The sequence below is a fragment of the Vulpes lagopus genome, chromosome 12 (genome assembly GCF_018345385.1).
Source record: "Vulpes lagopus strain Blue_001 chromosome 12, ASM1834538v1, whole genome shotgun sequence".
NCBI classification, from domain to species: domain Eukaryota; kingdom Metazoa; phylum Chordata; class Mammalia; order Carnivora; family Canidae; genus Vulpes; species Vulpes lagopus.
In genome coordinates this window covers 36,373,362-36,515,734 of record NC_054835.1, presented here as the reverse complement: position 1 = coordinate 36,515,734, position 142,373 = coordinate 36,373,362, and the positions used below count along the sequence as shown (strand labels likewise).

Sequence of the window (142,373 nt, the reverse complement as noted above, 5' to 3'; positions counted from 1 at the left end):
TCAGACTTCTGTTTTTCTTCTCCTACACTCTCTTGTCGAGAAGTGTTGTTAGAAAGTCTTATCCAGGAAGAAAGAAAAGAAAGGAGAGAAAGAAAGAAAGAAAGAAAGAAAGAAAGAAAGAAAGAAAGAAAGAAAGAAAGAAAGAAAGAAAAAGAAAGAAAGAAAAGAGGAGCTGGTCTTCCCCCCAACCCTGTAAAAAAAAAAAAGAGAAGAGCTCATTTACAGGAGATGCCTGTCTGGCTCAGACAGTAGAGTAATCTTGGGGTTGTGAGCTTGAGCTCCGCGTTGGGTGTAGCAATTACTTAAAAAAAAAAAAAAGAAAGAAAGAAAGTCTCATCCATTCATGTATCCAATTCCTACCTAATCGGGTTGATTCTCAGATTTATTACCAGTTCTGTCTCAAGTGTTCCCTCCTTCCAAAAAAAACCCTCAAAAACAAAAAGAACTTTGGGGTCAGGTGTCCACCCTTGACCAGTCAACTGTAGCTAGGGGCATGATGTCTTTATGAACATAGCAGCTTCCATTGGAATCACAGAAATGGGGTCAGGGAAGGAGTATTTAGCAGAGCAAGTCTGGGCTGGGGGTGGAAACCTGGGTGGACCACCACTGAGAGCTATCAGTTGAGGACCTTTCTACTTGAATATGCACTCACAGGCCTTTTGTAGTCTTCCCCCCAAACCTGAATCTCCTCCTATTCTCCTCACTTCAGTGAATGGGGCCACCATGCACCAACTCATCCCAGCTAGAGAGGTGTTCTACAACCTGAGAATCATCCTACAGTCCTCCTTCTCTCTTACCAAGCCCAGTACATCTAATCACTCACCAAATCCCTCCAATTCTACTATTTAAATACTTCCCCTCTCCCCTCCTACTACCACTTTCAGAGTTCAGACCATCCTCATAAATCATCTGGAATATTGCAATAGCTTCTTAGCTGGTCTCTCTTCTACTAGTCTTGCTTCCTCTAATCCATTCTCCTCACTGGTGGCTTTTGTTTTCCTGAATGAAACACATTTATTCCAGGTGGGTTAAGAGAGATACAGAGAGAGAGAAAAAAAGAGAGGCAAAGACCCAGGCAGAGGGAGAAGCAGGCTCCATGCAGGGAGCCTGACATGGGTCTCAGTCCCAGGTCTCCAGGATCACGCCCTGGGCTTTAGGCTGCGCTAAACCGCTGAGCCACAGGGCTGCCCCCTTTTTTCTTTCTTGTCTCCTCTTTTTCTTTCTTGTCTCTTTTCTTTCTCTCTCCCCACTTTTGCTTTATTCTCTCTGTCCTCCATCTCTTTCCCTCCCTTTTTATATGATCTCCAAAACATAGTCTCTTCGCAGAGTTGCTTCTCTGAAAGACAAGACATTGGTCCAGGGGAGCAATTCTTTGTGTGACTTCTAATTTGTATTGCTAGTGATCAGTTAAATTCTTTCTGCAGAAGACTTCTGTATTCTTTCTAGTTTTTCCTTGAAAAAAAATGTGTGTATATATATATATGTATATGTGTATATATATATAATATATATATGCCTTAAATAAAAAGAGCTTCCACTTATCTGATTAAAAAGAAAAGTTCCCCTTTCTATCCTTTCTCTCTCCCCCCTCCCTCCCACCCCTAGCCTTCCATATATCAAGTGGAGTTTTATCACCTTCTGCAGGGGCAGCCCTACCACCTGTCACAGAGTTGATGGGCTGGTGACAGTATATGGATGTTGTCACCTCACAAGGTTCAGGGGCAGCATCAGGAATAGTCCCCGGTGGCTAAAACACTTCAGCAACCTCTTTTACTTTTAAGAGAAATACATTTACACAGTTTAAAAAAACATATAAAAATGTAGGTGAAAAAAAATGTAGGTGAAAAAATCTCTCCCCAACTATGCTCCCTCTCTCCCGTTCTCACTGTAACTCTGTCCCCTCAAAGAAAACCACTCTGATTTTCTTTTATATGCCCCTCCAAATTGTCCTTATGTGGATGAAAACTTCAGTGATGATATATTCTTATTTTCGTCCCTTTTTATTTTATTTTTTTAAAGATTTTATTTATTTATTCATGAGAGACACAGAGAGAGAGAGAGAGGCAGACACACAGGCAGAGGGAGAAGCAGGCTCCATGCAGGGAGCCCGATGCGAGACTCCATCCCGGGTCTCCAGGATCATTCCCCCTGCTGAAGGCAGCGCTAAACCACTGAGCCACCTGGGCTGCCCCCTCGTCCCTTTTTAGACAAAAGATAGTCTCATAATCCTATTCAATTCTCTTTTTTTTTTCACTTAACAATCAACAAGTGGGTTTTTTTTTTTACAAATGGGTTTTTTTTTTTAATTGTTTGTCCCTGTTTTACTTATCTATTTTTAAAGATTTCATTTATTTATTTATTTATTTGAGAGAGAGAGAGAGAGAACACAAGTAGGGGGAGCAGGAGAGGGAGAAGCAATTTCCCTGCTGAGCAAATAGTCCCATGTGGGGCTTGATCCCAGGACCCTGAGATCATGACCTGAGCCAAAGGCAGCCGCTTAACTGATTGAGCCACCCAAGCTCTCCAACAAGTGTCTATTGAGTAGTTACCATGTGCCAGACCCTGTGCATTGCATAGTGTGTGACATACAGGTGAATTAGACCCAATCCTCCTGTTCAAGGAACATACAATCTAGTAACAGAGCCTAGCCTCATCCACAGATAACCACACTGTGTTTCAAAAACTGTATTTTTAATAAACCCACCATATTTTTTTTTAAGTAGGCCCAACATGAGACTTGAATTCACGAACCCAAGTTCAAGACCTGGGCTGAAATCGAGAGTTGGATGCTTAACCAACTGAGCCACCCAAGTGCCCCTAAAGAACCACACCATATTTTAAAGCATTCATTAAAGTCAGGGCAAGGAGAGCACAGGCAAGGGAGGAAGACTAAATACAATGTGGTGGCTCAGAGAGGAGGGGACTCCGAGCTGAACTTTGGAAAATGGATAGGATCCTGAGCACACAGAGCTGGGCAGGTGGGCCTTCCATGTGGTCAAAGCTCCAGAGGTGGGAAAGTTCTGATGAAGAGAAAAGAGTGAAAAGTAGAGGCTTAAGGGTTGGGAAAGCAGTGGAGTCAACAACCTGGATTCAAGTCCTGGCTCTCCCTCCTGTTAGCTGGTAGGTTCTTCAACTGTAAAATGGGGGTGGGGGGTGAGGGATTGTTATCTCCCAGCATGGTGAGAAAGACAAAATGAGACAATATTTGTGAACACCCTGTAAATAATTAAGGACTAGACAGTGTGAATTGCTAAAGCTGCAAATGCAAATAGGAATTTGATCTTAGTGCTCAGTTCGGCAGCACATATACTAACCTTATGTTGTCCTAAACAATGCAGAGTTTAGGCTTTATTCTGAAGGCCTTCAAGAAGGAAATACTAAAGACTTTGGGATAAAGAAATGACTTATAGGGGACACCTGGGTGGCTCAGCGGTTTGGCGCCTGCCTGCCTTCGGCCTGGGGCGTGATCCTGGAGACCCGGGATCGAGTTCTGTGTCAGGCTCAATGCATCGAGGCTGCTTCTCTCTCTCTGCCTCTCTCTCTGTATCTCTCATGAATAAATAAATAAAACTTTAAAAAAATGACTTATAGGACTCAGACAAGAAGAAGAAAGGTGTGGTAGGGCAGGCATTTCATTAAGTGCCAAAAGATTGTATTAGCATCTTATCTCTCAGTTAACAATGAAAGGCAACCCTGTATCAAATAAACTTTTTATTTTATTTTATTTTATTTTATTTTATTTATTTTTCAAAGATTTTATTTATTTACTCATGAGAGACACATAGAGAGAGGGAGAGACATAGGCAAAGGGAGAAGCAGGCTCCTCGCAGGGAGCCCATGCGGGACTCAATCCCAGGACCCCAGGATCACAACCTGAGCCAAAGGCAGATAGATGCTCAACCCCTGAGCCACCCAGGTGTCCCCATCAAGTCCCAGTTACCTGCAAGAGAATTTTCTGCCCTGTGATTCTCTTGGCTAACATGATAATCAACACTCTTGACATCATGACTTTACCCTTTCAACCTAACTCCCCTGTGGTCTTTAGCACTTGCAGTGGTTGACTCCTTCCCACTGCAGGAAGCTAGAAGCCTGAGAAAAATGTGACCATTGTTGATCTTGACATTCAAGGGAGAGGAAAGCTTCTCTTAAGTTAGGCTCTGGTTTTGTTTTCTGTGTCATGTTGTTCCAGAGAGACAGCAGGTACAACCGAGAGGTTGTGGAAATCACCTTCTTCATTCAGCCCTCATAGCATAGCTTGGGAACTTGACTTCAGGGCCACAAGTCCTGACTCTGGACATTGAATAAATACTGGTTGGATGAATGAATAAACAAGGAGTGAATAAATCAGTGTATTCCAGAGAAGCCATTGCACAGTTACATATCTCACAAGACTGAAACTACATTTGAAAGGAAAACTGTCAATCATGTTTATAATAAAAATGTCTTTATTTTTATTTATTTTATTTATTCATGAGAGAAACAGAGAGAGAGAGAGAGAGAGAGAGAGAGAGGAAGAGGAAGAGAGGAAGAGGGAGAAGCAGGCTCCATGCAGGAAGCCTGATGTGGGACTCAGTCCCAGGTCTCCAGGATCACACCCTGGGCTGAAGGTGGCGCTAAACTGCTGAGCCACCCAGGCTGCCCTATAGATGTTTTTAAAATGAAAAGGCTCCTGCATGGAGCCTGCTTCTCCCTCTCTGGCTAGGTCTCTGCCTCTCTCTGTGTGTCTCTCATGAATAAATAAATAAATAAATCTTAAAAACAACAACAACAACAACAAAAGCCTCGGACTTGATGGTGTATCATTCCCTGGTTCAGTTCTCCCTTTGGAGGTTCAAGACGGAGGAGTGGGGGGGGCGGAGAGAAATGCCTCATCCCCACTTGCCTCTTCCCCAGATTCTCCTCAGCTTTGCAGCTTCCTCCTCTTAAGAGAGTAGAGGATATGAATTGAGGTGTGGTTGAAGCTTCAGGGTTGGTGTGGTTGAAGCTTCACTTTTGCCCAAGAGCTGTGCCCAAAATGAATCTGGGGCATGGAAACAGTCAGAGTACAAAAAGGATATGGGGCATGTAAGATGCTTCCAAGGAAACCTTCTTGGGGAAAAATAAAATGCTTTTATTGGGAAAGGGTTTGCATTAGTCATCGAAATCATTTCTGAAATGAAATAAGAATCAGTGTCCAGTTACTCTGGGTTGAAGGAGGTGCTCCCAGGAGGAAACCCCTGATTGCTTTGCATGTGAATGGAACAATCCTTTGTTTCAGAGCCAGGGCTCACTGTCCCAGAGAGCAGTCTTAGGAAGGGAGGCTGTTGATTCTCTGGTCCAAGCCCAGTTCTGCCTGTAAGGCTAAGTCCTCCCCATTTGGGGCCATGCTGGGAGGGAAGCAACCCTGTTTTTAACAGCCACATCCACACACTCTATAATGATCCCAGACATGACATTTTCAGATCTCCCATACCTCAGACCCCAGGGCACTAAATATCCAGATGAAAAATTCAATTAGGCACAAACTGGGCATCATTTTCCTGAAGGCCGCTGATGTCAAAACAACTGGAAATTTAGATGAGTTCATTTTGCTTATCCAACTATTTATCTTTTTAAGATCTTATTTATTGGGACGCCTGGGTGGCTCAGGGGTTGAGCATCTATCTGCCTCTGCCTTGGGCTCAGGATGTGATCTCGGAGTTCTGGGATCAGGTCTCGCATTGGGCTCTTGCATGGAGCCTACTTCTCCTCCCTCTGCCTATGTCTCTGCCTCTTTCAGTGTCTCTCATGAATAAACAAATAAAATCTTTTTTCTTTTTAAAAAAGATCTTATTTATTGATTTTAGACAGGAAGTAGGGAGGGGAGGGACAGAGGAGGAAAGAACGAAATCTCAAGCTGACGCCATACCGAGCAGAGAGCCTGAGGTGGGGCTTGATCCCACAACTGTGAGATCATGATTTTTTTTTTTTAAGATTTTATGTATTTATTCATGAAAGACACAGAGAGAGAGAGAGAGGCAGAGACATAGGCAGAGAGGGAAGCAGGCTCCATGCAGGGAGCCTGATGTGGGACTCAATCCAGGACTCCAGGATCATACCCTGGGCCAAAGGGAGGCACTCAACCGCTGAGCCACCCAGGCATCCCCCAAGATCATGATCTGAGCAGAAACCAAGAGTCGGATGCTTAACCGACTGAGCCACCCAGGCCCGCATCCAACTATTTTAATAAAGGGGAGAGGAGATTGAGGAAAATACTCTTGAGTCTTCAGCTAGAGTATCGGGCATGTAGCATGTAACCCCAAACTTGCTAGAGCAGTTTTTAATAAGTAATATAAACCATAAAAGTACATGAAATCAGTCACATGTATTGTGAAATATCTGATATTCCATGGCAACTATATTATTTGTTAAAATAGAAACCAAGACTCAGAAAATTATGAATATTTTGTGATGATGCAGCTGAAAATGACCCTTCAACCTCACTTCTTAGGGAGATCCTCACCACTATAATGTCTAAGAAATTGCGTTCCCCAATCCCCATATTCCCACTCTAAGCACTTCAGATGAAATATCTACTGACAGGCTAGACTGTTAGGTAGTAGTGCTTGGTTCAGTCATGTGGCTAATTCTTGTCCTGACCATTTTGATCATTTCCTTAGATCTCCCTACATAATGCAGAAAGTTCATTGATAATTTGGATAATTCAGCTAGAGTGGGAGTAGAGAAACTTTGTGGAGGCATAAAAACTGGCTTAACCCTGAGAGATCTTCATGAAATTTCTCCTGGTCCCTTCATTCAAACTTTTGTGACCCACCCTCAAAGTGGCCCAGGCGAGAAAGACAAAAGCTAATGAGTCAGAGGCTCCTTTTGCTTCCAAAAACAACGAACAAGGTGCTACCCCAGGTATTATTACACTCTCTGTAACCCTCTCTGTAAAATGGGCTGATTCTTTCCTTCTCCCTGTGCCTTACACAAGATAGAAGATGAGAGGGTACACAGATACTTGAAAGATTAAAAAGCACCACACAAATATAAGAGGGCTTTCTCCCATGCACGGCTGGGACTTGAATCCAACCCATCTGCTCGAAGTTCACTGCTTAGGCCACTCCACTGCAACTGTTGTGCATGGACATAAGCTCTGTCTCAGGCCAGGCCAAGGCCAGGTCAGATATAGCTCAATGTGGCCAGTGAGGGCCTGTGAGCTGGGTCAACCTGCTATGATGGTCAACCTGAGAAATAAAAACAGCTCCTAATGCTCCCCAGGCTCAGAGGGTAGCTGCAGAAATAGCGCTGGGTTTCCTTCCTCTTGAATATTAAAATGCTCATAATGCTCTCTCCATGTCCCAGATTATGATGCAGAGCTGGAAATTAGCATTCTGTTCCAACACACTGTGGCACCTTTGCTTTGGGAGTTGAAATGACGGTTTTTAATAAGCTGGCTCCAGGCATCTGTCACCAGTAATGGAAGTTCTGCCCAGGAAGATAGATCACTGCTTGTTAAAAGACCACAGGGCAATAAATTTCCCAAGTCATAACTCAGCTTCCAAATCAGGACTCCAGGGAATCGCTTCCATCTTTTAGCACTAACCCCAGAGCCGCGGACCCTGCTGATCCTGACCATTGACCTCCATCACGGTTCTTCTTTGCCTTCACTCTTTGCACTTGCATTTGGGGTTCAGTGAGATCCACACACATATAACTTGCAGATGCAGCTGTGCTTCAAGACTGGATCAGTGGAGGGAGGATACAAGAACCAGAGCCTGAGTTTTAATGCTCTACTAGCAGCAAACTTAAATTTTTGCTATCTCAAGGACCCAGGTCATTAAGACTTCAAAATAAGTTCATTATAGAAATTCAAGCAAATGTAATCATGTCCATCAATGTTGGACTTTTCTTCCTCTTAAATCTGAGCACATTGCACCAGCTGTAGGAAATTAGGACTGGTTTATAAATAATTTGATTTTTATTTTATTTTATTATTTATTTATTTATTCATGATAGACATAGAGAGAGAGAGAGGCAGAGGGAGAAGCAGGCTCCATGCTGGGAGCCCGACGCGGGACTCGATCCCGGACTCCAGGATCACGCCCTGGACCAAAGGCAGGTGCCAAACCGCTGAGCCACCCAGGGATTCCCAATAATTTGATTTTTAAAGATACCACATAGCTGGGGTGCCTGAGTGGCTCAGTCCATTGGGCGTCTGCCTTCAGCTCAGGTCATGACCCAAGGGTCCTGTGATCAAGCCCTGCATTGGGTTCTCCAATCTGCGGGGAGCCTGCTTCTCCCTCTCCCTCTGCCTGCTGCTTTGCCTACTTGTGCTCTCTCTCTTTGTCAAATAAATAAAATCGTTTTTTAAAAAGACACCACATAGCTAGTGAAGTTAAACATATACCTACTCTAAATCCAGAAATTCTGGGATCCCTGGGTGGCGCAGCGGTTTGGCGCCTGCCTTTGGCCCAGGGCGCGATCCTGGAGACCCAGGATCGAATCCCACGTCGGGCTCCCGGTGCATGGAGCCTGCTTCTCCCTCTGCCTGTGTCTCTGCCTCTATCTCTCTCTCTCTGTATGTGACTATCATAAATAAATAAAATTTAAAAAAAAAATAAATAAATCCAGAAATTCTATAGGATGTGAGTCGATTTTTCCACCAGAAGAACTGTTCAAGAACATTCATAATAGGGACACCTGGGTGGCTCAGTGGTTGAGCACCTGCCTTTGGCCCGGGGATCCTGGAGACCTGGGATCAAGTCCCACATCAGGCTCCCTGCATGGAGCCTGCTTCCCTCTCTGCCTATGTCTCTGCCCCTCTCTGTGTGTGTCTCTCATGAATAAATAAATAAATAAAATATTAAAAAAAAGAATATTCTTAATAGCTTTATTTGTAATAGCCCAAAACAGAAACAATTCCAATGTCCATCAAGAGGTGAATGGAAAAAAAAAAAAAAGGTGAATGGATAAACTAGTTGTGGTATGTCCATACAATGGAATAACATTAAGCAATTTAAAAGAATAAACTACTGGGCAGCCCAGGTGGCTCAGTGGTTTAGTGCCGCCTTTGGCCCAGGGCGTGATCCTGGAGACCTGGGGTCAAGTCCCACGTCGGGCTCCCTGTGTGGAGCCTGCTTCTCCCTCTCCCTGTGTCTCTGCCTCTCTCTGTGTGTCTCTCATGAATAAATAAATAAAATCTTTAAAAAAAAGAATAAACTACTGATACACACAACATAGACAAATCATACAGACATTTTGATGAATGGCATAAACCAGACCCAAGAGTATACACAGTATGACTCTATTTATATGAAAGTCAAGAATAGGCAAAACTAATTCATAGCAATGGAAATCAGAATAGCAGTTATCTCTGGAATATTATACCTGCTATTGGAATTACATGGATGCAATAATTGTTCTATATCTTGTTCTGAACAATGGTTATATGAATAAATATTCCTTGAGCCATATACTTAAAATTAATGCACTTTACTGAATTATATTATACTTTAAAAGGGGGGAATGAAGCTTTTTTATAAAACGCCCCCAGTATCTTTTCCTGAAATAGAAAGATGTCTTTTATATCTTCATCAGATATTAAAAATCCAATTGCATCCCAATCCTAATGAAAGAGAGTGAAATGACAATAAAAAAATTAAAAATCACTGGAGTGTCTGGCTGGCTGTTGGTGGTAGTGCATATGACTCTTGATCTTGGAGTCTTGCGTTCAAATCCCATGTTGGGCAGGGAGCCTAATTTTAAAAATTAATTAAAATAAATGAATAGATAAAAAGTAAGTGAATAAATAAAAAATAAATTTAAAAATCACAGCTGAATATTGAGCAGTGGTTATAACTGTCTTCTGTTCAAAGCACTACAGGAAAATACTGGCACCAAATAGTTTGAAGGTTTTTCTCCTCTCCTCCAGCATTCTAGGGATTAAGCATATGTTCCAGCCTGCACACAGTGCCACACAAGATAGTGCCAATAAAACAAACTCTGACCTCAGACAGCATTCTAGTCCCTCACAGGTCCGTATTGTCATCTGGGAGGGCAGTTGTCCCCACAGCCTCCAGATCCTGCCTGCCATCTTTCTAAGTGAAAAGGTAGGTTACAAAATAGAGGGGCGCCTGGGTGGCTCAGCGGTTGGGCGCCTGCCTTCAGCCCAGGGCCTGATCCTGGAGACCCGGGATCGAGTCCCACATTGAGTCCCACAGCCTGCTTCTCCCTCTGCCTGTGTCTCTGCCTCTCTCTGTGTCTCTCATGAATAAATAAAATCTTTAAAAAAAACAAAACAAAAATCTTTAAAAAAAAAATCTTTAAAAAAAACAAAAACAAAATAGATCCAAAATGATTCTTTTTCCTGAATTAAAAAAAATTTATGTTATATAGAAACTTCTATTTCGGGGATCCCTGGGTGGCGCAGCAGTTTGGCGCCTGCCTTTGGCCCAGGGCGCGATCCTGGAGACCCAGGATCGAATCCCACATCAGGCTCCCGGTGCATGGAGCCTGCTTCTCCCTCTGCCTATGTCTCTGCCTCTCTCTCTCTCTCTGTGTGACTATCATAAATAAATAAAAATTAAAAGAAAAAAAGTTAAAAAAAAAAAAAAGAAACTTCTATTTCACATGACAATGTTGGCAGGGTAAGCTGTTTATGCGTTCATTTTAACCTTTTTTATAAACCTCTTCTATCCTATTTTTACTCCTCTTCTACTCACCAGGGAAATTCAAAGCCATAGAGCACAACTATAAAAGAAAACCCATCTTTACTTAGCAAGGGTTAGCACTGGGGTTGTGGAGAAGGGCCTGGCTCTTTTCCTCCCCCTCACCACTAGCTGTCAAATATTTACTTTTGGGCTCTGTGAACTAGCCAATGGATGTACTGGTCCAGTTTGGGCTGGTCCCCATCCCTTCCCCACTTCCTCCACCTATTTCCTGCATTGTTCTTTCTCTATGTAAACAGATATAAACTTTCCAGACTGGGAGAGCTGTCTAAAAATTTAAAAGTCCACAGATCTTAAATGTTTAGCTTAATTAATCTTTCCAGTGCATCCACACCTGTGCAACCACCACCCTGACCAAAACATGGAATATTTCAAGCACTCTGAAAGGCCTCCCTTTTGTTCCCTTCCAATCAATACTAGGAGGAAGAATTTTTTAGCTACAAAATGTGAAGCATTCTATCCTTGAATTTTGAAGATTCAACTCTTATCTCCCTATCAGCATTCTTAGGGGCATAAAACAGTGTTCTCTTTCTTATGAATTATTCTTATTTTTTAAAAAAGATTCTATTTATTTATTCATGAGAGACACACACACAGAGAGAGGGGCAGAGATACAGGCAGAGGGAGAAGCAGGCTCCATGCGGGAGCCCGATGTGGGACTCATCTGGGGACTCTGGGATCATGCCCTGGGCTGAAGGCAGTGCTAAACCGCTGAACCACCCAGGCTGCCCCTGAATTATTTTTAAAAGTAAACATGGAAGCTAAGCTGTCTCCATGATCCATAATTGCAGAAAATTTTTTCCACCTGCTGACACACCTCGAGGTCTGGATGCTATGCAATCCTTCAAGTTGTGCTTTTGGAGAATATTTAATGATACTGAGAATAATATTAAATTAAAAGGCAAGATACACAAAATGTTCATGCAGAAGCTCGGTTTTGAAATTATACCCAGGGGCAAGGAAAAACAACTGACAATTAGCTTTGATAAGCTTTGGGTGATAGAATATGGGATGGTTTTTATTTTTGTCTTTATATTTTTTATCTTTGAAATTCCTGGCAATGAGAATGTGTTACTTTTTTTATGGTTTTATTTATTTATTCATGAGAGACAGAGAGAGAGAGGCAGAGACAGAAGCAGGCTCCATGCAGGGAGCTCAACTCGATCCTGGGACTCCAGGATCATGCCCTGAGCCAAAGGCAGACTCTCAACCGCTGAGCCACTAGACGTCCCTACTTTTGTAATTAGGAAAAAAAAAAGTTTTCTTTTTAAATATGAGTCAACCGAAATGATCATTAGGGCAATGGTTTTCTAAATTATGACAACTCATTTTGTTGCATATTATCCATTTTTTAAAATGACATTTTGAAGACTAATAACTTGAAAATTGCCTAGGATGTAGTCAATGTACAGTGTTTTTTAGAGTCACGGGGTGCCTAACTGGTTCAGTAGATAAAGCCTGCGGACTCTTGACATCAGAGTCGGAGTTCAAGCCGACCTGATGTCGGGTGTGGGGCTTGCTTTAAAAAAATTAATTAAAAGAAGAAAGAAAAGAAAATCAGGACAGAATGCATATAACTAAGGTGGGAGAGGGAGACACAAAAATAATAACAGCGGTTGCAAATTGTAAAACAAGAGCACTGAAATCTCAAACGGGGGACAAAAGGTGATTGTTTATTAAAAAGGTTTTTTTTAAGTATGCATGTGTTAAAAAACCCATATTTTATTTTCTGCAATCTGGATATGTATTTTGTACTTTGAGGGTTTTTTTTTTTTTTTAAGTCAGGAATGTTGGGAGTAATCATTTCAATGTGTTTTAGTCTGAAGCCTTTGGGAAACTGTAGATGTGGCCTCTTTTACTCTGAATTGGATTACATAAAAACCATTGTATCCAACACTGGAAATCCTTAATTTTCACAAATGCCAGAGCAAAATGCAAAACGACCAAGTGCCAAAGATTTAATGCCACTTCTGGGAAGCTCATTCCTTGAGATCTTTGCATTTATGTTTCCAAACAAACGGCTCCAATTCGAAAGATGGGTCAGGTGATTTCTCCCATACAGAGCTGAGGAAAGGGGAGGGCAGGGATGTGAGAACCCAACAACAAACTAAAATTGAAAAGCCCTTCTCCGCAGCTTCTACCTCCCTGCCACCCCCCACCCCCCACATATACTCCAATTGCTTAGGATTCTCCTGACCCGGGTGCCAACCGTGGCCCCACTTTCCCTAGAAGCAGCAGCCGGGTGGGTGAACTTGACCCAGGGGCCACGCCTCTTTCACCCGCAAAGTTAGACAAAGGAAGAAGAGCTGGCTGGGTTCTTTCCAGGGCCCAGAATATAAAACAACAAACCCCTCTGATGCGAGTCCTGCAGCAGGTAAAAGCCAGATGGGGTGCTGGGTAGAACTTGGAGAGCCTCATCCTGACAACTCCCTCAGGCCTCTTTCTGGGTTTGCCAATGAGGATCTGCCTACGCGCCCTTTATCTGGCCCCACAAAAGGAAACCAGGAGCTTTTTGTGGATTCCCGGGTTTCCGGTGCGTTCTTGGCGGTGGCTGAGCCGCCAGGGCTCCTTGCCCGGGAGGAAGCCAGCCGGGCGCGGGACCTGGAGTTGCGTCCCCAGCCCTGCGCGCCAGTTCCTACCACACTGCATCTTATTAAGCCTGCAAGAGACCACAGAGTGGAATCTTTGATCCTCCTTTGCTCCAGGATTTTAGAATCTTGAAAGAAAGAACAAAGAAAAGAAAAGAAAAGAAAAGAAAAGAAAAGAAAAGAAAAGAAAAGAAAGAGAGAGAGAGAGAGAGAAAGAAAGAAAGAAAGAAAGAAAGAAAGAAAGAAAGAAAGAAAGAAGAAAGAAAGAAAGGGATCGATGGCGCAGCGGTTTGGCGCCTGCCTTTGGCCCAGGGCATGATCCTGGAGACCTGGGATCGAGTCCCACGTCGGGCTCCCGGTGCATGGAGCCTGCTTCTCCCTCTGCCTCTGCCTCTGTCTCTCTGTGTGACTATCATAAATAAATAAAATTAAAAAAAAAAAAAAAAGGAAGGAAGGAGAGAGAGAGAAAAAGAGAAAGAAGGAAGGAAGGAAGGAAGGAAGGAAGGAAGGAAGGAAGGAAGGAAGGAAAGAGAAAAAAGAAAAAACCAAAAGCACTAACTGCGTCGGGATAGGCCGACCTGCGCAGCTTCCCCTGCCGGCCTGTCCCTGGGAGGGCCGCGCGGATTCCCGGGTCTGGCATCTCCGCAGGCCAGTATTTCCTCGGCCACAGACGTGGGGGTGGGGACCCCTTTCACCAAGTTCAAGTTTCCAGAGCCAGAAGAGACCGAGGGCTCCTTGGGCCTCCACGGCCACCCGCTGGAATGACCCTGCCGAGAGAGAGGCGCTTTGAAAACGGAGGCGTGGGTCGGGGAAGGACCTACTCCAATGCTCTTTAATATTTCATCTGCTTTAGCTATTATTCGTTTGCTATTTTTTTAAAGTAATCTCTACACCCCACGTGGGGCTCGAACTCACAACCCTGAGATCAAGAGTCTCCGGCTCCACAGACTCAGCCAGTCAAGCGTCCCTCTTTTGTTATTTATAGTTTGTTTTTCCTAGTTATTTAAAAAGGGGGGGAGGAGGGGAATTTTGCTGCTTAAAGACAAGATAAGAAAACATGACTCAGAAAAGGGTGAAAATGAAAAAGGTACATTATGTCGATCCTGACTAAAATCCTGCTCTAAAAAAATAAATAAATAAAAATTAAAAATAAAATAAAAATAAAAACCACAATCCTGCTCTAACTTGAGGAGGGCCTCACTAACCGGGATTTTAAATGCAGACCGGGCGGGTTTTCCGCGGAAGACAAAGGACAGACGCTTGCGGTTAAAGCGTTGCAGGCTTGGCTGGGAGAGGCCTCTGCGTTCCGGTTCCTTCCACAACCCTCCCCTGCCCCCTTTCTCTCCACCCGCCCCGCGTCCCGATCCCGCTCCCGGAGGGGTGAAGGAATGTTTACGGCCTGACTCAAGTTCAATGACAAAACCCTGCCTGGAGGGGGAGGGCAGCGAACATCCACCGTCCGTCAGACAAAGGCCGAGCGCAGGTCTTGGGCGCGGCTGGAACCGGGGAGCTGAAGGTGCTCGGGAAGGGTACCGATCCCGCTCTCCGAGAGCTCTTGGTCCCCTGCCTGCCTGGGGCCTGCGGGGCGACACCATCCCTCGGTGCAGGCTGGCCTGCGCGGGAGTGGGGCGGTCGCAGTGGGAATGGCGAGGAGCGTGCGATCGCTGCGCGGGCTTGGCCCAGCGTTCAGAGTCCGGAGCTCACGCCCCTGCGTTCTCGCCTGCCTGCTCCGCCCGCGGAGCCCCGGCCCCACCGATCTCTCTGCACAACCTGCGTTTCCCAGCCGCCGCCGCCTCCTCCTCGATCTTCCCTGTAGGATTTGATATTATAAGCATCTTTCTTGATGCTGTTCCAACACGACCTTTTCTGGGAAGCTCCCCCAGATACCATGGGGAGAGGGGCGAATCTTTCTCACTCCTCGTGAGAAAGATTTGTCCTCGTTGTAGTCATTGATCGGGCCACACGGTGTGGGAGGTCACATCTGAAGAAGCCGCAGACCTTCAGGCAGCAAGAGCGAGGCAGGGCTCAGTGGGATGGGAGAGGGTCTTTCCATGGTCTCTTCTATAGCCTCCTACTCCCAGTGGAAGATTTTGCGGGCAGTAGATACTTGGTAAATGAATGGTGGATTGAACTAAATTTCCATTTGTCTTTAATCCCTCTTTTTTTCGTCACTTATGCAAATCGCCTGATGCACCCTGGAGGGGCTAGGGAGCTTAAGTGCCCCTGAGGGACACCAGGGGATGGCTCCGGATGGAAACAAGGATTTGCCAGAGTCTAGGGGAACCTTGTGAAAAGAGGCATGCGGGGGTCTTGAAGAGACTGGGCTTCCTATTCTCCCTCAGGGTATCGGCAAAGGAGCTTAGTTGTTTTTTTTTTTAATAAATTTATTTTTTATTGGTGTTCAATTTACCAACATACAGAATAACACCCAGTGCTCATCCCGTCAAGTGCCCCCCTCAGTGCACATCACCCATTCACCCCCACCCCCCACCCTCCTGCCCTTCCACCACCCTAGCTTTAAGAACTCTTGCTTTGGGGATCACCTCTGCTTCGGCAGGCCAATTGACAGTGATCAAGGAACTTATCTTCTCTTGGTCTCAATTTCCTTATTTTATGAAATGTGCACCCAGTTGTAGGTTTTGTCAGTGTGATAGGAGCTCTGAAGGGGGCATGAACAGGAGGAGTCAGCTTGGGGGGCAGGGAAGAGGGGACCTGTTAGTCCTGAGTGTGCCTGTAGATTACCCTGCCCACCCTAAGACCAACAGATTAGCAGTGTCAGTGCCTAAGGACTTGGTGGGGACTCTGAGCCCCAGTGCACATATACCAGTGGCATGTGTCCTCTCCAGTTGCTCCTCAGCTCCTGGGCACTTACTAAGCTTCTGAAAAGGATGCAGGAATGGGGAGGGGATAGGGGGGTGGGGGGAGAAGGCAGCGGTTCAGAGAGTAAGGTATACTGATTTTTTTAAGTTTTATTTCTTTAGGTAATCTCTACACCCAATGTGGGGGCTTGAACTCACCACTCCACTCAGAGATCAAGTCCAAAGCTCTTCAGACTGTGCCAGCCAGGCGCTCCCTGATTTATTTTTTTAAGGGCCAGAGCCTTTCTCTTAAAGGTGAGCTAATCAATCATCAGAGTTATCGTTACAGTTAATTTTCACGGAGTTTTCCAAAATAGGTGTGTTGGAAAGAATTATTATTTTAAATAAGAACAATAGCAATAGCATTAACAATAATATTAATTGTGTCTGTGCCAGGATTCCATCCAGTTGGAGACAAACAGAGGTCATCTGGGGGGGCCCCAGCGCCTGGCACTGGCTCCCACCCGCCAGCCTGTCCCCTGCCGAGGTCCGGGCAGGTCCCGCATGCTGCGAAGCGCTTTCTGCTCAGGCAGCTGCGTGTCTCTCCAGGAACCGACGTGGAGGCCAGGAACCTCGCCAGGTGGTGGGTCTCTGTCTGGCCTCAAGTCCCTTCTATCCGCCCTTCCCTGCCCGCTTAGACCGCGGAGGCCTCCAAATTCCTGGAGGACCACCCCGGGGCTTCCTGAGGCGGGTCCCAGACTGAGAAAGCGGTTAGTGCCTTTGGCCCACGGATCAGTTTACCTTGTTACGGAGAAACGCAGTCTTGGAGGTATTGAAACGGGCCGGTCCCTGGTCTGAGAAGTGGGCACATAACACTCTTGTTCTCTCTGCAAAGGAGAGACCTTCATCTTGCGTCCAGGCCCTGAGCGCTGCAGGCCCTGGCCGGAAGGTTTCAGCCTCGGAGCGGCCCGGGACTGGGGCTCCGCTCGAGCACCTCGGGCCAGAGGCGGAAGGACAGGTGGCGCAGCACTAGGTGCCCCCCCCATCAGAGTCTGGGGCGGAGCTAAGGGAGAGGGCGCTCTGTGGAATGCTCCCCACCTTGGGAGAAGGCTGGAGCGTCTCCTCCCCAGCGCAGACACAGGCCTCCTCGCCTCCACGCCACCTTCGGCATCCCCAGCCGTCCTCCAGTCCTCTCCAGCCTTTCCCCACTGCATGACCTTCTCGCTCCTTCCCAAGACCGGAGGTGGCCCCCCACCCTTCCCTCATCCTTCCCCCACCTTTTCCCCCAACTTCTAGCACAGCGTTTAGGAGAGTGGGGGCGGAGGCGGTGGAGACCACCTACCTGAAACTTCAAGTTCAATGGCAAAGCCCCTGACCCTCCCCTCCCACTCAATCCCCTCCCCTCCAGGCATCCGCAGACTCTCTCCTTTTCTCATTCTGGGGGCGATTGAACTCTTGCTGTAGCCAAATCCTCTCTCACTTCGGGGGCAATTTAGGGGAGGGAAGCCCATGGTGGAACACTATCCTTCGTCTGCTCGGCCACCCTCACTCCCTTTCGAGACAGAGGTAACTTGTAGCCGACAGAGTCCGAAAGGCTGGCATCAGGTCGCCCCAGGATGATTTTAAGTCTCTCTCCAGGCCCAGATCTGCGCCGACGGGGGCGCGGGGGGGAGCGGAGGGGTGTCCCACTCGGGTGAGAGGCGGAGAGCCACTCTACTGCTTCCTCCCCCCTCTCCTGGAGAGGAACCGTTCAAGTGGGGGAGAATAGGATATCAATTTCCTCCAGAACAGCAGAACCGTCTCCTTTTGCCCCGGTGCAGCAGGCACCTCCGCGCTCTATTGCAGGTTTACGCATCTAATCCACGATCTTGGCTCCGGGGTTTCTCGGAGACCGGACGGGGCGGGGGCACAGAGAGTTTCCCCCGAAGGAAACCAAATTAAAGTGCTGCACTTGGGCCTTCGGATAAAACATCAATGACGGGAAGGAGGGGAGGGCAGTTTGCTTGAGTCGGAGGAGGGGAGCCGGGCCGCTGGGAGAACTGGGGGGCGGAGGGGACTCGATCAGAGTCTTTTTCCAGCCTCAGGGGCAGCTTCCCGCTCTGGAGCGACTCCCGGGAGGGGTGGCTGGGGCGGGGGACACCGCAGCCCGCGGAGTGCCGAGCTGCCGCAAGCGTTCGCCAGCGTGAGTAGAGCCCCCCCAGGGCCGGAGCCCCCGCCTGGCTCTTGGCTAGGCTGCTGCGGGGATTTAGATTCGAAAAGAGCTTCCGGAGGTCGCGTCTACGCACTTCTCCACCACTACCCCGCAAATCGGCCTCTGGAAGCCTAATAAAAATAACAACTGCTTTGGAGTTAGAAGTGATTTCGGCCGTGGAGCCGGCGTAGACGCGACCCTCCGATCCGATTTGGACGCTTGCTGAGACTCACAGGCCGAAATGTTTGGCTCGGAGTGAGAGCGCGTGGAGCGCAGCTCTGAGAACAATTACGCCTCGGTAGTGGATAAAGACGCCTGGTGTATTTTCAGGAGTATATTTGGGCACTTCTACATGCATTTGTTCATGAGATTGTCTGAATTTAGCCATTTATGAACGTTGTGCTCACATGTTTCAGTCTGGATAATTTTTAGCAAAACACGCTCCCCGGGATCTAAAAATGGCCCTACTCAGAAGCAAATCGCTGCAGTCAAGTAAATGTAAACGTAAATGTACGGGTTTTGTTAAAATTTAACCCAAATTAGTGAGAGATTTTTAAGTGCTCGGTCTGGGTGGGAGGGGGTATAATCTGCCTCGGGAGTAAAATTGGTGTTTGGAAAGGGGTTTCATGAAAGGATGTAAAGCCAAACGAAATTTAAATTTGTTTTGTTTTGCATAGATTCCAAGCCTCACTCCCAGGAGAAAAAAGGAGGGTGTCACCGCGAACTGCTCTGCGGAGGAAGATAAAGAAAATATTCCGTCCGCTGGAGGACCTGGACCCGGGGCGGAGGGCGCCGCGGCCTGGCTTCTGGAGCCCTGGCGAGCCTGTTCTCTATTCCAGATCGCTCGCGCTGCCCTGCTTGCCCGCCTCTTAGTCTCTCGCTTGCCGGACCGATACGTCTGCAGATACCTTGGCCCAATCCCTCCGGGTCCCGTCGCTCTCACAAGCTGCCCCAAACTCCCCAACCCCGGGAGGCCGGAGACCCCAGGCATCCGGAACCCTGGGGCTCCTAGAGGGACAGTCCAGGCCCAGCCGCCCGGCGGGTTTCCCTGAAATAGCAAACTTCTGCCGGAAGGGGGCGACCTTGCCTTTTTAATAATCCACAAACTCACATTGGTAGCGAAATAAATCTCTAAAATCCCAAATTTTTGGTTCGTTCTGAAATTACTGCGAACGAATAATACAACGAAACTTTAAGTCCCTGGTATCGGAGAAGTTAGAGCCCCGGGAGGACGGGTCTCGAGGTCTCTGACTCCTTTCAGGGCTCCACCTAGGCTGGCTGGGTTAGTCCAAGTGTCAGCCCCTTTTGCGGTCTTTTCTCTCCTTTGGAAGGGGACCCCGCACCATAAAGCCCCCTTCATTTCTCCCGCACCCTGCCCACATCCCTATGTGCACTGAAGTCTGGCCACTTCTGAAGCAGCGAGGGAGGGGTCCGCACACACTATCCTTGAGGACCCCTGAAGTTAAAAGCTACTCGCTTGAGACTTTGCTTAGAAGAGAATGAAAAGCAGGAAGTAACTTCCTCTGAGCCGGGTGCTTTATCAAGGAGCTTAAACAGGACCCGGGAGTTTGGAAGGGTTTGTTTTGTTTTGTTTTGTTTTTTAATCACAAAATTGACACCTCCCCTCTTCTCCCTTAAGCAGACACAGTCAAGGAGTCCCAACAGGGGAGGGTGATGGCCACCTCTGGAGCCTTTCCCCCTTGGCCCTGGGTTCCTCTTTGGTAAATAGATTAAGGAGAATCTGAGTTGCTTCTCAACTCATTCCCAGGAAAGGAGCCAGGACTAGAATCCCACCTGACAGCAGGGGTTGTAAACGTGCCTTGGCTACACAGGGCTTCCTGGAGAACTAGGAGGCTGAGCCCGCTCTGAGACACCATTGAGACAGTCACCTCCGGCCTCACCAGCTGCTCCTGGTGGTGTCTGGGATGGTGGGTTGTACAGGTCCACTCCACTTCGAACCTGGGCTCTGGATCACAGGGAGTGTGTCGGCCCAGGCAAAGGAAGATCCAGGGCAAACCCGCTGACTTGGCCGTGCAGCCAAGGTGGTGAATCCCACAGGGCAGTGGGCCCAGGTACGTGACATGAGGGAGCCCTCACAGAGGCCAAGGCTCCGTGTCAGGGTCCTGGGTTCTGCAGCTCTGTGAACAGCATGTCTGCCCCAGGTGTCTGCAATTCCACACATGTTCAGTCTCTGTCTATGTGGATGGAGAAAAGAGAGTTGGTGCCAACATGATCCTCCACCTACCCAGGATTCAGGGTAGTTGGACCAAACCAGCACAAAGTGAAAAGGAAAGAGATCTGCAGCCACTCTTGCCTAAGACGCCTGACCTGAGTCTTTGGGCTTCTGCCACCCACTGTTTTTTCACCCACAAAAGGGCCTGACCCATCTCCCAGGCTTGGGACCCACAACGTCTCCTGATGTCAAGTAGAAGCAAAGCAGAGGGAGAATGGGTGGTGAAGGGCCATTTTCTGGTTTTCTTTCCAGCCTGGCTATTCCAGCGTGTTTGTGATGTGCCTGCCAATAGGGTAGCGTTCTACTCCCTAGTTCTGTAACTATTTGTGCCTGGGAGGGGCATGTCTACAAGGCCACAAATACCTATTTCATGCAACTCCCAAATGCCCCAATGAACTATAACCTGGACAGAACCACCAGGATTGTTAAGGGAAGACTTGGAAAGTTTAGGGGAAGAAATGAGAGATGGTGAATTATCCAGAGCTTTCTCAAACTCAGTTTTTCTGGAGGCAGGAGGACTCAGGAGGGCAGTTCACTGGCTTCATTTTCACACAAGGACGAAATCTAAGAGTTAAGGATGGGACTTCTGAGACCTCAGCATACAACCCAGGGTGTGGACAGGGAGGGAGGGAGAGGTACCCCCCAGTGTTGTCCATCCTGCCCAGGAGTCATCTTAGAAAAATGCCAAATGAGCAATGGTAGTCACAGGAGTGAATCTGCCTTTTCTCCTATCTGCTGCAGTCACTGGGGTGGGGGATAGGATTTGGAAATGGATGTGGATGCAAAGGAAGCTTCCCTGCCTTGGGTCTCCCTCCAAGTTTATTCATTATCAGCTCAATCCATGCAAGCAGTTTCTCAAGTGCTCTTCAGAGCTCTAGATAAAAATTTGAAACTAATTATCATGGCAGCTCATACTGGTTATGGTGACAATTACCACTACCAGGATGAATGATTGTGACTGGCGACAGGTCCTGTGGGTGGTATGTCACTCTGGTGGACTGGACTATAACTCTGGGCCTCACTGGCTCCCTAAAACATATGGGGGCACCCGGGCTATCCCTGAGGAACAGCCCAGGAGCTGTGGCCTGGGAAGAGTGCAACCTCTGGGAGCCCCTCGGCAGAGTCCTGCGTTCCAGCCTGGCGCTGGCAGGCTCCTGGTCTCCCTAGGATACTTCTATTTCTCCCCCACTCCCCCAGCCAGGGATCTCCCTCACAGAGTAGTGCTGGTCTTGACCTTGGCAAGGACTTTCTTCTCCTTAACCCTGCGGTTCTGAAACCAGATGGTGATCTGGCGCTCTGAGAGGCTGGTGGCCGCAGAGATCTTGCGCCTCTTGTCCTTGGTGATGAACTTATTAGCTGAATACTCGCGCTCCAGCTCCCGCAACTGCCCCTTGCTGTAAGGAATGCGCTTCTTACGCCCACGTCGGAAGGCACAACCATCGGGAGGGTGCTGTGTGCCTGACTCTGCCGTGGAAGAAGAGAGAGAGAGCCACACTCAGACCTCCACCCACAAGCCCACGCACAAACGCAGGCCCTACAAGCTAAGCAATCCTATGGGAGCACCCAGACACAACCACTCCCCCAAAGCACTGGGGGACACCTTGACTTCTGGCTGTTTTCTCATCACCACTTAGGTTTTGAAAGACCAGGTTCCTGCAAGCCATCCTCACCCATCCCAGTCCTCAGCATTGCAGGTCTGCAAACACACCCATCACACCCTGCCAGACCTTTGCCCACAGTCATATATATCCACCCTCATGCATTTTCAGACTCTTGGCCACTCTCATAGATTCTACAGGCAAATTAAGTGCAGAAAGGAACACTTTTCTGCTCCCACTCCCAATACACACACACACACACATACACACACACACACCCCCAACATGCACACAACACACACACACACATACACATGCCCCTAAGTTATAACTGCAGGGAATCTAGATTTTCCTTTAGAAACTGAAAAATTGGGATCCCTGGATGGCTCAGCAGTTTAGCGCCTGCCTTCGGCCCAGGGCGTGATCCTGGGGTCCCAGGATCCAGTCCCACATCAGGCTCCCTGCATGGAGCCTGCTTCTTCCTCTGCCTGTGTCTCTGCCTCTCGTTCTCTCTCTGCCTGTCTCTCATGAATAAATAAAATATTTTTTAAAAAGAAACTGAAAAATTCATCTGAAAGAAAATGAGGGTTTGTATTCTTCACAGAACATTCAATATCCATGTTCCTACCCACCCCATCCCCATTACTCACTGAATAGAGAGTCATTTAGCCTTTTGGTAGAATTAACCCTCGGATCTGCGAGGTAGAACAGCCTGATTCCCGTCAACAGCAAAAAGAATCAAACACTTGGACATATTGAAAAGCAGGTCCCAAGGCCTCCTAAGGAGATGAAGGTACCTGGTAGCCCACAGCCTTCCAATAGCACCCAGCTCAGGCCCCTCATGCTGACCCTCTGGGGCCTCCACCCTGTCTCTTCATCTGCCTGAACCCTCCTTCAGCGTCCTAACAGCCAACCGATGAGCACAAGCTCCTCCTCACAGGCCCCAAATCTCCCTTCACTTCCTCCCCCTGCGAGCACCAGCAGGGCCTACCACCCACAGTCAGCACCAAGGGGACCCAACAAACATAGTGGGGCAAGTTACCTGCAAATGCTGCCTTCCAGAAGGCACTGGGTGGGTTCTGCTCCGCCTGGCAACACATCTGGCCGTTCCAGCCACCGGTGAGGGCCCAGGGCTGGTAACTGTCCACAGGCAGCAGGGAGTCGTGGCGAGGCTCCCCGGGGGCTCCCAGAGTCTGCACCACCGACACATCCAGGTAACTGGCCATTGGCTGGTAGGGTCCCGGGTACCCAGGATAGAAGGCAAACTCGGTGGGTCGGCTGGGGTACTCCTCCCCGGCCGTGGCCGTCTCCGCGGGGTAGGCAGCTAGGGTGGCCGCCTGGGCACAGGGTTTCAGCGAGCTCCGGGCCACCCGGCAGGAGTAGTACCCGCCTCCAAAGTAGCCATAAGGCACCGGAGCCGGGGCCGCCCCCTGGGGCACCCCGGGGCAAGGGTGGCACTGCTTGGGCGGTTCCGTGGAGCCCGGCAGATCCAGCGGCGCGTAGTTGACAGCGGGCATCAGCGGAGGCGCCGCGGCGGGGTGGCTGGCCAGCGGCGAGGGCGCCACGAGATTTCGACCCCCTCCCACTACCGACAAGCCTTCCAGGTCCTTGGCCCCGTCCAAGGTGGCATAGTCGCCGGGCTCCATGGGGCCGAGGGTCCGCTCATGGGGCGCTGGGGAGGGGGGATCCGGGGGGCACCCAGCTGTCTCTCCCCACCCAGGCCCCGGGAATCCAAGGCGTTTTAAATCGCTCGCAGCCCTCAGGGCGCTGCATTCGCTCAGCCCGGCCGTCCTGACGCAGGAGACGCAGGTGCCAGGGCACGCGCGCTGATTGGCTGCGGCCTGCGGGAGAGGCTAATAAAATCTTCAGGGCAGAAATTGCGAAAATACTTTACCCCAGCTCCTCTCTGTCTCTTCTCCTCCCTCCCTCCCTCCTTCCCTCCCTCCCTCTCTCCCTCCCTTCGTCTCTCCCTCACTTTTATTGCCTGTGAAAACGACGCAGAGGAAAGCTGCTGTCCAGTTTGGAGCTTCCCAGCTGGTGGGGGGTGGGGGGCGGAGAGGAGGGAGGCGGAGGGAGAGAAGACAGGGGCCCATCCCACCTCCGCCGCCTCCTCTCCCTCCCTGGCTCTCTGTCTCCGGTGCTTTGGCTGGTTTAACGAGAGAATAAAAAGCTCCCCCTATAAAACGTGCGTCTCAAGGGGAAGGGGGGGCGGGAGGCCGCTCTGTGCCTGAAAGGGGAACCTGGGAATGTGCCTGAACCAGAAGAGGCTGGGAAATGGGGGCCAACGGGTATTTCTGGGAGCCCCCGGCTCTGGGTCCTGGCTACAAGCAACCCGGTTCATTCCAGGTGCCCCTCCTATTCCGGATGCGCGTAATACGCTGCCCAGGGAAGTGCCTGGCAAGCCCCTTCCCCGGGGATCCCAGCTCCCGCCCCGCCGCTCCCGGATCAGGGTGGGGCAGAAGGAGAGGGAGGGGGACAAGAGCTCCGAAGAAGACGGGACATCTGGAGCCTGGGACGTGCAAGGGTCAGATCTGAAGGGGAAATGAAGTTTCTGGATGTAGCCTGTGAAAGGGGGGTCTGGATTTGCATTTAATGGTGGGGAGAGAGATATATGTAGGAGAGAGGACACGCATGACCTGTATATTCAGAGAGAGAGAGGCAGGGACAGCAGCAGAAAGGGAGAAAGAGACAACTTGAAGGAGGGAATGGGAACGGATCTTATAAAATCCTGAAGTACCGGCCAGAAAAGAGGACCTCTTCCCTCCCTCCTTTTCTGAGATCTAAGGAATTTCTGCGAAGCCAGGCCTAATTGGCCATGCATTAGTTGCAAGGGTTCTGGACCCCAAGAAAGAAGAAGGCTGCCCTGTGTGGAGATGTCTAGTCTCTCTGCCCTGGGGTTCTCCTCTTGTGTTCCAAGAGGCCCAGGTGACTCACTCTGACCCTGACACATTCCTACCCAAGCTGAGTATCCAGAAAGCCCAGGACCCCTATCTGCTTCCTCCAGGCTTTCCACTTCCTTAGAAGGAAAAAGGGATTGGAGAGAGAGCCCCACCATTGCAAGAATTGCTGGAGGCCCCTCTGTTGAGCCCCCACCTTTTTAAAAAAGAGATATTTTATTTATTTATTCATGAGAGACAGAGGCAGAGACAGAAGCAGAGGGAGGAACAGGCTCCCTGTGGGGAGCCTGATGCAGAACTTGATCCCAGAACCCCAAGATCATGCCCTGGGCATGAAGGCAAATGCTCAACCACTGAGTCAACCAGGCATCCCTGTTGAGCCCTTTCATACAGAGCAATTCAGAAGACTCAAACCAAAAAAAAAAAAAATAAAATAAATTAAAAAAAAAAAAAAAAGAAGACTCAAACCAATTTGTTTCACAAATCTTCAGAGGTTTTGTTTCCTTCACTACCCCTCCCAAATAAAATCCTTCTGAGTCTACTTTTTCTAGAACCCCTCAGATTTTCTGGAGAAGGCAGGAAACTTTCCTTTCCACACCAGGGTGGTGGCAACTGTGTGGAACAAACCACTCTGACTCGAGGTGGGCTTTGCCATGCCCAACCTTACCAACCTGAACCTGAACCTGAACCTGAACCATCTTTCAGAAAATGGCTCATGCAAACTGAAATTTTCCCAAGCTGTGGGATTGTAGTGGAGATTATATCTCACCCTCAATGAAAATTGCTAATAATAGAAGACACCAAGCACAAAATTCTCACTAGATTTTATTGTATTTGAAAACCCTATGAGAGGAAAAGGAGAAGATATCTCTTTGATGCTTTCTAGTTTCTTGTCATAGCCTCTTGGTTGTCTAATAATGAAGTGCAGAATTACCAGGATTTGTACCTAAAAACTAAAACGTTTTCACTTTGTTATTGTGTGTGTGTGTGTGTGTGTGTGTGTGTGTGTTTAAAGTAGACTCTACACCCAATGTGGGGCTTGAACTCACAACCCCAAGATCAAGAGTTACATGCTCCACCAACGGAGTCAGCCAGGTGCCCCTTTTCACTGGTTTTTACTTGGTAGATGACAGTACAGACATATAGATCCCTAAATTCAGAAATAAATAATTCTATTTGTAGCTTATAGCCCAGCAATTTCATTCCTGTACATATACCCAACAGAAATGAATGCTCGTGTCCATCAAAGGGAAGGAATAGAATGTCCAAAGCAGCTTAATTCACTGGAGCTAAAAAATAGAAACAGCCCAAATGTCCACAGGTAGTAGAATGGGTAAGTAAATCATGCTATAATTAAAGAATGGAGTAATATGTAGCAATAAAAAAATACTACCACTACACACACACAACATGGATGAGTCACACAGATATGTGAGTGAAAGTAGCCAGACGCAAGAGTGTAACTATTGTGTGATTCTATTTCTGTGCAGTTCAAGAACAGGCAAAATTAATCTGTGGTGATAGAGGTCAGAGGACATTACCCTGGGAAGGAAGGTTCCTGACTCAGAGGTGACCTAAGGAAGCCTTCTGGGGTGCTGGAAATGTTCTTGATCTCAATCTGCTCCATAGTTACATGGGTGTGTTCACTTCGTGAAAATCCAATCTGTACACTTGATGTTTCTGCACTTTACTGTACATCAGTTTTATCTCTATTTTTAGAAGGAAAATAATTAAATATAAGAATTTAAAGACTCCTAGCTACACTACCTGTCTTTGTGATTTGGGGATGTAGTGTTCTAGTTCATGTGTGTGAAACTCTGCAACTGTGCTGTTCACTCCTATGGAAACAGATACATTCCAACACAAATAAATACTATAGGATTTTTGTTTCTGTGTTTGTCATACTCTGCAATTTATTTAGTATCTACTAGATCCCAGGGAATAGTTCTGGATACCATATTTATTAGCATACAAGCATGTGTTCCCATTTCCTGTACACATATATGTATGTGCATCTGTCTGTGACTTATCATAGATCTTAGCTGCCAATCCGATAAGGTAGGACTAATTCTCCTTATCTGTAAATATTATCTGCCTCCTTATGGGGATGATGATTTCTACCTCACAAGAATGCTGTGAAGACTAAGTGAAATTTTGCACTTGAGAGCATTTTATAAACTGAATAAAAATGAGTTCTATGTGTGCTTCTGTAAGTGTATCCGTGTCTAATGAACAATAGCCACCTGTTCTTATTTGAAGAGAAAAGGACCATTGCCCTAAATAGAGTACTGGTCACTTCTCACTTGCCTCTCATAGCCCTGGGTATGCCTGAGACTCCCACGAAGAGAAACTGAGGCTCAGAGCCTCCAAATCCTCCCAGGAGCTCCACGTGAGCTCCGCTAAGGTCTCAGAACAACCCAGACCTCCTGACCTCCCAGCCTGCGGGGGCCGGAGCCAACCCTTCCCCCAGCCCCGCAGACTCCTTTGTGTCCTGCTGGGAGCCTCCGCTCAGACCCTCCGGGGGACCCCCGCCCCCCGCCAGCCGCCCCCTCCCGCACCCCCGGCTAGCATTACGGACCCAGCCAAACGCGCTGAAAGCCTCAGCGGCTCCTTTACATACCGCCCAGACACCTCCAGGAAGGTCAAGGCCAAGTTGAAAGTTAAGAGTCTGTTTACCTCCGGGAGCCCATTCAGCGCGGCCCCACAGACAGCCTCTGACCTTTACCGCCCGGCCTTTGAGCGCGGCCGCCGCGCCCCCAGGGGTTCCGGCCACCGGGACTTGGAACCTCGGTGTCAGCTCCCCGCCCCCGCCCCCCAGCACCCACCCCCCCAGCCGGGGCTCGGGCTCGGGCGCCAGCGAGGGGAAGGAGGCGAGAGGCGCCCACTCGCCCCAGCGGGGGCATTTGTTAAATTATGCTTTTTTTTTTTTTTTTTTTTTTTGCAAAGCTTGATGAGCGCCCAGTGGCTTCCATCAGCGCCCCGTGGCTTCCATCTCGCACCTGGAACGACGTGTAAGATCGCACGACCGCAGGCCTCGGTGGGCCGCGGAGGATAATGAGAATTTATCTGTGGCGCCGACAATTCCTGTCCTGAAAAGGTCGGGGCTCCGCTGCGCTAAACTGCTTGGCGTCGCTTCCTTTATAAAAAAGGCCTAACGCGGTGTGCTCTATTCTTTCCTCTTTTCTAGTATCTTTCCTTCCCCTCGGTGTTTTCTTTGGTCCGTCTTTAGTCTCTTGGTATCTTTCTTTTCATCTTTGTTCTCCTTTCTGCCTTTCTTCCCTTCGATTTTAATGAGTTTTCTTTTCGGGAGTTCTTTCTTTCTGTCTGTGGTGCTTCCTTCCTCTACCCACCCCCATCCTGGGGTCCTTTTACTTATCTTTTTGTCCCCTTCTCGCAACCTGTCCCTTACACTATTTTTTCTTTGTTTGCTTTTCCCTCCTTTCATTTTTTCTTTCGTTTTCTTTTTCCTTCCTCCTTTTCTTTCTTTCCTTCTATTTCTTTCTCCCTTATCCCTGATTTACTGTTCTCTGTCCCCTTCCCCCCCAGTACACTCGCTTTTTTTTTTTTTTTTTTCCCTTTCCGGTCCTCTCAATTTTCCATTGTTCTTCTCCCAAGTCTGGAAGGGGCCTGTGGGGCGGCCGCTCTCTGGCGGCGGGGAGCCTGCCCCTGGCAAGTCTGCAGGGAGGCCTGGAGCCAGTGGCCTGCCGCAGAGCCCTGCCAGCCGCTGGGGCTGAGAGGGAGTCCAGGCCCTTCTCTCGAAAATGAACTCAACCGGGGACTCTCCCGACCTTCAAGAAAAGTCTTTGGGAAAATTTGAGGGCCAGGCACAGGAGCTACAAGGACCAGAGATTGGACACCGGACTCTTCAGAAGGAGGCTACTGTCAACTCTATCGTTCCTCCCCACCCAGGGACGCCTGGGGACATCCCAGGGATGGGGCCCTCTCGGGACAAATCCAAGTGCTTCAGAAGCAAGGACTGAGGAGAGCTACAAAATGAGCCAATTGATCGTGGCCTCCAGCATGGAACACTGCAGTGAAAAGATGGTCTGTTAGGGGAAGCAGCTAGCTGCCACTGCACGGCCACTGCCGCCTGCCCTGGTGATGCCTGGAAACCAGAGGTGCACTCAGCCAAGCCCAAGAACCGTGAGTGGGGTCCAGAGTGGAGGGACGGAGGGAAGGAAGGGGGAGGAAACTGAGGGTCGCTGAACAGAGACCAAGAGCCTCTAGTCCTTTGGTCCTGCAGCTGTGGGCCTGCAAGCAGGCTGCTCCCTGCCTGCCACGTGTGCTGTGTGCCAGCTGGAAGGGCTGCTAAAGTCCCCAGCCCCCTCTTCCCACCCAGGGCTTTGCTGGGGAGAATAGACCTCAGTTATCCGCCCCCACCCCTACCCCGCACCCAAACCAGAGAAGTCCAGCATAGATCTGGCCTGAACCACCAGGAATTTGGGGCCTAGAGCACTGCAGAGCACAAGTTTTACGCAAAGTTCTGTTGGGCAGTCATTTCCACTCTCTGAGCCTTGTCTTCCCATCTGCCTGTGTAAGGAGAGAAGGTCTAGCCCAGCTCTCTAAATCTGCCTCAGTGCTGCTCACTTTGGGCAGAAGAGCAGCAGCAAGCAGGAGCACAGAAAGGAGCATTCTCAGAGGTTGAGGGTATTAGTGGGGAGGAAAACCAGAGAGAGAGCCACAACTAGGCCCTGGGGCTGGCCACTGATTACTCTACAAGGATCTAGGGCAGGGCATGGTTATTATGTCCTTGAGGGAGCCCTGCCCTGAAACCTGGCTCCCTAAGTCAACCATCAGGGGCTGACTCAGTTGGGACAGTCAGCCCCAGGGTGTAAACTTCACAGTAGCCCATTAAATAGGACCAAATTGGTGCGAGGGGATCACCTCCTCCACCCTCATTCTGTAATGCCCTGAGGAGCCCTCTAGCTTCCTGATCTTACGAAGGCTGGAAGTGGAGTAGCAGAGGTGGGATCCTCAAATGGAGACTCACAACCAATATCTTTGGGGCTTGCAGCAGCTTCTCAGAACCATAGAGACTGAGCTTCCTTTGTTCTAGCCCCTGCGATCCTGGATGGGACTCAGGAATGTGGAATATATATCAGAAAACCTACCTACAACTTCCAGAAAGTAATTTGAGTTACAACCTCCCCACCCCACCCCCTCCACCTTGTTTTTTCCGTGTTTAGTGAGGGACACATGACTATAGGTGATAATTACCAGGATAAATGCTGCCTACTGTCAGGGGTCCTAGAGTATAGACCTTCCTAGCTACGATGAAGACTGAGTTTCCATTTCTGCAATCAAGTGGAATGTCAGCACCAAGGCCCTGGCCCCTCAAGTCCAAACCCACTTACCTGGCCTAAAGTGGAGCTATAGGTTTGAGGCTTAGGGGAGAGTACAGTTTGAGAGATTTAATTTTTTGTTCTGATTTCCCCCATTTCCCTTGTGAAGAGGCCTGAGACCTTCCCAATGATCCAGAATTTGACCATCTTGTGATCCACCTCCTTTTTCTCTATCTCTCCCCCACCTCTATACCAAAAAAATCTTCCCTTCACTTTTCATTAAGCTATCTGTTCCAAGAAACAAAGTTGGAAAGGAGAAAGGTAGGCATTTCATACACACACACACACACACACACACACAACACACACACAACACACACACACACACAACACACATGATGGGGCAAAGAAAAATGGCCCATAGTCCAAGCTTACTAAGGCCTGTCCTGTCCATGGTGCTCATGGGTTCCTCTCATTGAAGAAGCATAACCATGATAGGAGGGGGAAAGTGCCACAAAGGACTACCTCCTTGAAAACAACCTCTGTAAATAAAAAAAAAGAAAGAAAGAAAGAAAACAACCTCTGTGCTGTCCATACACACACACACACACACACACACACACACACACACACACTTTTCTGAATCTCAGCCCCAGCCTAAGATAACACCTGGTAGTTTCTGGTTACTACCTAAGTGCTCTGATCTGGAGGAAAATCCATCTCAGGCCAGCCACCAAGTTTCTGGGCCAGCCATTTTCCCCAGACCCCAACATGTTATGAGCTTGGAGAAATCTGGCTGATTGTCTGCTGCCTGTCTACACTGACCCTAAATATCCAGAGCCGATATTGGGCCATACACAGGGAACTCTTCCATTAACGGAGATTTGGGGTTGGAGCAGAGCTGTGGGCTCTGGATCACTTGGGTTTAAACTAGTACTTCTTCCCCTCTAGCCTCCTCCAGGGGTTTTCTAAGAACTTTGAGAGTAGATGAAATATCCTTCACTTTCAATCGGAAAATCACCTGCCAAAAAAAAAAAATTTTTTTTTTATTTAGTCTCCACAGAGTCTATAAGCTTTGTCCACAATTAGAGGAGACTGTAGCTGCTATTGGCCCTGGATGCCAGAAGCTTTCCCCCAGAGACATGAAGAATGTTGCTCTCCCTCAAGTTGTTTATATGGCTGGGGTAGGGCTTAGGAGAAGATTCTGATCTTGGAGGCTACTGTGTAGAAACTCACACCAGGGACTAAGGATCTCAGAGCTGAAGAGGATAGAAAAGCTTTCTCCTATGAAGTCATGAATTAGAGCTATCTCAGGGCACCTGGGTGGCTCAGTGATTGAGCGTCTGCCTTTGGCTCAGTTTGTGATCCCGGGGTCCTGGGATCGAGTCCTGTATCAGGCTTCCCACAGGGAGCCTGCTTCTTCCTCTGCCTGTGACTCTGACTCTCCCTGTGTCTCTCATGAATAAGCAAATAAAATCTTAAGAAAAATAATTAGAGCCAGCTCTGATTGGGGGATATGTACAGCTCCCCTTTCTCTCTTCTTTCCTTGAAGAATAGGAAGTCCCAAATTCTGTAGTTACTGGAACTAGTCAGTTGATGTTTGGCATAGGGATGGGATCCTTAGAGATCATTTTAGCCAGTGATGTGTTCAAGTGTTTGGGTGGTAGATGCCTAGGGAAAGAAGCTATCTTGCCCAAATCAGAATGAATTGACCTCAGGATGAATGGCCAGTTCCGTGGTTCCAGACAACTTTGAGCTGCCATAGTGAGAGCAGGACAAATGAATAACACAGAAGGTAGGCAACTATGGCAGCTAGATGCAATGTTGGAACTTGCAGTAATGCCCTGATGGTCCCTCTCCATGTCTGCCCCAGGAGACTCCCAAATGCCAGACTGAGTGGGACGTGGGACGTGAGCGTGCAGAAGCTCGACAAGTTTCACTCCATGTCTACCAGGTTCTACAGGGCCGAAGCTTGGCCGCAAAGGCACCTCTTCCCAGGCTAAGGGACTGCTGGTCTGGCTATTCTGGACCCATTGAGCAAGATGAGAGTTCTCAGTTTCTTATTCCTAAGGTTAGCCAGGAAATTTTCCCTAAGAACCAGGCTCAGTTCCAGAGGCCCAGTTGGAGGCCTGGACAAGAGCCGTGGTAAGCAGACCCCCATATCTCCATCTCCCCACAATTCCTTTTTTTTTTAATGTTCTTTTTTTTTTTTTTAAGAGAGAATCTTTTTTTTCCTATATTTTATTTATTTATTCATGAGAGACACAGAGAGAGAGAGAGAGGCAGAAACACAGGCAAAGGTTGAAGCAGGCTCCATGCAGGAAGCCTGACATGGGACTTGATCCTGGGACTCCAGGATCACACCCTGGGCCACAGGCAGGCGCTAAACTGTTGAGCCACCCAGGGATACACACACACACACACACACACACAATTCCTTAATAACCGCTGGGATCTGGCAAAGCCCAGCCCAGATCTCCAGCTACGGGTGTTTGGAGGATAATGCAGACAGGAATTCGGGATACTTGCCCTCCAGCTTTGGATTGGAATCTCCCACACCAGCCTACCTTCAGGTTCTGCCTCATTTGTCCCCTGCTTGCCCCTTCTGTGTGGCCTTTCTAGCCTCAGGAATCACCTGTCCCAGGGGTACTCGCCAAGGCTTGGACCAGGGCAGGCACAGATGGATGGTGGACCAGCTCCTCATCCGTGGTGCTTCGTGGCCTGAGATCTGTGCTAAGTGGTTCCCTCCAGAAAGGACATTTCATAGGAACCAAAGGGCCCTAGGAACAACTCTCCATCAAGAGGAGGGGCAGCCTAAAGACATTCCCCCTTTTGTCCTAGAGCCTTACCTCCCTTACTTTCGGGCGTGTAAACACCTGGTGGAGCCAATTTTTCAGTAATGTGGTGGAACGCACTCCCACGGCGCCCAGTCTGGTTTACTCACCCGCACCCACTCTTGGAAAAGCAGCCCCACAGATGGGTGGCTCTACCCTCAGACAGCTCCGCTGGAGAAAGAGTGGGAGCCTCCTTTTACCCACCCGAAGACCTCTGTGCCAGGAGGTGCACCCTCCTCCCAGAGAGCCCCTACCCTAAGGCAGAGGTTTTACTTCCAGGTGAAAATTCCCACTGGACCCAAACCTGCTTTGTTTGGCGGCCGCGAAGAGCCTTGTGCCGCAGCCTGTTGCACCAGGTGTAGGGACCAGGGTCCCCGCGCCCCTTGGGCCAGCCCCTCGCACCTGCATCCCCCCCAACATCCCTGTCTGTCCCGCTGCCCCTCAGGCTTCTCCAGGCTGCCGCTTCGGGATTCTTGTGATTCTAATCTAACATGTCCTTTGCTGAGGACCATAAATGCCCCGTGTGTAACTTTCGTTTAATCCCAACAATAGAACTGAGCAGAGAAGGCCATGGTTACTGTGGTTTTTGTAGATAAGAAAATTAAGGTTGAGGAGATTAATTTCTCCAACTTCTAGAGGCTAATGGATGATGAAGCCTGGACTCCAACCCGTGTCTTCATGGCACCAGATCCTGGCTCCCACCACTTCACTTTCTCTTCCCTGTTCAAATGTGGAGCTGGTTCCAATTTCTGAAATGTAAACCAATCCCATTAGAAAGTACACCGACGCTGAAAATGGACCTAGGATATTTGAGAAGTTATCGAATGGGAAAAGGGAAAAATGAAGGGGTTGGGGAAAATAAAATACTGACTCCAAAACAAAGGAATTCGAGGGGTGGGGGAGGGATCCCTGGGTAGCTCAGTGGTTTAATGCTTGCCTTTGGCCCAGGGCATGATCCTGGAGTCCCAGGATCCAGTCCCATGTCGGGGTCCCTGCATGGAGCCTGCTTTTCCCTCTGCCTGTGTCTCTGCCTCTCTCTCTCTGCCTCTCTCTCTCTCTCTCTCTGTCTCTCAGGAAAAAATAAATAAAATCTTTAAAAAAAAAAAAAAAAAAAGGAATTCTTGGGCAGCCCGGTGGCGCAGCGGTTTAGTGCCGCCTTCAGCCCAGGGTGTGATCCTGGAGTCCAGGGATCGAGTCCCATGTCGGGCTCCCTGCATGGAGCCTGCTTCTCCCTCTGCCTGTGTCTCTGCCTCTCTCTCACTCTCTGAATAAGTAAATAAAACACTTAAAAATTTTTTTAAAAAGGAATTCTTTAATACATAGTTATTTTAGACCAGTGACCTCCCCCCACACCCGATCTTTAAAACTGTAAATGTGGGGACTAAATTCAACTCCCTTTGTCTGCCTCTATATCACCACTCTCACCACCCTGTTTCACTTCAGAGCTGAGTCTATCTGAGAAACAAGGGGTTTGCCGGGAGATTTTCACCTAGAACTAAATGACTGAAAGCCAAACTTCTTCGGGTCTCCCTGCTGGACTGTTCACACCCACAGCACCGCAAAGAACAGAAGAACACAGTGTGGTTGATCTGCCATTAAATCACTTTCTAATTCTGTCCTTTCGTGGGGGAAAATGGTGTTTGGAGAGCTTTAGGATTCTGCACCTGCTTCCATGGGCTCACCCTGTGAAATCGAAAGTTGGTATTTGTGTGCGGTTTTCTGGGAGATGTGGATCCACAGCTTTATTGATATATTTTCAGTAAATTTGAAATAGAAAATTTCCCATTTCCCATATACACTATGGCAAATTTCACATATACAGGAAACGATAAAAAAAAGTAAAATTTGCCTATGCAGAAGAGGATAAATAATCTTTTCCTTATACTTATCATTCAGCCTCATTGGTTGTCACTCATAGCCAGTTTATTTCAGGGTTTTTTTTTTTCCTGGAGGAATTTAAAACAAATCTTAGACATTATTTTACCCAAAATTACTTCAGTCGGAATGTTGAACAGATAAGGACTTCTTCGTATCTTTCTTTTTGTTTTCTTTTAACAAATCCTCCATGTGATTATCATATGTAACACAATTAACAACAATCCCTTAATACTATCCATGTTTCAATTTCCTCAGCAGTCTCAAAATTCTTTTTATGATTAGTTTTTCAAAACATGACCTAAACAGAATCCACACCTTACATTTGGCTGCCACATCTCTTAACTTGTGTTTCCTCCTCTTTTTTCCTCATACCAGTTTCCTTTGCTCCTTTTTCCCATGCCATTTATTCATTAATTGGGTCAACTCAATTCTCAAAGGTATTGGTCATCCTCAAAAAAGATTACTGCTCTGTGTTGGACAAGCAACTTATTCTTACAGGCTCCACTGTCCATGGCCGCTGGCTGTGGCCAGGAATGCTACTCGGTTGTCTCTGCTTCCTCCCAGAGCTGGTGGAGCTGGGCCAGGCAGGCCCCACTCCCCACCACCACCACCACTTCCTGACTTTCTTTGGTTCCCTTATTGCTCTTGGAAGGGGAGACCTCCCTCCCTCCCTTTCCTACTCTCAGATGGCCAAGAATAGGATCCTCTGATGAGTCCTTGGATTATTCAGGGCTCAGAGAGTGTCAAAGACTGAATATAGTCCCAGACCTAGAGGCAAAATTGCTGCTATCAGGCCAGAACTATCCAGTTCTTTCCTTGGGAATGCCCTGAGAGACCTCCATGCTTCCCAAGTGAACCAGAGCAGCCTCTGTTTCTGAGGTGGAATATCCAGACTACTTTTGCTATCTCTTACTCCTTTCTGCTCCTAGGGCATCACTGCAGGGGGAACTTGAACTTCTGTCCCCGCTGTTCTGTGTTGCCAGCTGAGTGCCCTTGGGCTAGCTGCCTCCTCGCTCAGACCTTCAGTCTCCTCATCTGTAGAGTGGAAGTGATTTTCTTTGGCTACCCTTCTACCCGGGGCTGCTAGGAGACAGAGGAGGGAAGGGAAGATTGTCAAATTTACTATACTTATGTAAATAACGGGTTGTTTCTGTCGTAGCTGCTGGTATCAGAGGAGAAGGTGAGGATTTCCACTGGGAGAAGAGGAACCAACCTACAACCTTGTTCTGGCCTCATGCCTATGGAGAAGCACTGCTCCCCACACCCACACAACACGACCTCCCAAACTGGGAGGTGAGCTGAGCTTGGTGGTGCCCAGCCAGAGGAGAAGCTGTGACTTCTCGGCTTGGAGAAGAGGATCAGGATGCCCACTCCTCTTTCCCAGGGACTGTGAAGGAGCCTGGAGCCAGGATTTTGTCTCATCCCTGAATTCCCTCCCTATAGCCCACACCCCTTCTGGCTTTCCAAGGCGCCCAGCTCTGCTGTATCAACCACCCCACAGCCCCAACTTGTTTCCAAGAGGAACTCCAGAAAACACTGGTGGGGGTGGCCCTGGATACTGAAGCTGAAGAGGGGTGCAACAGGCTGCTCTGCCCTACTCGTCTTAGCTGAAGTCCCTCCCACCTCCCGGAGAGTTTGCTCTTGGGGACCTGGTGAGAGGGAGTCTCCATGAGCGAGTGCTGAATGCAGCGCCGACCTCATTCATTGAAGAGTGCTCGCATTTTTCATTTCCAAACTACACCTAGCTCATAAAAAGCTGGCAAATGTAATAAATTCTCCCCTGCAGGACATGGTTTTAATTAATTATTGGGTTATTCAAGGTGACTCATGTGTGAAACACAATTTGCCCTCATAAACCGAATCTCACATAATCCATCCTGAGTAACGGGCTGCTTGTGATCCTCTCTGAGACATACACAAAACTTGTATTTATCCTTTGAAAGCCTTGGGGTGAAATATAAGTGTGACTTTTGCTTAGAGTGAGCTTGCTCATCCTAGCAGCAGTGCCTCTGAGAGAGAGAGAGAGAGAGAGAGAGAGAGAGAGAGAGAGAAAGAGAGAGAGAAGGGAGGGAGCTGGGGGAGAGCAAGCTAACTCACTCATCCAGCCAAGGGTATTAACTGAGTCTGGTTTTCTCAACTGCTGGTTTGATAGGATTTCTTTCTTTAAAAATCTGTTTTTTGGGGTGCCTGGGTGGCTCAGCGGCTGAGCGTCTGCCTTTGGCTCAGGGCGTGATCCCGGGTCCCAGGATCGAGTAGAGTCCCGCATCAGGCTCCCCGCAGGAAACCTGCTTCACCCTCGCTTATGTCTCTCTCTCTCTCTCTCTCTCTCTCTCTCTCTCTCTCTCCCTCTCTATCCATGTCTCTCATGAATAAATAAATAAAATCTTTTTTAAAAAAGAAAATCTGGTGTTTTATACACAAACACATCTTTATATACCTTATTCACTTGTTCTGCAATATCTGCAAGGGACACGTGAAGCTATCTCATTGCAGAAAAGAAATTTAGGCTCAATTTTGCTTCCGCTGACCTGGCAACTGCAGCTCCTCCTCCTACTGGGGCCTCTGGGTCTTTATCATCCAAGATTCCAGTTTGCCTTATATCACGAGGTCTTTGCAGCATGGAGTTTCCGTTTGGGATTTAAATTCCTTTCCATCTAACGTAAAAGCCCTTTACTCCAGACCCCCATCTACAAAGCAGGCTCCTTCCCTACGGAGTGCTGGATCCCCATAGAGCCATTAGCATTGCAGGGCTGGTTCCTGGCACCAGGGAATCTACATTTCGAAAACTTTTTTGATTTGCTGGGATTGGAAAGCTGAAGCCGTTTATTTAAAGAGAATCTGGAAATACCATGTGGAGCGGGGCAATCTGGAGACTCTGGGCAGTGACACCTGTATGCCAAGCTCCTTTGCCCTGACCAGGGCAGTGCAGAGTGGGGCAGGAAAGGTAGGAGAGTGGCAGGGATTCAAGGGGGACTTGGAGCCGGCCCACCTGAGTTCAGGCAAGAAGGGGTGGAAGACTCTGGCACTGCATCTGGGTTCCTGCCTCAGAGAAGAGTATGGGTATTTGAGGGGGGGGAGGGGAAGAAGGGAAGACTTAAGGAAGAACAGCAGGATGGCTTGTTTACTCAGTCTTTGGCACCTGAGGTGGGTGTGGAAGGTTCTGCTGGGGGCCCAAGACTGAGCCAGTTCTGAGCTAAGAAGGGCCTCACCACCGCCAGCTTTTTTTTCTTCCTGGTTTTCTTTTCCCTTTTGCCTCCTTTAATTTCCTTCCGTGGGTGCCTGGGTGGCTCAGTAGTTGAGCGTTTGCCTTCAGCTCAGGGCGTGATCCCGGGGTCCTGGGATTGAGTCCCATATCAGGCTTCCGGCAGGAAGCCTCCTTCTCTCTCTGCCTATGTCTCTGCCTCTCACTGTGCCTCATGGATAAATAAATAAAATCTTTTTAAAAACTTTTCCTTCATTTGGATGCCAGAACTTATTTATTTTTTAGCAAAAGGGAGGCTGGATTCTAAACACCTTAGCTCCCTCTTAGTCCCCTCTGGACCCCAGAACTCTGTCCTAGCAGGTCCATCCAGTTCCCCAGATCCTTCCGAATATAGGTGGTAAAGTCTGTATCTCAGCTGGAGTCTTGGCCTGGAAACTTTTTTTCCATTCATGGCCAGGCCAACCAGACTACAAACTGAAACAAAATAAAATCTTCTGTCTCTGACCTACTCGAATTTTCAGTTTCAGGAGGAACGAAATTTTGATGCTATTTCAAAGTGTGTGGGAATTTTTTTTAAATTTTTTTTTATTTCTTTTTTTTTATTTATTTATGATAGGCACACAGTGAGAGAGAGAGAGGCAGAGACATAGTCAGAGGGAGAAGCAGGCTCCATGCACCGGGAGCCCGACGTGGGATTCGATCCCGGGTCTCCAGGATCGCGCCCCGGGCCAAAGGCAGGCGCTAAACCGCTGCGCCACCCAGGGATCCCAGTGTGTGGGAATTTAATAAACACAGGCAGACAGCAGCTGCGTCCTCACATACGGGATCTCTGATGTAGCATTTGAACAAGCCAATTAATGGGTAACCAGGTAATTCCATCACCAGACCTATGGGACTGAATCCAGAGGAACCCCAGAACCCCCAGAGAAATGGATGCAGTGACAGACAGAGAAACAGATAGAGGAGGGAGGAGGAGGAAATGGATGTGTAGAGGAGGGAGAAAATGGATGAAAACTGAAGTTAAAGAACTTAGGGAATTTCAGTGCACACAGAGCAAAGGGAAGTCCGAACAAACTAGACAAGAGGATAGCAGGGGCTGGAATCATCCAGACCCCATGTTGACACAAATACAGATCACCTAGTTCAGTACCCTGCTAGGCTGGCTTTCTAAGATGCCAAAGTAACCAGCTAGGCTCAGCCAATTCTGGAAGAAATCAGCCAGAGCCATTGTTTTGCTTTTCTGTGACCAAATATTTGATTGTCTGGAATATTCACTCTACCTGAGTTGTTAACTCCTGTAGGGAGGCTGTCAGGCCTCCTTTGCCCTTATCCAGGTATAGATCCACCCTTATGGGGGAAAATCTCTCACCTCTACTAATTACTGATTATCGAAGAGAAAGTATTCTGGTTCCTTGCTTATAAACAAATCAATCTAGAGTGATACTGAAGTTTTATCAGTTCTAATCTTATGTCAGAAGCAAGACCAGAGATCCACCCATAAGTTAAAGTCCTCCAAAGCCAATGAGGTTTTGTTTCTATGTTTAGTATAAGTCTTATTCTTGGTCATCTCTTCTGGTTTGGTGTTACAGAGCCACATTACACAAAGAAAGCTAGAGCACTCAGATTCCAAGCCTCCCCCTCCTCCAGTTTAAGCCACACCAGACAAAGGGGGGAAAGGAGGAGGTGTTGGGGGTGACAGAGGAATATGATTCCAAGGACCTTGCTTAGCAGACACTAATCGGCCCTCATTTCCCAGTTTCTTGAAGGGAACTGGCAACGCTGACAACTGGTAGCAGAGTCCCCAGTAAGGGCGAGGAAGGAGAAAAGGGAGGAAATTGATGGTTTTGGATGGGGAGGGGTAAATCCAGTCAGTTTATAATTCCAATAATGTTTGGATCATTTTAGCATCTGAGAGGCTGCTTTTTGAGAAGACTCCAGAAGCTGGGAAGATTGGCTTGCTGGCTCTCAAGTCAGAGTCCTGCTCCCCAGGGCTCCTGGAGGGTCAGATCTCCCTTGTTCTCCAGGATCCCCTCTCCTGGTTAGGATGTCTCTCACCCCCAGCTAGGGCTTTACCTCTTTGTTCCTCCTCACAGGACGACGTGTCTTGGGCTTGCCAAGGATCCTGCTGACCACAAAACCATCCGGAGATCTCCTAATCCAATTGCAGCAAATCTCTCTATAATCTTCTGTGCCTCTGTTTCCCTGTATTTTTAGAGAAGGAGACCTGCAAGATAGCCGCGGCCTCGGTCTATGCAGGAAAGAGGATTTGGGCAAAGCTGCGGGGAGGGGGTCTGACCCCAGCCCCAGGATTCTGCTGAACGGGTCCAGGCGATCGCTGGTCGCTCCAGGGACCAGGAGAGCAAGCGAAGTCGCCCCAACCGAAAGGGCGCCCCGCTCTCGCTCCACGTTTTCCGAGGGGAGGAGGGTGCCCAGCTCAGTACGGGCGGGCGGCGGGAGAACCTCAGGCCAGAAGGCTTCCCCACCCAATCCCCGGAGAACCTGCACCCGGAGGCCGACCTCTTTTTGAGTGAGGCGCGGGAACCGGCCGACCCGTGAGATTGCCCGAAGCGGGGCCCCAGCGACCCGGCGGGTCGGGGCGAAGGACTCGGGGTCCAGGCCCTCCCTCTCGCCTGGGGTCTGGGGAGGCCGCAGACAAGCATTTCTTTCCATCAGGAGTACGGTGCACCGTGCACGCTCTCTCTGCCCCATCTCGGTTCCCAGGTGCCCTGGGCCCCCAACCTCCGCGGCCCAGGGGCCCAGGGGCCGCCGCCGAAGCTTCTCCGCGGGCCGGGGACGAAAGGGCCGGAGATCCACTTTGGGGAGCCCCCAACAGACGCACACAGTGCCTATGTTTCCACTTAAAAACGCACGGTTAGACTTTGGCTTCATTTTCAGTCTGAATGGTGCAAATCTTTCCCCCTTCATTCTGCGTTCGTTCGGACGTCTCAGCTGTACAGACCTGGTCTGGGCGCTAAAAGAGTGAGTTCTTACACACCCTCCGCCCCCACCGAATACATCTTTTCACCCGGACCTGCTTTGGCATCGTCCCGGTTGGATTAAACTGCAAACCTGCTTCAGAAAAAAAAAATAGTAATAATAACTCTTTTTATTTTTTTAATGGATTAAGTCAACGATCTGATATTTTATTAGTTGTAATTATCTGAGAAAAGTCCACACGTTAGTTATTATCAAGATTGTGTAGATGAGATCTTATAAAAACAGGCATGTAATTTGTTTTTAATTTTTGTTTTCAATTTTTTCACAATAAATTTCTATTACCTACATAACACAATGTAACACAATACCTACATAACAAAATGAACACAATTAAAATAATAATTCCTGGCTTTTAATCCATCTTTTAAAAAACAGATAATGTATGCTAAAGGAAAAATTCAAAAGTTACCAAAAGACATATGTTGAAAAGAAAAGTACGCCCGCTTCTTTCCTCAGACCTTCCCAGAAGCAACTGCTCTGCTGAGTTTTCAGTATCCTTATAAATATAGCCCTTAACACAAATAGCAGCATGCCATCACAAAGCTTTGTATTTTGTCTTTTATTTTAAAAATCATGTTGATAATGGTTCTCTATCTTTACTAATGCCTCCTTTTTAGTGACTCTATTTTATTGTATGAATGTGCCAGAACTTACTTAACTAGGCAACTATTGATAGCTATCTAAATTGTTTCCAATTTTTGTCTTCCTTTTCTTCTACTACTATATACAAAATGCACAACTCGGTGTGTATATGCATGTTATAGTCTTAGAAATGGGTCCTATCAAAAGCCTTGTGCATTTTTTGCAAAGTTAATGATTTATTTATTTGTTCAGACTAGTAGGATAACATTTTCACTACTATATACCAAAAGATTATTGAATATTGTAAATCTACATTCCCTTGTGTATTTTTAATGTTCGCAGAATCTAAACTTATTTTCATAGCGTTATTTTTAACAATTTGTGTGTCCTTTTTTAGAGAACTGTCTTTTTGGATCTGCCCATTTTCTACTGTTTTTTGTTGATCTAGATTCTTTTTTTTGTTTTTTTAAGATTTTATCTATCTATTCATGAGAGACACCGAGAAAGCGGCAGAGACATAGGCAGAGGGAGGAGAAGCAGGCTCCATGCAAGGAGCCAGGTGTGGGACTTGATCCCAGGACCCTGGGATCACACCCTGGGCCGAAGGCAGAGGCTCAACCGCTGAACCATCCAGTGTCCCTAGATTCGTACTAATTTGTTTTTTATTATATTTATTAAAATGTAAGATTGTGGTTTTGTTCTGTCATTAGAGTTATACATGTTACAGAGGATTTAAAATGTACCCATCAGGGGATCCCTGAGTGGCTCAGCGGTTTAGCACCTGCCTTCCACCTGGGTGTGATCCTGGAGTCTTGGGATCTAGTCTCACATCAGGTTCCCTGCATGGAGCCTGCTTCTCCCTCTACCTGTGTCTCTGCCTCTCTCTCTCTCTCTCTCTGGGTGTCTCATGAATAAATAAATAAAAATAAAATTTTAATTAAAAAAATAAATTAAATGTATCCATCTGTAGGTACTGGAGTTTTTTTCTGGGAGGTGACAATTTTTTTCTGGGAGCTGAAGAAAAAAACGGAGGAAATGAGCTGTAGATCTAGGACTATTGCCCACTTCGATTTTCTCTTGCAGAATTCCATCTGTATTGGAAAATGGGGGTGGGGAGATTTGGTTATTTTCTTAATTATCTTCTTGTCTTCTCCATTCTCCTTAAGATTAGAGGACACAGGGGCCCCTGGCTGGCTCAGTCGAACATGGGACTCTCCATCTGGGGTTGTAAATTCGAGTCCCAGATTGGGCTTATTACTTAAAAAAAAAAAGAAGACACAGGGAAGTCCCATGTTGGACAATGATGGAAACGTCAGCGTTGCAGAACAGAGACCTCAGGTCCGATGCTCGCTCATCCTGGCTCCCTCTAAGCTTCAGCCCAGTGCAACGGCCTCCCCAGGTCACCAGACTCTCATCCAACAGCTTACAAAATACTAGAAAATTGGGGTGGAGTCTAAGATACAGCTCCTCCAGGCTTCTGGCAGATAGGTTTCTGGAAATTCCACCTTTCTAAGGGGCGGGGGGTGATGGTCTGTTTTTTGAGCCTCCAATTTTCTGGGGGAACTGAGAGAAAACAGCCAGTGCCCTGACTGCTCCCTCCCATGACCTAGTGATCGCCATCCACTTATTACATCCGCAGAGGACACAAGGGACCGCAAAGACTGGGTGGGGGCAGGAGGTTCAGTGGGGCTGGAGTTGGGATCCTAAGGTGAGAGAGAGGCAAGCAAGGAGTCAGAGATCCGAGGAGCCACAGAGATCGCTTTTTCAGACACGGGATCCCCACAGGGAGCCGACTGCCGGGGATCCCAGGGACAAAGCTGCAGGCGGGGGCTCCGCTGTCCTAGGCTTGGTGGTAAATGTAGCCCCGTAAGGCTACACCAAATTTTCCACTGAATGGAGCGCTTCGGAGCCGGGCCATGGCCAGCGCTTTGCTGGGTGTTTACTGCTCAGCCCTGCACTCCCGGCATTTCCAGGAGTTTTTTGGAAGACAGAATGGTTTGCGTCTATTTATGTGCTTGAGATACTAGTCAAGAGACGTGGCAAAAAACCTAAGCAGATCTTTAGAGGGAAAGTCAAGAGAGAATTCAAACCCCCTGCAGAGTTCCACTGAAGGGAGCCAGGGCCACCGCTGCAGAGGGGACGGTGTCGCTAACATTTACTGAGCACTACAGCAAGCCAGGAACTTGCTAACAACTTTGGGGTTGCGGGATCTCTCTGGTCAAACGGCTCAGGGCAGTATTCAAAGTTTGAAAATGATATATACTTCCCCCCAAAGTTTTGTTATTAAGCTTCATCCCCTCAAGAATTGTTGGAAGTGACATATAGATTGGGTAAATCACATTTTAAAGATTTTTAAAGTATTCAGGTAATGATTTAATATCTATTTCTTTTTTGTCAAAAGACCTCTCTTTTGGAAAGAAATCTAAGGGCTTTACTACCTAATTTCTGGCCAAACGACATTTAACTTTGTGGTCCTATTACTGCATTACTTTTCAGTTACAAAATGTTCTCATTTGAGCACCTGGGTGGCTCAGTCGGTTAAGCGTCTGCCTTCAGTTCGGGTTGTGATCCCAGGGTCCTGGGGTTGAGCCCCACATCGTGCTCCCTGCTCAGCGGGGAGCTTTCTTCTCCCTCTCCCTCTGCTGCTCCCCCTGCTTGCGTGCTCTCTTTCTAACAAATAAATAATCTTTTTTTTAAGGGAAATGTTCTTTTTTAAATTTTTATTTATTTATGATAGTCACAGAGAGAGAGAGAGAGGCAGAGACACAGGCAGAGGGAGAAGCAGGCTCCATGCACCGGGAGCCGGATGTGGGATTTGATCCCGGGTCTCCAGGATCGTGCCCTGGGCCAAAGGCAGGCGCCAAACCGCTGCACCACCCAGAGATCCCTAAGGGAAATGTTCTGATTTATCCAAATAATTGTTCAAATTGGTAGAAACTGCACACTTAGACTTAAAACCTCAGTTCCCATCTAGAAAGGAAGGTGGCCCCTCCAGGAAGGAAGAGCTCTCATCCCCACTACATCTGCCCTCTCTCCTGGATGCCACTTCCCCACACCCCCACCCTGCCTCTTTGGCCAGAGCCTGTCTTCCAGGGGTCTTTTCCAGGAGCCTTCTCTTTCTTTGGAGAAGGAGTGGGGAGAAGAGGGCTAGGAAAGATTCGAGGGCAGATTCCATGCCCCTGGTAGCAGTGAGGGTGCCTGGAGCAAGCAGCTGCATCAAAAATGACCGGCTTCTTTTCTTTTCTTTCTTCTTTTTTTTCTTCCTTTCTGTTTTCTTTCTTTCTTTCTTTCTAAATATTTTATTTATTTGAGAGAGCGAGAGAGCACATGGAGGAACATAGAGTCACAAGTAGACTCTATGTTCAGTGCTCAGCCCGACATGGGGCTTGATCTCAGGACCCTGACATCATGACCTAAGCTGAAACCAAGAGTCAGAGGTTTCATCAACTGTGCCACCCCGGCGCCCCAAGAATGATAAGCTTTCTTTCTTTCTTTCTTTTATGATAAGCTTTCAAACAGTGGTTCCCTCTGTCCTGGACAGATGGCCTGCAAACTCGAGACCGCGATCCACACTTTGTCCACACTCCGTCCATACCAGGGGAAAACTACCATCCTGATACTTCCCAGCAACTGGTTGTTTTGGTATAGACATTATCTCCTGTCTGTCCGATTCCTCCTTTTCCTTTGTGAGCGAGGTTCTGAAAGGCAAAGGGAAATGAGCAACTGAGAACACTATTTGGTTGTGCAGTCCCAGTGGACAACCCAACTCCTTTCCCCTCACGTTCAGAGTTAGGCTGAGAGAGATTTTAAGTTTCAGTTTGTGAAATCGTTGCTGACATTTTCTGACATCCTTTCTCTCTCTGAGTTTTACTGTTTCCTGGAAGTCTTCTAAGAAGGTCCACATAGGCAAGATGAGTTGTGGCTCATGGAGGGTGAGAAAACATTATTTTAGACCAACAGAGTGTCGCAGAAAGTTCGTTCCTGGTCCAGAAGCATGAGGATGGGAAAGCAGACGTGTGGCAAAGGCCATATGTGTGGTGTGTAGAAGTCCAGTTCCCAGAGAAACTACAGACATCCACCCAGGCAACCCCTCCGCCCGAGGTCGGAGAAAGGACAGGCAGGAGTCTAGAAAGGCAAAGAAGTTAACGATGTTTAGCTGTCTGGGGGCTTATCAGTGTGTCGGGTCAGGTGGGGGCCGGGGCAACACAGCTTGGGCAGATGAGGCTGGGTTGAGGCTGCACAGGTGAGGGAGGGGGCTGCCTGGGGCCCTTGCCACACTGACCCAACCTGGGACCTGCCTTTCCCAGCCTCCAGACAGACAGGGATAGCTGGTAAAATATTAACCCCTTCTGGGTTCTGAAGTGGGGATATCGGTCCCTGGAGGGCATAGAGAAAGGGTGTGGGGAAGCTGCATTTCTTCGTCTTCCTTGAATCCTGGGATTCAAATCCAAGCCTTTGAACCCCTAACCCCTGGCCAATGGGAAGGTGCGAATTCTCGTGTCTCCCTGCGTCCAGGCTCTTCCTCCGTCAGTTTTTCAGCCCGGTTTGGAGGGGTGGAGGGTTGCTGAGCAGAGATCGCTAGGCTTTCAGCTGGGTATGCCTCAGGCAGGATCACGAAAGTCTTCTAGTGAGTTGGGGTGAGGTGGAGCATATTATGGGCAACTGTCCTTTAGCGCCCTCGATCTCAATCCGGACAGGGACTGGGGGGTGGGGGCCACCCAGGGCCACCTAGGAGTTCTCCTAAGGTCTAGCTCTCCCGCAGACCTGGCCAGCGGGGGGGGGGGGGGGGGGGGGGGGTAGGGCCGGTGGCGGGAGGGATGCCCTCGGGGCTGGGGAGGTGCAGAGGCGTTTATTGGCTGGGCGGGGTGGCGTTTCCCAGCCTTGATCACCTCCCTTAAGCCCGCTTGCTTGGGGCCCGCTGGGCAGGGGCCAGGCTTGGGTTCCTCCCTGCGGTGAATCAGGCTTCTGACCTCAGCCTAGAGTCCGCCTCACTCAGGAGGGTAAACATCCTCTGCGCTTTGGGAACTGGTGGGACCAGAAAGGTGAGGGGGTGGCGAGAGAGGGAGGAGGGTTAGCAGAGAGGCTGAGAAGAGGGGACGTTCTGAAATCCTGTCTGCCTCCAGCCAGGAATCCAGTGGGCCCTCCTTGGGGGCTTCTGTGCTGCCTACCGGAGGCCAAAGAAGGAGCATCCCATGGCGCTGTCTCTCTCCTCCTACATAAAGAATCAGGTTACTCGAACCTGGGAAATGTGACTTTGGAAAAGGTCCCAGGCTTGGGGAGTGGGGGTAGGAGGGAGCAGGAAAGGGCTGAGAGGTGCCAGCCCTGTTCCCATTCCCCCAGGATTACCTGAAGGATATCCCTCTGAAGGGAGACAGGGCATGGAAGGGGTTAAGGACCTAGGCAGGATAAGAATGTAATCTTCACTCCTTAGGGAGGGACTTGGTCACAAAAGTTTAAGAACATGGTTATTAAGGCTATCATTTTTGAAGGTTGAAGAATGGTGTGAAAAGAGCCTGTTTGGACTCCCAATTCAAGCCGTCCTTAGGCTGGTCGAGAGAAGCTCTCAAGCCAAACAGATCCAGCATAGACCTGGATCCCAGTGCCCACCAGCTTCAGGCCCCAGCAAGTGTCTTCGTCACCCTGAGTAGTCTCCTTGCTTGTAAAAGAGAGATGACACTAACAGCCACAGAGTTGATGCTGGAATCAAATCAACAAACGGAGTGGCCCGCCCAGCACTTAGTGACCACAGGGATGTCCCACCAGCCTCGGCTCCCTCTCTGACCTTGCCAAGCCCTGACTGCATATATCCCAGAGAAACCCTCTGCCACTTGTCTTCTGCTTAGTCCTAGCCAAGTGACTAAAGGCCCTGAGAAGTGGATCAAAGGAAAAGTCATACTCTGCTCTTCTCCACAGCCCTCCTCCCCACCCCAAGGGAAGGAAGCATGGAGCTCCATTCTCTGCTCTGGAGCCCAGGGGGTGGCCCTCCACACCAAGAGGTTCAATGGCTCTGAGAAGAGGTAGATGTGAGTAGATCTTATGTACTGTGGTCCAGAGACACTCCGTGTTTTCAGCATCCCATTTACTTCAAAGATGAAAATAATTCATGAGAGGGCTGAAAGCGCTTCCTGGGTTTAGGACATCAGAAGCCCTTTCGTGGAGCTGGCCTCTGGACTAGCTGGGCCCTGGATGTGGCTGAACTTGTTCCTAGTCTGGAAAACTGGGAGAACTGTCATTCCCACCAAGTCTTCCCTCCGGAGGGGTCCTTATGAGAACAGTGACAGAATGGAGGGGACTACACTGGAATGCTCTGTCTCCTGCGTGGTATTGCATAGATCTCCACACTAGGAACTATTTGGGAGCACGCAGTTTCAAGTTCAAGCAACCGTCTCCTTGGAGTCATGACCAAATTCAGTCTTGCCTCCCATACATATTGCCTCTAGCATTATTCTGCCTCTCAGGGCCCAGTTTTCTAATCTGTAAATGGGGACTGAACCCCTGCCCCCCATTAGGTGGTTTTAGCTCGGAAAGCGCTTGGCCCCCAGGGCCTGGCACATAAACGGGCAACACAAACCGCAGGGACCAGTATTCCTAACTAGATACTCATTGTGTTCCCTGCGGGGGGGGGGGGCTTACCTCTGCGGCTTTGGGGTACCTGAGTGGGAGCCGCTGGGGCGCAACCTGGAGAGGGAGGCTCTTGGTAACGGGCGGTCGACCCGGCCCTGAGAGTTTCCACTGGGAGCTCGGCAGCTCCTCCAGCCCCGTCGTACTTCCTCCAGCCTGGAGCGGATCCTCCTGGGACCCCGCTGGGGCGAAGTCGGGCTTCTCTGCGCGAGAGGAGCCCCGAGACGCTGGGCTGGGCGGCCCCACGGCCCAGACGGGATTTTTCCCGGGCCAGGAGAGCGCGGGGCTCAGCCTCAGCCGAAGACCTCGGTCGCTTGGAGCGGGCCTGGGTCGTGGGGAGTGAACTTTTCTTCTCCGTGTGTCCTAATCTCCAATTCTGTGCAAAGTTGCCGGCTGCGCCTTATCTGCGCACACCTTCTCCCACAGAACCCCCAAACCAGCCCCGCACAGGCCTCTCTCTCTCTCTCTCCCCGGGGATCCCTCTAAGTCCTCGCTCCAGATGTGGGGGATGGAGAACTCTCTCCAACCCAGCCCTCCGCCTCCACCATCCCAGGCCCCCTCTGGCGAATGGCATTTCCCTGCAAGGTCCCCGGAGGCAGAGGGAAGGAAAATGCCAGGGCAAGAGGACAGGTTGTAGGGGTTGAGTCTCATGAGGGACGCCTCTTTCCTCCTCCCGTCTTTCCCTCCCTCAAAGAGGCACGATTGGAAAGTAATCTGGAATTGTCAAAGACTCAGGAAATTTGCCCAGGAATGGAGACCCAGAAGAGAACAGGCAATCCAACAGCTGCCTTTCCTTCTCTCCGTAGGAACCCAGTCCTTCCATCACATAAGACTACAGCTACTGTACATCTTTCCATGAAACCTGAATTCCCCAACCAGGCTGCAAGAAATATGAATTTTTATGGGTACACTGAGCCTTTGAACCACGGAGAGTTCAGTATTCCTAACTAGATACTCATTGTGATACAGCCAGGCTGTAAGAGGGTCTATTCAGGCCATGTCTAACTACAACCAAATTATAACATGAAAACCAGAGATCTTGATTCAAATCTTTTGTGTGTAAATAAAGAGGAGGGGATGGCACCTGGGTGGCTCAGTGGTTGAGTGTCTGCCTTTGGCTCAGGCGGTGATCCTGGGATGGAGTCCAGCATCAGGCTTCCCGTGGGGAGCCTGCTTCTCCCTCTGCCTGTGTCTCTCTCTGCCTCACTCTGTGTCTCTCATGAAAAAATAAATAAAATCTTTTTTAAAAGAGAGAGAGAGAGAAAGAAAGGAAGAAAGGAAGAAAGAATGAAAGAAAGAAAGAAGAGGGGGACACACTTTTGAAATCTCCAAAGAATTCGAACTATTCATAAAGAGATTCATCTCACTGGGCTTCTGGTTGGCGGGTGTGGCAGATAGAATCTGGGACAGCAATTAGCTATTCTCTGGTCTAAAACAAACATAACCCCCAACACACACCTCCTTTGAGCCTCTGCTCCTCAGCTATGAAATAGAAAGAACCCAAGTCCCATTTAGATGGTGAAAATTGACTTTGGAGAGTTCAAGGTGGAGAGATGGGTGGGTGGAGGGAATAGGAAGTGCAACAGGCACTGAATCAGAGGCCCTGAGGCTAAGTCCTGGCTGAGTCTTGACTTGCCCCTAGCTTCAGTGTTCTCATATGTAAAATGGGGATAATACTGACCTCCCAGGACTCCTGTGAAGAATAAACAAATACAGATGAAAGTGTTTTATCATTATCAGACTTTCCTTGGACTATCCCAAATTGAAAGAGGACCGTGGCAAGGAAAGCAAGGGTCCAGCTTGGGGCTTTGCCCGGGGTTGGGTATGAGCATCCCCGTGGCTGCTTGATGCCTTGACACGTGGCTCTGCTGGCTCGGCTCACCCTCCACCAGATCCAAGGGGAAGCGAGAGTCCACTGCAGCGGGCCTGCCTCAGCCTCTGTTTGCTTTGGCCACATCGTGATGGCCCTGCTAGGCTTGCCAACCGGATTTTGGTGTTTGCTCTCCCACCTGGCATGACTGCTGAGGCAGCTGGCATTCTGTTCCCAATTACCCCACCGACAATGTTGCCCGTAGCAAGAGGGATCTGTGTCAGCACTGCCTGCTGGACTTCCTGTTATTTCCACCCCTTTCTCAGATGGATGGGGTCCCTTTTCATTCTTAAGACTCCTAGGCAGGATGTGGGGGTGGTGACAGCACAGTCTTGCCCTTTAAAATGGCTGTCCAAGGGGCACCTGGGTGGCTCAGTGGCTGAGCATCTGCCTTTGGTTCAGGTTGTGATCTTAGAGTCCTGGGATCGAGTCCCATATCTGGTTCCCCGTGGGGAGCCTGCTCCTCCTTCTGCCCATGTGTCTGTGTCTTGCTCTGTGTCTCTCATGAATAAATAAGTGAAATCTTAAAATAAAATAAAATGAAGTAAATAAAAATAAAATAAAATAAAATGGCTGCCCAAGAAGTACATTTTCAAGGATTGAAAAGAATCAAGAAATAAGTCAGGAAAAGAAATCAGACAGCCAGAGAAATCAGGCACCAATTCTAGACTTTTTTTGAATGACTTGTTGTGCTTTTCTACATTTCTTTCCTCGTGTTTTCTGGGGATAGTAGATAGTTCAGGAGTAAAGAGCAAGGGGGACCCTTGTTGGAGGTCACCCCAGACCAGAGTCTATGGTTCAGGAGAGTCATGGTGGATGAATGATTAGCAAGTACCTGATGGGAAGAACACATGCTCAGAGCAATCACAACCCTTCTCACCCCAAAGTAGCTCCTGGAGCCTCCAGCCACCTCCCCAACACACAGTATGCACTCGGGAGTCATGAAATATACTCCACATGACACATTGCCTACTTGGCTTTCCCAGGCTGCTGGTTAGTAACTTGAAGTCATGGCTGAAGAATGCAAAATAATTGAAAGCAATGCTTAGTAAATTGCAGTTCCACGGTCTTCATTGCCTTCCTAACAATTTGCAAAACCCATTTCATTGCTTTTTTAGATTCCTTGAATTGAAATGCCACTGTGTGCTGTAATTAAGCTAAGTGACATGCCAGCTGTAAAGACAAGGGTTGTGAATGATTATATTCAGCTCATGTAATCATCCAGTACCAGTGGGGGAAGCCGCTTGAACCAGCTGCCAATCTGCTTGACTTCCACTCCCTGCCAGAATGGAAGGAAAACTGGAATCTGCAATTGTCCTTTTAAGGCTAAGGAGAGTTTCCCAGCCTGTTCCACACATGGGTTAGGGGTTGACCAGTGTGCGATGAGGCAGATAAGTGGCTCCCAAACCTGGCTATGGGGGAGCTTTCTAATTCAGGTCAACACTCTCCCCCATACTGACTACTCTGGTTTTCAAGGGGTGGGAGCACACATGTATCTTAAGCTGCCCAGGTAGTTCTGAGACTCGAGAACCTGCCCAGTCCAAGATGGCTATTTTTAACCTTCTGGTCTTCAGGAAAATCATTTTTGCACTTGGTGGGTTTTCCTTTAGTGTTGTTTTTTTTTTTTAATTTAAATTCAATTAACATATAATGTATTATTAGTTTCAGAGATAGTGGTCAGTGATACCTCAGTCTTATGTAACACCCAGTGCTCATTATATCATGTGCCCTCCTTAATGTCCATCACCCAGTTACCCTATCCCTCCTCCCCCCTCCTCTCCAGCAACTCTGTTTCCTATGATTAAGAGTCTCTTATGGTTTATCTCCATCCCTGATTTTGTCTTATTTTTCCCTCTCTTCCTCTGCGATCCTCTGTTCTGTTTCTTAAATTCCATATATGAATGAGATCATATGATAATTATCTTTTTCTGATTGATTTATTTTGCTTAAGCATAATACCCTCTAGTTCCATCCACATCATTGCATGATTTTGTTTTTTGACGGCTGAGTAGTATGTCATTCTTTTAAATATATCTGCGGACAGGAGCTCATCCACGTGCTTTATGAAATAGATGGTGTGATTTCCATTGCCCCAAAGCTCCTTCTCCCAATGTTTCTATTTCCTTTGAGGGGACTCAGTTCTTTTTTTTTTTTTAAGTAGGCTCCATGCCCACTGTGAAGCTCAATACAAGGCTTGAAATCACAACCCTGAGATCAAGACCTAAGCTGAGATCAAGAGTAGGATACTTAACCAACTGCACCACCCAGGCATGAGACTCAGCTCTTTTGAAGCTATCATTGCTCTCCTTTTTTCCTACTCCCTTTCGTTCACTCAGCTGTGATGTCCCAGCTCTCCAGTGTTTTTCTCACCTGCCTCCTTTTCTTTCCCATGGCCCATCATCCTAAGAAGGGCTGCAAGGGCTTGACCTCTTATGGAGGTCACCAAAAGAGCCTCCTAACCGCTCTTCTACAATGGGTCTCTCCCTTATGCCAGTCATCCATTTTACCATCTCCCACCAGATTCGATTTTTTTTTTATTTTATTAAAGATTTTATTTATTTATTCATGAGAGACACAGAGAGAGAGAGGCAGAGGGAGAAGCAGGCTCCAGGCAGGGAGCCGGACGCAGGACTCAATCCTGGGACTCCAGGATCACGCCCTGGGCTGAAGGTGGCGCTAAACCGCTGAGCCACCCAGGCTGCCCCAGATTCGATTTTCTAATGCTCAAATCCCCCACTCAAAATCTCTGTTGGTTTTCCACTGAATTCTGTAAACACTTCCCAGGATAACATTTTAGATCCTCAATATTCAGTCATTCAGCAAATATTTACTGAATTTTTATCACGTCCTAGGCACTAGGCTAAAAGCAGGGGATATAAAGATGTAAAGACATGGTATAGCCCTGTGGAGAGACAGCCACGTAAACAAGTTCACCATCACGAGGAACGCAATACTGGTGATATAAACAAGGGCGCTGGGGTCTCCAATATGGTCTCACACACCACCTTCTCATTGTCACCTCCCAATTTTCCTTTCGGATCTAGCCAGATTGGACTCGACTTTGCTTTTTGACCATGTTTGGGATTGTTTTTGTCTTCTTCCAGACCAGTAAGCCTCAGTACCACACTTCATATCCGCTTTAAAAAGTCATATTTATTGTAAGGCACCTGGGTGTCTCAGTTGGTTAGGCACCCGACTCGGTTTCAGCTCAGGTCTGGTCTCAGGGTCTCAGGGTTGTGGGATCAAGCCCTGCATCCGGCTCCACACTCAGCAGGCAGTCTTCTTGAGGATTCTCTTCTCCCTCTCCCTTTGCCCCTCTTCCCACCCTCTAAAATAAAATAAATCTTTTAAAAAACAATTCAAAATTGTATTTATCTTTCCTTGCCATCTCAAATATCACCTCCTCTGAAGAAGGGGACTTGATCCTCCCAGCTGGTGCGAGGGCATTTCCTTCTCAACTAATGACATTTTTTATTAGTGGCACTTAATTCAGGCCAGCTGTCTGTGGACCTGTTTTAGTCTACTGCCAATCCACAGGGGCAAGGTCTGCCACAAGCATTTTTTGTTCAGCAGACAGTTGTTCTGCACAGCCCTATGGGTGAATAGGCAGGCAGTGCATGGGGCCTGCCATTTTGCCTTCTCATTGGATAACTCAGACCTGTTGAAGCCAGTAGCAGGACTGGCTACATAATGTGGTGGGTGCAAAATGAAAATGCGGGGCTCCTTGTTCAAAAAATGTCCAGAATTTCAAGAGGGTGACAACAGAGCATTAACCAAGTATAGGGCCCTTCTAAGTGTGGAGCCATGTGAGATTACACAGATTGCATGCTCATGAAGCTGAAACTATGTCTAGGATTAAGGATGTGGGCACCAAATTGTCCCCTAGAAAGACAAATAATTCCGACTTCACCTTATTAAAAGAATTCCTTTTTATCAGCTTAGGAACCTTGACTGGCTGGGGCTGGTGACTAGGGAGAAAAAGGGAGAGACATCGAGGTTTTAGAAAGCCCCATTTCAGAAAGCCTTAAAGTCTTACATCTTTTGTGTGGTCCAGGCTATATCTATAGCAAACTGATAATGACAATGGAAAAACTGGCCTTGAATCAGTCCCTTTTGAGACTTCTAAATGGTGTTGGGAAAGGGCTGGCAAAGGGAGAGTGGATTTTTTTTAAAAGTAATCTCTACACCCAATGTGGGGCTCAAACTCACAACCCCAAGATCAAGAGTCGCATGCTCCACTGACAGCCAGCCAGGTGCCCCAGGAGGGTTAATTTTTTATAATCTCCCTAGTTGTAATCACGGCTTTCTTCTTCTGCCATCCAGGTAGGCCTCAACTCACTAAGAACTCTATACCAGGAGTCTTTGAAAACCAGGCATAAGTGGAGATGAAGGTGTTATGTATGTGTGTTTCACAGCTGGATGCAAATGGATTTTCCATTCAGTGCTTTGGATAATTAAGTGAGGAATAGTGTAGGCTTCAAGTATCTCAGAATCCCCTGACATCCCTGGGGCCAGAAATTCATCCCATTAGGACTTCATAGAGCAAAGCTGAATCAACATTGTGAAGCAGGTTCTTGACTTCAGACCTCAACCTTCTTCCACCCCTGCCCCATACTCCTCTTCCAAAGCTCATTCCTGGGACCTAACTCAGAAAGAGCAAGTGAGGCAAAGTCTTGGATCACATTCTTAGAGAGGGTAGAGAACGAACTGGCAAAATGAAATGTTATGCCTGGAGTCTAGCCAGGATTGATGTTGGGCAGACACATGGCAACCATGGAGCCCCCCAAAAGGTCCACCTCAGACACAAGGCTCCCAGCAAGGAGGACAGGGCTTACCATTCATCCAAAGAAATTCTTCAAAGGCTCCTGATGCATTTTTGGTGAATTTGGACCTTTCTTAATGAGGAGTGCTCAGGAAAACTCTCTCTCCCACTTCCCTCTGCTCATTCTCACTCTGGATCAGGCTCACCATCCCAGCACTGAGTATGGCAATTTATTTTATTAACAGATACCTGAGGGGAAGATGCATCATTTCTGCAGGCTGATGGAAGAAACACCTGCAGGCTGGGTATTCTTGCCTCACTTCTTCTTCAGCAAGATTGATGTGGCTGTGGACTGGTAAGGGAGGTAGCAAGAAGGTGTTGGGTACAGAGGTGGCTCAGGTGGGAGGAGGAGGTCTGGTCTATACCTGGTAAAGTTATACCTGCCTCAATTCCCTTACTCAGGGTTCAGAATCTTCCATCAAGCCTTGCCCTTTCTCTGTCTTTTCTCTTTGGAGTTGAAAACCTACTGACACAGACCTGTTGGTAGACTGAGGGCTTTGGATTCCTGGAAACTTTGAGTTCCTCTCTGAAACAGTCCTCCGTTCATATTGCTCAATCTGGGGGGAGTGTTCTGGATGATAGTGTCATCTGAGGGACCCAAAGGAATGCCACTAGTGGGGCAACTGGAGTGTGTCCTGGAGTAGCACCGATACGTCTCAGAAGTCATGGGCCTACAGCACTAACTGGGAGGGTATAAAACACAAGGCTGTTGGCCCAGTGGTGTTAATGGGAAGTAGTTAAAAGACCAGGTTATCTAGATGAGGAAATAAAACTTTCAGTTGATTCTATGGACATTGTAGACACTTTAAAAAAAGATAAATCTTTTCCTGGGAATAAGAGGTAGAAAGAGGGAGAAATGGCAGAGATCCAGTATGATTCTGAAAAGAAAAAAAAAGATTTTTTTCTTAGATTTTCCTTTAAAATGGCATCTAGAAGATTCAAGTCAATTAACTCTCCTCACCATCCTGTCTAGCAGGTCAGGAGGCACTCAGATGATCCACATCCATAATCACCAGAAACTCATTTTACCTACATGCCATTTATCTTCCTGCATCCTTACAGCCCCAAACATTGAATATGGACCATTTAAGAGCAGCCAAGATGGCTGGTCAGAGACAATAAGAGGTAGTGGTTAAGTGCATAGGCCCAGGAGCTCTGAGTGTTCTCGTGCAAGTTACTTAATCTCTCTAACCTTTGGCTTTCTCGTTTGAAAAAAAAAGAATAGGGATACCTGGGTGGCTCAGCGGTTTAACGTCTGCCTTCGGCCCAGGGTGTGATCCTGGAGTCCCAGGATCGAGTCCCGCATCAGGCTTCCTGCATGGAGCCCGCTTCTCCCTCTGCCTATGTCTCTGCTTCTCTCTCTCTCTGTTCCTCTCATGAATAAATAAAATCTTTTTAAAAAAAAGAATTATAGTGATTCTTACCACACAGTTACTTTGAGGATGGAAAGAATGCACACAAAGCTTTTAAAAGTACACCAAAAGCAAGTGTGTCTTGCTTTAGTCCCTACTGGGGTCATCACCATCAACACAGTATCATCATCATGATCATCATCACCACTGCAGCCACCATATACTCACCAGAGTGCCAAGCATCCCCCTTAATAAGCTTTTTTTTTTTTAAGATTTTATTTATTTATTCATGAGAGACAGAGAGAAAGAGAGGCAGAGACACAGGCAGAGGGAGAAGCAGGCTCCATGCAGGGAGCCCTACATGGGACTCGATCCCGGGACTCCAGGATCACTCCCTGGGCCGAAGGCAGGTGCCAAACCACTGAGCCACCCAGGGATCCCCCCTTAATAAGCTTTTAATCATCTTAAAATCTACAAAGTGGGCTATTTATCCCCTAAAACTCAATTGTTGACAGATCTGAAACCCGAGGCTCAGTGGCTGACCCACTGAGAAAGTAGATCGAGAGGAAGGATGATGAGATGATAGTGATCTAAGTAGAAACATGCAGGAATTTGTCAGGGCTCCTTCTTCACATGGATCAAGATGGAAGAAACATCATGCTATGTGTCCAGAATGCATCACTTGTGTGAGGTTGGGCGAGTCATTTACTGCCCCAAATTGATGTCTTCTTGCTAACCTCACAGCACTGACTTGAGGATTACATGGGACATGGTACCTCAACTTGATGTGTGGAGGGTATTTACACTGACCAAGAGAGCCCTTGATCCATAATTCAGACCTCTGCTCTACTCTTTCCTCCCTTCATTCAACCATTATTTATTTTATTTTATTCATTTATTTGACAGAGAGAGAGCACAAGCGGGAGAGCAGCAGGCAGAGGGAAAGAGAGAAACAGGTTTCCTGTGGAACAGGGAGCCCAATGCAGGGCTCGATCCCAGGAAGATCATGAGATCTTGAGTCCCATGACTCAAGAGTCCCATGAGATCATGACTAGAGCCCAAGGCAGACAGCCTAACTGACAGAGCCACCCAGGTGCTCCCAACCATTACTTATTATACAAAAGCCCTATTCTTATGCCACATCATCCTCCATTTGTTTTTGTTTTAAAGATTTTTTATTTATTTATTCATGAGAGACAAGAGAGAGAGGCAGAGATACAGGCAGAGGGAGAAGCAGGCTCCATGCAGGGAGCCCAACATGGGACTCGATCCCGGGTCCCCAGGATCACGCCCTGGGCTGAAGGCAAGCACTAAACTGCTGAGCCACCCAGGCTGCCCTCATCCTTCATTTGTAAATCAAAGCATCGATAGCCAGGCATTGCCCTGTATATAACTAGACTTTATAAGTTTGCCTTGTATGTGTCAGTCCTTTGTGGACTGATTAATTGGGGATTTTTTGAAGCCATCATTTGACCTAAGAGCAGAGAGCCAGCTCTGAGATCTGGTGACCCCCATGGCATTCTAAGAGGCCTTGCCTGGTCTTGGCTACCTCTGCAACCTGCAGAAATGCCTTCACTACAGAGCTATTTATTATGCCCTTAGGCTCAAACTGAAGATTATTAACAATGCCATTTGAAAGAAAGATAGTATGGTTTGGGAATTAGAAACATCTGACTCAGGGGTCCCTGGGTGGCGCAGTGGTTTAGCACCTGCCTTTGGCCCAGGGCGTGATCCTGGAGACCCAGGATCAAATCCCACGTCGGGTTCCCGGTGCATGGAGCCTGCTTCTCCCTCTGCCTATGTCTCTGCCCCTCTCTCTCTCTCTCTCTCTCTCTCTCTCTCTCTGTGACTATCATAAATAAATAAAAATTAAAAAAAAAAGAAACATCTGACTCATATCCTTGCTCTATCACTTAAAAGCTGTGTGACCTCCCAAAGGTTAGGTGTTATGCTTTTTGAGACTCATTTTTTTTTTTCTAAAGTGCACAATTGAGATTGGAATGAAATTAGATTAAAAAAAATAAGTGCTGGCACACTTATATGGTAGACTACCAAAAAATAGGGGTAACTATTACCATCATTAATATTCATTAAAAGTCAATGCCTTCAGTCACTGTCCACTACGGTAGTAAAAATCTATAATATGAGACTCCGTATGACAAACTGCTCTCAGAAATTAGAGCCAGGGCAACAAGTCTCTCCTAAGGAATTATCTATCTTTATTTTTGAACTTATTTTTACTCATTTAGGAGAAAATACCAAAAACTTCTCTGCCAAAAAAAAATCCCAGAGCCTCTCAGGGAGTCTCAATCCACGCTGGACTTTGCTAAAGAAGGACACAAAGAGGGGTGTCTGATGTCAGAGATTCAACTGAGCAAAAAGCTCTCCCTGTTTCCAGCTCACTATAACCCAAATCTGGTGTTGAGGAACCAATCATATAAGTGCCAGCATGGGGGCACCTGGAGGGTACAGTCAGTTAAGCCTCTGGCTCTTGGTTTTGACTCAGGTCATGATCTCAGGGTCATGAGATCAAGCCCCAAGTCCAGCTCCACACTCAGTGTGGAGTCTGTTTGAGATTCTCTCTCCCTCTGTCCCTGTCCCCAAGAACGCGCGCTGTCTCTGTCTAAAAATAAATAAATAAATAAATATATTTTTTTAAATACCAGTATGTAAAAAGATGTACCAAGAGCCCAGGGGATAAAGTGACCAATAGCCCTAATCTTTGAGGAGCTCCCAGTCTGGGCTTAGCAGGGGAGATGCAGCCCCTGTCCTCAGGAAGACCCCAGTCTGACAGTAGAGACATAGTCCATATACTTTTTTGAAGACTTTTTTTTTTTTTTTTTAGGATTTTATTTATTTATTCAAAGAGACACACACAGAGAGAAGCAGAGACATGGGCAGAGGGAGAAGCAGGCTCCTGGACTCGATCCTGGATCGTGGATCCTGGGATCACGCCCTGAGCCAAAGGCAGGCGCTCAACCGCTGAGTCACCCAGGTGTCCCCATAGTCCATATCCTTAAGAAGTCTCTATTCTTATTGGAGAGACAAGAAAGACCCAAACAGAATGCTTTGTTTGGCCTTTTCTGTTTAAGAGATTCTGAGCCAGGGGATCCCTGTGTGGCTCAGCGGTTTGGTGCCTGCCTTCAGCCAGGCCACAATCCTGGAGTCCCGGGATTGAGTCCCAGGACGGGCTCCCAGTATGGAGCCTGCTTCTCCCTCTGCCTGTGTCTCTGCCTCTCTCTCTCTCTATGTCTATCATGAATAAATAAATAAAATCTCTTTTGAAAAAAACTTAAAAAAAAAAAAAAAAGAGATTCTGAGCCAAATTCAATAGTCAATTCAAGAAGCACTTTATCACTCTCTCTTAATATAATGATCTTCTCTCTTTCTCTGTGTGGCTTCTGATCATTATAACTTCATTGTAACAGTCACATTGAATAAATTTTTCACTGTAATCTGCTACATCACCCCCCCTTTTCTTAACAATAGGAGCATAAATAGCAATAAATAAGTAACCGTATCTTCACTTAAATTTTGAATTTGGGGTACCTGGGTGGCTCAGTTGGTTAGGCATCTGACTCTTGATTTTGGCTCAGGTCATGATCTCAGGGTTATGAGACTGAGCCCCAGGTGGGGCTCCATGCTCATCTGGAAATCTGCTTGAGATTCTTTCCTTCTGCCCCTTCCCTTGGTTGGCTTGGCCACCTGCACGTGCACATGCATTTTCTCTCTCTCTCTCTCTCCCCCTAAAATAAATAAATAAATCTAAAAAATTTTTTTTTAAATTTTAGTACTAGAAAATTACAAACCAAAGATAGTAGGGGTAGGTTTGAGCTCCATAAGGATCAGGGAGTTTTGTTCTAATATCAGGCCCACAGGTCAGGCCTGGCTATCACAGGTTCCTCTGCCCAGGCCTGGGTCTAGATGTAGGACAGTCCTCACTACCACACCTGAGGTACTTATTCAAGAGACAGATGCCCAGGGCCTCATCTCAAGCCTCTTGTGTCAATTTTCAGGGGTGTCACCCAGAAAGCAATAGGCTTAACAAGGGCCCCCCATGATTTGTATTGCCAAGGAAGTTTAGGAAACACCAGGCTCACTTTTTCTCTGAGGGTGGTGAGAAGGGCATCAGAATCATAAAGAAGACCTTCTCAAATGCAAATTCTTGGGCCCCTACTAGGATTTATTGACTCAGAATTTCTGGAAGCAGGCCCTGGGATATGCATTTTTACAAGCACCCAAAGTGTTTACTGGCCCACCCTTCTGCAGTGTGAGCTACTGGTCATGAAGGGGCCCAGTCAAACTGGTGGTCACAGTCTGCTTTAGAGGCAGGAGTGAGGGTGATGATTAGAATGCAGAGCCTTGGGGTGCCTGGGTGGCTCACTTCATTAAGCGTCTGCCTTCGGCTCAGGTCATGATCTCAGGGTCCTGGGATGGAGCCCCAGGTCCGGCTCCCTGCTCAGTGGGGAGTCTGCTTCTCTCTCTGCCTCTGCCTCTCCGCCCTGCTCACTGAGCACATGTGCTCTCTCTCTCTCTCTCTCAAATAAATAAATAAAATCTTTAAAAAAAAGCACAGCCTTACTCTCTAGGTAGCCAAGTGGCATAAGCCCCCCTTCTTCACACCATGCTATGCTGTCGAACTCTCCTAAGTTGGTACATACCAGCCTTGATCATTTGGATCCCACAAAATGATGTGGAAGCCTAGGGCTTCTTCCTATGCCTTCTTGATTTAAACAGACTAAATAAGCCAAGCTCATCACAGAGGGCTCCTTGCTATCTCCTCTGTCCTTGCACATAGTGGGATCAAAGCTTCTCCAGGGTCTTTGTTTTCAGATCTCCTCAGGTTCCATTGTCCTGTTGTATTGTCCCTTCTGTGCATGTCATTAGAGGGCCAGCTTTTGGGGCAAGGGACCTGGACTGAGGTGGAATGAAAGGTGTGGTAATCAATCCCTCATGGTTCTACTTCTGGGATCAATGTTAACGACTCTCAATTTTAGCCATAAGTGGAAGACAAGCAAAGCACCCCCAAAGCAGTGGGGACAGAGTGGTCATGGCAGATTTATACATTGCAAGGGGGCCACATTATGACTGAGGTCTGTCTTAATTATTTACTTACCTGTATGTCTTTATCCATCCAATCACCTACCTACCTACCTGATGTTCCAGAAATATACACGTGGTGCCTGCCAATGAAACAAGCACATGAAGGGAACATGGGTGGGCCTACCTAGTCCCTCTCACATCCTTTCTGGCCAGAGATCAGGCCGTGGCTGTATGCTTCCTGCTCCTGCACACACGGGCCTCTCATGGCGCCACTATGGCTCCTGCCAGGCCTGGGATCCAGTCGGGCCGGGGTGGCAACCACCAGCAGATCATTCAGAGACACGTCAGGGCTGGGAGGATCATTCAGGAGGAGCACGGAGGACACACGCAGCTGTTTCTTCTCACCAGAGCTCCGGCTGCTGAAGTAGCCCTCCCAGGGTGGGGAGCGGTTTTCTGGAAAGGTGAAGCGACAGGCACCAGGTATTTGTGTTGCTGGACTGGGCACACGTTGCGGGCGGGAGGCCACCTCCCACAAGGGTCCCCTGGCTTAAAAACCAGCTGAAGTTCCTGAATCACAAACAGCCACGACATGCCCCTTAACTGATGCAGACTCAGCTGCATGTGCCTCACCTGAGTGACAACCAGGAAACAGGGTACTTGTCAAAAGCATTCTGTGTTTACCCTTTTTTTGTGTGTGTGTTTTCTTTTTTTAAAAGATTTTATTTATTTATTCATGAAAGACAAAGGAAGAGGGGCAGAGACATAGGCAGAGGGAGAAGCAGGCTCCCTGTGGGGAGCTCGATGGGGGACTCAATCTCAGGACCCCGGGATCATGACCTACCCAAAGGCAGACGCTCAACCACTGAGCCACACAGGTACCCTCCACCATTTTTTTTTTTTTTTTTTTTTTTTGGTATTTCAATAAGACCTGAGATCCCCTAAGGATGTGGCCTATGTTTCCACTATCAGGTGGGGGTCTCCCTGCAGGCAGGGGCTGCATCTCCCCCAACTCCCCCAAACTGAGCTCTCTGCAAAGACGAGGAGGACTGGTTGTGTTAGTTACCCGGTCCCCTGGACAGGCCTGGACACACTGGCACTCACGTGACTTGCTATTCAGCATCAGCTTCGGGTTGTAGTAAGCTGGGAACAGGGAAAGTTTCTCCCTCGGTTGAACCTTGGTGAAGAGCTCTGACATCAAATGCTGCTTCCTCCTGTCGTTCTTCAGTGAAGTCCGCTTTCGGTTCAGACTTCCTAAGAAGGTCTGGGATTTGGTTGGAAGAGAAATTTTTGCTATTTTACCCTGGATGAGGTGCTGGGGGGTGTAGTGGTGCTTGTATTTAAGGGAGACCGCCTTATCCATCTCGGGGCTGCTGCGTTCAGAGCTGGTTGTCCCCGTCCTGCTCAGCAGAGACTCTGGGGAGTCTGAGACCTGGGTGGCAGAGTCTGAGGAGGTTTCTATTGAGGTTAAGGGCTGGAAGAGAAAACAGTCCAAAATGAGTTTGTGGAAGCCTAGGGCTCCTTCCTATGTCTTCTTGATTTATTTTTTATTTTTTTAAGATTTTATTTATTTATTCATGAGAGACACAGAGAGAGAGGCAGAGACATAGGAAGAAGGAAGAGAAGCAGGTTCCATGCAAAGAGCCCCATGAGGGACTCGATCTGGGGACTCTGGGATCACGCCTGAGCCAAAGGCAGATGCTCAACCGCTGAGCCACCCAGACGTCCCTTTTTTCCACCCTTTTTTAATATATTTATTTATTCATGAGAGACACACAGAGAGAGAGAGAGGCAGAGACACAGACAGAGGGAGAAGCAGGCTTCGTGCTGGGAGCCTGATGTGGGACTCGATTCCCAGATCCCGGGATCATGACCTGAACCAAAGGCAGACGCTCAGCCTCTGAGCCACGCAGGTGCTCCGCCTTCTTGATTTAAACAGACTAAGTAAGCCAAGCTCATCAGCAACAAGAAAGATTAGGTTAGAATCATTTCCTAATCAATTCCTAACCAGGAATCGACTAACCACTAGGGCAGAGGATGATGGAGAGGTCCACAGAGCTTCTTCAGGTTTTTTTTTTTTTTTTTTTTTTTAACAAACAAGAGATTTTTAAACTCTAGAAACCGATCATCAGAAAAATAGATATTATTTCACAGCTATGATACTGGAAAAAATTAGAAAGCTATTGGTGGGGGTGCAGAATAGGGACTCTCATGCACTGCTGATAATGTAGACTGGTATAATAATTCTGGTGAATCATCTGGAAATAGTTAAATAAGATTACAAATACTCTGTGACCCAGTATTTCTGCTTCTAGGTATGAGTTATTATATGACTCCTTTTTAAAAGGCATGTACACCAACGTTCCCAGCAACATTATTCATAACAGCCTAAAGGTGGACATAACCCAAATATCCACCAATGGATGAATGGATGGAATACTATTCAGTTTTAAAAAGGAAGGAAATTCTGATATATACTACAACATGAGTGAACTTTGACATGTTATGCTAAGTGAAATAAACCAGACACAACAGTATAAATATTGTATGATTCTACTTATCTGAGGTACCTACAGTCATAGACACAGTAAAATAGAGAGGAATGAAATAAGGCAGAAAAAATACTTGAAGAAATAATAGCCATAAACTTGTCAAATTTGGTAAAAGACATCAATTTATAAAACCAACAAGCTCAAGAATCTTAAATAGAATAAGTACAAATAAAATGACACCCAGATGCAGTGCCCGGCTGGCTCAGTCAAAAGCATGTGACTCTTTTTTTTTTTTAAGATTTTATTTATATATTCATGAGAGACAGAGAGAAAGAGAGAGAGAGAGAGAGAGGCAGAGACACCGGCAGAGGGAGAAGCAGGCTCCACGCAGGGAGCCCGACATGGAACTTCATCCCGGGTCTCCAGGATCACGCCCTGGGCCAAAGGAGGTGCCAAACCACTGAGCCACCCGGGCTGCCCTAGAGATTACTTAAAAAAAAAATAAAATCTTTGAAAATAATGACACCCAGACACATCATAGTCAAATTGCTGAAATCCAAAGAGAGAACAGCCAGAGAAAAATGACACAGTGCATATAGGGGACAATGTTACAAATACAGTTGACTTCTTAAAAAAGAAAAAGAAGACGGGAAGATAATGAAACATTTTTTAAAAAATATTTTATTTATTTATTCATGAGAGACAGAGAGAGAGAGAGACAGAGAGACAGACAGACGCAGAGACACAGGCACAGGGAGATGCAGGCTCCATAGAGGGAGCCTGATGTGGAACTTGATCCCAGGACTGCAGGATCATGCCCTGGGTCGAAGGCAGGTGCTAAACCGCTGAGCCACCCAGGGATCCCCTGAAACAACATTTTTAAAATGCTGCAAGAAAAAAATGTCAACCCAGAATTCTAGGTCCAATAAAAATAGCCTTCAAAATGAAAGCTAAATAAAGACATTTTTAGATAAACAAAAATAGAAAATTCATCACCAGCAAAGAGATATGCACTACAGTAAATGCTAGAGAGAGTTTTTCTGGCTAAAAGGAAATGACATATAGATATACATACATATGCATATAAACACACATACATACATAATTTACATATATACATACAAATATATTCTTAAAATATCCTTCTTCTTCTTCTTGAGGCACCTGGGTGGTGCAGTTGGTTAAGCATCCACTCTTGGTTTGGGCTCAGGTCCTGATTTTGGGGTCATGGAGTTAAGCCCCCCCAGTGGGTTCTGTTCTTGGCATGGAGTCTGCTTGGGATTCTTTCTCCCTCTCCCTCTGCTCCTCCTACTTGTTCTCTCTCTCTCTCTCTATCTCTCTCTCTCTATTTCTCAAATAAATAAATAGATATTTTTTTAAAATATCTTCCTGGGATGCCTGGGTGGTTCAGTGGTTGAGCATTCGCATTCAGCTCAGGTCATGATCCCGGGGTCCTAGGATCAAGTATCACATCAGGCTCCCACAGATGTCTCTCTCTGCCTATGTCTCTGTCTCTCTCTGTATGTCTCTCATGAGTAAATAAATAAGTAATCTTTAAAAATTTTCTAAATAAAAATATCTTCCTCTTAATTATTTTAAATATTATGACTGTTTAAAGCAAAATTTAGGTGCACCTGGCTGGCTCAGTCAGTGGAACATGCAATTCCTGATCTCAGGGTTGTGACATCAAGCCCCACATTGGGTGTAGAGTTTATTTAAAAATAAAATCTTTTTTAAAACAAGAAAAATGTATAACACTCTGTTGTGGGATTTATAATGTATGTTAGAACAAAAGAGGGAATTATTTTCCCGTATTCAAAATGAAGTATATTACCTCTAAGTAGATTCTAACAAGCTGGAGATACATATTGGAATCCCCAGAGCAACCATTAAGAAAAAAAGCAAAAAGTTATAACTAAAAAAAAAAATATGTACATATGAATAAAAACAAATATTCAATTTTGAATTAACCCAAAAGAAGGCAAAAAAAGAGGAACATGAGAAAAAAGCAATAGAAAACATAAAATTTCAGCCCTAAATTCAATTGTATTAATAATTATATTAAATGAAAATGGAGTAAATATTCCAATTTGAAGGCAGAGGTTGTCATACTGTATTTTAAAAAGCAAGATCCACTTATGTCTGTCTATAAGAAATGTTCTTTAAATATGAGAGGGTGAGAGGGTCACCGGGCGGGGTGTCTCAGTCACTTAAGTGTCTGACTCTTGATTTTGGCTCAAGTCATGATCTCAAGGTTGTGGGATCAAGCCCTCCATAAGGCTCCATACTTAGTGCAGTCAGCTTGGGATTCTCTCTGCCCCTTCCCCTACTCACAGGCTCTCTCTCTCTCTTTCTCTCTGTCTTTCTCTTCCTCTCAAATAAATAAAATCTTGGGAAGCCCGGGTGGCTCAGCGGTTTAGCGCCGCCTTCAGCCCAGGGCATGATCCTGGAGACCCGGATCAAGTCCCAAGTCAGGCTCCCTGCATAGAGCTTGCTGCTCCCTCTGCCTGTGTCTCCGCCTCTCTTTCTCTCTGTGTGTCTCATGAATAAATAAATAAAATCTTTATAATTAAAATGAGAAAAATAAGTTGAAAGTAAAAAGATATATCAAAAAAAAGATATATAAACATTAATCATAACCAGCTCAAGTGGTTATATTAATATTAAACAAAATAGATTCTTTTTTTTTTAAGATTTCATTTATTTATGTGAGAGAGAGAGTGTGTGTGTGTGTGTGTGTGTGTGTGTGTGTGTGTGCAGATGAGCTGGTGGAGGGGCAGAGGGAGAGGAAGAGAGAATCCTGAGCAGACTCGCTGCTGAGTGTGGAGTCAATGTGGGGCTCAATTCCATGGCCCTGAGATCATGACCTGAACTGAAATCAAGACACACTCACCCCACTGAGCCTCCCAGGCGCCCCCAACAAAAGAGATTCTAAGACAAGGAGAATTATCTAGGATAAATAGGATTTTATCATTTCATGATGATTTTAAAAAAGGGTCAATACATCAAAAAGGCAAGGTAATTGCAAATATATACCTAATAAAAGACCTTCAAAATACATGAAACAGAAACACAAGGTAAAAATGAATAAATCCACAATTACAGTTGAGATTTTAACATCCCTCTCAGTAACCAAAATAAAAAGTAGACACCGAATTAGTCTGGGTATGAACAATCTGAACAACACTGCCAACCACAGTGATCTAACTGACACATAAGACACTATACTCAACAATTGTAGAATACACATTTTTTTTTGAAGTGCACATAGGATATTAATCAAGATAAACCATTTGCTAGGTCATAAAACAATTCTTGGAAAATTTCAAGCGCTGAAATTTCACAAAGCATGTACACTAGCCACAAAGAAATTAAATTAGAAACTAATAACAGTACAAGATACTTAGAAAAACCCCCAAAATTTAAAAATTCAACAATACACTTCTAGATCACCCATGGGACAAAAATGAAATCAGAAGGAAATTAGACAAGGGGGCGCCTGGGTGGCTCAGTGGTTGAGTGTCTGCCTTTGGCTCAGGTCGTGATCTCCTAGTCCTGGGATGGGGTCCGGCATCAGACTCCTCACAGGGAGCCTGCTTCTCCCTCTGCCTATGTCTCTGCCTCTTTCTCTGTGTTTCTCATGAATAAATAAAACCTTTTAAAAAAATTTTTAAAAGAAGCTAATTAGACAGTATTTCAAACTGAATGATAATAAAAATGTAACATCTCAAAATTTGTAGTGTGCAGATAAAACTAGTGTGTACGGGTGCCTGGGTGGCTCAGTGGCTTGAATTCGAAAATAAATCACAGAGAAAAGTTAACAAAACCTAAAGTTTTTTTTTTTAAGATTCTGTTTATTCATGAGAGACAGAGAGGCAGAGACATAGGCAGAGGGAGAAGCAGGCTCCCTGCAGAGAGCCTGATATGGGACTTGATCCCAGGACCCTGGGATCACAATCTGAGCCAAAGGCAGATGCTCAACCACTGAGCCACCCAGGCCAATGAACTGGATGGATCTGTCGATGGAAAAAGACCCACCATCCAAACACTAATCAAAAGAAAGCAGGAGTGGCTTTATGAATATCAGACAAGGCAGACTTCAGAATCAAATAATTAGAGCAAGAGAGTTAAGAGGAAGTGCATAATGAGAAAAGGGTCAATTTGCCAAGACATAACAATCCTAAATATGTATATACCTAATGAGAAAGCTGCAAAATACATGAAGAAAGAGCTTCCAGAAATGAAACGAGAAACAGGCAAATTCATAATTATATTTGGAGATTTCAACATTTCTCTCTCACAGGAATTGATAGAACTCATACACAGAAAATTAACAAGGACATAGAAGAATTAATTTTTTTTTAATTTTTATTTACTTATGATAGTCACACAGAGAGAGAGAGAGGCAGAGACACAGGCAGAGGGAGAAGCAGGCTCCATGCACTGGGAGCCCGACACAGGATTTGATCCCGGGTCTCCAGGATCATGCCCTGGGCCAAAGGCAGGCGCCAAACCGCTGCACCACCCAGGGATCCCGACATAGAAGAATTAAACATCGTTAATGAAATAAATGCAATTAACCACTACCCAGCAATGGCAAGATGCACATTCCCCAAAAGAGACTAATATCCTGGGTCATAACATAAACTTTGACAAGTTTAGAAGAACTGAAATCTGACCATATGGAATTAAAATAGAAATCAGTAACAGGAAAAACACCAGGAAGATCTCCAAACAATTGAAAATTAAACAACACACTTCTAAATAATCCATAAGTCATAAAGGAAATCTGAAGTGAAATTAGAAAGCATTTTGAACTAAATGAAAACAAAAAAACAGTATAGTGGAATGCCTGGGTGGCTCAGTGGCTGAGTGTCTCCCTTCAGCTCAGGGAGTGATCCTGGGGTCAGGGATGAGTCCTGCATCAGGCTCCTTGCAAGGAGCCTGCTTCTCTCTCTGCCTATGTCTCTGCCTCTCTTTCTCTCTCTATGTCTCTAATGAATAAATAAATAAAATCTTTTTAAAAACCAGTATGGCAAAATATACCAAAATATAGCATTAAATGTTATATTAGAAAAGGTCTTGCGCGTCTGGCTGGCTCAGTTGATATAGCATAGGACTCTTTTTTAAAAATATTTATTTATTCATGAGAGACACAGACTGAGAGAGAGACAGAGACACAGGCAGCGGGAGAAGCAGGCTCCATGCAGGGAGCCCGATGTGGGACCCGATCCCAGGACTCCAGGATCACACCCTGGACCCAAGGCAGGCACCAAACCACTGAACCACTTAGGGATCCCCAGCATAGGACTCTTGATCTCTGGGTTGTAAGTTTAGCCCCACACTGGGTGTAGAAATTACTTAAAAATTAAAAAAAAATAAAATCTTTAAATAGAAAGAAACAAAGAAAGGGAAAGAAAAGGTCTTAAGACACCTGGCTGGCTTGTAGGCAGAGCACGCAACTCTTGACCTCAGGGTGTAGGTTCAAGCCCTCCATTGGGTGTGGAGCCTACCTTACAAAAAAAAGGGGGGGGGAAGGTTTTAACCAATAATCAAAGCTTTCAAAGCTTCTCCCTTAAAAAACTAGAAAAAGGAAAGGAAAATAAATCCAAAGAAAGCAGAAGGAAAACATTAATAAAGAGCAGAAATCAGTAAAATCAAAAGTAGAAAAACCATATGATCTTATCAACCGATACCAAAAGAACACTTGACAAAATTCAATATCCATGCATGATTTAAAACAACTCTCAGCAAACTAGGAATTGAAGTGAACTTCTTCAATCTGATAAAGAACCCCTACAAAAACCCTACAGTTCACATCATACTTGATGATAGAAGACTGAATGTTTCCCCCCCTAAGACTGGAAACAGGTCAAGGATGTCTTCTCTTTCCAATGTCATACTAGAAATCTCAGTGCATAATAAGGCAACAAAAAGACATAAAGGCATAATGATTGGAAAGAAGTAAAAATGTCTTTATTTAAAAGTGACATAATTTTGATAAAAATTCTGAAGAATCAACAACAAAATATTTACCAGCAAAGCATTTGCATGAGAAAAGAAAGTCTTTTCAATAAATAGTATTAGAAGTAGATACATATATGGGAAAAACAAACCCTAGTTCCCGTTACTGAATGTATTCAAAAATTAATTTGAAGTAGATCATGGACCTATACACAAAGCTAAAGCTATAAAGCTTTTAGAAAAGATCTAGGGGAGGGATGCCTGAGTGGCTCAGTGGTTGAGGGTCTGCCTTCGGCTCAGGTCATGATCCTGGAATTCTGGGATAGAGTCCCACATAGGGCTCCCTGCATGAAGCCTGCTTCTCCCTCTGCCTGTGTCTCTGCCTTTCTTTCTGTCTCTCTCATGAATAAAGAAATAAAAATTTTAAAAGAAAGAAAAAGAAAGAGAAAGAAAAAGAAAGAAAGAAAGAAAAGAAAGAAAGAAAAGAAAGAAAGAAGAAAGAAAGAAAGAAAGAAAGAAAGAAAGAAAGAAAGAAAGAAAGAAAGAAAAAGAAAGAAAGAAAGAAAGAAAACCTAGAAGAAGGGTGCCTGGGTGACTTGGTTGGTTAAGCGTCTGCCTTCAGCTCAGATCAGGGTCCTGGGATCAAGCCCTATGTTGGGCTCCCTGCTCAGTGGAAAGTCTTCTACTCCCTCTGCCCTCCTCCCCTGCTCATGCCCTCTCTCTCTCCCTCTCTCTGTCTCTCTCTCTCTCTCAAATAAATAAATAAATAAAATCTTAGAAAAGAAAAGAAAAAATCTCGGAGAACATCTTTGTGACCTGGAAGTACCTGAAAATGTCTTAGGTAAGACATAGAAAGCAATAACCATAAGAGAAAATTTGATAGTATTCATCAAAATTAAAAATTTTCACTAATCAAAGACATTATTAAGAAAAAGAATAGGTTGGGCGCTTGGGGGTAGCTCAGTGATTGAGAATCTGCTTTCGGCTCAGGTTGTGATCCCAGGGGTCCTAGGATCGAGTCCCACATTGGGCTCCCCGTGAGGAGCCTGCTTCTCCCTCTGCCTATGTCTCTGCCTCTCTGTCTCTCATGAATAAATAAATTTTTTTAAAAAAGTAAAAGAATAGGCAAGTTTCCAGAATATACAAAGAATTGCTACAATTGAATAGAAAGATAAATGATCCTTTTTTCTTTCTTTACATTTTTTTAAAGATTTTATCTATTCATCCATGAGAGACAGAGAGAGAGAAAGAGGCAGAGACACAGGCAGAGGGAGAAGCAGGCTCCATGCCGGGAGCCCGACATGGGACTCGATCTCGGGACTCTATCTCGGGACTCTATCTCGGGACTCCAGAACCATGCCTCGGGGGAAGACAGGTGCTAAACCACTGAGCCACCCAGGGATCCCCTTTTTTACATTTTTTAAATTTAAATTCAATCTCCCAACATATAGTATAACACCCAGTGCTCATCCCATCAAATGCTCTCCTCAGTGTCCATCACCCAGTTACCCCATTCCCCCCACCCCACCTACCCTTCCACAACCCTTTGTTTGTTTCCCAAAGTTAGGAGTCTCTCATGGTTTGTCTCCATCTCTAATTTTTCCCACTTAGTTCCCCTTCTTCCTTTATAATTCCTAATAATCCTAATTTTTAAAAGAGAGGGAAGCAAAAACCTGAAATACTCTTCACAAAGTAAGATATATAAATGGGGACACCTGGGTGGCATAGTTGGTTAAATGTCTGACTCTTGGTTTCAGCTCAGGCCATGAGCTCAGGGATGTAAGATCAAGCCTGGCATCTGGTTCTGCACTCAGTATGGAGTCTGCTTGAGATTCTCCCTCCCTCTCCCTCTGTCGCTCCTTCTCGTGCTCTCTCTCTCAAATAAATAACTTTTAAAAACAACAAAGATATATGAATGGCCAACAAGTACGTGGCAAAGTGCTTAACACAGTTAATCATCAGGGAAATACAAATTAAAACCACAACGTAAAATCACAAATAGCCATCAGAGTGGCTAAAATTTAAAAAGTGGGTAACACCAAATGTTGACAAAGATGGAACTCTCATTCATTGCTGGCTGACATGTACAATGATACAATCCCTTTAAATAAAGATTTTGGAATTTCTTATGAAGTTATACATAGACCTACCTTTTGACCTGACAAATCCCTCCTAAGTAGTTATTCAAGGGAAATGAAAACATATGTTCACAAAGACTTGTACAGGAATGTTCATAGGAACTTTAATCACAATAGCAATAAAAAAATAAAAACCGGGAACATCCCAAATGTCCATCAACAGAAGACTAATAAACAAACTGCAGTGTATTTGCACTGATATAGAATATATCGTTCAGCAATAAAGAACAAGCTATTGATATACCCAACAACATGAATGGATCTCACAGATAGAATATTGAGCTAAAGAAGCCAAACACAAAAGAATATATACTATATCATTGTATTTATATAAAATTCGAGAATAGGCAAAATAGTCCAAAGCAAAAAGAAAAAAAAATGAGAGTCAGGATAATGGATTTCTTGAAGAGGGATATGAGGGACAGGGGGAAATTGCCTGGGAAAGGACAAGAGGGAACTTTCTGGAGAGGTCAGAAATTTCTATACAATTATAGGAATATAGGTTACATGGGTATATTTATTTGTCAGAATAATACAGCTAAGATTCAAGCATTTTCGGGTGCCTAGCTGGCTCAGTCAGAAGAGCATGTAACTCTGGATCTCGTGGTTGTGAGTTGGAGCCCCATATTGGATGTAGAGATTTACTTAAACTTTTTAAAAAAGGCTGGGGTGGGGGGTGCCTGGGTGTTTGTTTGTTTTTAAGATTTTATTTATTTATTCATGAGAGAGAGAGAGAGAGAGAGAGAGAGAGAGAGAGAGAGAGAGGCAGAGACATGGGCAGAGGGAGAAGCAGGATCCATGCAGGGAGCCCAATGTGGGACTTGATCCGGGCACCACAGGATCACTCCCTGAGCAGATGCTCAACTGCTGAGCCACCAGGCGTCCCAAGTGCTTTTTTAAAATCTTTAGGGCAGCCCGGGTGGCTCAGTGGTTTAGCGCCGCCTTGGATCCAAGGCCTGATCCTGGAGACCCGGGATCGAGTCCCACGTCGGGCTCCCTGCACGGAGCCTGCTTCTCCCTCTGCCTGTGTCTGTGCCTTCTCTCTCTCTCTCTCTCTCTCTCTCTCTCTCTCTCGAATAAATAAATAACATCTTTAAAAAAATAAAATAAAATAAAATCTTTAAAAAATAGGGATGCCTGGGTGGCTCAGCGCTTGAGCGTCTGTCTGCCTTTGGCTCAGGGTGTGATCCCAGGGTCTAGGGATCGAATCCCACATCCGGCTCCTCGCAGGGAGCCTGCTTCTCTCTCTGCCTCTCTCTGTGTCTCTCATGAATAAATAAAATCTTTAAGGGCAACCCCGGTGGCGCAGCGGTTTAGCCGCCTGCAGCCCAGGGCGTGATCCTAGAGACTCTGGATCGAGCCCAGGGCATGATCCTAGAGACCCCTGGATCGAGTCCCCTGTCGGGCTCTCTGCGTGGAGCCTGTGTCTCTGCCTCTCTGTGTCTCTATGAATAAATAAATAAAATCTTTAAAATAAATAAATAAATAAATAAATAAATATCTTTTAAAAATTAAAAAAAAATCTTTAAAAAAAGAAAAAAATGTTCAAGAAGAAAAAGAATAGGTGATAGAATGCAGTAAATGACCCAATCACATTTAAATAAAGTTTAAATGCATACATTTTTAAAAAGATCCCTACTTTGGGGATCCCTGGGTGGCGCAGTGGTTTGGTGCTTGCCTTTGGCCCAGGGCGCGATCCTGGAGACCTGGGATCGAATCCCACATCAGGCTCCAGGTGCATGGAGTCTGCTTCTCCCTCTGCCTATGTCTCTGCCTCTCTCTCTCTCTCTCTCTCTCTCTCTCTGACTATCATAAATAAATAAAAATTTAAAAAAAAAAAAAAAAAGATCCCTACTTTGCCAGGAAACATTCTTTTTGTTTTTTCTTTTCTCTTTTTTTTTAAAGACTTTATTTATTGGGGGGGGGGGGGGGGGATCCCTGGGTGGCTCAGCGGTTTAGCGCCTGCCTTTGGCCCAGGGCATGATCCTGGAGTCCCAGGATCGAGTCCTGCATCAGACTCCCTGTATGGAGCCTGCTTCTCCCTCTGCCTGTGTCTCTGTCTCTGTCTCTCTCTGTGTCTTTCATGAATAAATAAATAAACTCTTTTAAAAAATAAGACTTTATTTATTGGGGATGCATTATTCATGAGAGACACATAGAGGGAGAGACATAGGCAGAGAGAGAAGCAGGCTCCCAGCAGAAAGCCTGATATGGGACTCAATCCCAGGACCTGGAGATCATGACCTGAGACAAAGTCAGATGCTTAATCAACTGAGTCACTCAGGCACCCAAATTCCATTTTTTTTAGATGGGGAAACTGAGGGAGCTAAGAGTGGTTAAATGCAAGTCATGGAGGAGACTCCAGGATCCAAACAGAGGCAGCCAGATCCCAATAGATACTCTCTTTTTTTTAATTGCAGAAAAAAAAAAAAAAAACCCTACACACACACAACATAAAATTTACTACAATAACCATTTTTAAATATACAGTAAGTAGCATTAACAATATGCACAATGTTATGCAACAGACCTCTGGAATCTTTTTAATTTGTAAGATTGAAGCTCTATCACTATGAAATAACTCTGTAAGCCCTGGCAACTGCCATTCTACTTTCTTAGGAGTTTCTACCCTCAATAGCTCACATAAGTGGAATCATGCAGTCTTCCACTTTTCGTGACTGGCTTATTTTTGGAAACATGTCTATTTAATTCCTTTGCTCATTTTATTTTTTTTTAAAGATTTATTTATTTATTTATTTATTTATTTATTTATTTATTTATTTATTTATTTTAGGGAGAATAGAGAGTGGGGGTGGGGGCAGAGGGAGAGAATCTTCCAAGAAGACTCCTCGCTGAGAAGGAAGCCTGACATGGGGCTTGATTCCAGGATGCCTGAGATCACCACTAAGAGTCAGAAGCTTAACTGGCTGAGTCACCCAAGTGCCCCTCATTTCTTTTTTAAAGATTGATTGATTGATTCCAGAAAAGGGTAGGGGGAAGGGCAGAGGGAGAGAGAGAGAGAGAGAAAATCTCAAGCAGACTTCACACTGAGTGTGGAGCCGAATGGAGGAGCTTGACCCCACAACCCCAAGATCACAGCCTGAGCTGAAACCAAGAACCAAGAACTCAACCAACTGGGTCACCCATAAATATTTTGGCCATTTCAAAATCAGATTATCTTTGTGGTTTTTTTTTTTTCAGATTATCTTTGTTATGAGTTGTAACGGTCCTTTATATTTTCTGGATATGAACCCCTTATCAGATACATCGTTTGAAAATATTTCCTGCCATTTCACAGGTTGCCTTTTAACTCTGTTGATTGTTCAAGTTTGATATAGTCCCATTTATCTATTTTTGCTTTTTGTTTGTTTGTTTATTTATTTACTTAAGTAATCTCTACCTGCATGATGGGGCTTGAACTCATGGCCCCAAGATCAAGAGCCACACACTCTTCTGATTGAGCCAGCCAGGCAGCCCTGCTTTTGTTGCCTGTGCTTTTGTGTCATGTCTGTGACATACAATGTCATGAAGCTCCAAAACCTACCTTCTTAAAGGTGTTTCTTGAACTGTGGTTGTAAATGTATTAACCAGTCATGAAATTAATTTAGTGGGTTGTAACTGGTTTTTTTTTTTTTTTTAAGAATAGAACAGAATAGGGATCCCTGGGTGGCGCAGCGGTTTGGCGCCTGCCTTTGGCCCAGGGCGCGATCCTGGAGACCCGGGATCGAATCCCACATCAGGCTCCCGGTGCATGGAGCCTGCTTCTCCCTCTGCCTGTGTCTCTGCCTCTCTCTCTTTCTCTCTGTATGACTATCATAAATAAAATTAAAAAAAAAAAAAAAAAAAAACTTTAAAAAAAAAAAAAAAAAAAAAAAAGAATAGAACAGAATAGAATAAACATGAAAAGAGTCACCATGGGTGGTATTGCTAATCATTGTTCTAAAAATTTTTTTCCAGTGTGTGTATACAGATGGATGAAATAAAACAGATTTCTACTGTGGGATATGGTTAGAAACTTGAAACACACTGCACTCCTCTAGATTGCACTTGGACCCAGCAAAGGCCCAACAATGCTGAAGAGTTTCTAGTTCTTACAATACAGACATCATATAGCTTTTGGTGGGATGACTACAGTAAACACAGAGGGACCTATTCTAGAACCGTCAGTACCACATTTATGTGGCAACATAGTTTCTGCAAAAAAAAAAAAAAATCAACTGTCACATTCAATATAATATTTTTGATGTTTATTTTCATTGGTGATGTTTATTTTGATTTCATAGTTTCATAGTTGTATGAGAGTTGTAAACATAAAGATTTTATAAATCTGGTTTTATGCTTGTATATAGCTATAAAAATTATTTAGGTCTGCCATGGGGATCTGGAAGAGTTTTCTTTCCTTCAAAAGATGTCCATACACAAACGGAGTTTGAAAACACTGTTTAAGTGATGTACCAACAGTGCCACAAGTGCTCAGAAGGTGACCTTATTTGTAAATAGAGTCTTTGTAGATATAATCAGTCAAATTAAAGTGAGGTCATACAGGATTAGGGTGGGCCCTAAATCCAATGCCTGGTGTCCTTACAGGAAGGCCACATGAGGATATATAGAGGAAAAACTCAAGGAGGGAGTCTGTGTGACAAGACAACAGAGGTAGAGGTTGAAGTCATGCTGCCGCAAGTCAAGGAACAGCAAGGATTGCTGGCAACCACCAGAATCTAGCCAGAAGCAAGGAAGGATCCTCCCTCTAGGGCCTTCAGATGCCCTGCCAACACCTTGTTTTCAGACTTCTAGCCTCCAGAACTGTGAAAGAATAAACTTGTGCTTTCAGCCCCCAAGTCTGTGGTGAGCTAGCTGCTCCAGTAGCCACAGGAAGCTAACACAGCAGGTGGAAATGGGACTAAATATGGGGTGCAGAAGATGGCCATTCGAAGAGCCCTAAAAGTATGGGTGCATTCTCCTAGCTGGTATGCTATTCCACAACTTGGGTTCCACAGGTGGGGAAATTGGGGCTCGAGCGGCTTATTTAAAGGGAGACAGCAAGTCAGGAGTGGAAAAGGGACCAGAAAGTAAGCCATTGGCCCCCGAGGTTAGCCCTGTGGGGAGGTAGACCGCTCTACTCACCACAGTGTGGGTGAGTATGTTCACTGCAGAGGCAGACTTGACCTCCTTGATCCTGGAGATGGGTTTGCTGAGCTCCAGCCCCGGGCCGCAGAGAAGGCTCGAGTGCCTCAGGTCAGGTACAGAGGTATACCGCCTTGCAGATACCGGCTTGCAGGGAGCAGGGCTGGCCTCTTTGGTGGGGGTTTCCTGCTCGAGGCTGCTGTCCGTCTCATTTTTCTTTGCATCTCTGACATTCAAGAGCAAGTCAGGGGTGCAGCACACTAGTGTCGATGGCTGGAGATACTGGGAAGAAGGAAACCAGACAGCCCATGGGAACCCAGCTCTGTCCACTTCCAGTTTCACTTGCACCAAGGGTAAGTGCCAAGGAGAAGAAGAAGAGGTTCTTATCCTGGGGTGTAGGGACTCCCCGAAGGCTCACAGATGGTTTCACGGGGTCCTTGAACCACTTAGAACTGCAGTTTTAAAACTGTATCTTTGTATAGTTTATGGCAAGAGAGTCCATAGCTTTTATCAGTTTCTCAAAAGGCCTATGACCCTCACAAAGTTATAAAATACAAGAAGCCAAAAATATCCTGCTCTAACCCTGTCCCTTCTGGTGAGTGTTTGAGAAAAAGGTAATTGACCACAAAGCCATCTGGGTCTTTCCACTGAGCCCAAAGAGACCGGGAAGCAGACAGGGGCCATCCAAAGATTTGGATTGTGGGACAACTGAATAGCTGGCCCACGGTACAAGGCCAGTCCCCACTTTGAACAGAGAGCAGGCTGGTGGGAGCCAGCTATGGTCAGTCACCACAGGTGATGGTGAGGGTCCCAGCTCCCTGCAGCCCGTCTCTGTGGCCCCCTCTCTCAGCTGTGCCCCTGGCCTGCCAGAGGGGAGCATCCCAACTCAAACTGGAGTTGGGACCCATGAGTACGAGCAGTCTCGGTGCCCACTCCCTACATAAGGATTGGCTTTTACTCCTACCGAGGGACACAAAGAGGGTGAGAGTTCTCTGAAGGGTGCCAGGCTCCTGGTGATCTCCAGGCTCCCCTCCTGTGGCCCAGCCCTCTGCGCAGCCTCGTTCCTTCAGTGTGTCAGGGCTCTGAGCAGTGATCTCCTCGGCACCCCCCCACAGATCGGCCCCAGGCGGGGAAGGGTGCTGGCCACACATGTTCCCCTCCCAGCCAGGTTTACTTGTTTGGAGGTGAGGGTGGTGTCCTTGTATTTCTGCTGTGGTTTCTGTTGGCAGCTCTTCATGCTCTTGCCTCTCACTTGCTCGCCTGCCGACTCCCCCTGCATCTCCACCTTCTTCTCTTTCCCAACTTGGAAGGATTTTTTCTCCTGCTTTAGCCTCAGGTTCTGGATCAGTTGCCTGTCCAAGAGGAATGGGGAGTGTTATGGAAGTTAGGGGATGGGCTGCAAATGTGGGTGCTCTCTCCAAGGGGTGGGTGGATGATGCTTGGCAAAGAGTGCGGTGTTCCACGTGCCTTCCCTCAGTGTGTCCAGTCTGCACAAATGGTTGTGGGGCACAGAGCAGGAGGTGGGGAGGGGGAGTCATTTCTCTCATCATACCATTTCCAGTCTGAGGAATAGCATCCAAGGAGAGATGCAAAGTCAGCAGCACTACCCAGCTCCCCTACCTTCTCTCTCTCCTCACTTCCCAGCTGGCCAAATGCCACACATGGAAGGTGCTGGGAAGAGGGTCTGGGTTGGTTGCCGGACCGAGGCCCCCACATTGGACCATTTTATACCTGGGCCTCTCTGGCCAATGATACAGTGTAAATAACACAGTCACATGGGTCAGGAGACAGGGATCATCACCTGCCATATGACCCTTTCTGTGCTCTGACTTCCCAGTCTATAACATGAGGTGATGGGTAGGGATTGGACTGGACAGGATGAGTCCCTTCCAGCTCTTAGATTTCATGCCTATGTGAATCCAGGAGGTAGCTCTCAGGGGCTAGGAATTCTGGAGAAGGGTGAGGGTACCTATCTCAGGGGTCGAGTTTCTAAAAACAGCTACATATCAACACCCCCTCACCAAGGAATCTTATGATTCCTGATCCTCATGAGACTAAAGCAAATGTTCCCCTGGCAACTTCTAGGTTGGAGACTGAAGCTCATAAGACCCTCTTGACCATCCCAGGCTGGTCACCCAGAAGTCAAGCACCACCCAATGGACCCCAACACCCACCCACTTCACCCAGGGCTTTCCTACCGGGCATACATCTCCCGAGCCCTGGAGGTAACAGTATTCTGGAAGAGGGAGTTGTTATCCTGGAAAAACTTGTCATACTTCTCCGAATTCAGAGTAGGATAAATCAGACGGAACCCCCCACAGTTTTCCATCTCATACTTCTCCATTTTCTCCAACCGAATGGCCTGGAAACCTTTGACTTCCTCTATCCTGTGGTGGAACAGAACACAGGGCTGCTGTAGATTTTTCTCAGGGCAAAACTTGGAAGGGATGTGCCAAGCTGGATGCCATGTGGGGCCCGGCAGAGGCCTTGCACACAACAGTGGTCCACCTGTTTTTGCTAAATAAACTTGTGTTTCCCTAAAAGGAGAATCTAGCCCTCTCAGGGCAGCCAGCATCATGAGGCACTGCAAGCTGGTTAGAAACAGTCTTTCTGACAGCTCACCAAATTCTCTCCTCATACAAAAATCCATTTCCCCTTGGCTCAGTTCTGTCGCCACCTCCCCATTCACAGCCCTTATAACCCTCCTCTGGAGAACAGCAGCTTGCATTTTACTAAATTTGAGGGCTTCCTGGATGAGCTTTTATGAGCTATGATGATCTCATTCTCCCTCACAGCCCCTCGGGGAGGTGGAGGTCACAGGGGGAAGGAATGGTAAGACCCTTTTATAGCAGGGAAACCGAGAGCACTGAGCTACCCAGGGCCAAGTCATGACAAAGAGAATGATCCAGGGCAGGGCCCAGCTCCTCCCTGATGTTGCCTCCTCCTTCAGAAAATTAGAGTGCTGGCAAAGTGGAAGGCATCCTGGAATCCCAAGGAACACTACTCACTGTGCTCTGGCACTAGGCCTGCCACCTCCCAGCAAGGGGATCTTGCACATGTAAGCTCCCCTTCCAGAAGCCTGGTCTCCTTAGCTCCAACAACAGGACCAATGCAACACCCCCACTACCTATCCACCACCCTCCTCATAGGGAAGACAGGGCACCTGCAAAAGTGCTCTGAGAAACACAGTGCCATCTGAACATAGATGCTGTTGCTCCCAGTTCTAGAAGCTGATAACCAAGAATCAGCAGGCTCTGCTCATGGGGACCTGGGGGCTGCTGTGGGACCTGACAAGCAACAAAGGCATCTCTTTGACCAGGTTCCGAGTCTTCAGACACTAGAATCACTCCACAGAATGGAGGCCTCTGTTTAAAGGCAAATGCTGCCATGCAGGAAGCAGGGGACATAGATCCTACCAACCCAGTAACATGAAGTAGGTCAGACAAATGTGTCTTTTTTTTTTTTTTTAAGGGATTTTTTTTTTTTTTATTCATGGCCTAGTTGTTGTTGTTGTTGTTGTTAAGATTTTATTTATTTATTCATGAGAGACACAGAGAGAGAGACACAGGCAGAGGGAGAAGCAGGCCCCATGCAGGAAGCCTGACGCAGGACTCGATCCCAGGACTCCAGGATCACGCCCTGGGCCAAAGGCAGGCGCTGAACCACTGGGCTACCCAGGGATCCCTGACAAATGTGTCTTTCTGTAAAAATAAAGCAATGGCTTTATTTTTTGATTGGTAATCCCTGAATCTTCATATTATATTAATAACTCATATCCATGATACATAGTTCTGTCTATAACTTAATCTCCTATTTTTAGGTACAAAAAAAAAATGCTCACAGTAAAACTATCCAAACTGCCACATTCTGCAAATATAAACTAATTTTCAAATAGGATTATCATTTGTTAGAACTGACTCCCTGCCCTACCAACTCCAAGCAAGAGTCTTTTTAAAAATTTAATTTTTTTTTATTGAAGTATAATAGACGTATAATGCTCTGTCAGTTTATTGGGCATGCAACACGATTCACTATTTGTATGTATTGTGAAATGACCACCACAGCAAGTATATTTAACCTCTGTAACCATACATCATTAACAAAATTTTTTTCTTCTGATGAGAACTCTTAAGATCGTAGCAACTTTCAAATATGCAATACAATCTTACCAACTATAGTCACCAACATTACCTCCCTATGACTTATTTATTTTGTAACTAGAAGTTTGTATCTTAACCTCCTTCACTCATTTTGCCCAGGCAATCCCTTTCACCATCTCTAACACACACTATAGTGTCAGGCACTGTGACGAACCTTTGATTATACATTATTTCATTCAATTCCACCTTAGAGGTTATTAGCTCCATTTGACAGAAAGAACACTGAAGCTCAGAGAAGTGACATAAAGGCCATATAACTAGTAGGTTGTCGAGGACCAGGACAGGCCAGTCTTACTGGGAGCAGGGAAGTCATAGAGAATGGGGTCCCCTGGGTGCTGGGGCATCTCTGTACCTGATCTCCCGAGAACGACATTGCTGTAGGAATCGTCCCCGTTGTCTCTCTTCCTCCAAGACTTTCTTTTTGTCACAGCTTCCCAGGTTGATCAGAACCAAGGTGTCATAGAGCAGACTGTCTTTCACCTCTTTATCCAGCCAGGAGTCAGTGGAGAAGCTCGGAGAGTGGTTGACCTGTGTGCAGCAGGGGTGTCAGGGGGTTGGGCTGTTCAGAGCAGAAGCACGGAGCAAGGCCAAAACACCACCTCCCTGGAGCCACCTAAGGCCAGTGTGAGGCCCTGGCTACCAGAGGAGCAGGTGTGGGAGAGATGGGGAGAGGGAGTCTGCACCAGAGCCACAGTGAGGAGAGAAAGAAGCAGAATCTCCTCTACTTTAACCAGTTTGATTTCAATCTTTTCCTCTTGAGAAGCATCGGGGTGCCCTGTCTTTTGTCTCCCCTCCACCTGGTGGGTGTGCTTGGGTGTGCTTTCTCACATACACAGCACGCCATAGAGCAGATGGAAGGGGGCAATCCAAAGGGTCAGGCTGGGACATGGGAAAGAAACCAGACTGATGCATTCAGGACCCTCACCAGGACTGAGGGGGAGGCAGGTGGGAGGAGGGAGAGGACTCAGTCCTGCTCACAGTAAAGTCCGTATGCACTATGTAACATAAGAAGATTTCTAGCAGTTTCTGAAGGCCTGTGCCTGGTGGCCAATTCCGCTCTTTGTGTAAGAGCTCCAAACACCCGGGGCACCTGGGTGGCTCAGTGGTTGAGCATCTGCCTTTAGTTCAGGTCGTGATCCTGAGGTTCCGGGATCACAGAACCCGGGCTTCCTGTGAGGAGCCTGCTTCTCCCTCTGCCTGTGCCTCTGCCTCTCTCTGTATCTCTCATGAATAAGTAAATAAAATTTTTAAAAAATTTTTTAAAAAGAGCTCCAAACACCCATATTCTCCTTCTCACCTATACCTGGGAACAGGGGCTGGGAATGGAGGAAAGGCAAGGCCCCAGGAATGGGACCCATAATTCTGGCTCTGCCTCCTGAAGGCTGACTCTGACCATGTACCAACCGGCCCTAGCACCTCTGACTTGGCACCTCGCTTCCCACACCCTCACCTCCTTATAATGGATCCTGAAGGGCCCCTTGAGGGCTGCTGAGCACCAGTCTAATTGGGAAGAGAGAGAGAGAGCCAGATGCTTTTTTTTATCCTTCATCTACCCTGCCATGGGTCTGGGGGAGGCAGGAAACTCACTGCATGGCTCCTCATCTGTGCCCTGGGCCACAGACTCCAGGCCACTTTCCATTGGTGCTGGGCACTCAGTGGCCCAAGCCCCTGAGAGCCAAGCTTGGCAGCTCCTCTCTGATATTAACATCAACTAAGCTTTGATGAAGAATACCCCCTTTCTGGGAGATGATTTTTGTTACAAAAAATAGAGCTGTCTTTAGAGTCTTTCTGTGCCTGAGATCCAAGTTTCCAGGTCTGGGTGGACCTCAAGGAGGCATAAAGAATTCTCTAATTCCCAGCCATCTACCCCCCTCTGGTGGCCACTTCTCAGCTAAGGGAGAAGCCTGGGGCAGCAAGCACAGGGCCTGGCCAGGAAGTTGATGAAAATGACCTGACTGAGCCAGGGATGAAGGGATGAGCCTGACCCTGGCTGACCCCAGTAACAGTGTCCGATTTTTACCCCTCACCCTGACCCCTCTACCTCCAGCAGCCATGGCTTGAGTTTGTGGTCCAACAAGATGTCAAAGCCCAGGATTTCAAAGCAGGCGCTGTTGAGTGTGTGGTTGGGGAAGCAGGTGTGGTAGTTATGCTTGATGATGGGGTGGGCGGAGATGATCGTCTTGATGATGACATCCTCAATATCTCTCCAGATCTGCTCTGTGTTGTAGCCATGGTTCTCCATGTACATGTTAAAGGTGGAGAGCTTCCTGGAAGGAAACTGCAGGCTATGAGGCAAAGCAGCCCACCTCTGGTCATCTAAGGCCATCTCATGCTGGGAACCAGAAGATTCTGGAGAAGTTAAGTCCCCAGAGGTAATGGGGACAGACAACTGGAACCCAGGGAGACAACAGGGCTATGTCAGCCCAGGAAGGACCTGCAGGAACCACAGAGTCACAAGCCTCTACTGTCTGAAAGTGGGTGCTGGTATAATGATGCATAAGACTTGGCTTTTGGTTCTTTCACTGTGACCCAGAAAACACCCACTAGGCTGGGGCAGGGACTGGGTATTCTGGGTAGAAAGCTTAATGGGAGAATTAAAAACAAAAACAAAGACAAAAACCCTACATCATGGTTTTGCTTTGATGGCAAATGGTTTCTCAGCCTTTGGTGTTCATTAGAAACACTTTTAAGAACAGCTACACCTGAGTCCTACCCCAGCCATCTGACGGGATTCTGGGGACCCCCAAAGTCACAGAAACTTTGCTTTAGGACTTCCACAAAGAAAAGGCAGCCCCAGGGCATGTCAAAAGATGGGGTTAACAACTGTCCAGGTAAATCAAGATGGTCCTGATTTCAGATAAATGAGATGTGGTATAGGGGTGCCTAGGTGGCTCAGTGGTTGAGCATCTGCCTTTGGCTCAGGACATGATCCTGGGGTCCTGGGATCGAGTCTCAAATCAGGCCTCCTGCTCAGCAGGGAGCCTGATTCTCCCTCTGCCTATGTCTCTGACCCTCTATCTGTCTCTCATGAATAAATAAATAAATTTTTTAAAAAAGATATATATATATATAAGATATATATATTTTTAAAAAGATATATATATATAATGGAATATTACTCAGCCATCAAAAATGAAATCTTGCCATTTGCAGCAACGTGGATGGAACTAGAGGGTATTATGCTAAGCAAAATAAGTCAATCAGAGAAAGACGATTATCATATGATTTCACCCATATGTGGAATTCAAGAAACAAAACAGAAGAGCCTGGGGGCAGGAGGGAAAAATAAAATAAAATGAAATCAGGGACAGAGACAAACCATAGGAGACTCTTAACTATAGGAAACAAACTGAGGCAGTCGCTGGAGAGGAGGGGGCTGGGGGAGGGGGTAATTGTGTGATAGACATTAAGGAGGGTGCAGGATGTAATGAGCACTGGGTGGCTCATGAGGCAGCTCAAAGAGCTCACTGGGGGATCCCTGGGTGGCGCAGCGGTTTGGCGCCTGCCTTTGACCCAGGGCGCGATCCTGGAGACCCAGGATCGAATCCCACGTCGGGCTCCCGGTGCATGAAGCCTGCTTCTCCCTCTGCCTATGTCTCTGCCTCTCTCTCTCTCTCTGTGTGTGTGTGTGACTATAATAAATAAATAAAAATTAAAAAAACAAAAAAAACAAAGAGCTCACTGGACCCCGGCCAGCAGAGCCAAAAAGGATGAAGCAGGGGTGGCCAGCCAATGCACACTTGCTAAAGGACTGCTGTACACATGAAATGAGAGAACCCCAAGAAACAGCCCCCACTGTCATGGGGGAGCCTAAGGACCATTTGGGGAGGGTTCAACACACATATGGAACAACCGAGGATGCATTTATATAAAGACAGATTAGTAAAGGCCACTCAATTCAGAGGCCTACTGCCTCTACCTGTCATTATCAGGGAATAATATGTGGCACATAAATGAATTTTCCAGATCGCTTGAAGCCAATCCACTCAAGTGCAAAAATAAATGTGTTTAATTTGCCTAATTGGGAAATAAATTTTCCCAAAATAGATTATATACTTCCTTGCCTTCTTATAACAGACACTGCAAATCATAACATAACCTCTTCCTGATGATTCAGGCACATCACAATGAATATATATTATTGTATAATTTCATAATGCCCAGTGGTTAGCCAATTCAATTTAACACACCAGTTATGTGCCAGGCGCCCTGAGAGATGAAGAGGACCTGGTCTCTGCCCCCGAGCCCTGCCAGATTTCCAGTCGTTCTGTCTTCCCTTCACTGTTCCTGCTAAGTTTACGGCTGGTGGGGGATTTACCTGGGGTGCAGTTGGCCGAGCTGGGGATGAGGGAATTGGGGCAGGTGAGGTAGTCAGAATGAGAAGCAGATCGCCTCAGAAGAGGAGGAAGGGGGGATCCCTGGGTGGCGCAGCGGTTTGGCGCCTGCCTTTGGCCCGGGGCGCGATCCTGGAGACCCGGGATCGAATCCCACGTCAGGCTCCCGGTGCATGGAGCCTGCTTCTCCCTCTGCCTATGTCTCTGCTTCTCTCTCTCTCACTGTGTGCCTATCATAAATAAATAAAATTAAAAAAAAAAAAAAAAAAAAAGAAGAGGAGGAAGGGGAAGAACAGGAGAGGTAAAAGGAAAAGGGAGGAACAGGAGGAAAGGACTCTGCCCAGCACATGGGAGGTGCCTAGAAGGCCAGGGTGCCACTCTAACCCTCAAGGAGGCTAAGCACAATTGAGAACACGTGACAGACGTGTGCACCAAGCCAAGAGCGGTCATGAGGTATGGTTGATGTTGACGAGAGGGTAGTGGGAGTCCAGAGATGGGAAGGTTGCTGTGGGTGGTTTGACTCGGATTCCACAGGCTCGTCCTCAGAGACAGATCTCATCTGATTAAGTGAGCAGAGACTCACAGAGAAGGCTGGCTTCACGGTGGCTATATGGCTGGACCAGGACCCAAAGCCAGATCAGGGGAGGCAACATGGAAGCCCAGTGAGCCAGAAGAACCTTCAAGGATGTTATCCCATGTTTTTGGTTGGTGCTGAGCAAAGATGGAGAAGTGGGAATGAACAAGGCCCATATATGGAATGTGAGCCACAGAGTGTCCCAACAGACACCACAGAGTGAACAGACAGACGGCGTGGCCCAGTGGTTAAGGGTAGAGACTCGGGAGTTTTCCTTGCAGTTCTACCACCTGTTTCCTAATACGCAAAGCCATGCTGATAATAATAATTCTTATCTTCAAGTGTTGTTGTGAGTGTTGTGAGTGGGCTAAGGTGTGTATGTTTCCTAGAGTAGTGCCTGCCAGATAGCAAGTCCCCAACAATGCTGACTACCAGTGTAGTAGTGTAACAATGGATGGTGGCGTCTGGTCAAATTACAGTAGATTGAGAAGAAGAGTTTGAACCTGAATCTCTAGGTACCTGGGAGCCCCATCGCTGTGGAAGTAATGAGTAGAGAAGTCCTCCCTTATGCACAGAGGACGCTTGGCCCCATGGATAGTGCCAAACTCTACATGCACTGTTTTTCTCCTATACATACACATCTATAATAAAGGTTAGTTTATAAATTAGGCCCAGAAAGAGATCCATAATAGTAATGTCACATGCCCACATCATTCACCTCATTTACCTCATCAGGTAGGATCTTATCATTTCACATCATCATCATAAGGAGGGCCAGTACAGTAAAGGAAGATATTTTGAGAGAGAGAGAGACACCACACTCACTTAACTGCAGGTAGCTGAAACCATGGATAAGCAGGGACCACTGGATACGGAATACAGAATAACAACAACATTCATCTGGAAGGGGGTTAGTGTTTTTGAAGCCCATTCGTACACATCATCTCAATAGGTCCCTCATGGCAAATCTGAGGATGGCCAGCCAGAATTCATATTTTCCTGTCATTTTATTTTATTTATTTTATGTTATTTTATTTTTTAAAGATTTATTTACTTATTTACGACAGACACACAGAGAGAGAGAGAGAGGCAGAGACACAGGCAGAGGGAGAAGCAGGCTCCATGCAGGGAGCCTGACGCGGGACTTGATCCCAGGTCTCCAGGATCACACCCCCGGCCAAAGGCGGCGCGAAACCACTGAGCCACCAGGGCTGCCCTTTCCTGTCATTTCAGAGATGAGAAAATGGAGGTACCAAGAAGTCGAAGTCTGAATTTAGAGAGAAAAGCAAGGAGGCTGAGCAGACATCAGGTCTGAGGCTGAAGCAAGGCCTAGGTCTGGTGGAAAGAAGGGACATGGGGACATCTGCAGGAGGAACCTTCAAGATTCAACAACCAAGATGACACCAAACCCCCCCATCCTGTAGGCCAGGAGGCAGAGATGGGGAAGTTGAGCAAGGGGACCATTTTGGAACTCTGGGGTGGGAGCAAGGAGCAAGAAAAGGCTGAGTTGTAGGCAACAGATGTCAGGGTATAGTGAGGGATGAGCCTGGTGCTTAGGGAGAGGTGGCAGGGTGGAGGCCAGGGGAGCAGAGCAGAAGGGTGAGGCCTGACCTGGGGGGAGAGAGAGGTGAGGAAAAAGAGCAGGAAGGGAGGGGGGTGAAGGGCAGCAGAACAATTCTGCACACTCTTCTCCCTGAGTCCTGGCACCCCCTAACACCCCATCCATCATGGCCTGAGGGCCCAAAGCCTGTTGATGGGGTGTCTTCTCCTAAGAAGAAAGAAATGGGGGTCCTTAGGTTACATGCCTCTGACTAAGGAAAAAAAAAATCACAGTAACCATAAGCAGTGTCCCTGCAGCCATCAGGGGCCATTTGAGTCTCACAGTGACCCTGGGAGGTGGGCAGGGCACACAGGACAGGGCAGGGCAAGACATAACACTGCCCTCATTGTACACACCAAGTGGAGGCTCAGAGAGCCGAAGAGACTTGCCTACACTTACTTAGCTGGCAAGAGTCGGAGCCGGGCCTGAAAGCTAGGCCTCACCGAGCACCGGCTCTCGGCCCGCAGCAGCGTGGGAGGCTGAGCTGGTGCCCACGGGCCTGATGAGGAGCTGAGAGCTTCGGGCGAGACGGGTGCCGGCACCCTCCGACGCAGGGGAGACTTCCCTTCAAGCAGGCATCAGCTAGTGATTTTCCATTTGCCTTTTGGCACTCTGCCACCAGGGGAGTTGGGAAATTTCACGTGTCTCTCTGATGCTTTGAAGCCAAAAGACTGTGTGTTTATCCATCCTTTGAAGCCTGCTGCAAGGGGACGGAGCATGCGCCTTGCAACCCGACAGACCTACTTTCTCATCCTGCTCTAACATTTACAGCTGTGTGACCTTGGGCAGCTTAGCCTCTCAGAGACTCAGTTTCCTTGTCTGTAAAGAAAATGAGATGGTACCTAACTCATTGTTCTGCACCTACAAAGGGCAGATGACAACGCCCCTGTCATGGTGTGGTGAAGATGCAATGGGGAACAATGCACATGGACTCCCCTCCACAGGCCCCACCACACAGGAGGCCTCCATAAGTACTGCCTCCCCTTCCCCTTGTGCCTGGCTGTGTTCACTTCTTTCAGCTCCCCCTTTTTCCTACAACTCAACCCCATCCATCTCAGATGAGACAGGATTAGGATTAGACAATAACATGCATGTAATAACTGGGAAGACTCTCATGCATTCCTCCCATCTCCCCCCTCTCCTGGGGAATCTCAAAGCCAGCCAGCCTCGGTCAGGCCACACCAGGCATCGTGACCTATCATTCAAGAATCTCTGTTGGAGCAACACCCCGGAAGCCACAGGCCAACAACTGCCTGGCATGTCCACCTCCCTTGGCTGACTAGCAATCGATAAATATCCGTTGGTTTGGAAATGTCAGAAATGCCCAGGGTAACAAGCATATGTTTTGGGGTGTGTGTGTGTGTGTGTGTGTGTGTGTGTCCTGCTGGGGAAACGTTCATGTTTATCTCTCCTCCTCCCAACCTCCTAGGGTTTACGATGTAGCCTTCTTTTAATGATTAACAGCCAGAGGGCAGAGACTAAGGAGGCAAAGAAATATTTGCTGAGACCATGTGACCCAAGATAGAAACACTGCTGGGGACTGACAGGGTTTGGGTAGAATCCTAGGCAGCAACTCTGAGCCTGGCAGGGCAAGAAAAGAGAAGTGAAGCAGCTTCCTTACCTCTTACTTCCAGCGTGAGCGTCTTGAATGAAATTGGAACTGTGCTTATTAATGGAATAATTAGTCAGGTGCATGCAGATCTCATCCTGGGGAAAGAGACACAATTCTGTGAGGTCAGGAGGAAGGGCAGGCCATCCGCTTTTTCTCTGTGCCCTCCTGTGTAGCCCCCACGGCATGAAGAGAGGAGGGGAAGTCTTGGGGCTTACTTCAACTGATGAAACAGAGGCAGTAAAGTGGGAGCCTGCAACCTGGGGTAGGAGAGAGTCTAGCTCCTCCTGAGTTTGGGTGGTTCACTGCCTGAGGGACATTTCAGAAGTCCTGGGAGATCAGAGGGTGCAGGGTATGGGTAGGGGAAAGACCCATGGCCTTCTCCCCTCAGATACCACAGATCTGGGGCACTAGCTTTGTGGTAGGGCAGATCTGGCCATGACGAGGCCCAGCCTCATCTCTTCCCAGTTCTGTGACCTTGGACAAGTTCCTTTTACTGAGTTTTCATTTCCTCATTTGTGAAATGGAAATTATAATCCCTATTTCTGAGGGCTTCTAAGAGGGCTAAACGAAGGGACATCTGCAACCTGGCACATAGTAAGTGTTTAGCAAATGACAGCCATATCCGCAATGCCTTGAGAATGTGGAATGAACTGGGATTTTTCATCCCCCTAAGGAGGAGGGGGAAGGGCACATCCACTGAGCTCACCAGGTTGTCTGTGCTGGGGTGGGAGTAAGAGGTGGTGGCGAAGCGTGCTAGTCCTTCCTTGTATGCAAAAATCCTGAGAGGGTCACAGGATGTCATCAGAACATAAATCCGTAGGTCAAACTTGAACCCATCAATAATAAAGGGCTACGAGGAGGGAAGAGAAGTCACGTAAGCTTCCAAGGAGAGATTCAGTCTTGAATATTAGTGCCTTGTCTTGGTCTTGGTACTACAGAGTAAGGGCTGGGCTGGGGTAGGGGACAAGGACAAGGTGACTTGACCCATGGGAGTCACTAAACTACACCGTGCCTCAGTTTCCTGCAGCACAAGTAACCTCCTCCCAGAGATCTCCTGGCAACCAAACAAAATAACATTAAAAAGTCCTGTGATAGAGCCTCTGGGTGGCTCAGTTGGTTAAGTGTCTGCCTTTGGCTCATGTCATGATCCTGGGGTCCTGGGATTGAGCCCCACATTGGGGTCTCTGCTCAGCGAGAGCCTGCTTCTCTCTTTCCCTTTGCTGCTCCCCTTGCTTGTGTGCATACTCTCTCTCTCAAATGAAGAAATATTTTTTTAAAAATTAAAAGTCCTGTGATGAAGGACATGTGTCACCATCGAGGGCTGTATTACATGGCAGCTCTGCAAAAGTGTTTCCTGCAATGCTGGCCAGTCCTTTCCAGTCCACACATACTTCTAGAGGGTTCCTCCCTGCAGTGAGCTATACCACTGTGACCTCTGACCTCCAGCCATGGAGGAAGGCTGGTTACCATGAACCCTCCAGGACTATTACCCTCTCCTAAATGAAAAGGAGCATCCACAGACCAAATGTGCCCTCTAGCTGTCATCTGTTAGAGGTGACAGGCCAGCCTACTAAGGCCAGACCAGCTACAAGGGTACAAGGGTGAGGGATGCTCTGGCCCAGACACATGTCACAGCCCTGGTTGGAAGGCCTGGTCTGGGGACACCTGGGTGGCTCAATGGTTGAGCTTCTGCCTTCAGCTCAGGTCACAGTCCTGAGGTCCTGGGATCGAGTCCCACATAGGGCTCCCCACAGGGAGCCTGCTTCTCCCTCTGCCTATGTCTCTGCCTCTCTCTCTCTGTATCTCTCATGGATAAATAAATAAAATCTTTAGGGGAAAAAAAAGGCTTGGTCTGACAACTTTTAAGGCAGAAGGCCGAACTCAGCTTTGACACGCACACACCCCGACCCCCCCGCCTCATTCCCTCACTTCCCTTGGTGCGGAGGAGCTAGAGCTGAGGTTGCTATGAGCGAGAAATAAATGACCACGATGAAGAAGTACCTTTGAAATATAGAGCTGACAGATCTTATCCTCGCCTGGCTTGATATCTTTCACTGTCCGGGTGATGAATATACCTCTCCCTTGGCAGCCCGAATCCGGCTTACAAATGTATGTCTTATTTTTTCTTGACCTGCTGTAGTTCTGCAAATCCCCCCAGCTACCAGAGCAGCAGGGAGGGAACGAGATACACCTTTAGCGGAGGGAGCAGTGAAAAGGAAGCCTAGCTCTTTATTTTTAAAAAACCACCAAAAACCAAAAAAACCACTAAACCTATCTCATGTAACAAAGCCCCAGAGTTGACAGACATGTCAACTGGCAAGAAGAGAAATAGCCATGCACGTGGATACATGGTGGAGAGAGGGTGGGCTTTGGAGGGAACTCAGGCCTGGATTTAAACCCAGGCTACACCACTTACCAGCTGTGTGACCCTCTGCAAGGACTTAACCTATTTAAGCCTCAATTCCACTATCTACACAATGAGGATAATGACACCTGTTTTGTACAGTGGTTAATTACGTAACAGACAGGCAAGGTGCTGATACATGTTGCATGGCCCATGAAGGTAGCTATGATCCAAGTACTTTGACTTTCTAGGTTTGCAGACAGGAGACATGGACTTCTGTGTGGGGCACAAGCCCTGACAAGTGTTGTGACCTTGGATCCACCAGTCTCTTCCTCTACTCCAGGCTGCAGCTCTTCCCCAGGAACACCCCCACTCCAGCCAGAGTATCAAAGCACAAATACTGTCCTCGAATATACTCTGTAGAAAGTATATTCAGAAGAAAGAAACCACTTTAATGTATTCTAGATCTCAGGCTTGCTCCACTTCTTGTTTTGCATTTGAACTCATTTGCATCGTGATCACTGGAGAAGTCACTTCACTGCAATGTTCCTCAGTGGCCATGAAATCTGGAGGTGACTGAAGGCCAGTATGTTTCCTTCTAAGTTGCTATTAAGTCCTAAAACTTTCCAGGCTCAGGAAGTCTGGGAATCCTGGAGCTCTTAGTTTTGAAAAGCAGTGAGTGCAGAGGACAGAGTGGGATTCTTGTCATGTGAATATAATTCCAATGGCAATGCTTCTCTGCGCCCCCTCTCCTCATCCCAAAGACCAGACTGTACCCCGGTGACAATCATGTCATCTCGCATTTCTTCTGTTTCTTGGTGCTACGGTCCAGAGCATTTTGTATACTAAGAATGGATGCTCTAAATAAAAAAAAGGGGGGGGGGGAACCCCTGGGTGGCGCAGTGGTTTAGCGCCTGCCTTTGGCCCAGGGCACGATCCTGGAGACCAGGGATCGAATCCCACGTCGGGCTCCCGGTGCATGGAGCCTGCTTCTCCCTCTGCCCATGTCTCTGCCTCTCTCTCTCTCCCTCTCTCTGTGACTATCATAAAAAAAAAAAAAAAAAAAAAAAAAAGAATGGATGCTCAGTTTCAAGATGGATAAAGCAAGACAGGAGACAGGGAAAGGCTGGCTGCCATCCATGCTTCTGCCATGGAACAGAGGTCAGGTGTCCCTCCCTACTCCTAATCTGGGCACTAACCATTATCTCACTCCCTCCAGAAGTGCTCACAGTCCTTAAAAATTCAGAAACTGCACAGTTAAGAAGCTGGAACAAGTTCAAAATCAACAGATTTCAGGGTCAGAACAAATTCTCATCCCAACTGCAGGCACGGGTTCCAAGGCACCCAGCCCCTAAATGTCATCTGATTCTTTTATTGCAGAGCCTTGTATTCTCTTAACCTTGGACACACCCTTTATCCCTCCTCTTCCTGAAAAGGAGAGAGAGAGATGGGAGAACCTCTGGGAAGGGAAGTAGCACTGGGGAATGAGGAGCAAGGGGGAAATGTAAATTGGGGGTGGGTGGCATAGAAGGGAACACAGGTAGGCACTCACTCAGCAGGAAGACACCAGGTCCTAGGGAAAAAGTGGAAATCCCTAGGGAACATCTTTAACATGCGGCTCATATTCCTGGCCAGCAAGTCCTTGCGGCAGATTTCACTCATTCCAGGGAAGTGATTGATTTTCTGCAGAGGAAGGCAAAATTCATGAACAACAGGGGCCATGGGAGTACCCAGGAGATCCCCTCAGGGGACAATCCAAAAAGTAGGGACCCACTGGGTAGATGTCACCCTTATACGGAGGACCAGCTCTGCCCAGATACCTGGTAACTTTTCATTTCCATCACCCTCTCCAGCGACACAGAGTAGTCCGTCCAGTAGAGAGTCCAGTCATTGGTTTCCCCTCCCTCTCGAAGGCCATATCTCTGGGCAGCCCTACGCACTGCCATGGAGTTGGAAAAAGAAAGGCCTGTTAGTCCAGGAAGTGGGGGAGGAGTGTGGGTTTGGGAGGTTATGTTTCTAGGTGCTCTCAGACCACATGCTGAAGAGAGACACCTCAGCTTATTGGGCCTGGAAGCCATCTTGCCCGGCCTGACCTCACCACTGCCAAGAAAGGAACATGAAGAGCTATTGAGGCATACAGCCAATACCCAGTGAACCCCACAGAAGGTTATCTGGGAAGAATGTTTTATCCGCGCTGCTTCCCCTTACCAGGAAGTAGAATTCTGGCTTTCCTCCAAATACTAAGCACAGAATGTTCAGGGAAGATAAACCTAACCTTAACATCAGCCAGAGCCAAGCTTAATTAGAAGACAAATTGACAGAAAAAGAAAAAAGCATACAATGATTTTCAAAACCACATATATGCTATCACAGCCTTCTTCCCCTGTCCCTCTTAGCATTAGTAACTGGGAGCTGACTCCAACACAAACTCAAATGCCTTCAAGGACCTGGAAAACCAGAAGTGCCTTCAGTGACCCAGAGGAGTCAGGACTAGCCTAAAACATTCTAATTTGAAATCCATATAATAACAACACTGCTCTGTAGTACAATGTAGGTCTGTAGGTCATCTTCAGTCTGTGGACTGCTAATCTCTAACTTATGCTCTAGCAAGGAGCAACAACTGCCTTCTCTACAATCAGATTCCCAAAAAACCCTATATGAGAACTACAGAGAGCTGAAATATACACCAACTGTGGTCAAAACCCATATTTTCTTGGAATGAGATTCCAACTTCTTCAAATAGTTAATCCAGCTAGATGAAGGAAACAATGGGATGTGAAGACACCCACTTTTCATCCTCAAGATTATACAAGAGTGACCCTTCCCAACGCTTTGGGGTAATCCACTGGGTCCCCATCATGGATCCCTTGAATGCAAGTGCTCACCGCTCTCATATCGGCAGGTGGAGAGATCGATCACCAATCATCTGGAAAAGAGAAAAAGGAAAGCAAGACAGAGACAGACACACTTGCCAGAACAAGTGACCACACCCAGAAGCATCCGGTCCTGGGTGAGGCTGCATGAAACCCACTCTGCCACACTAATCCTGGTTTGATGAACCCCACTAACTGAAGACACAAATCCAAAGGGTTGCAGAGAGGCAGAAGGCAGACTCAACTGGTACCCTGTCCACAGGGTAGGAATTCTGTATTGGGGTCATAACTAATTCTGCTTCAGCTCCATATGAATATCATCACCTCTTCAATCCTTTTGCTCCAGCAGCCCATCAGGAACAGGAAGTGAAAATCTTTTGGGCCAGGGTGTGATCCTGGAGACCAGGGATCAAGTCCTGCATCAGGCTTCCTGCATGGAGCCTGCTTCTCTCTGCCTGTGTCTCTGTCTCTCTCTCTGTCTGTGTCTCTCATGAATAAATAAATAAAATCTTAAAAAAAAAAAAGAAAGAAAAAGAAAATCTCTTGGGCCAAATTACTTCATGGTCTCCCTACTCTTGCCCCCCACAAAAGGAAGTTGTGAGTTAGAAAGTGGACAAACTTTCAGACAGCAATGAGTCTGAGGAGTAACTCATTGTCCCCAAAAGGAACCAGGTTTGACAGAATAGTAAGTAGGAACTAAAAGGCAGAAGCCACAGGCAGATCCTAAGTCAGCATCAGCTTCATTGTCTTTAAAATGTACTAAGTTCCCAGGACAATAAGCACTTCCTTAAAACAAGGAAATTAAATTATCTTTCTCCACACAGTTAAAAAAAAAGGGGGGGGGGAGGATCCCTGGGTGGCTCAGTGGTTTAGCACCTGCCTTTGGCTCAGGTCGTGATCCCTGGGTCCTGGGATCGAGTCCTGCATCAGGTTCCCCACAGGGAGCCTGCTTCTCCCTCTGCCTGTGTCTCTGCCTCTCTCTGTGCATCTCACGAGTTAATAAATAAAATCTTAAAAAAAAAAGGAATGAAGATTAGGACAGGGTGTGGTTGGAGATTACACACACCATTATCTGATTCTATAAAACTGATCGTCAGGTTGGTTCTTCCCATACATCTGAATGGGGGTGTGATTTTGAGCACACAGCATCTCTTTAACCTCTCATTAGTGGCCAAGGCCCCCTCCCTTCCAGGTCCCTTCTGCTCCCAACAATGTGGACTCCCATTCCCTATCTTTCAGTCCTAACCTCTTTTTCTTCCTCTTCTTCTTGCCTTGCTGCTGGGCATTCTGAAGCCCCTCGTGCACCCCAGTGTCCTCGCTCACGAAAGCCAGGGTGATGATTTCTTTCAGATCGTCTTGGGAACTGTCTTCTCGCACTTCTGAGTCGGCTCCTTCCTCACCTTCCAAAGACAGGCACTGAAGCATCTCCCCAGCCTGGGAGGAGGCTCTGGGGAAATCCCTGCCCACCCTGGGGAGAGAGCAGAGGGAGCAGCAGTGACTTGTATCGGCCTGCAGGGGGACCCCCTCCCTTGCTCATGTGGGTGGTAGACCCGCTCTGAGACCAGGCACGGATTGCAGTTTAGAAAATGCCACCCCACCTCCAAGGTTGGTGCAGGCTCAGGGAGAGAACTGATTCTACCTTTTGCCCTTGGAGACTCTGCCCTTAGGGACTCACTCAGCCAATCCAGGCTTTGGTTTTGCCCTCCTGGGATTTGCAGGAGCAGGCTGAGATGCTATGCATGGCACCACCTGGTAAACAATCTTAGTGAAATGAGTGAGTGTCTGGAGACAGCCTCAGAACCAAACCCTAAGCCTTCCCAACAGAAGAAGTTAGTCCCAGTGGGTGCAGATGAGGGACTCTGAGGAGGTCTGTTAACTGTTTTGACACTACACTGAACCTCCCACCCCCAACCTGCTGCTGATGGTGAATGCAAAGGTAGCTTGTGGAGCATGGGGTCAATTGGTAGCTGACTTAACACAATTCAAGCCTAGGGCCATAGGAGACCTTCAGTGATCCCAACCACAGAAAAAGCTAGTGTCTCCCACACCATGCAATTGTACACAAAAACAAACACCAAATGGTAAAACACCGATAACAAGGTCCAGCAAAGGTCTTGTCCCTCCCCTATTCCCATGATGATTTCTTTGTTGTTTGCTTGAAATTTCAAATATCAAATTCTTTTAATGGTTTTTAATGCCTCTGATTCAATAATCCTTAGGGAATATGCTTAGTGTGACTTTGGGTAACCTAGAACAGCCCAGATCCAATTAACTGATCCATCATCCAGGGCTTCTGTGACCATAAAGCCAACTTTCTGGAGCTCCTCCTCCTCTGTACCTCCAAAACAATGCCAACCTCTTCCTCCTCACTCTTGCCACCCCTGTCCTTTGATGCTCTTGCTACTTACTATCTGTTCTTCCCTCAACTCTTTGGTTTTTAAAAGATAGTAATATCTTCATTATAATTTATTATAATGAAATAATAAAACACTAAAAGGAGTTTATTTTTTTTTATTTTTTTTTAGGAGTTTATTTTTTTAAAGGGAGTTTAGAAAAGGATAAAGTGGGAAATCACTGTGGCTTTTCTACCCTAGTATAGCAACTTTGTCCCTTTTGCATATTCTCTTTAATTATTAATTTCTAAGCATAATTATTCGTCTATAATTGTAACTATAATATAGAAACCATTTTCTTTTACTCTTTTTTTTTTAGAAACAATTTTCTATCTGCTTATCTTCCCCGACTTCATATCATATCAGAAACATCCTGGGGCACCTGGGTGGCTCAGTGTTTGAGCGTCTGCTTTTGGCTCATGTCATGATCCCAGGGTCCAAGGGATCCCGGGGATCGAGGAGTCCTGCATCGGCTCCCCACAAGGAGCCTGCTTCTCCTTCTGCCTATGTCTATGCTTCTCCGTGTGTGTGCGTGTCTCTCATCAATCAATAAAATCTTAAAAAAAAAAAAAGAAACATCCTTTTGCTGGTAACAAAGCTTATATGTTTCCAGTGTTTAATGGCGGTGTAATAATGCTGCACAGAAGGAATGTGCCTGAATTTAACCAACCATTGCCCTATTGTTGGCAATGTAAGTTTCTTCCAATTTTGCTATTACATTATTAGCTCTAAAATGTGCACTTCCATGTACAGAAGGCCTTTTACATCTTGAGGATTATTTTTCTTAAGATATATATCCAGAACCAGGATTACTAGGTTAATATAAAAATTATATAGCTTTTGTTTTTGTTTTAGTTTATCTATCTACCTATCTTGCCATGTTGTTTCCCAGAGGGACTCCAACAGTTTGGATTACTATCAGCAATATGTGGTAACAGCAGACCCACCAGACATCTCATGGGAATCACGTTTCCTCCATACCCAAACTTGCTAATTCTAGACAACTTTTTGTATCTTATGGGCCATGTTTTTAACATTACTGCATCCTTCCACATCTTTCTGCCTCTATCCCAAACCAAACTGGGGAGTGGAGAGCTCTAACTGGGAGCCTACCTATGAATAACTTCATAATAAGCCCTTAGAGGAGTGTACTTCTTTATGTCTTTCAAAGAGTCATCACATACACCATTGCACCAAATGCTCATAACCATTGCCAAGAGGAAGGGCAGCATTATTAAGTCAGCCAAAGATCACCACTGGTTTCTCTCTTTGCTGAAGAGGGCTGCCCCTTACAGTCAAGCCCCTTTATGGTGACACCTGAGCTGGGGGAGAAAAAGTCATACTCAGCACAACAGACCAAGGGCACCTGCGTCTTGGAAGTCCATTTTTCCCAATGAATAGGCACATTCTTGTTCAAGAGGACTAAGGTCCATGAAATCTTGACCTCAACCTGCTCCCTTGATTTCAGGTAAACGGCCAACTCCACTCCCCGAGCCCTCCACAACGGCCTCTGTTTACCCAGCCATGGAGGAGTGGCTCCGTTTACCTAAAGGTTAATGTTAACTGGAGGAGAGAAAACTGACCCTGAATTCGGCCTCTGGAGTTGTGAGTTGCCTTTGCTCTTTTTCGAGTCCTTGCCCATGTGGTAGGAACAAGTCATAGCTGCCGCTGTTCGCCTACCTCAAAGAGAAAAACAATGGCAAAAAGATCAAAATCTGTTAGTTTTGCACGACAAGAGAGACCCAAGCACATAGACCAAGGAACGGAGCCTGAGTACTTCTCAAGGAACTGGTTACCGTGGCATTCTCACCTACCTTCCCTGGATTCTAGGCTGTGATACAAGAGCCCCTTGAACGGTACCTGAGTCAGGTGCAAGATGGTGGAGAGCAGTCAATGCTACATGAGTCTATTTTTGCTTTGCCTTTGTCCACCTAGCTTTCTCTTCCCCTGGTCCTTTCCTTCCTGTTTGACCCCCAACACTAAATCCCGTTGACTTATCTCAAAGGCTCACTAACAGAGAATATCTTGCTCAAATTCTGCCGGGGTGGGGATAGGGGGTACATATGTTGCGTGCTGAATCTAGCCTGCAGAAGTGTTCACTTGGCCCACCTCAGTGTGTTGTGGTGATGGTTTGAAATAGAAGTAGTTGCCAATAGCTAGACAATATCAATTTCTCATAAAAATCCAGATTTCCATTTCTTTTGGAAAAATGGGTCCCCATTGCTTCATGCCAGTAATCCCCCAGAGCCAAGTAATGGCTCCCTCTTTAGATATTTTTCAGTCTTTCCCCATCCTGTCCCTATGGTCACCCTGATACTAGAGCCAAGCGACAGTTGCTCTTGTGTTATTATTTTCCTTGTAGAAGCATTAAGAGAGAGGGAACATTTTTTGTATGCCAAGATCATTTCTCTCCTTCAGGCCAGAGGCCCAGCCTCATTGACATCTGGACTGACCTGTCCTCTTTTAGCACATCCCTGGCCCTCAAGCAGCAATGAGTTAGAATAAAAGCTGCTTCCCCCAGAACCTCTCAAGGTTTATCTTACTCTACCAGCCAGAATTCTCTTTGCCAGTCTCAGCAGCCACTCCCTGCTAACCTGGGGGTTCCCACCCACTCTCCTGCCCAATAATTTGGTTATCAAAAGTAGTTTTGCAGCCTTGAGGAATCAAAGGAGGAGAGCCAATAAATGCTAAAGACAAGGCCTAAGGAAAATACAAAAGAATGAAAGGGGCTGCCAGTACCCTGAGCTATACATACACTCTAGTATAAGGGCCTCTGCAGTCAGAGATGTGACTTTATTTCATATATATATATATATATTTATATATATATATATATATATATATATATATATATATATATATATATTTTTTTTTTTTTAAGTAGGCCAGTATGGAAGATCAAGAGTCAGACACTCAACTGACTGAGCCACCCAGTGAAGCATCTGATTCTTGAACTCAGCTCAGGTCTTGATCTCAGGGTCATGAGTTCAAGTCCCATCTTGGGCCCCACGCTGGGTGTGGAGCCTGCTTCAAAAATAAAATAAAATAAAGGAAAAAATAAGAAAGAATCAGATGCTTAACTGAATGGGCCACCTAGGCACCCCCAAAGATGTGGCTTTAAATCACTTACTAAGAAGCAGTTGAAGTTTCCTTCCATTTTAGTGTGGGGTTTGATCTTGGATCTTCCAAGCCAGAAAAAGCCAACCAAACCCTGGTTAGACAGCATGAAAATGCACTTCATTGGCCACCAGGGGGAGGGAATGCACCTTGGGATAGCTTCATGCAAACACAAGGCAGGTTATTTCGGAAATCTCAAAGGAGGGACCATAGTTCATTTCCACTTCCAAAGGGTACATGTTGACTATTCTTCTTACTCCCAGAGGTGCTGCAGAGCATGGAAAATATTTATTGCTTTCTTTTGCAAGGCTGAATTAATACAATAAAAATGCAAGGTCAATAAACTGGAGGAAAGAATCATTTGATGTTTGATTAAGAAAAGATAGTAGAGCATGTTTAAAGTTTCAACTAAGTTTTTTCTTCCTGACCTTCAGAGCCTGGACTCTTCTTTCAAACTGTAGTAGTACACATGGCACTGAAGAGCTATCCTACTGTGTCTGCTGGTGACTTCCTTCTCTTACCCCAAATAACAGGTTTTCGGGCACTTCCTCCCCTTTTCATCTTTTGGTTCTCATTCCCCTACCAGAAGCATCCCTCTGAAGGCTTCCAGTGGGCAGCTCTCAGGAAAGGTCAAAGTAGATGGGGGAAGAAGATGTGGACCTATGACCCACCAATCTTGCTTCCAGCTTTGTCTTTTTGACTTTGTGCATCATAAGAAGCCAAGTACTATCTCCTCCTTTATTCTCTCTCTCTCTCTCTCTCTCTCTCTCTTTTTTTTTTTTTTGGTATTGTTGACACACAATGTTACATTACTTTCAGGTATACCCTCCTTCCCTAGCTTTTCTATGATTACTGGTCCACCAGGAAGATAAAAACTTCACATCTAGAATGGTGCTTTGAGTTTTGATGCAGGCAGAGTAAACTAAGATGCTTTTCATGGCCTTTTGGCTTTTCATTCTAGCTACCCTTGAAATTTCAGAACAGGGACTGAGTGAGTTCTTAGAAAGACATTGACTAACAAGGAAGGATAGGGGTGCTCAACTGCTCAAGGACTGGGCCAGTAAGAAGTGCTGAGAATGGCCACATTCCCTGGAAACACTAAGGATCTTGCTGACTCAGGTGACATTTTTCATTCTGCTAAAAACTGAGAGGAAGATGCAATTTTCAGGGCCGACTCATGCCCAGCCATTTTCTGCAAAACCATTCAGTGCATCTCCAGCAAAGACTGATGGATCTGGATCCAAATCCCAGCTCTACTTACTGGCAGATGACTGTGGGTGAGAAACTGAGCCTCTCTCTGTTCCTCGGTCTCCTCATTAGTAAAACGAGGATAATAATATCCACCTTGTGGCATTATTTTAAAGATTAAATTAGTTAATATTTATAATGCTCTTAAAGCAGTGCCTGGTTCAAAATAAAAGCTGTATTATAAAAGGAAAATAGAACAGTAGGGTTAGCTCCCTTCCCACCTCATCCCCAAAATGGAAGTTACATTTTTCCTACAATTCAAATCCCAAAGGAGGACATTCCTCAAGCCCAGAAGAATTCTTCGGGAGGTGAGAAATAATAACTAGAAGGGGGAGGGGGGCTGGAAAAGAGGAGCAGGTGTATTTATTTGCAGAGGGCTGGGCTGGCTATCCAAAACAGAAGAGTCTCTCTCCCTGGAAGACTTCTCCACATAAAGGAAGAAAGGTGATCAGGAGAAGGACCCAGTGATGAGGAAGGAGGAGTCCTTTTGCGATTCCCAGGGATCTAAGGGACAGCTCCCCGGGGCGCACTAGGTTTGGGAACTCGAGGGAAGGCAGGAAATGAGGGGAAGTGGGGACAGGAGGGAATATGGAGCTAGGGGGAAGAAAAGTTGGCGTGTGGCAAGGTCCTGGCATCGGAGTCTTGAGGATGATAAAGGGAGAGAGGGTATTTCAGAGGTGAACGCGAGTATGGGGCTGGGAAGAGATGAGCTACCACGCCAAGGGGAAGCAGGGACCCGGAGGGTGAGCGGCTTTGCTGGTAGAGCGCCACCGGGGAGGGCCGAGGGGGTAGGTAGCCCTGGGGAAGTGGGCATCGAGGGGGGCTTTGGGGTAGGACGAACCGGGTTTTCAGCGGGGAGCACTAGCAGGCCACGATCTGGGGCCAGCACCAGGTTTGGGGGACTCTTACCCGCGATTCCTATTCCCCCGTCTTGCCCCCGCTCTGCCGCCCGGACCGCTCGCAACCACACCTGCTGGCCCCCTCCTTAAAGGGTTAAGCTCCCATTGGCTGCCGGACAACACTAAGCCCAACCCCCGCTCCTTCTAACTTGGGGTGCGTTCAGCCGTCATAGGTTTATTTGCATATAGGACTTTCAAGGTCTTCGATTGGCCCCAGAGGCAGGCTGTTGTGCCCCCCCTCCGTCCCGAATCCAATTAACCGCCCCTGCGCTCTGAGAGGGCAGCGCCCGACGTCGTCCCGGGAGACGCGGAGGACGCTTGGGCCGCGCTCCCGGCGCCCCGGGGCCCCGCTACCGCTGGGCCAGCGCGGGTCCCCGCCCTCCCGGCCCGCGCCGTCCGGGCGCCGGGACGTCGTGCGCAGGCGCAGCCGGAGCCTCGGGGCCGAGCGACCTCGAACCGTCCGCCTGGGCAGCTCCAGTGGCTGCGAAGGGGAAGCTGCGTGGGTTTAGCTGGGCGCTAAACCCGGTACTCAGGCCCTCTGGGGAGGGTACATAGCCCAAACCAGGACCAGGGGGAGCCCTGCAGAGAGCACGGATTGAGCCCCCAAGTCGGGGCCTCAGGCATGTGTAATGTGGGCAATTGACATCACCTCTCTGGGCTTAGCTTCTCTAACGGCAAAGTAGCTAATCTCAAACCTACAAAGAACCGCTCTGGCTTATTGAATCATGACATCTCAGAGAGTGGCGGGGTCGTGGCCCTTCTACTGACCTGGCCCATGAGACAGAGCCCCCCGGGGCTCTGGGGTCTTGTCTTGGCTTCTCACAGCGACGCTTTGACCTTCCTCTGGCAGATGGGGAATCAGAGTAGTGAGTGGATTCAAATAATTGTGGTTTCCTCCCCTTTCCACCTGTCTGAGCGCAGACTTGTGTCCCAGACCGCCTGCAAAGGCTTGGCAGCTGGTAGAACTGTTTCTGCCTGAGTTAATTCAGGATTGGTGAAAGACCAAAGGATCGATCTAACATTCCTGAACTATAGTATTTTTAGGAAACTCTCTTATGGATTGAGCCAAAGATTCTTGTTGCCTATATCCATCCCACTCTTTCTGGAGATTTCCAGATGTTTGAATTGATGATACTGAATGCAGCTGCTCATGTAAAATAGGATTGTTTAGTTCCAATGAGTAAGAGTTGGGTAGGACTACGCATCATTACTCTCTTAGGATAGAGCTCTCTTCCTGCAGTTGAGGGGAGACATATAAGGAGAGACAGGCCCTTCTCAGAAAAGCTCTAGTCAAAAAGACTAATGGAAGGGGCAATATCCTCACTGATGTAGAGGATGTAGAGTTCAGGAAAGTTTCCTAGAGGTTGTAAGCTTTTGGCAGATGCATTATGAACATGGTGTTCAATGTGTGCTTGGGACTTCATGTTGGCCTGTGATCCCTTATGTGAATAAAACAGAGCTTTGCAACAATCAGCCGGCCCTCCCCCTCATATACCACTCCATACTCCTGGGTGAGATCTCCAATCAGGCAGGCTCTATCCTTGGACACATGGACACTCTAAAAATTATGTAATCAAGTCTCATCAGAAGCCCATTTTGAGGCCCTAACTCCTATCCCCTTGTAAAACTGGTATATAATAAGACTTTATGCCTAGCTATTTGGACAGTTACTCATTGCTGAGTGCTCTCATATGCATATAAATAAACTGTGGCCTTTTGGATCTAAGTTGGAAGAACTTTTCCTCCCAGCACAGGACACTGCTCTTTTACCTGCTGATCTTCCCAGGCAGGAACCTAGAGGCAACGGCATGGCTTAGCCCCAAGTGGACAATGAAAGTCTGGTTCATGATGCTTAAATACACTCTGGAGGGTCTGAGGTGGAACCAACGGCCCATCTGCTGCTCTTCCAGAAGCCTCTCTGCCATCCTATCCTCTTCCTCTTCCCCCTTCCCTTCCCTCCAGGTGGCCCTGGGCTATCTTGCCCCACCCCCTCTTCAGGGCCGAGGAGGCTCAGGTGACCATCATCAACTGGCCAGGAACAGATGCTTCCCTAAGACCAACTGTCCCAGCTCTGTTCCCTCCCCCATCCCGTCTCTTTCTTTCCCTTGTGTCCTACCAATCTGCTCTGCCAAGCTCCGGCTTTGGGTCTCAGGTCCCTCTGGAGTGATATTGTGATGGAAATGAGGGAAAGGATGCAGGAAAGAGCAACAAAGATTTACAGCTTCCAGAGGGTTTCCATTAAAATCCTTGACAACCAGTTATTTATGAGAGGGTTGGCTGCCGCAGGAGCTAATAGGCCAGAGCCTGGCACCTCTGTCCTTTCAGGGGTGATGACAGGAACAAACATGGGGTGAACAGTAGAGCTGCCCCCACTGTAAAGCAAAGCAGGCTTCAATCCTGTCAGGCACCCCTCCAGGGCCAGAGTGACAGCCAGGAAATCAGAAAGCATCAGTGATTTGTGTCAGGCAAACCCGAAACAGAAAAATCCCCGAGGCCATGGCCGGGGCACCTGGGGGGCTCAGTTGGTTAAGTGTCTGACTCTTGATTTCAGCTGAGGTCATGATCTCAGGGTTGGGGCTAATGTGAGGCTCAGTGCTCAGTGGGGAGTCTGCTTGAGATTCTCCCTATCCCTTCACCCCCCCTTTCCCTCCCAAATAAATAAATCTTATTTTTTTAAAAATTTTATTTATTTATTCATGAGAGACACAGAAAGAGAGAGAGAGGCAGAGATACAGGCAGAGGGAGAAGCAGGCTCCATGCGGGAAGACCAATGCAGGACTCGATCTTCGGACTCCAGGATCAGGCCCTGGGCCGAAAGCAGGCGCTAAACCACTGAGCCACCAGGGATCCCAATAAATAAATCTCAAAAAGAAAAAAAAAGACAAGAAAAACCCCTGAGGCAAACACTGAGGGTTTTTCTGGGCCTGGGTGTGAAAGTTTGAGGTAGTGTGTTGGGAGTCTCCCTTCTAACAGTCAGATAATTGGGACCACGTCCCCTCCTCTGAGCTCCAACTCAGGCACCTTCTTGCACCTTTGGCTCTTACCTTTGGCTCAGGTCATGATCCCGGGGTCCTGGGATCGAGTCCTGCATCAGGCTCCCCGCAGGAAGGCTGCCCCTCTCTCTGTGGCTGTCATGAATAAATAAAATGTTTAAAATAATAATAAAAGACAGGCTAAGGAGTAGAAATGAAACAAAGATTCCTAGAAGATCTTTATTTTCATATACCAGATTTTTTTTTTTTAAGTCTGTAAGGTATGAGGGAGTGTTGTGGAAGTATGTACAATCACAGAATCAGAATTCTGGTTAAATCAGAAAAGCTCTTACAACCTGGTGTTTCCCTTGCATTTAGAAGAGGACATTGAGGCCCAGAAAAATGTAGTGGCTTGACCAAGGCCTTGCAGTGGGCTCACAGAGCCCACTACTTCCTCCTTCACATACTCTTATTACTGTTACTGCTGATATAGAAGCAGAGATTGCTGCTCAGCACCTCTTTTGAGTTCCCCCGTTTTGACATCTATCAGATGGGACCAACAGAGCCCCTGGGAATGGGGCCAGTTGTCCATGAGCAATGGGGCTTCCAGGCTTCTGTCATTATCTTGTCCTTCCTCATCCTTCCCTTTTCCTTCTGGGGAAAACAGCTTTCCCTGAAAGGAGCTGTTTGTTCATAGTTGTATTCAGGGCTTCCTCTCCTTGGTGTGGTGAATCTTAGAAGCAAGTTCCATAAAAAGTGCCCTCCTGCATGTGAAGTCACAGGCACATTACTTGAACACCTCCTGTGTGCAAAGCAGTTTTCTGGGTGCCTTGGGAACCACACAGACACATGCCCTAATACATCTGCTATGTGTAGCGGAAGGACCCTCTGCCATCAGATCAAAGTTGGCTATTTATCTTCAAAGAGCTTGGAGCATACATTTCCTGTTAACACTTATTTTGGGGGGCGCCTGGGTGGCTCAGTCGGTTAAGTGTCTGCCCTCAGCTAGTGTCATGATCCCAGGGTCCTGGGATCCAGCCCCATACCATATCATCAGGCTCCCTGCTCAGCAGGGAGTCTGCTTCTCCCTCTCCTTCTGCTTCCTCTCCTCTGCTCATGCTCTGTCTCTCTCTATCTCTTAAAGAAATAAGATCTTAAAAAAAAAAAAAAAAACACTTATTTTTGGTGGGTCAAACAATATGTATGTGTACAAAATGAGTATAATAAGAGGAAGTCCTGGGATCCCTGGGTGGCGCAGCGGTTTGGCGCCTGCCTTTGGCCCAGGGCGCAATCCTGAAGACCCGGGATCGAATCCCACATCGGGCTCCCGGTGCATGGAGCCTGCTTCTCCCTCTGCCTATGTCTCTGCCTCTCTCTCTCTCTCTCTCTGTGTGTGACTATCATAAATAAAAAAAATAATAATAATAGGAAGTCCTCTTTCTTGCACAGTGATATCATTTTATATGGTGAAAAAAAAGTAATATATAATCCAGACATACACGCAGTTAAATTCACATAGAATCTTTGCTTTTTGAAAACTATTTAATGAATAATTTAAATATTCAATGCTTAGAGAATGGTGAAGTAAATTATAATAGAATCACTTATTGTAACAAGAAAGAAACCAATAATCAGGAAGTTTATACCAATAAACATAAGTGTTTGACCTAAATGTCGTAAGAAAAAAAAACTGTAAAAGCTATGACTATAATTGTGTCAAACACATATTTGTATGCATAAAAAACTGAAAGAGGGCAGCCCCGGTGGTGCAGTGGTTTGGCACTGCCTGTGGCCCAGGGTGTGATCCTGGAGACTAAGGATCGAGTCCCACGTCGGGCTCCCTGCACGGAGCCTGCTTCTCCCTCTGCCTGTTTCTCTGCCTGTCTCTCTCTCTGAATGAATAAATAAATAAATCTTAAAAAAAAAAAAAAAACTGAAAGAAATGTTAAGAGAATTTTCCCCAAAAGGGGGCAAATCATGACTCTCTTCCAGATATGAAAATGTACACATGTTAAAGATTTTATGTAACTCAGTAAGGGAACTGGTCAGATAGTCAGATGTTCAGCTGGTTCCAAAAAGGCAGCACAATTTGAGAAAATGAATGTTGAAAGAAATTGTAAGAGGATGCAAAACTGCTTCCCCCCCACCCCCACAGGGAAAGGAGGGAAAATAGTCAAACCTCTATCAGACCGAGCAGGAATTCCTTGCCTATCAGTTACCTACAATTTACAGAGTTGTAAAATAATTCCCATAGAATCCGTTTAAGTCAGCTAATCAAGGAAAGGTGTCCTACATTTTTCTCTATAGAGAACAATTTTGAAAATATGGGTGGTATTATGAAATGTCTCTCTCTCACTCTCTTTTTTTTTTTTTAATTTTTTTATTTATTTATGATAGTCATACAGAGAGAAAGAGAGAGAGGCAGAGACACAGGCAGAGGGAGAAGCAGGCTCCATGCACCGGGAGCCTGATGTGGGATTCGATCCCGGGTCTCCAGGATCGCGCCCTGGGCCAAAGGCAGGCGCCAAACCGCTGCGCCACCCAGGGATCCCCTCTCACTCTCTTTTTAAATTTTACTTTATTTAGTGTAATTTTTTAAAAGATTTTATTTATTCATGAGAAAGAGAGAGGGGCAGAGACACAAGCAGAGGGAGAAGCAGCCTCCATGCAGGGAGCCCGACAATAGGACTCAGTCCTGGGTCTCCAAGGATCACACCTTGGGCTGAAGGCAGTGCTAAACCACTGAGCCACCCGGGCTGCCCAGTGTAATTTTTTAAAACAAAGATAGCCCTCTAAAATTCTTACAGGGACCACTGCAAAGCACCTTTAAATATTAACATCCCCTGCAGTGTTTAATAGGTCACTTAGTTTGCCCATACATTCTAGAAACCATGGGGTTAGGAACACCTGGGTGGCTCGGTTGGGTGTTTGCCTTTGGCTGGGGCCATGATCTGGGATCCTGGGATCAAGTCCCACATCGGGCTCCTTGCTCGGTGGGGAATCTGCTTCTTCCTCTACCTGCTACTCCCTCTGCTTGTGCTCTCTCTCATTCTCTCTCTCTTTTTTTTTAATCTCTCTTTCTGACAAATAAATGAATAAACTATTTTAAGAGAAAGAAAGAGGGGATCCCTGGGTGGCGCAGTGGTTTAGTGCCTGCCTTTGGCCCAGGGTGTGATCTTGGAGACCCGGAATCGAGTCCCACATCAGGCTCCCGGTGCATGGAGTCTGCCTGTGTCTCTGCCTCTCTCTCTCTCTCTCTCTCTCTCTCTCTCTCTGTGACTACCATAAATTAATTAATTAATTAATTTAAAAAAAAGAGAGAAAGAAACAAAGAAACATGGGGTTAATGTGAGGCATACCTAGGTCTGGTTACTCCAGACGTTTATGAAACACCATACTTCTTTTTATTTTATTTTTTTTTAATGACGCTTTTATCTATTTTTAAAATTTTTTATTTATTTACGATAGTCACAGAGAGAGAGAGAGAGAGAGAGAGAGGCAGAGACACAGGCAGAGGGAGAAGCAGGCTCCATACCCCGGGAGCCCGACGTGGGATTCGATCCCGGGTCTCTAGGATCGCGCCCTGGGCCAAAGGCAGGCACTAAACCGCTGCGCCACCCAGGGATCCCACCATACTCCTTTTTAAATTTTTATTTATTAAAAAAAAAAAAATTTTATTTATTTAGGGATCCCTGGGTGGCACAGCGGTTTAGTGCCTGCCTTTGGCCCAGGGCGCGATCCTAGAGACCCGGGATCGAATCCCACGTCGGGCTCCCGGGGTATGGAGCCTGCTTCTCCCTGTGTCTCTGCCTCTCTCTCTCTCTCTCTGTGACTATCGTAAATAAATAAAAAAAAGTAATAAAAATAAAATAAATTTTTATTTATTTATTCATGAAAAACACAGAGAGAGGCAGAGACATAGGCAGAGGGAGAAGCATGCTTTCCATGGGGAGCCCAAATGCAGGACTCAATCCTAGGACCCCAGGATCATGACCTTAGCCAAAAGCAAACGCTCAACCACTGAGCCACCCAGGTACCCCATAAAACACCATACTTGACCTGCATATGGTGAAAACCTGACAGCATCCCAACCTCATTAGTATTCTCCTTCTTTCCAATGATTATTCAATCCTTCTCCTTCTCAAACCGGGACATAGAAGCTTTCTGTATCCAATTGCAGAGTTTTAGGCGGTTACAGAGACAGTGAGCTTCAAGGAAAACATTCCCCTCATCCTCCTCTTTCATAGAGCTGAGAGTCCAAAGGCCAGAGTCATTGCTACTGAGTAGAGCTGGGCAGGGTTGAAGCTGAGGGCAGAGGTAAAAAGTAAGCAGCTACTGTTGCTTGGACACCTGGTAGCCTACAGCTGCCTTCCTCTTCTCTTTCCCATAGTCCACACCCCTGTCACCCAGATGCTGTAGATCTGTACCGGCTAGGACAGTGATCACATATGTCGATTTAAATTTCAGTTTGAGGGGCACCTGGGTGGCTCGGTTAAGCATCAGACTCTTGATTTTGGCTCAGGTCATGATCTCAGGGTAGTGAGATCAAGCCCTAAGTCAGGCTCATGCTTAGGAAGGAGTCTGCTTGGGATTCTTTCCCTCCCTGCTCCTCACTCCCTCCTCCTGCTTGCCCTCTCTCTGTGTCTAAAATAAATAAACGAAATCTTTTTGAAAGAAAAAATTGTCAGTTTGATAGGGAATTTCCATGTCTGTGCAGGTTCCCCATACGTACACATGTATGCTATTAAATCTGATTTTCTCTTGTTAAATAAATAAATAAATAAATCGAAACTCCATAAAAAACCCAGTTTGCAGTTGCAATAGCTACATTTCAAGTGCTTGATAGTCACATATGATTAGTGGTTACCAGGTCAGATAATGCAAATATTGAGCATTTCCATCACTGCAGAGAATTCTACTGGACAGCACTACTGTAGATGACTACTCCCTCCCTCCATGTAAAATTTCTCTCCCATCCCTTTTTCTGCTGGCCAAGCTTGTTACTCAAATAAATCATATGTCTCCTTTGACAAAGACTCTCTCTTGACCAAACTTTAGTGATTTAGGTTCCTCTGAGCATCCCCCCCCCCCTTTTTAAAGATTTTTATTTATTCATGAGAGCAGAGAGAGAGGCAGAGACACAGGCAGAAGGAGAAGCAGGCTTCATGCAGGGAGCCTGATGTGGGACTCGATCCAGGGACTCCAGGATCACGCCCTGAGTCAAAGGCAGACGCTCAACCACTGAGCCACCCAGGCATCCCTGAGCCCTTTTTTGACTAGGCTTCAACCGTGAGCTTCTATGTCTGTCCTTGCCAAGTCTGTAGCTGGGGCACAGGGTGCAAGGGCACCTGGCTATGGGAGCCCCAAACAGACCAGGTTCTGCCCCTCACCACTGATAAAGTCTAAAGGCAGAGAGATGAATCACAGAGAAACAAGAAAGGAATTTATTTCAGGGAGGCCAATGCGGGAAGACAGTAGACAGTCTCAAATACCGTCTGTGAAGTGCTGAAAATACTTGCAGTTTCTAGGAGGAAAATGTGGGACAAAGGTCAGTGGGTTCAAACAGGTGGGCTGTAAAGGTCAGGTCTATCACTGTCTTGGAGTTGGTCTTTTGGAGTCCTGCTGGCTCAGGGCAATCCTTGTTGCTTCAGGGGGTAGTTTCAGAGCAGGAGATGTTTTGCCTGCAGGGTCTTTTGCCTGAGTTAAGAGATAGGTGAGAAAGGAGAACTTAATTAGAAAGTACAGACTGAGGTCAAAATGGAGAGAGTTGAAGTTCTCTTTCAAGTCTAATTTCAGCAAAAATCCTAAATCAGCTTATTTAGAGAGAGAATCCTTATTCTTGATATCTGATCAATCCCTAACTTGCCTTCAGCAACAATCCTATTAAATCAGTTTAGCAAGAATCCCCCATTCTTCATGCCTCCTCTTAGTAAATTTCTACCCAGTGACTTCCTCAGCCTCCTTGATGGCTGTAAATTCCCACTTGTCCTTATTGTTTTTGGAACTGAGCACAATCTCTCTCCCCTTTTGTAATGTTCCTATTGCAATAGTCCCCAAAAAAGTTTTCCTTATTGTTTTAAAAGGCTTCAGAATAATTTTTTCTCTAACACCTTTTTTGAAACCTTCCTTCTTGCCCTTAGGAAAAACTAATTTAATGCTACCTCAGCATTGTGTAAATTCCTCCTATAAAGCTACTATCATGTGGCTTCATACTCATTTATGCACTTGTCTTCCCTTATGGATTACTGAACTCTCATAAAGAGTATAGTGAATCTCATGATTAAGAGCACAGTCACTTGAGTCAGAATGCTTGGTTCAAAGACTTCTGATGACACTTACTAGCCAAGTGAGCTTGCGGAAGTAACTTTACATCTCTAAGCCTCAATTGTCTCATCTGTAAAATGGGGATAATAAAAGTGCTTCCATTGTAAGGATTAAATGAGAAAACCCACTGTGTCAGGTACAGAATACTCCCCAGCCTCAGTCTTTGTCTCCATTCCTAATATTTGAAGATAGAAGTGGAGGATTTTCTCTGTGAGTCTGAAGATCAATTCTCATTCCTTCAATGTCTAATTATAAATAGTTATACTTGCAGCCCTCCCTTGATACTCCTATTGGAAATAAATCAGGCTAATTTTTTTTTTATTATATGCTGTCAAAGTTAACTTCCCAAAATATCAACGAAACAACCTATCAATAAGACAAAACTGAGGGGTACTTGAGTAACTCAGTCAATTGAGCAGCTGACTCTTGATTTCAGCTCAGGTCATGACCTGAGGATCCTGGGATCCAGCCCTGTGTTGGGCTCCATGCTCAGTGGGAAGTCTGATTCAGGATTCTCTCTCTCTCTCTCTCTCTCCCTCTCTCTCCACTAAAAAAAAAAAAAAAAAAAAAAAAAAAATCTCTTTTAAAAAGACAAAACTGGGTGCCTGGGTGGCTCAGTGGTTGAGCTTCTTGCCTTTGGCTCAGGTCGTGATCCTGGAGACCCTGGATCAAGTCCCACATTGGGCTCCCTGCATGGAGCCTGCTTCTCCCTCCACCTGTGTCTCTGCCTCTCTCTCTCTCTCTCTGTGTCTCTCATGAATAAATAAAGAAAATCTTAAAAAAAAAAAAGACAAAACTGACATTATTCTTACCTCAGTGAGGAAGAACACTTCTCTTGACAAAGTTGTAGAAGCAGCTCAGAAGCAGGACAAAATAGTGGTATTTATTGAGACTTTGAAGTTTGGTTTGGGCAGAGGGGTTGATCTTTCAATGTGAAAGTAGAGGCAAAAGTTGAGGATAAGAGTCATGATATAACAGCCTAGGATTGGTGGACACAGCCAAGCAAGAGTTTTGAGGCCAGGGGTTCTAAGAGTCTTGAAATATATAGAACTATCATCATGTGATGCTTTCTATTGGAAAATTGGTGGTGCTTTTAGATGACTCCAGAAATGCACAACGATTTCATTTGCATTTTTAACATCCAGGCAAAGGTGCCATGAAATAGTTGTGTTAAGATGGATGCTAAGGTGTGTGGGTGTAGGAGATGTCAATTCTAACAGCTTTTTTAAAAGCTAGTAAGGAAAATTAAAGATGTATCCAGATACTGAGGGCACTTATCCCTGTGGGCAGAGCTTAAAATGAAAAAGCATAATTTTGGTAACACAGAAGGTGATTTGAACTTTCAAGAAATACCCCAGTCCCTGGTTTACATATTATTTCCCCGCCAACCATTCCCAGTTGAATGCCACCCGTTTTGTGGTAAGGCAGTATAAACGTAAAGTGTCTTCAGAGGTGTAAACTCCCTAGTTAGACTGCATAGAAAAGTTTCTTTCCAGATTTAGAAGAATGCTACTCCTTGCAGAAGAGGCACTTCTAAATTTAACCAACCATAGATAGCATGGCAGGTCTTAAATAATTATTCTGACACTTGTTAAACCAGTAAGAGAAACTTTATCCAGGAGTATTGCCATAGGGATGTTATAATAGAGGAGATTGCACTCAACTCCAAATACAATAAGGTCAAGAAGATGGAAAATTACTAAGAGGAGACATCAAAGGTGGGGGAGGGGGGATTCCTGCTGAACTGACTTAACAGGATTCTTGCTAAAGACAGGCCAGGGATTGATCAATTATCAAGGGTGAGGAATCTCCTCTAAAGTGACTTAGCAGGATTCTGAGTTTGAGTTTATTTTTTACATTGCAATTAAGAAGAATAGGACCTTGACAAAATTCACGTTAAAAAAAATAATTTCTTTATAGAATGGGAATGGTGAGAATATAGGGTGGCTTAGTGGTGAAACGTCAGGGTCCTGGGATCAAGCCCCACATCAGGCTCCCTGCAGGGAGCCTGCTTTTCCCTCTGTCTATGTCTCTGCCTCTCTTTGTGTCTCTCATGAATAAATTCTTTTTTAAAAAGGGGGGTGGTTGATGAAACACAGAAACTGGGACACCCAAGGAGACTGCTGGGTCTCCTTCAGGGGCTGACGGAAGGATGATTAAATGCAAAGGGGGGGTCTCATCTATAAGACTCTTAGTGAAGTGGTATGTAGAGGCAGAAGAAAATTAAGATGACCTCTCAATGGCCTTTTCTCGTTCAGGACTGAAAGAAAATTCTGTGATTTTTTACAAGTAAACGACTCCTTCTAGGGGAAGAATAGGCTCCTTGGGATGAGATTGCTGTTCTGGATGGGAGAAAACCACCTAAGTGCAGCTGAGCAGCCCTGGAGCCCAGCACCTGAGTACTACAAGTCCCAGCAGGCACCGCGGCGGGGCGGGGCTTGGCAGCCGTTGTGACGTGGTAGGCGGGACCATACGGGATGGGCTCTCCCCTGGGTTTTTAGCTCCGCCCCTGCCCCTTGCCCTGCCCTGTTGCTGTTGCGCCGACGCCGGCTGCTACCCCCGGTGAGTCCCTGGGGTATAGGAGGGCAATTAGGGGCATTTGGACCTTTGGGTTCTCCAAATTCAGACTTTCACTCCTCAGAAAGGACCTTGGGAGGCAGAGGTGCGACTGGTTTCGGTTTTCGCTTCCTTCCATCTTTCTAGGGTGACAGTAAGTGTGAGTGGCGTCATGGAGCCCCTGGAGCTCCTTCCACGGCCCTGGAGGGTTGAGGGGCAGTTTTCTCCCTAGGAACGCAGAGTTTCGGTGCTTGTGGCCGGGTGGCAGGCTCCTTGAGTAGAAGGGACCCCCTCTGACGCGAGTCGGTGTCTTGACGTCACCGCGTCAACCCCACCCCCACCCCCGTCTTCTCACCCCCCTCCCCCCAACGGGCAGAGATCTTGGTAGTTCCTTAATCCCTATCCTTGAGGCTTCAGCATCTCTGCTATGGGGCCGAGGCGAGCCCTAGGCAAGTTACTTTCTCTTTGGCCTCAGTTTCCCTGTTTGTAAGCTTGATCCCTGAAGTCCCATTTCTTCAGATGAGGCTTTCTGTAATTGGAGATATTCTAGGCAGAAGAAAGAGCAGCTGGAGTGTAATGACCTTCTGCTTTACAGTTGATTCCCGAGAGCCCCTCCCCACCGCTACCAATCAGCCCAATTTAGCAATTTAGTCTTGGGGCTGATGTTTTCCCATTATAATTTCAACCCCTCCTGGGCTTGGGGCTGATGTTTTCCCATTATAATTTCAACCCCTCCTGGGCATGTTAACTTTTTTCTATCACTTGGATTCTTTGCTCCTGGTGCAAGCCAACAAGTGGCTATTACTGGAGTTGAGTGGAAGGATACAGATGCTATGTATTATTATTTTTTAAGATTTTATTTATTCGTGAGAGAGACAGAGAGAGAGAGAGAGGCAGAGACGCAGGCAGAGGGAGAAGCAGGCTCCATGCAGGGAGCCCGCTGTGGGACTCCATCCTGGGTCTCCAGAATCAGGCCCTGGGCTGAAGGCGGCGCTAAACCGCTGAGCCCCCCCCCCCCCCCCCCCCGGGCTGCCCAGATGCTACGTATTATAACTTACTTCCCCCTGTTGCAAAAACCGTTTAAAACCGAGGGCTCTAATGCAGTAGGTCTTTGTAGATTATGTAGAGTACGTAATTAGGGAATATCCAGGTGACTCACTTTCACAGGTATTTTCAAAGGGCTTCTGCCTGAAACTCTACCCTTGAGCAGATATGATAGCTCTGGAGTAGAAAGGACCCCAAGAAAGGTAGTAGGAGATACATAGCACCAATAAGTATTATCTTTCAAGTCAGATAGTATCTAGGCTCTTTAAACACATTGTACTTGTTGATATAATACCATGGTTCCTTATTTCCTTCAATGAAAAGAGAGACTGTTAAAATGACCTTTGACTCTCTTTTTCCTTCACCTAGGTTCATTAAAGCCGGAAAGTTTCTTAGAGATTTTCTAGCCCAATCCATGCATTTTACTGATGAAGATACTGAGGCCTAAAAGGAGGTAGTGCGACTTGGCCAAGATATCAGAGCTAGTTAGTGGCAGAACTAAGACAAGAACCCAGGTCTCTTGGCTCCTAACCTTGTTCCCTTTCCACTGCACTTTGAACCCTGCCACCACCCATGTCACTTCAGGGGTTAGCACAGTCACCCCTTTCAAGGAAAAAGTGTACCATCTCACTTAAGGTAAATAGAGGTTTAGGACACAGCTTTGAGGCTTTCACACAGTTTCTTCTATTGCCTGCATCTCATGTCCCAGAGCTGTTTTTCTTTCCTTTCCTAGTACTGCTGGCACAGCTGTTGTGGGATGTGGCTGAGGGCCTGCTTAGAACAAGCTGGGCAGCCAGTCCCAACAGTTGTTAATGAGGAGTACTACAAGCCTCCTGGAGATCTACAAGTTCTCTAAGGCACACTGAAAGATTTTAGGTAAAGAACTAGAATGAACTTGGAAATTTCTAATTAGAGCAAGTAGTTCAGTAATTTGAAGGCCAATGACTCTATTTTTGCTTTTGCTCGGAGCCATAGTTGCCACTGTCCAGGTTTTCTAAGGGTAGTTTTGAGCATCTCTTCCAGTGCACGGGAGGAGTGGGATTGAAATCAGATCATCCATTTTGCTAATAGCTACTAGTTTAGAAAGTTACATAAGCAAGATGAAGGAATTAAATAGAGTTTGGGTTTGTTTGCTTCTCTTTGTTTTTACTGTTCCCAAACGAAGAATTGATTTGCATTTCTTTCTTGGCTTTGAGAACATTTGGTTTCCTTCTGTGAACTACTGATACTGATAGTCTTCATTTCTCTAAATATGTGCCCACTGGTACAAAAGGCTAATGTAAACTGTTAGACATACTCTACAGTAGAATTTGTTATTTTTTTTTTCTTAGTGTCTGTTCTTTTTTTAATAATAAATTTATTTTTTATTGGTGTTCAATTTGCCAACATACAGAATAACACCCAGTGCTCATCCCGTCAAGTGTCCCCCCTCAGTGCCCGCCACCCAGTCACCCCCACCCCCCGCCCTCCTCCCCTTCCACCACCCCTAGTTCGTTTCCCAGAGTTAGGAGTCTTCCATGTTCTGTCTCCCTTTCTGATATTTCCTACCCATTTCTTCTCCCTTCCCCTCTATTCCCTTTCACTTTAGTTATTTTTTTAATATGCATGTCTTCTTCATGGTTCAGCATACATGGGGAAAAATCTTTAGGAAGATTGGGGAGCTGATTTGGTTGCATATTTGCATTGTTAGAGTCTGAACCAGGAAACGTTATAATATTTTAAAATTTTCCTGCTAGAAAGCATATCAGTGTGCTTTACAGATTCACTCAGCAAAAGTAGAATTAGCTGTTCATTTCTTCAGGAGAACGTAAGAGAATATATGCCCTCATGGAACAGTCATGGGAGTAGTATATTAGGCTTGAAAAGCTCATTAGATGAAAATGTGTCAGGTTTTCTTAGAAGCCAGAAGCCAGTTCAGGGGACTCATTTTAAAACACATTGCCTGTTACTGCATACATCCTCTGAGGACACTAATACTTTTGGAAACTGAGCTGGAAAAATCAGAGTCCAAGTGAAGTGCTTCTGACAGTTTGTAGAATCTCTGCATTATTTTCCCATACTCAGTGGTTTGCTTTTAGACATTCCTATTTGTTTTCCCTGCTCACTCCTCATGTGGCTAGTCTTGGGTATGAGGGTAGGAGGAGGGAATTAGGTGGAAATCCCATGATTTCTATGGGGCCTAATTCATCCCACTGCTTTTACATGACTCCATAGTTCTCCAGGCTTCTAAATGTAACTTTTGCTCTTTTACTATTTCTTACTTCCTTTCATGGATATTGTCAGAATTATAAGTGGATGGTGGAGAGGTTCTATAGTGGGAAGAGCAGTTAAAGAAGGGGAAGCTGATGCTTAAATCATTCTGCTTTTCTTTCCATGTCCTCTTTGGCCCCTCCACAAACAGTCCTTTCTGGACCGCTTTGACAGCAAGGTGATTTCCTAGCCAATTTCAGAGCCCAGTTCTCCCAAGGAACCTAATCACTAGGAAAGAGGAAAAGGTTTACTGAACAGGATCACTGATCTTAAAAATTAGTAGTAGATGCCTTCCTTCCAGAAAAAGTTTTTTTGTTTTTCAAAGATTTTATTTATTCATTCATGAGAGACACACACAGAGAGGCAGAGATATAGGCAGAGGGAAGAAGCAGGCTCCCTGTAGGGAGCCTGAAGCTAGACTTGATCCCAGGACTCTGGGATCAGGACCTGAGCCAAAGGCAGTCAACCACTGAGCCACCTAGGTGCCCCCTCCCCCCCTTTTTTTTAAAGCAGAAAAAGTTAAATGAGGTAACTCCTAACTGACCCAGGTCAGATTATCATGGTTATGCTCACAGCCTCTTCCGTCTTCAGCTTTGGTAAGAAGCAGAGAAGTGAAGCCATTGCTGTTCTCCACTCTGCCTACCTCCTCAGCTCCTTCCCCAGTCTTGGCAGAGGAGAGTTTCAAGAACAATTGAGTTCCAAATACCTAGAGAGCCGCTAGGTTCCCTCTGTGTTGTCCTGGTGATGAGATCTCTGAAATGGGAAGCTTCACGGAGTCTTACATTTTTGATCAGGAACCAACCAAGACTTGACTTTTCTAGACAGATGATTAGGTGTTTTTTTTTTTTTTTAAGATTTTGTTTATTTATTCATGAGAGACACAGAGAGAGGGGCAGAGACACAGGCAGAGGGAGAAACAGGCTCCATGCAGGGAGCCTGACGCGGGACTCGATCCCGGGTCTCTAGGATCACGCCCTGGACCGAAGGCAGGCGCTAAACCTCTGAGCCACCCAGGGATCCCCCTGATTAGGTGTTTGTATAAGTGAAAAGAGCTTAAAAAAAAAAAAAAAAAGGAAAGAAAAGAAAAGAGCTAGTTTCCTTGGGATGCCTGGGTGGTTCAGTGGTTGGGGCGCCTTTGGCCCAGGGAATAATCCTGGAGTCCTGGGATGGAGTCCCACATCGGGCTCCCTGCTTCTCCGTCTGCCTGTGTCTCTGCCTTTCTCTTTCTGTGTCTCTCATGAATAAATAAATATATAACGTTTTTTTAAGAAAAAAAATTTTTAAAGAGCTTGTTTCCACTGGCTATATGTCAACTCAAGCCTCAGAACTGAACTCTTGTGTATTTGTGTGTGTGTATGTGTGCATGCACGCATGTGTGTACACATACTGTCCTTTCTCCAGTATTCTGTTCATGAGCTTATAGATTGTTTTTCTAGTAGGAAGGAGGGTGTACGAAGCCCTCACACCCTTGGCTGGTCTTGCCTTTCAGAGTAACATCCATTTGCAAAACAGCTTGCCGGAGTTTGAGTGTAGAAGGTGGGTAATGGAGTGTGAATTTTATGGGTCCTTAAGGAAATCAAATCTGTGCCTTTTGTTTTTTTGGCACCATGCCACTTGAACCAGCTATGCCAGCTGAACCAGCCATACCAAGAATTGATATAGCACTTGGAGATTATCATCTTTTCGTCCTATTTTAGAAAAAGCTGAGAAACAGCAGCTCCTCTAAGGTATCCAACAAATTAAGAGTAGGGCTTAAAAAAAGAATTAGTCCCACGGTCATTCACACCATTGTTTACCTACAAAGCCCCCCCTTCCTTTCACTTTTTGATGAATCACATGCATTTCATTTCACTTACTCAGTGAATAGTTAATCAGCAATTACTCTGGGCTAGACATTATGTTGTATATACAGGGGTGATAGGGTTATGAAGTAAAAGAGTTGAGTACTTAGGTTAATTGAGAGATAGGCCCTGAAGCCACTCTTACCTGAGTGTTCTTTATGATCCACAGACAACAGATTAAATTATTTTACAAGCTCATAAATGCTACTCCAGGCTGAGGACAGAGGGGATATGCTGGCCTCAGTATGACTTGAGACCCCTAGGAAAGAGAGGGGTCTGCAAGCTGAGAAACCTCCCTTCCCACCCTCCCATAGCATCCAAGAGATCACACAGGCAACAGCTTATCATGAGGAACTAGTTCTGACCTAGACTGGAGTGTGACCTCCCTTTTCCTGAGAAAAACTGATCTGAGGTTTGAGGTTAAGGATGTGGCTAAACTGTGCCACAACCCAGAAAGCCAATACATTTCTTACTTCCTTAACTGAATCCCAAGAATAGTTTAGTGCCACCAAAGTCCCCTTGCCTTCTCTTGTGAAAAAATTGACTACTGGAGGAGTTGAAAGAAGAGGCCTGGTTGTTCAGAGTTGAAAATAAAATCAGGAAATAAATAGGACCAGGCAGGACTAGAAGGGCTGTGTTTTTTGGTTATTGTACTTATTTTCAGAAATTGAATGTATACAATCTTTTGTATACAACCCAAATTTATAAGGTATCATATAGTAGTCCCCTGTATGCAGCTCTCCTTCATACAGCTCTCCTTCATCTGCTATGTACAGCCACAATATTGTTTCCATTTCCCAATGAAACCCTAGGTTGAGGATCATGGACTCACTAAGTGTTAGACCTGGGGAACATTTAGAAGATGGAGTGGTGACTTTTGAGAGGCAGGAAGTGTCAGATCTCAACAATTTGAAAGACTTTGTTTCTTTTCTATATTGTTTTTACCTCCCAAATAGTTTGCCATCCTTGATCACATTTTATCTGTACTGTGACCTGCAAAAGTGAAATACAGGTTATATCCCCAGTGTTTTAAATAGGGATCCAACTTGCTTGCTGTCCCCCAAACGTAGCATTTCTCTCTTCTGTTGCTTTTATGCATGCCATTTCCTTCACCTCGAATTTCTTCACCCCCAAGCCTAAAGGCTCATCTTCCTTGAGGGCTTATGCAGGACTCTACTCACCCCTCAGAGCTCTTCTCCATTTTCCTAGCCAGTTGCATCTCTCCCTCCTTTGAACCCAAGAGCATTTTGCACTGATTCCATCTATTTGTTAGTCACTTGTTTTCTCATTTAACTACCATGTTGCTATGGGACCCTTCTGAGGGCACAGACTATACCAGAAAACAAAACAAAACTCCACAATATTAAGAAAATCACTAATATCTGGCAAGCCCTTCTTGCAGATTCTGCTAGTACTTTATTCTATCATTCTACATATTTCTACTTTGTGTGACTATATGGCAAGTAGTGAGTTAAGGCCTGCAGATTTTGCATTATTTCAGTTAATGTTAAAAAAAAAAAATGATGTAGGTGTTAATAGCCCTATTTTACAGGTGAGGGAACAGGCATTGAGCCCAGCTGATTTAAGTGTGTTGCTTAAGCTCATGCATTTAATGGCTGGTGAGGCTAGAATTTGAACTTCACTGTTCGGGTTTCAGAACCCATGCTTGTCATCGGTGCCTGTCAGATAATCTGCTCTCAACCCTACCTTTCTTCTGCACTCACACCCAGCTCCTAGCAGAATGCCTTAATACATACATGCAAAGACTTGATAATTATAGGATAAATGTAACTGAATGAAGAAACTGAAATCTAGAGAAATTGATGTTCCAAAAGTCACAGGACTTGTGGGATGAAAAATCTAGACTCTAGGTCATACCATTCCCAGCTCAGGTTATTTTCTTCTAGCCTGCCTTATTTATTTAAGGCATTTAGAAAAAGTGGAACAAACAAGCTATAAGCAGAAAATAAAGGTACATGAGGGCGGTGGTGCCTGTGGTGGAGATCAAAGACATTCTTAGAAAGTTCTTAGAGCATAGGAAGCTATGAATACAAAATGGCTCAAAGTGAAACAGAAAGCAAGTGGTATGATCTCAGTCCTTGTCAGGCCTTTGCTTTTCCTGACTTGCCTCCAATGGAATGTTCCCTGGGTGAGAGCCCAGAAATCTCCCAACATTTCAGACAACACTGTCTGAGCTTTATTTTATCCTGTATCTCATAACAGGACGCCCACCATGGAAGAGACAGTAGAAGATCCCCCCACGTCAGCTGTCTTGCTGGATCATTGTCATTTCTCTCAGGTCATCTTTAACAGTGTGGAGAAGTTCTATGTCCCTGGAGGGGATGTCACATGCTATTACACGCTCACCCAGCATTTCATTCCCCGTCGAAAGGATTGGATTGGCATCTTTAGAGTAAGTGGTTAATTTAGTACCAAGTGACTGGGAACTAGAGGTTATCTGAATGTGTGACTGTGTAATATAAGCATTTTGTGTCTTATATTTGGCCCTTTTAATTTTTTTTAAGATTTTACCTATTGAGAGAGAGAGTAGGATGTGGCATGGGGGGGGCGGGGCGGATAGAGGGATAAGCAGACTCCCTGTTGAGTGAGGAGTCCAGTGCAGGGCTCAATCCCAGGACTGAGATTATGACCTGAGCTGAAGTCAGACACTTAACCAACTGAGCCACCCAGGTGCCGCCCTCTCCCCTCCCCACCCCCCCCACCTTTTTTGGCCAAATTTAAAAAAATTTTTTTTTTTTTTTAGATTTTTTTTTTTTTTAGATTTTTAGCTCATGCTTTAGAGAGCATGAGCAGGGGGAGCAGTGGACAGAGAGGGAGAAACAGCTCTCTGCTGCACAGGGAGCCTGACACAGGGCTCGATCCCAGGACCTTGGGATCATGACCCGAGCTGAAGGCAGACCCTTAACCAACTGAGCCACCCAGGTGCCCCTTGCCAATTTTAAAATTCTAAACTAAACTCTGGCACTCCCCTACCTCCTATTCACACACCAGCATTTGCTATGGGACTCAAGTTTTAATTTCAGTTGCAAGCCAATATGGCAAATCTTATAGCCCCCCAAGTTTTATTATGCTTTCAAAGACCAAATGTAAATATTTTAAATTTATCTTATTTTGAAATATTCATCTGTGAGTTGGTGAGTGGCTCCTTAGGTAATTTCTGTGACCTTAAACGTTGCTTTCTTACTTAGAAGAGTGTTCAATTTGTTCAATATGAGTATTATGTACCTAAAAGGGATGTTGAGAAGTTACCTGGTTTGACACCGTGTGTCCAAGAGGTTTGTTCCTGAATAAGTATGATTTGCTTCTTTGTAAAGATTTCCAGGCATAGAAATTTTCTGAGGTCCCTAATACCCTTCCAGTTAAAGTACAGAAATAGTACTTTTTTTATTATAATCAACTTATTCTCTACCTTCCATTCTCCCCCCATCTGTGTGTCTCTCTCTCACATCACACACACACACACACACACACACACACACACACACACCCCATAATGACAGATATTCCTATTATATCCAGAGACAGGAAATAAAGGTCAAATATAAGTAATTTTCACTGCTGAATTCCAATGTAAGTGACCTTTGTTTTGACACTTCAGTATGTCATATGCTTATTTGCCAATGTTGTTTATCCTGAAATCAGACATCATTCTTGACTGCACTGTGAAGGAGCTGATGCTTATTCACAATCCTCATAGAGTTACTTTTCCTTAATTGTTTGGAATTCCAAGCTAAATGATGGAGCCATGGAAGCTGGCGTTTAGAGGCAGGATAGTAGACAACCAGAGAGACACTGGCAAGTATCAGGATACCTCCTGAGACTGCAGATACTGAATAATTAGACTAAAGAATGTCCTGACACAGAAAACTGACATACCGAGTGTTTCCTATTTTGGAAAAGAGAATTCCTCCCCATGTGTAGCAAAGCTGTCCAGTAGAACTTTCTACTATGGAGCTGTACCTTCACTGTCTAGTACAGTGGCCTCTAGCCACATGTAGTTATTGAGCACTTAAAACGTAGCTAATGAATTAACTAAAATTAACTTAAATTTAAATGTTCTCATGTGGCTCATGGCTGTCATTCTGGACAGTGCAGATATGGATAATTTTAAAAGAGGACAATTAGAAAATTGTTTATTTGCCTTTGAAATGTAAACTGTAATTTTTTTTTTTTTTTTTTTTTTTTTTTTGCAACACAGTTATAGTTCTGTTTAGCCTAGACTGTTTGTATTCTCCAAGGACGCAGCAACTTCCAGTGAGGACTTGACATAAACCAAATGAAAATATTATGATTTTTACTAACAGATGTTTAAAAAACATTTTTGAAAACTGCATCTATATTTGGAATGCTTCATGCATTTCAGAGGTATGACCATGACTCCATAAAGAAAACCATTAATACAAAAAATGGCCTCTCATGTTCATTGTCCATAAAGCTATTATTGATTTGAACAGCTACCCAGCCTGAAAGAAAGTTTTAAGAATAACGAAGAGAATACAAACTTTTTGAGAACATATGATGTGCAAGGTTTTTGATTAGGTTTTATGCATGCTTGCATACATGAGTATGTGTGTTTTCTAACTGAGCCTCACAGCATAGCAGCACCCTCAGGGAGTGTTATCTCTTGTGCACAGATGAATAAAATGAATTACTCAAGATGGTGACTTTCCCAAGGTCTCCCAGTGAGTAAATGGTGAACATTTGTTTGATTCCTAAACCTCTTCTTTTTTTCCTACTCTGCTGAATTCATATTAACAACAGATGGTAAATTAGAGGATTAAGAGTTGATTATAAAATGTTGTCTTTCGTATCTCCCTTGGAAAGCTCACCTGGTATTCTTATAAAATAGTCTCTCTCTTTTTCTTTCTCTTTTTTTAAAAGATTTTATTTATTTTAGAGAGAGAGCATGCATGAGGAGGGGCAGAGGGAGAGAGAGAATCTCAAGCAGACCACATGCGGAGCACAGAGCCCAATGCAGGGCCTGATCCCACAACCCTGCAATCATGACTGCAGGGTTATCAAGAGTTGGATGATATACTGAGCCACCCAGGCACCCTTCTTTTTAATTTTAAGTAAATTCCACATCATACATGGGGCTCATACTCATAACCCCGAGATTAAGAGTTGTATGCTCAGGGTGCCTAACTGGCTTAGTCAGTGGAGCTGAGCAACCCTTAATCTTGGGGTTGTGAGTTGAAGCCCCACATTGAGTGTAGAGATCACTTTAAAATTTTTTTCTGGAGCGCCTGGGTGGCTCAGTTGGTTAACTGTCTGCCTTCGGCTCAGGTAATGATCCCAGGGTCTTGAGATCAAGCCCTGCATCTGGCTCCCTCCTCAGAGGGGAGCTTGTTTCTCCCTCTGCTCCTGCTCCCCCTGCTTGTTCTTACACACTCACTCTGTCAAATAAATAACTCTTTAATTTTTTTTCTTTTTTTTTTTAAATTAAAAGTCTCAGGTAGCCCTGGTGGCGCAGCCGTTTAGCACCGCCTACAGCCCAGGATGTGATCCTGGAGACCCCGGATTGAGTCCCACGTCAGGCTCCCTCCATGGAGCCTGCTTCTCCTTCTGCCTGTGTCTCTGCCTCTCTCTCTCTGTCTCTCATGAATAAATAAATAAAATCTTTTTTTAAAAATTAATTAATTAAAAGTCTCATGCTCCACCAGCTGAGCCATTTGCAGTGCAGTCTCAACCATATTCCTCAGCTCCTCACCAGGCCTGATACGGATCCTTTCTGACACCAAGCAGGCACTTGTGAACTGTTTTTGAATGTGCTATATGCTTCATCTTCTCAATATAGCAAAAGCTACGAGCAATGATAGAGCCTAAAGTAAGTGGGACTTGGCTTTCCTGCCTTTAGTGCTTAGTCCTGTGCTCTATGTTCTCCCTTACCTGGGCATTTAAATGTTTCCAAGGACTCAGGGGACCGTCATGCCATGAGAGGCACACTGGGACTAGGACTACTCAGGTGGTGGAGTCAAGCCAGAAATTGCAGGTGGTTAGAAGTTTTCTTGTTCCAAGACTGCAGTAATTCTTAGGCCTTCCCAAATGATATTTTGGTCACAATGCATTAAGAAACTCCAGGATGTGAATGAAGACTCCATAAAATTCCTGCTTCCTGTACCACTGCAGGCCATGGTGGCTCTGAGATGCTAACAGCAATGGGGTGTGTATTAATGAGACACTAAAACATGCCCTGGTATGTTCTGATGAGCTTTCAGTGTAGCCTTTTCAACCCTGCACTGATTCCTTCATATATAAAAATGGAATTTATTTTTAGTTCTTTTTCTTCCCACTGGGCTCAGGCAGGGTCAAAATATGGCAATAAATGTAATTTCACTTCTCATTTGCTGAGTGTTCTCCCCTTGAAGACACAGTGGCTCCCTTTCTATTCTCTGGTGTGCCTTTATCTTCCAGATATGACTTGAGCCATCTTTTACCCCTCTTCACATTTACTGAGAATATTTTCCACTTAGCCAGCTTTCTGCTCTGAGGCATATTTTACAGTATACTTACATCATGACTTACTGCATTCAATACCTAGAAGAGGCCTCTATGACTACCAGATTGTTGTCAGTATCTTTGTCACCAAAAAGCCTTCATTAAGCATGAATTAAGAAAAACACTGAAGAGGGACACCTGGGTGGCTCAGCGGTTGAGCATCTGCCTTTGGCTCAGGGCGTGATCCCAGGATCTGGGATCGAGTTCCACATCGGGCTCCTTGCACAGAGCCTGCTTCTCCCTCTACCTGTGTCTCTCTCTCTCTCTCTCTCTCTCTCTCTCTCTCTCTCTCTGTGTGTCTCATGAATAAGTAAAGTCTTAAAAAAAAAAAAAAAGACACTGAAGAAAATCCTAACTGGACTCTGTTATCTGGGACCTACCTCATAATCTAAGAACGCTTTTGCCCCTCCACTCCCATATACACATGATTCAAAAACTGTATTTTGGGGGCCACCTTGGTGGCTCAGTCAGTTAAGCATCTGCCTTCGGCGCAAGTCATAATCCCACAGTCTGGGATTGAGCCCAATGTTGGGCTCTTTGCTCAGCAGGGAACCTGCTTCTCCCTCTGTCTGCCACTCCCCCTGCTTTTGCTTGATATCTCTCCTCTCTCTCTCTCTCTCTCTCTCTCTCTCTCTCTCTCTCTCTCTCTCGTCAAATAAACAAAATCTGAAGAACCGCATTTTTTAAATGTACTAGTATAACTAGGTTGGTGGGTGACAAGACTGGCCTGGACACGGGAGAAGACTGATCAATGGAGATGGCAAGTCAGAAGGACTTTGTGATTAAGAAATTCTAAAAACACTGTTGGGAGAAGGTAGCAGGATCAAGATTCACACCCCCAGAACTGTCTTAACTATTTTCCCCAGTCACTCACCATTCTCTGTCCAATGTAATGATAGAATTTTTAGAACTCTTGTCTCAGGTGTCGAGGAGTCCGTTTTCATTTCCTTCTAAGACAGGTATTCTGCACTGTGTGTGTGTGCGCCAATATCTAGTTGTATCAGACCTCCTAGCACATATAATGGACTCATTCTGTGGTATTTTCAACATAAATAAAAAATGAATGCATTTTAAGAAGACCTTGCACAAATGAGTTTCCTCTGAGCACTTTAAGATGTTGAATGAGAGCCTTCTGTCATTGCAGGTGGGATGGAAGACAACCCGTGAGTATTACACCTTCATGTGGGTCACTTTGCCTGTTGATCTAAACAGCGACTCAGCCAAACAGCAGGAAGTCCAGTTCAAAGGTGAGAAAAATACTGGATCAAAGGTGTTGAAGACAGCAACCAAGACTAATTCCCTTGAGCTTAAGCTTTCTGAGGCAAATAAAAGACTTCCAGATTTTTAGTTTTCTTAACAGACCTTATTTTGGATTAAAAATCATGTTGTGTTTACAGCTTATTACCTCCCCAAGGATGATGAGTATTACCAGTTCTGCTATGTGGATCAGGATGGTGTAGTTCGGGGAGCAAGTATCCCTTTCCAGTTCCGTCCAGAAAATGAGGATGATATCCTGGTTGTTACCACTCAGGTCTGTAAACATATCCCCTCAATCCTTTCCTGCCGTTAAGAGGAGTAATTTCAGGATAGGGTGGAATTTCTATCAATAGGCCTTTATCAGATGTCTTAACATACTACTGGGAGAAATGCATACAGTACCCACTCAAACCTACTCAGAAATGGCTTAGGAACATTGAAAGGAATCACAACAATAAGTGATTTATCCTTTCTCTAAAGCTGCTGTAACTCAGTTGGCGTTCAGTTATTCCCCTAACTTTTCCAGTTACTTAATTTTGGTCATCTGCACATCTTACCACAATTTACAAGCTCCTTTGAGGAGGGATGCACCAAATATACTTTGTAGCTCTCAGTTCTGACCCAGAGCCTGGCATACATGAATATTAGATTCTTTTAATTACTCACAGATCACCTTTCCATTCAGCCCTGTGGTAGGCAGTGAAGAATATATTAAATCACTTACTGTCTCTGGCCTCTAGGAGCTGAGTCCATTAGGAGAGACAAACTAAGTGTTTGCAAGAAAAATCTACATTCTTCTGTCATTCCCCCTTTTAATTCTTTGTGGTCTTAATTTTGTCTTTCTTTCTTGGTAATGACAGGCTCAGTGTTGTAATCATACAGATATACCTACATTATCCCCTCCCCTTCGTACTGAAGAGGTGCTCCCATTCAGGGTACATGGATGTCACCATATGGGTGGGAATCCACCAGACCCTCAGCATCCTGGCCTATGGGAATGTTCCGCTAGAGGGACTTGATTATCTATCGAGCTATAAAGGGTCAAATATGAATTTATGAGATGCTTTTTCATAGGGTGAGGTGGAAGAAATTGAACAGCACAATAAGGAGCTTTGCAAAGAAAACCAGGAGCTGAAGGACAGCTGTGTCAGCCTCCAGAAGCAGAATTCAGACATGCAGGCTGAGCTCCACAAGAAGGAGGTATGACTGCTAGTTAAATGCGAACCTGAAAACACACACACAAACCAAAAAAATGAACCTGGAGTACTGAGGTCAGATCTGGATGGTGTCTCTTTTGCTTGTGATCTTACTCCCTTATACTGATATCTTTGAATAGGCACAGTGTTAATAGTTCTTATATAGGTTACCTTATTTAAACTTTGGAGTAGGTACTATTATTACCCTGGTTTTATAGATGAGTAACCGGAGGCCTAGAAGAGTACATAATCTCTTCAGCTAATCCGTCATGGAGCCAGGATTCAAACCCAGGCAGTCTGAACACTTCTTCCTCGTTCCTACTAGACTGTAAATTATTCTTTTTGATTAGCTGGAATGTGGACGTCAAGAGAGTAAAGAGTATTACAGCAAGGTTGCAGATTATCCAAACTCTCTGCTACTTCTCTTTTGAAACATCTTTCCAATCAGCAGGTGGTAAATTAGAGTTGATAAGGAGCTAAAGAGGAGAGTCTTCTCTAAAGACTATAAAATGATTACACTGAGGTCATACCTTAGAAGTTCCAGAACACACAGACCTCAGCAGTCACCATCTTTAGAGCTCTTAATCTACAGGTAAGCACACTGGGGCCCAGAGGAAAAAGGAAGGCATCAGTTTAGTGATCACACTGGGTTAAGACTCACTTCTCTTGACTCCCAGACAGACCATTCTTTATACTTTGCTGTCACACAAATGCCTGTGATGTCCTCAGCCCTGGGCTGGTAAAGAAGTGTGGGTGACAGGTCCAGGCTGCAGATCTGGCTTATTCCAGGCAGTGAGATAACAAACAGAGATGGCAGAGGTATAACTCACAATCTGTCAGAAACCAGTGTCTGCCTAGGAGCTCTACAGCTCACCTGCCAGGTGCTAGCCAAAGAATCAGAGGGTCTGGCTTCTTGGATTAGCTCTCCTGCCGACTTGCTACCAGTTGTAAGGATAACACAAGCCAGTTTTTGTTCAACATCTACTATGTGCACTGTAAATGAGGCACTATAATCAAGCAGATCACTTCCCTTAATCCTTACAACCACCCAGCAGCTCAAGAGATGTTAAGGTGATTTGCTCCATGTCACAATCAGTTCATGACTTTGAAAGGAGCTTAGATTTGAGCTCATATTTTTTTATGTTAAAACTCATGTTTTTTAGTAATTAAAATATAAAACTTAATAAAAATGAGAGGAAAAACTCATGTACTTTACAGCCAGGACCTTATAATGGTTAAAAACCCCATATTTGGAGTTACACAGACTGGTTCTCCCACTTATTATTTGATGAAGCAGGAGAAATTTCTTAACATTTCTGAGTTTCGGTTTCCCTCTCGGGATTGATAATACTTGTATTCTGAAAGAGAAACTAATAACAGCCATGTTCATAACAGCAGCTTTCACAACAGCCAAAGGGTGGAGGCATCCCAGGTGTCCAGTGACAGATACATGGATAGACATGGTTTAGCCTGTAGATAACAATGGAATATTAATTCAGCTTTAAAAAGGAAAGAAATTCTGACACATGCTACAACATGGATAAACATCAAGGACAGTAAGCTGAATCAAATGTGTCAGACACAGAGAAACATCATGTGATTCCACTTGTATAAGGTCCCTGGAGTAGTCAACATCATAGAAACAGAGTAGAATGGTGGTGGCGGGGAGCAGAAGGGCAGGTGGGGGGAACAGGGAGTGTTTTCATGGTATAGAGCTTCAGTTATGCACCATGAAAATAGTTCTGGTTTTATAACAGTGTGAATGTACTTAATGCCAGTGAACTCTAGGCTTAAAAATGATTAAGATGGAAAATTTTATGTACCTTTTCCTACAATTTTTAAAAATTATTTTTAAAAAGATTATGAGGGGCACCTGGGTGGCTCAATGATTGAGCATCTGCCTTTGGCTCAGGTCATGATCCTGGTATCAAGTCCCACATCGGGCTTCCCACAGGGAGCCTGCTTCTTCCTCTGCCTATGTCTCTGCCTCTCTGTGTGTGTCTCTCATGAATAAATAAGATCTTAAAAATAAAAAGATTATGAATTTGTAAACCTTGAAGCTAAAAAAGAGGGAGTTGTTATTGATGCACAAGGTTGGCTGCAGAACAAAGTTGGGAAAGAAAAAAGTATAGGCCCAGTATGGGGCCACTAGCCACATATGGCTCTTGAGCACTTGAAACATGGCATCTTGTGATATGCTGTAAGCATAAAGGATGTATCGGATTTTGAAGACTTAATAAAAAAATTAAAATATTCCCCTTATTTATACTTTGAAACAATATTTCAGATATATTGGGTTAAATGTACTATTAGTAAAATGAAGTGTGTCTGTTTCTTTTTACTTTTTTATTTTCATTTTTTTATTTTTTATTTATTTTTTTAGAATATTTTATTTATATATTCATGAGAGACACAGAGAGAGGCACAGGCACAGGCAGAGCTAAAGAGGAGAGTCTCGCAGGGAGCCTGATGTGGGACTCCATCCCGGGTCTCTAGGATTAGACCCTGGGCTGAAGGTGGTGCTAAACCTCTGAGCCACCCAGGCTGCCCTCTTTTTACTTTTTAAATGTGGCTCCTAAACTTGAATTGTGTATGTGGCATTCATGAATCTATTGGACAGCACTTTTCAAAGAGAATAGTCACTTTATTTCATTCGCTGCTGTGTCTACAGTACAGGGCACTCCTTAAGTATTTGTTTAATGACACGTCTTTTTTTAAAGATTTTTTTTTTTTTTTTTTTTTTTTTAAGATTTTTTTTTTTTTAATTCATTCGTGAAAGAGAGATTGAGAGAAGAGAGGCAGGCAGAGACACAGGCAGAGGGAGAAGCAGCCTCCATGCCAGGAGCCTGACGTGGGACTCGATCTTGGGTCTCCAGGATCATGCCCTGAGCCAAAGGCAGGCGCTAAACCACTGAGCCACCCCGGGATCCCCTAATGACAAATTTTTTAATGGATGAATATAAGCTCCAGTGGAAGAGAAATTAAGATGAGTACATTTTGTGGAAAGAACAAATTAACATTTCAATATGGAAACCCCTTTACTTGGATATTTCATTCACTGTTGTGACATGTAATAAGTACCTGACAGGTAGTAAGTGCCCAGTAAATATTTATTGGCTGCTTGAGATACTAACGGTTGTCTCAGAAATGGTCTATTCCTTTGACGTCTTGATCTGCAGGAGGACCTAGAAACTTTAAAGAGCACCAATAAGAAATTGGAACAGCAAGTGAAGGCACAGAAGGACTGCTGGGAGACAGAGCTGCTTCAGTGAGTGTGATTCTTGGAAGGGAGGATCTGCTATGTTACCCACTTGGGCAGGGTCAAATTAGATCTCCAGAATTCTTTAGCAAACAGTCTTCCTATTATGGCAGTGATAGGTGTGATTCTAGGTTGGAGAATTAGTATCTGAATGGTAAAGCGAAGTAACCTGAGTTTAAGTATTAATGTGAAGTGTTGCATACGTGCAGTTTGAGGTCAGGAAGCCAAAATAGTATTGAAGAAGAGTGGATTCTGAACTCATTCCGTACCCATAGGGTCAAGGCCAAATGGATTCTGAACTAATTCCAAGCCATAGGGCCAAGGCAGCCTTCAGTCGTTGAAGGCCTGGGGGATCTGATCTGGAATGAGTGTATTTTTCACGTAGTTCTCTTTACCTCCACAGACTGAAAGAACAAAATCAGAAGATGGCCACAGAAAATGAGAAGCTGGGAGTCCAAGTGGAGCAACTCCAGGTAGGTAATGCCAGACCTTTCCCAAAGTTTACTATCTTCCCCTGGCTGTCACCCTGTGATGGCCCAGAGAGAGAAAGATCCATTTCACTGTGGTGAGTACCTAACTGTGCCTTTCAAAGTGGCAAACTAAAGTTGCAGGGGGTTTTCTACTCTTGACCACCCCCCTACCCCGTTGACCACCCCCCTACCCCGTGCCCTAGCACACCATCATTATTACAGTGCTGGTCCACAAGGAACTGAATACTTTCTTCAATTCATATATTCCATGAGTTCTTAAGATGGAGGACTGTCAGCTCTACCAGTGCTTTTCAAACTTTTTTTTTTTTTTTTTAGCTACAACATCTTTTCAAGCACTCTTTCTCAAAAGCCTAGAATGGAAAAAAATCTAGAATGTAAAGCAGGTAACAGCTGAATCACTCTTGGTTTTCGGAAGCTATGCCTTAAAGAGTGGTTTCTTGGATTTTCCTTAGTTGAGTTCTTAGACCCTTGGGGTGTGAGGGAGAGCTGAGAAGTGAAGATGTTCCAGGGATGTCCAACACTTGGGAGTTGCCGAGGAGTACACATTTCTCTGTGTTAGTGTACGTTAAGCAGTATTGTTCCTGTTCGGTTTTCCTTTTTTTATATCTTGGTTACATTCACTATTTTTGGTTTAGGCCCAGCTTTCAACTCAAGAGAAAGAAATAGAGAAGCTTGTTCAGGGCAATCAAGATAAGACAGAGCAATTGGAGCATCTGAAAAAGGAAAAGAGCCAACTCCTTCTCACTTTAACTCAACAGGTAGAGTCACAGGTGGAACCAACATTTTTTAGACATTTGCAAGAAAACATACATTGTTCTTTCTTTACTCTGTCATATACCTGGCTATCACTGGCTGTGGGAAAGGTCTCAGAGGAGGTCATCTGAGATGAGGGATCTCATGGCTCTTCTCAGAAACAAGAGAAGACTTGCTTCTCTCTCTCTGCCTCCTGCTTGCTCACTAGCTCAGCCTGTGTTTGCCCAGCAGTGGTACTGACATCTGTTTTTGTGCAGAGGGAGCACCAGAAGAAGCTGGAGCAGACGGTAGAGGAAATGAAGCAGGAAGAAACCACTGCCATGAAGAAACAACAAGAGTTAATGGCACGTCTGTCTTTGGATGGCTTTATGGGAGGGAATCTATGGGAAGGAAGGGACAGGGACTATTTTCTGGTGACAGGATAAAAAAAAGGAGAATAGTGTTTACCTCTGGACATGTTGTTCTTCACCCAGAAGGATAGAGAATTTGTCATTTACAAAACATTTAGGAGAGGTGGCCGTTTCTACGTGTGATCAGTGGTAAAGGGATATCGAAAGTACTTTATAACAGGTTGTCATCAGTAGGGCCTTGGGCCAGGAGTCACCCAGAGTCACCCCTACCCCCTTCTTATCATGGGGGCAGACAAATGAACAATTATAAAGTCAAGTTCTACAGTTAGAAAATACTGCAGTAGTCAGAATTTTTGTTATAATTTAAATTAGCATTTATCATCCTAAATTATTCTGAGCTATAGTAATATAGTAATGAAAGCCTAATTGATAATTTTCTATAATAGATTGTTGGAAAAGAGGCCTCATGGTGGTGATAGGTACCAGGAAGCCTCATTTTCTGAATTGATAGAAGGGTATGAGAAACCGTGGTGTCTGGAGAATATCTAGCTGTTGGGCTTATAAATCCCGTCGTGTATGCAGTATTATTCATTCACTCAGCCATTATTCAATCAACTAGGGAGTACCTACCATACATAAGATACTAGATATTTTAGCATGATAAACAGGAGAACAAAGTTAAGAAATCGGCCGCTCACAGGTTAAGTTTAGCCCAAAGAAATGTTTTATTTGGCCTAGGTGGTGTTTTTTCAAAAATTGAATCCATTACCAACAACTAAAAATAGGAACATTCCCCATTTTTTTTTTTTTAATGTGTATTTCTAGCTTCTTGAAAACGTAGAGCCTCTGGCAGCATGGAGCCCGTGTTCCTGCACAGCAGCGATGCCTGGGCTGGGCGGCTGCTGCATCCTTTAGATAGGCCGCATGCTCTCACTCACCTATAGCCTTCACTGTTCTGTTGCCTTCAACTCCTTCATTCAGCCACATTACTGGCACAGCCCCAGCCGCCACAGTGGAGTTTGTGACCTCTGATGTAGCAAAGGCATCACTATTTTAAGTAATCTGTCACCATTCGAAGGTTTGAACCTCCTTGTGGCAGGTATGGGTTTCCTTGGTTATTGTGGAATATATTTCAAGACCCGGGGGCTCAATTCTTTATTCCTCACATCCCCAAAGGGCCCCTACCTATGAGGACTATGTGTCTTATACCTTAGGGGCCTAGGAACAAGAAAACAGCAGTGGAGGAGCAGTTAGTACAAGAGGTGGAGCGCCTAAAAGCAAAGGTAGAGGCCGGGAAAGCCTGTTTCTTAGAGAAGTACAAAGAGTGTCAACGACTCCACAGACAGATCAGGCAACTCAGGGCTGCTGCACTGGTAGGTGACAGAGTCCAGGGGCCCAGGAAGCGTGGGGTGTGAAGGCCTGTGGTTCTTAGACCAAGCCCAGAGGACTGTCCACAGTTTTTAAGGAGAAACATTTCTCTTTCTGCTAAAAAGAGGAGGGATAGAGTGTGTGGCCAGAAACCAATCTGGGGATTCCCAGAAATAGAGGCCCCCGTCCAGCCAGGGGTCTCAGGGAAGGTTTTTGTAACCATTGGGCAGGTTTCTGTGCAGACTCAGATAGTCCTTTCTTATTTCTGCCTTTTGAGGAAGTGAAGCAGGACCAGAAGAGCCAGCAAGAGCCAATGGGGATGGGGAGCCAGGAGCCTGCAGTCACTGTCATCGGGTAGCCTCTCTGGCGTTACTACCTCAGGGTCGGCTAGAAGCGCACAGCAGTTTGGGCACCAGCGTTCAAATAAAAAAATCTTGGAAAAAAACCACAACTAGTAGGATTAGCTTAAGTGTTTTTGTGAGGTATGTGCATATGTACGTCTGTAGGTAGGAGATGGGAAGCACGGAAGCATGCCTACCAGTTTGGGGTTTATCAAATTAGATCAGCCCGGGTTCCTTGTCTCAGATAAATGCCTTCCAGGGTTCCTTCTTCCTCAGTGTCACTGGAGTCCAGATGCCTGTCCTTCCCGGGAGGGAGTCACACAGACCTATGTACCTCACACCACATCAAGTGAGACATTACTCAAGACAAAAATGCTTGTTTCCATGGTTGGGTGCAGTTAAACAGGGTTCCATTTACTCCTAATTGAGAAGTCAGTCTTAGGGCTTTCCCCAAGCTTATTACTTTTCCACTCTTTGGTCACTTATACTACCAGCTAAACCAGAAGAAATAGGCATCTCGATGCCAGGTCTTCAGGCATTTTATTAAATCACTTCTTTGTAAGCCAGCATCGTCTCCACTGTGCCTTCTCTGCACCCCAGCTCCCTTCTCCCCTACTTCAGTCCCACCACTTTGGGAAACCAGATCCTCTACAATCCCCTTGTTTTACCCCACCTCGGACCCAGATTGTAGTATGTGATCCTAATCCTAATTGTTTTTTGTTATTGACAGGATGAGAACTCTGGCCTGTCTAAAACACTGAGTGAGAACAAGATTATGTGTAGCACTCTGCAAAGAGAAAAAGAGAGGTTGGAAAAAGAAAATGATGTAAGTGTGTACAAGAGGGTAGAAACCCCAAGGCGTTTTGTTTTGTTTTGTTAAAGATTTATTTATTTGAAAGAGAGCACATGGTAGGTGCAGAGGGGAGAGGGAGAGAGAGAATCTCAAGCAGACTCCCTGCTGAGCATAGAGGCTGACTTGGGGCCCAATCTCATGACCCTAAAATCATGAGCTGAAATCAAAAGTTGGCCACTGGGGTGCCTGGATGGCTCAGTCAGTCGAGTGTCTGCCCTTGGCTCGGGTCATGGTCCCAGGGTCCTGGGATTGAGCTCCACGTTGGGTTCCCGGCTTGGCTGGGAACCTGCTTCTCCGTCTCCCTCTGCCTGCCACTCCCTTCTTGTGCTCTCTCTTCCTTTGTCAAAAAAATGGATAAAATTTTTAAAGAAAAAAAAAAAGAGTTTGCCACTTAACTGAGTGAGCCACCTGGGGGCCCCTAGAAACCTCAAGGTTTTAAGGAGAAGAATCAGGGTGACCCAGAGATGTGATAAAAACTTCACACCTATTGTAGCTATTGTCTTTGGAGAAAAATATCCTACATCATTTTTAGGCTGAGGGGACCCCTTTCCTTCAGCACAACTCTTTCCTTTTCTTCTACCAAACCAGGGCAGTAGTGACAGTCTGTGCCAGTGTTGGACCCATGGCAGGCCCCTAATAAAATGCTCTGCATTCATTTACTCATTCATTCATTCATTCATCCAATCAATATTTATTTTCTGCTGTAGATTAAACACAAGCTATTATTGGTTGATCAAGGATGATGGCAGCAAATAAGCTGCACTTGGGGGGCACCTGGCTGACTCAGTTGGAGGAGCATGTGACTCTTGATCCTCAGGGTTGTGGGTTCAAGCCCCATACTGGATATAGAGATTATTAAAAACAATAAATAAAAACTTAAAAAAAAAAAAGCTGTAGTTAAAAGTACTTTTGTGCTCTTGCATCAGAGTTAGATGTCCATGCCCTCTGGCTTCTTCTAGATCTACACCCCCCCATGGTTCTCCATCTTTCCCCTCTATAACCGTGCTGGGCCAGGCTTCTAAATGATCATCACTAGGTTTATGTCATTTATGCCAGTGCCTTTCAGCATCATAGGAGCCTTAGTCTATTTCCGGTCCTGTCATCCTCACCCTCTTGATTTAGATATATATAGGTTGACTTTGAAATCTCTGTTTCCTGGTATAGTTTGATGGGGCAATGGGAGGGAGGGAGGGAGGATACACATAATTTGCAACAGGAAGGAAAAGATCTGATATTTGAAAGTTTTAAGAGCTGTATAGTAAAGCCCTCTTAAGATGTTAAGGGGCAGTTTACTCATTTTTTTCTCTAAGAACTTTTTTTTTCTAAGAATAAATGCTGTATGTCCTTGCTTGTTTTCTCTCAAATCTCCCTCATTTCCTTCCCTGTCTTCCTCTTTTTCCTTCCTTCCTTCCTTCCTTCCTTCTCTCTCTGTTGGTATATGTATTTGAAAGGATAAAACATGAAGAAGGGAAAATTAGATGAATATTCACATTGTGTAAGAAAATTTTTCTAGGAAGGGAACTAAAAGAAGCGTTTTGCTCTCAGGGGTGCCTGGCTGACTCCATTGGTTAAGCGTCTGCCTTCCACTCAGGTCATGATCCTGGGGTCCTGGGATTGAGCCCCACATCAGGCTCCTTGCTCATCGGGGAGTCTGCTTCTCCCTCTGCCTCTCCCCCTGCTTGCGCGCATGTGCGCACACTTTCTCTCAAATATATAAATCTTAAAAAAAATTTTCTCTCAATAATGTATAACAGCTTCAACTTTAATATAGCTCCTGCCACCCTCTTATATGCACACAACTTTTGTACCCACCTTCAGTTGGTATGTATTTAGAGACTTACAAGTCTTTTTTGCATTAGTCTAAACAATTCAGTATGCATTTAAATTCAGGCATTGGGAACTGAGATCTTCAGAGTATTGAGGCTGCTGTTTTTTCCCCTTTAGAAGAATAACAATTTATCACTTCCTGGGATTCTCCAGTGCCACATTGTTCATTGAGAACTACCTGTAATGGGCATCCCCTGGCTTGTGTGGCCATTCTTTGTTGTCTTTTAACATGTCTCTATAAATGTTCTCTTCCTAGCTTTTGAAGAGGGAGAACAGCAGATTGCTGAGTTACATGGGTCTGGATTTTGACTCTTTGCCATATCAAGTACCTACTTCAGATCAAGGTGGTGCAGGACAAAATCCAGCACTTGTCTATGGAAACCCATATTCTGGTAAGACAACTGCCAGTTGAGTTAGAAGGCCCTTGCCTGCAGCCATCTCCCTGACTAAATTTTTTTTTTTTTGGTCTGAGATGCTAATTAAGACCAGTCTCATTGTTAAGACTTGCTGGGCAGAAGCTGAGGACCCAATAGAAAGATTGCCAGGCGAGGAGTGTTAATTGAGAAATAAATCTGAATCTAGAAGACGCAAATCAGATCATTCGCCTAGAGGCAGCAGACACAAATTGAGTCCCGTGGCTATATTCCAAATATATAAATCAGAGAAATGTCTCTATGCAGAAGATATACACATACAAAGCTGAGGAAGCTAATTAAGGTTTGGAAATGGAAGCATAAGAGATGGGTATGCCACCCAGGAATGGGCAGTTGTGGCAGTCATTCTGATGGCCTGACCAAGGGTAGTGGCAGCATGCCCCACAGAGACCCCGGGGTGGTTTGAAGGTCAGGAACAGGGATGAAAACCAGTCTTGTTACTCAAAGGCAGGGTGTCAGATTGTCCTTGCCAGGGACAAGGGAATAGGGAACTTTTTTCTTTTCTCCAAAAGTGATAGAAGACCTCGTTTCCTTTTCTTGACAGTTTAAAGCAGCTGTGTTCTCTTAAAAGTCACAATCAAAAAAAAAAAAAAAAGTCCCAATCAAATCTTTACAACAGGCAGGGTTACACATTTTCTCTTTCAAAATATTTTTAAGATACCTATTTGCATGGCTTTAGTCTTAAAATCTATTCTCAAATTGCTTTCTTATTAAATCATGACATTTTATTAAAATCTGATATTCCCTATGCTGAAAAGAGGAGGTATTTTTTTTCCTAATTATATAGCATAAACGTGTGTATCAAAAATGCCACTTCATTATTTTTTCCTCTTTTCCCTTTATCACTGACCTAGATCCCCTCTATCAGCAGTTAATGGTACATAGGAGAAAGAATGAGTCAGATGCAGTGGGGAGAAAGGGAATGAAGGGAGTTACAGAAACCAGCTGCTAGATGACAGCTGGAGAATCCAAGGATGGTATTTCTTTCACTGAAGGGAATCTTTTTTATGATCCTCAGGTATCCAGGAAAGTTCAGCCCCAAGCCTGGTAAGTATGTGAATCATGAGATTGCCCACACCAAATCCTTGAGAAATGCCCCTTCCTGCTCCAGTTCATGAGAGAACCATAGGGAGACTGGTTCATTTTGATAACTCCAGAAGTCACCTGGATCATTTGGGTCAAAACCCCAAGCTGAGTGAGCCTATTGTGGTGGGGAGGAGAAAGCACGGTTCACCCATCAGGTTTCCGCTGCAGATTTCCACCTGTGAGCAGAGTTGGTACCAGAACAAGGGAGGAGATGTGAACTAGGCAGCCAGCCCGACAAGATATGTCCAGCGCCCCTTCTGGGCCAGAAGTTCTCAGAGTGCTTTAACATAGTAGGTCCTTTCAATCCTGAGGTAGGAAAGCCTCAGTCAGTATCTCCAAATATGAATTTGTTCGTTCATCCTCTGCTTCTTGGGCACCTGCTGTGTACCAAGCATCCTGCTCCGTGCTGAGGATATACTAGGACTGAGACCTGGCCCCTGCCGCTTAGGGCTTACACCGGTGCTGACTGCTGCTCTTCTCCCCAGCGCACCATGAAGAGATGCCCCACCTGCAAATCAGACTTGGCTGACGACATTTTTGGTCCCACCTTGGAGCAGCAGCACATGGAGGCTCTTTGTTTGAATTGTCCAATTTGTGACAAGACCTTCCCAGCAAGAGAGAAGCAGATCTTTGAAGACCATGTGTTTTGCCACACTCTCTGAGTGTCCCAGCCTCAGGTCTATACTGTACTCGGGTTTTCATAGAGTAGAACCTATAGCTTCTACTTAGGAGTTAGGACCCATGATCCTGCCTAACATGAAATTATTAGGGATTTAACTCAGTCCTGCTGCCCTAAGGATGGAGTCACATCGATTATCTGAAGAATAGTGGTGAGCACTTACTTCCATCCTTGTGAGTTACTACCTTTTAGATCACACAATTAGCTGGGTCATCCTCACCTCTGGTGCCCAGTCTTCTGAGGGCCTTCGGTGTAAGGGCCCTGGCCTGGAACTGAGCGGGCCTTTCATTCACAACAGGCTTGACTTGAGTACGAAGTGATTCCTTTTCTGAGTTGGCCCAGTGCCCATCAAGGTCAGCTCTTGAGTATATTTGCAGTCAGCTCTCAGTCCTAACCTTGTGGCTGGTGATTGAGCAGAGATTGAGAATTTCTTCCTCCACCTCCTCCTCCTCCTCCACCTCCACCTCTACCTCCTTGTCCTCAGGTCTCTTTCTCCCACTGATTGAATTAAAGTAGCCAAAAAGGGCGCCACAGACAACTCCAACATCCAATTGCACTACCAAAGGTCTCTCATCCTGATTTCTCAGCTCCCAGCAGAAACATCTTATTCCTGAACCATGGACACAAAATATTATTTCAGTCACAGAAAGCCTTCTTTGTCTCTGGATACCTCTGGCATTTTCTACTCTTTGATCTTTCCTATTCACATAATCTTTATTGTAACTCCTTTCCTAATTATTAGTAGGACTTGTTAGAAACTGTCTGGGTCTGCCTCTTTCTGAGCAGGTGAGTTTGAATATGGATAAGTCAGAATAATGAGAACTATTGTTAACCTCTTTAATACTAAAAATAAACTTGTCCTCTATTTCGGCGACTTTGGTCATTTAAATTGGTAATTTGACTTTCTGGTCTTTTGTTTTAAGCTTCTGTGAAAAGGGTACCAACAGGCTTGTGGAAATCGGAGAGCCTACCAATCAGTTTCACTTGTCTTAGCTAGTCAACAAGAGTGTCCTGGCACTTACCTTGAGATGGAGAGGAAGGCGACAGAGCATTAGTTTGAGCAATCTGAACCCTTGGCTTCTTGCTCTAACTTTCCTTGTGCTTTTGAAAGGGGGCAGAGTGGATTGTGGCACCCTTCATGAACTAGGTTTGGTTCTTCCATCCAGATAAGAAAGCAATTCCATTTTCTTCCCTCTCACCTTCCCACACCCACCTCCTGCTCCCAAGGAACTGAACAAATGGAAATGACTCTCAAGCAGTCAACCAGCTGGTCACCATAGAGACTTTTACAAACACTTCTGTGGGGAGCCCGGTGGCTCAGCGGTTTAGCACCACCTTAGGTCCTGGACCTGGGATCCAGTCCCACATTGGGCTCCCTGCGTGGAGCCTGCTTCTCCCTCTGCCTGTGTCTCTGCCTCTCTCTCTCTCTCTCATAAATAAAATCTTTAAAAAAACAAAAAACCCACAAAAACTTCTGAATGATGTAAAACACGATATCATGAATAAGGTTGAGTCAAACTTCCTTCTGAGGTTTTCCCTGATGTGATGAGAGTTAGTTATGCCCTAGACTAACTGTATTGTCCTGGTCACTGCTCCTTGTCTTTATTTCAGTCCTTTGATAAAATGAAACTATACACCGCCACTTCCTGTATCACCATTTCAAGGAGATGTCTCTTGGACCCCAGCTTTTTTTGCCCCTTAAGAATCAAATGTGATGGGACGCCTGGGTGGCTCAGCAGTTGTCTGCCTTTGGCTCAGGGTGTGATCCTGGAGTCTCAAGATCAAATCCCATATCAGGGTCCCTGCAGGAAGCCTACTTCTCCTGCCTATGTCTCTGCCTATCTCTGTGTCTCTCATGAATAAATAAAATCTAAAAAAATAATAATAAAGGGATGCCTGGATGGCTCAGTGGTTGAGCATCTACCTTCAGCTCAGGGTGTGATCCCGGGATCTGGGATCAAGTCCCACATCGGGCTCCTTGCAGGGAGCCCGCTTCTCCCTTTGCCTCTGTCTCTGTCTCTTATGAATAAGTAAATAGAATATTTTTAAAAATAATCTTTAAAAAGAAAACAGATGCGACATTAAGGCTAACTGTAGCACAGATGTGTAATGAAGAGATAGTACCACCATTTTCCTGGCAGATCCTCTTCCTTTCTGCAGAATTTCTGCTGCTCCCCAATTTGTTCTGGTGAAGAAGTTCAGTTTCATTTATTTTGTACTAGTCAGCTCTTAATTAAGCACATGAATGGAGAAGAGCAGTGGCGCACATAATCCAAATCAGTGAATACCATTTTCTGGTGAATTACCCACCCCCTTTGCCCCTGTTACCCTGAGGGTTACCATGATTATCAACAGCAGCAGGAGCCCTTCACCGGCTTGGTAAAAAACCGATGTGTTAATGATCCTTTATGCTGGATGTAAAACAAAGCATCTTTAACCACTGTTCATTATCCCCAGCTGCTCTTACCAAGGCTTTGAAGGGGAAATTCTCCAGGCAGCTCCTACTGAAAGGAAACAATCATTCTTATATAATCCATTTCTCACCCCAGCCTTTCCCCTCTAACCTCCTTGTACCCACACGTTATGGCTATAAAATACCTGCAAAAAGGAGCAGGAAGTTATGGG

At 46.0% G+C, this 142,373-nt stretch overlaps 4 protein-coding genes across 6 annotated transcripts; 1 reads left to right on the top strand and 3 right to left on the bottom strand.

The window, feature by feature from the left end:
- Positions 1–21,711: 21,711 nt before the first annotated feature.
- HOXB13 (homeobox B13) lies at positions 21,712–23,745 on the bottom strand. The gene is made up of 2 exons (XM_041726816.1): positions 23,142–23,745; positions 21,712–21,965 (listed from the first exon to the last, which is right to left on the bottom strand). Exons 1-2 carry the CDS (start codon positions 23,743–23,745, stop codon positions 21,712–21,714), a joined length of 858 nt encoding a protein of 285 aa, XP_041582750.1.
- Positions 23,746–55,285: 31,540 nt separating this feature from the next.
- On the bottom strand, positions 55,286–95,525 carry LOC121473499 (tubulin polyglutamylase TTLL6-like). 3 transcript variants are annotated; one of them, XM_041725940.1, is made up of 14 exons: positions 94,704–95,525; positions 93,639–93,757; positions 93,371–93,501; positions 91,476–91,632; positions 90,181–90,324; positions 89,484–89,569; positions 83,396–83,621; positions 81,707–81,882; positions 79,393–79,581; positions 78,369–78,546; positions 77,195–77,476; positions 62,581–62,950; positions 61,664–61,932; positions 55,286–55,962 (listed from the first exon to the last, which is right to left on the bottom strand). In XM_041725940.1, the coding sequence occupies exons 2-13, from the start codon at positions 93,657–93,659 to the stop codon at positions 61,664–61,666; spliced, it is 2,229 nt and encodes a 742-aa protein (XP_041581874.1). In that variant the 5' UTR covers positions 93,660–93,757; positions 94,704–95,525; the 3' UTR covers positions 55,286–55,962. The 3 variants fall into 3 exon arrangements, with proteins under 3 accessions (XP_041581874.1, XP_041581875.1, XP_041581876.1); XM_041725941.1 differs by lacking the exons at positions 93,639–93,757; positions 94,704–95,525 and having other exon boundaries at positions 91,476–91,616; positions 93,371–93,457; XM_041725942.1 differs by lacking the exons at positions 91,476–91,632; positions 93,639–93,757; positions 94,704–95,525 and having other exon boundaries at positions 93,371–93,421.
- Positions 94,741–102,574, bottom strand: LOC121473984 (tubulin polyglutamylase TTLL6-like). The gene is made up of 4 exons (XM_041726815.1): positions 102,359–102,574; positions 98,668–98,764; positions 95,938–96,159; positions 94,741–94,744 (listed from the first exon to the last, which is right to left on the bottom strand). Exons 2-4 carry the CDS (start codon positions 98,742–98,744, stop codon positions 94,741–94,743), a joined length of 303 nt encoding a protein of 100 aa, XP_041582749.1. The 5' UTR covers positions 98,745–98,764; positions 102,359–102,574.
- Positions 102,575–114,124: 11,550 nt separating this feature from the next.
- On the top strand, positions 114,125–140,622 carry CALCOCO2 (calcium binding and coiled-coil domain 2). Its single transcript, XM_041726099.1, has 13 exons — positions 114,125–114,206; positions 121,559–121,748; positions 126,999–127,101; positions 127,252–127,385; positions 128,186–128,311; positions 131,487–131,575; positions 131,970–132,039; positions 132,693–132,815; positions 133,068–133,154; positions 135,600–135,695; positions 137,806–137,941; positions 139,002–139,030; positions 139,555–140,622. Exons 2-13 carry the CDS (start codon positions 121,569–121,571, stop codon positions 139,729–139,731), a joined length of 1,350 nt encoding a protein of 449 aa, XP_041582033.1. The 5' UTR covers positions 114,125–114,206; positions 121,559–121,568; the 3' UTR covers positions 139,732–140,622.
- Positions 140,623–142,373: the final 1,751 nt, after the last annotated feature.

Coding starts and splice junctions, on each gene's coding strand:
- HOXB13 (XM_041726816.1), bottom strand. CDS start 23,745: ATGGAGCCCGGCGACTATGCCACCTTGGACGGGGCCAAGGACCTGGAA. Junction 21,966..23,141: donor CTGGAAGGCAGCATTTGCAG/GTAACTTGCCCC, acceptor CTTCCACGGCAG/AGTCAGGCACACAGCACCCT.
- LOC121473499 (XM_041725940.1), bottom strand. CDS start 93,659: ATGGAAATGAAAAGTTACCAG. Junction 78,547..79,392: donor GCTCGGGAGATGTATGCCCG/GTAGGAAAGCCC, acceptor CCTCTTGGACAG/GCAACTGATCCAGAACCTGA. Junction 62,951..77,194: donor ACATACTCACCCACACTGTG/GTGAGTAGAGCG, acceptor TTTCTCTTCCAG/CCCTTAACCTCAATAGAAAC.
- LOC121473984 (XM_041726815.1), bottom strand. CDS start 98,744: ATGACTTGTTCCTACCACATGGGCAAGGACTCGAAAAAGAGCAAAGGC. Junction 96,160..98,667: donor CTCCAGAGGCCGAATTCAGG/GTCAGTTTTCTC, acceptor CTCTCTCCCCAG/GGTGGGCAGGGATTTCCCCA.
- CALCOCO2 (XM_041726099.1), top strand. CDS start 121,569: ATGGAAGAGACAGTAGAAGATCCCCCCACGTCAGCTGTCTTGCTGGAT. Junction 133,155..135,599: donor AGAAACAACAAGAGTTAATG/GCACGTCTGTCT, acceptor TGTTATTGACAG/GATGAGAACTCTGGCCTGTC. Junction 137,942..139,001: donor CTATGGAAACCCATATTCTG/GTAAGACAACTG, acceptor TATGATCCTCAG/GTATCCAGGAAAGTTCAGCC.